The sequence below is a fragment of the Aplidium turbinatum genome, chromosome 1, assembly GCF_918807975.1.
Source record: "Aplidium turbinatum chromosome 1, kaAplTurb1.1, whole genome shotgun sequence".
NCBI lineage: Eukaryota > Metazoa > Chordata > Ascidiacea > Aplousobranchia > Polyclinidae > Aplidium > Aplidium turbinatum.
This window is the reverse complement of record NC_137472.1, coordinates 40,426,679-40,551,945: the sequence shown is the minus strand read 5'-3', so window position 1 is coordinate 40,551,945 and position 125,267 is coordinate 40,426,679. Positions and strand designations below refer to the sequence as shown.

The 125,267-nt window shown below is 37.6% G+C and overlaps 4 protein-coding genes across 5 annotated transcripts; 2 read left to right on the top strand and 2 right to left on the bottom strand.

Moving 5' to 3' along the window:
- The first annotated feature begins 42,646 nt into the window (after positions 1–42,646).
- On the top strand, positions 42,647–67,647 carry LOC145770701 (tetratricopeptide repeat protein 39B-like). 2 transcript variants are annotated; one of them, XM_082582400.1, is made up of 16 exons: positions 42,647–42,720; positions 50,926–51,047; positions 52,094–52,169; positions 52,665–52,720; positions 53,223–53,299; positions 53,524–53,591; positions 55,253–55,411; positions 56,325–56,499; positions 56,658–56,785; positions 57,388–57,527; positions 58,750–58,854; positions 61,457–61,574; positions 62,013–62,133; positions 62,268–62,397; positions 62,905–63,021; positions 65,077–67,647. In XM_082582400.1, the coding sequence occupies exons 1-16, from the start codon at positions 42,700–42,702 to the stop codon at positions 65,186–65,188; spliced, it is 1,725 nt and encodes a 574-aa protein (XP_082438526.1). In that variant the 5' UTR covers positions 42,647–42,699; the 3' UTR covers positions 65,189–67,647. The 2 variants fall into 2 exon arrangements, with proteins under 2 accessions (XP_082438526.1, XP_082438534.1); XM_082582408.1 differs by lacking the exon at positions 50,926–51,047 and having other exon boundaries at positions 42,655–42,720.
- Positions 67,648–71,586: 3,939 nt separating this feature from the next.
- LOC145773621 (la-related protein 6-like) lies at positions 71,587–82,620 on the top strand. Its single transcript, XM_082584811.1, has 6 exons — positions 71,587–71,737; positions 73,115–73,281; positions 74,351–74,491; positions 74,709–74,906; positions 75,365–75,539; positions 79,948–82,620. The coding sequence occupies exons 1-6, from the start codon at positions 71,626–71,628 to the stop codon at positions 80,034–80,036; spliced, it is 882 nt and encodes a 293-aa protein (XP_082440937.1). The 5' UTR covers positions 71,587–71,625; the 3' UTR covers positions 80,037–82,620.
- Positions 82,621–82,685: 65 nt separating this feature from the next.
- LOC145765698 (palmitoleoyl-protein carboxylesterase notum1'-like) lies at positions 82,686–90,123 on the bottom strand. The gene is made up of 9 exons (XM_082577523.1): positions 89,849–90,123; positions 88,374–88,522; positions 87,654–87,714; positions 87,491–87,555; positions 87,012–87,250; positions 85,718–85,919; positions 84,738–84,882; positions 84,278–84,325; positions 82,686–83,199 (listed from the first exon to the last, which is right to left on the bottom strand). Exons 1-9 carry the CDS (start codon positions 90,121–90,123, stop codon positions 82,686–82,688), a joined length of 1,698 nt encoding a protein of 565 aa, XP_082433649.1.
- A 13,941-nt stretch (positions 90,124–104,064) lies between these two features.
- On the bottom strand, positions 104,065–115,592 carry LOC145779126 (synaptogyrin-1-like). Its single transcript, XM_082590703.1, has 6 exons — positions 115,428–115,592; positions 111,513–111,587; positions 109,348–109,495; positions 108,574–108,722; positions 107,734–107,883; positions 104,065–107,439 (listed from the first exon to the last, which is right to left on the bottom strand). Exons 1-6 carry the CDS (start codon positions 115,527–115,529, stop codon positions 107,386–107,388), a joined length of 678 nt encoding a protein of 225 aa, XP_082446829.1. The 5' UTR covers positions 115,530–115,592; the 3' UTR covers positions 104,065–107,385.
- Positions 115,593–125,267: the final 9,675 nt, after the last annotated feature.

The following is a 125,267-nucleotide window of genomic DNA, read 5'->3' as shown; positions in this document are numbered from 1 at the left end:
GTTCAAATATTACGTAACGCTTTTTTCCGAATTTTTGACCCCCCCCTCCCCCATGTAACGACAACGTAACGCTTTTTTCAATTCCCCCTCCCCCATGTAACGCTTTTTTACTACGAATTCAGCACAAAAAACTACCATTCCGTACTCGAAAGCGTTACGTAGCGTTTTGCTTGAACCCCCTCCCCCCGGATGTGACGCTAACGTAACGCTTTGCATAAACCTCCCCTCTCCCTCGAAGGCGTTACGTAATATTTGAACGTTCCCTTATGCTATCCCGGGATGCTATCTTTACTGATTCTTGACAACTAGCCTACTAACCATAGCCGTACGAGCCAGGGGGGCAGGGGGGGCAGCCGCCCCCCCTGTAGTTTCAAAACGTCGCGAATTCGGGCAAAATCTTGCAATTATTAGGGCAAAAATTGCTATATGAAAAGCTACAAAATTGCATGAATTAAGAAAAACTATAAATTAATATCTTTTACCTATCAAACTAAGTACAGCCTCTTATTTGCACAAGAAATGTGCCGCAAAATCTTCATTTGGCCACACAATATTGATGTATTGTATTGCATGGTGATCAAACTGTAGTGTGAAATGCATTTCCAACAGCATCATGCCAATTTGGGCAGCCACCAGAATATGTCTCTAACACTTTTGTGAAACTGCCCAAATCAAAACGCAAAATTTGCTATATATATAGTTAATTTTATTAATTTTCACAAATGCATCACTGTTGATTTGGGCAGCTCAAAACATGAAATTATTTGATAAAACTGATTAGTCTGTTTATGCAACTGCCCAAATTAGCGTGAGGCAGTTTCCCCAAAATGAACAAATTCATTAATTTAAGGCAGTGGCTTTTTCGTGAACAACTACAGTAATGTAGGTTATATATGATATCGGTCATATAGTGTTTCAGATTGAAAGACTGGAGCCGGTTAAATAGTGTTTTAGATTAAAAGACCAGAGCTGGTTAAATAGTGTTTCAGATTAAAAGACCAGAGCCGGTTAAATAGTGTTTCAGATTAAAAGGCCGGCGCCGGTCAAATGGCCACTGCCTTAATTTTTCCCATTTACATAACTGTATTGTTTAGATTTGGGAAACAAAAAAATATGAAATTATCTGATCATAGTCTATTTATAAAACTGCCCAATTGGCATGATACAGTTGCCTCGCATCAAAATTTACAAAGTCTTTAATTTTTTTCATAATATTCATAAATGCATCATCTTGATTTGGGCGACTACAAAATATGAATTTATATAAATCTGGTGAACACTTTTATAAAACAATTTGGGTGGAGAGGTTACAGTACTTTTCCAACCATAAACAGACATAGCTATTAGCTAAGCAACACCACAACATTTAACAAAAAAATGTTATAGCCTACCTGTTAAAAGTAATGTTAAGATGTAGCTTAGCTTTGCTTGGTTACTTTTATAAAAGGGTCTGCTGCTATTTGGCGATATTTTGAAAATCCAACGACGCCTTCTGCAAATCCGACGATTGAATATTATTCAATATTCAGACATTGAAAATGTAAATACGAACTGTTAGACTAATTGGGTTCTTTGAATCCTACGTCACCGTCTGTATGCAACCTTAGAATATATTAGTTAATTTTTGTCATCAAATTACCTAGCCTAACTATATTTTTAGAAGTAGTGCTGCCAGACCTTTTTATTTTTTGTACTAAAATTCGTATCATCAAAACTACTTTAATTGATTTCAGAACAAAGTTTATTTGAACAGAAGTAGTATGTCTGTGTTTTATTACATTGAATTATAATTTCTCTATTGTTGTGTACTTTTTTCTGAATCCGTATGGTCTCACTGAGCAGGTTTCCTACAATGTTTATTTTTCTGAATCTTTTATGACATCCCAACTGAATATTTAAGTGGGGGTTGTTTTTTATTTGTGGTGTGTAAAACAATATTTGTTACTCCTACCTACCATGCCAAAGTGCAGAAGCATCGAGCAATGCACATGCACAAGCAAGGTATTGTCAAAGAGGAATTCAGTTCTTCTGTCTTGATTCCTTTGGTAAGAAATTCTAGGTAGCTGGTGGCGTAGCCAAGGGGGGGGGGGAGGGTTGGAGGTTGCACCCCCCCCTTTGGCACGTGTGTGACGTCACGATATTGAGAATGATGCTTTCAGTCTATGCCTCTAAAACAAAGTTTGCCTAATTTTAAATGAAATATGCAAAGAGCGAGTTTTGCCATTACCAAACATTCAAATATCTCAGCCAGGAATTAGCAACAAGAAAACATAGAGACTTGTAGCTTTATTTCCGAAAAATGCCGAAGAAAACATGATCTTATCCTTTTGCTATGCCACCGGACAGCACCATTTTACAGGAATATTCATACCCACATTTTTGTTGAAAATATTCTCAGAATGCACCAAATTTAAAGTAATTTTTCAAAATTTTCTGGGGGAGGCCCCCCAAACCTCCCGCCGATGGGTGTCGCCATAAGCAAAACACGTCATCAACCCCCCCCCCCTTTTAAAATTCCTGGCTATGCCACTGCTGGTGATCTTGTTATGTCAGTTTTTCACTGTTATCATGCACCGCATACATTATATTTGGGCAATTTCTATAAAAGCGTGCACATTTGGGCAAATTTACGTTCTGCCCCCCCCAAAATGGTTTGGTCTCGTACGGCTATGCTACTAACTAACTACTTAACCACTTCAGGACCAATGGTAGGCTACATAAGTTTAACATGAACTTAATTCCGCACCGAGGTACAAAAACAGGTAGGCTACAAAAGCAATTTTGTTCCTCTCGTCCAATTTTGATGTTGATAATTCATGTTATAGTAGAATAAAAATTAGTATTTTGCAAGTTGTGTATTATTTATCATTTTGGAAAATCTGACAGTAACTTATAGCCTACCGTGTGTTTGTTTTACGAATACAACACTGATGTTGATGTGAGGAGGCAGGACATACAAAATAGGGAAAGTGGGGCACAATTGGACATCGTATTTTATAGAAAAAATTGTAAACTCTGGAAGTCCTTGCGTTGGTAAAAAAATAGTTTCACATCAATCGTTGTACTATGAAAATTCCAAGAGTTTGTGTTGGTCGTGTTGTCACTCGTGTATTGAGTTTGGTGGTGAGAAGTCTTTCAGCAACTGTAGCCTATAGCATTTTTTGTGGATTTTGTTTTAATCGTAATTTTTTTATGTAAACTAAATATTTTTAGTTTCTTTTCTGTTTAAGCCATATAGCCTACAGTAAAGTATCGTTTGATTACTTTTGCTTTGACCTGGCTTTTGGAACAAGTTGTCCCTGCCCAACTTTAAATGGATGTTGGTGCGTGGGGCACAATTGGACACAAATTTTGGGCTAGCCTACAATAGGACAGCAACACACATGGTATACCGGTACCATACTGTAAGAATGTCTTTTTTAATAGTGTATGGTCTCATCAGGGTCTCGTGTAATACAATATTATTTAAACGTTGTAATAACATTAAAAATCCATGTTTTGGGAGACCAGATAAAATTTTAAGGTGTGGGGTGGTAAAATTTCTTTTCCAAGTCCCCCCTCCCCCGTGGTAACGTCCCTGATTTTACCGCAATAAACAAGTGAAATCTATTTATTAGAGTCCTTGTCATTTTCTTGATTACTTTTGTGTTGGTTTAAATTGTTGTTTCTAAACCATTGATAAAATTTGCCAATGTCCAATTGTGCCCCATTATTACCGGGGTAGCCTACAATTGGACACAAACAATATTTTTTTCAATTAAATATAGTATTGCCTAAGTGTTGTTTCACTGTCTCATTTTATTGACAGTGTGATACTTTGTTATTGTGCAAAAGTTGGATTTTGTCAGACTTTTAATAAAGACGGGATTTCTATTATACTATTTTTTTGTCCAATGTGCCCCCAGGGATATTTAGAGAAGGGGATATGAAGGCTTGCAGCGATTGCCTTATTCTCATGACCAGTGCCGATCTTTGGGGTGTGCAAACCGTGCGATCGCACAGGGCCCGCAAATTAGAGGGCCTGCAATTTACTCAGAAAATGCAGTTAATTTGTTATTTCCAATGAAAAAATTCAACAAAGTGAATTCAACAAAGGAATTAGCAACAAAAAAACATAGAGACTCAACGGGTGCAACCTATTTTGTCCCTTGAACATTTCGTACCCTGAAAAAATCGAGAAAAAGCAAACAACAGAGCCGAAGTCGCTGATCGGAGTTGCCCCAAACATTTCAAAATTTCTCTCGATCTTTTCAGGGGACGAATTAGGTCGAAATTTGATTTTGTTACTCCGATTTCAGGGTACGGAATCGGGATAAGAATTTTTAGGGGACGAATTAGGTTGCATCCAAATCAACATAGAGACATATAGCTTTATATTTCCGAAAAATGCTGAGGAAAGCATGATCTTATCCTTATGCTATGCCACCGGACAGCACCATTTTACAGTAATATTCATACCCAAATTTTTGTTGAACATGCTCTCAGAATGCCCGAAATTCAAAGTAATTTTTCAAAATTTTCTAGGGGAGGACCCCCAGACCCCCCGCCACAAGGTGTCTCCTTCGGCAATGACGCCGTCAGGCTTCGCCCGCCGACCGTAAAACCACCCCCTCCCCTTTCAAAATATCTAGCTTCGCTACTGAATTGGATCATTGTCATTGGGGCCCGCAAAGTATATTCCGCACAGGGCCCGAAATACCCTAAGACCAGCACTGCTCATGACACTACCAGGGCGGTAGTTTGCATTGCTTTAAACATGTGGTTCTTTTTAAAATCGTAGAAAGTTTTGTAGTGCAGCTGGTGCAATGAGCTACAGAAGACAGTTAGAAAATGTTACGTAGAGCATATTTAAAGAATACTTGTTTGGAAAGACAATTGAAAAGTTACCAGTAAACTGTCTTTTTTAACAACGCCTTGCAGTAGGCACTAGGCAGTAGGCTAGATGTAAAGCAAGTTTATGGGTAGTTGAACAAGCACCCATTAGCATGCTGTGAATATCCAGGCCTGATGCTAATAGCACAATGCAAGTTATCATAACAAGACTTATTAAACTACTGTACTATCGGTGCCAATTGTAATTTTACGATAAACACAGATTATTTACGATAAACAAAAGCCCTTCTATTGTCAGACGTAATAAAAGCCTTCGTATCCCCTTCTTTAGATATCCCCGTGTGCCCCACTCTCCCCTACGAAGCGAATTGTCATACGCCATTCGAAATCAATGAAAACTAGAGTAGACTTGCCATACGTCAGGCTTTTCCCTGATATGTCAGAGAAGTTAGTGTTCAAATCTGCATCAGAGAAAAGTGTTAAAACGTGCATGAATGTCTAGGATTATGATACTCAAACTAGGTAGGCTACCAAGCTTGTCAATTGATGCATTTCAAGTACTGTATAATCATTTTCTTGTATCTCTGTCGGGCATCGCCTTTTTGCTGAAACTTCTTAACAATTGTTTTCTTCTTGTAACGTTGCTAGCAGGGGAGAATAGCCTATACATTTTACTTCGATCTCTCTAGTCTAGAAGAGTCTCTCCCTTTGGTTTAAGAATGATTAAGATGCAGACCAATACAATAGCTTAGTTTAGACTTTAAAGTTTGTTAACTATACTTTTTCCTTTCTGTGCATAAGCTTCAACTGAAATTCATTTATTGCACTTCGTCACTTTTGTTGTGCTTTTCACTGCGCGTCTTTGAGGGGGCGTCAGACACACACTCATAGGTGGGCAAAGTTACTTTCAAAAGTAACTGAGTTACAGTTACAGTTACTTGGCCAAAATAGTAACTGAGTTACCGTTACAGTTACCGATTTTAAAAAGTAACTAGTTACAGTTACTAGTTACTTTCAGTTACTCACAAATCTGAACATAAAATTCTGCACCTGGCCAGCTCTGCATGCAAGTCCAGTTTAACTGCAATGTTTGATATATAGTGTTAGAGCCATCCATGCTAACATAACAGCACAAGTACAAAACCAACAAGGTTTTATTTAAAAAAATACTCAGTGGCTTATATGTTTATTTCTTTTGAGAAATACGAGCATTTCAAAGTGCTCGTCACTCAGGCCTGCCCTTTTGGGCTTTAAAATGTCCTTGCCCAATCGTCGTCGTGGTGTGAGCCTCTGGGGCCGAGAGTCTATCCTTTTACCGCCCCAAGTTCACGATGTTTTTGTTTTATTTTTTGCTATTTGTTTTTTGGGTTTTGTGGCCGTGCTATAACTACTGATATATAGCCTATTACATAATTTTTCATTCAGGCACGTTTTAAACCTTTCAAGGTTTTAAACGTGCCTGAATGGTAGTTAGGCTAGTATCTTTTTCGTCCCGGACGCGTTAATGACGAAAAATAAAATGATTGATTGATTGATGTTTCCGAACTACACTGGAAGGCTACTAGAGAGCAGCCAGTCTTTGGTTTTATCATTCATGACACGCAGACCTTCCACTCCGTTAGGTGGCTTGAAGATGTTACAGTCATTGATGATGTCCGCCCCGATAGTTCAATTGGTTAGCGTGTCACTTCTGGAACGAAGAAGCTTCAAGATCAAGCGGCACTGGTTCGACTCTCAGGGCATGCGCTTGAGCAACGCACGTTAAGGACTGCTCTCCATTTAGCGGCATCTAATAGATGGAATAATTTCCCGGCAACAAGACTTCAACAATCGGAGACTTAACTCTGTCAATCTCGGTGACCGGGCCTGCGTTAGTGATTTAAAGCCTCTACAAGTATGCGAAACTGCCAGGATTAAGTTTTGCAAGAAGCTTTCTCAGTCCGAGGGGCGAGGATAAAGATTTAATCAATCAATCAATGATGTGGTCTGCGGTCTGTTCCTCGGCACCACATTCACAGGAGGAGGAGGAGGCCATTTCCCATTTGTGCATGGTTGAGTGGAAAAGCCCGACGCCCGTACAGAGACGATTGAGGCGCACCCATGCCTGCCTTGGTAGTGTCAGGTCGATGGAGCGTGTGTCGGCGTCGGGGATGAACGAATAAAGTCTGGTGATGAACAAGTGCTGCAATGAAAACAATATTTCTACTGCAGCACTTGACGGAATGGGAGTGTTATGTTTTTAAAACAGTTTTTTCATCGGTCCAATTGTGAATCTGGATCCGCTTAACTTGTCCTCAGGGTCCGCTTCCAAATACTTCTGTATCAGATTCAACGCGCATTGCTTTCTTTTCTTGGTTTTTGCGTAAAGTGGTGCAAAAAGTCTTCCGTGGCTCTACTTACCACCATCCACTTCAGTGTCACTGCTACTCCCCTCTTCAGCAGAGCAGTTTGCTTCTTCAATTGCTTGAAGCATGTTCCGTTTTATTTTGGTCTTCAATTCAGCAGTGTCGCTTAATGATCAGGCATTAAACACAGATAAGTCTAAATTGTGGGTGGAATGCAGTCGCAAGCTGAAAGTCGCTGTCCTCGAATCAATGACCAAATCTGGTTTGTATTGCTTCCACAAGAACGTCCACCAACGGCAAGCAAACAGCAATGCTGTTGCTGGTTTTAATGTCAGACAATCTTTTTAGAAACATTGCAAGCGTTACACTAAATGCAATAAATTTCAACTTCTTGGAGGTACCGTAACTAACTAACTGACTATAAGCATCAACAATTGCTTTTAATTGCTGCGTGTTTCTTGATGCTTATACTCAGTTAGTTACCTTCAATAAGTTGAAATTTATAAATATTTTCATTTTTATAAATATTTTCAGGTTCCTGATGAGGGCTTAAGATAAACCGAAAACGTTTAACTGTTAAACTCATTTGTAAATATGTAAAATATATTATTATAATGCTCAACCCTGTTGTATTGTTGTGTCTTGCCTGTCTTTGGTACATATTGATTAATCGCCAAAAACAATTAATTTAGCCAAATCAGTTATCAAAAATCGCCAAAAAAGAGCCAAATCATAAATATGAAGCTAAACGTCTTAAAAAATCGCCAGATTTCTGAACTTTGGCGATAAATTCGCCAATATGGCAACCCTGCTCCACCAGACCATAAAACAAAAGTAGAGCCGCGCATGCGCAGTGCTGCGCCGATATATCTGCGAGAAAAATGCATTATTGCGCAAAACGCAGAGAAATAAACGGCAATTAAAAACCGAAATTTCAATACAAAAGTAACTTGTAACTGTAACTGTTGAAAAAGTGCTAAAATAGGAACTAGTTACCGCGTTTCGTTACTTTTGGAAAATAGTAACGAAGTTACCGTTACAGTTACTCAAAAAGTAACTAGTTACAGTAACTAGTTACTTTTGTAACTAGTTACTGCCCACCTCTGCACACACTTATGCGTTTCCATGCCCTGCTGTATACCTGTATAGCACCCAGGCCCAGGATATTGAGAAGATAATTTTGGCCCTACATAGCCTACCAATAAGATTATCAGGGCCCAAATCAAAACACTTTTAAGAAAAACGCTCAATATCCAAAGAAAACGCGGTGATTTCGTCAACATTCCAGGCCTTTTTGAAAGGCACGGGTCCCTAAAATCATCGCGGAACCGATCCAATAGCATCCCTGAACCTCCCTGTCAACGCTACTAATTGAGCATATTGGCTTTAAGGATACTTTTCATGCCGCTAATACAGGCCCGTAATTATACATTTTAGCTTGGGGGGGGCTCAAAAGCTGTTTCGAAGTAAAAGGCTATGCACATAACATTTGTAGTTGCAATGAGTCTAATTTGCGGTTTTTCGGGCAAAGGCACGGCATGTTATAAAGTCACAAGGTGCTAGATAGCAGTAATTTCGAATGATTGGGATAATTCCAGCCAAAACATGGGTAATTCCAGCCAAAATTTCGAAAATATTGTACAATCGAGTTCTGAGACATATTCAAGTTTTATCATAAATCTACAAAAAAGTAGTTATTGTAAGTAAGTAGCTGATACATAGGCTACCACACGAATACCAAACTACTGGAATCCAACAAACATCTTTCAAATCCGGTCTAGTTTACTCTTAGCTACTCATCTTAATGTGTAGTCACTAAGCATACTCGTCATGACAACCTACTCTTTAGGTTAGGGTTAAGAAATAAAGATTGCCTAAGCTAGGTCACTAAGCATACTCGTCATGACAACCTACTCTTTAGGTTAGGGTTAAGAAATAAAGATGCACCGCAGTTCGTACCACGGTTGCCAGTGAGTTGCGAGGGAAAGTCGGCTGTTTCGGCTGACTTCACACGAAACTACTAAAGCATGAAACAAACTTAATCTACTTTAAAAAGGGAGGCTACTCAAAATAATTGTTGTTGAGTGATTTTATAAAGGGAAGAATTGAACTAAACGTTTTAGCTCAGTCTGCAATATGTATCTCTTACTTTGAGCTTGGAGGGGCATTGCCCCCCAAGCCCCCCCGGCAATTACGGGCCTGCGCTAATAGCCTACTTGGGCAAAGACAACATAAGTCATCAGCAAACAATAAACGATAGGCTACGATTGTTGATTGAATTAGGCTACCATTTGAACAGCCGGCTTTAATTTTGTTCAGTGCCACTGGTAAATCATCCATGTAGGCTACACCCAGGGCCCACAAGAGGGGGGGACAACCGGTGCATTGCACCGGGGCCCGGTGAGTTCAAGGGGGCCCGACAAAATGTCTAAATTCACGCGTTAAAATTGATTTCAACAATTTTGCATAAAATATTGTTTTTTATATTAGTTCCTTATGTCGATTGGGCCCCCTCTTGTGTATGCTCTTTTTTAAAACTACAAAATTTTCAATTTTTTGGGTTCAAGGGGCCCGACAAAATGTTTAAATTTGCGTGCTCAGGTCGATTTTGCATAAAATGTTGTTTTTTATCTTAGTTTTGTATTTCGATTGGGCCCCCTCATGGGTAGCCTATAGATGCCCTTTTTCAAAACTACAAAATTTTCAATTTTTCGAGTTCATGGGGCCCGCCAAAATGTTTAAATTTGCGTGCTCAGGTCGATTTTGCATAAAATATTGTTTTTTATATTAGTTTCGTGTTTCGATTGGGCCCCCTCATGGGTATGCCCTTTTTCAAAACTACAGAATTTTCAATTTTTTGAATTCAAAGGGCCCGACAAAATGTTTAAATTCGCGTGCTCAGGTCGATTTTGCATAAAATATTGTTTTTTATATTAACGGTAGTTTCATATTTCAATTGGGCTCCCCTCATAGGTATGCCCTTTTTCAAAACGACAGAATTTTCAATTTTTTAGTTGAAAGGGCCTGACAAAATGTTTAAATTTGCATGCTCAGGTCGATTTTCCATAAAATATTGTTTTTTATATTAACGGTAGTTTCATATTTCAATTGGGCTCCCCTCATAGGTATGCCCTTTTTCAAAACGACAGAATTTTTAATTTTTTAGTTGAAAGGGCCCGACGAAATGTTTAAATTTGCATGCTCAGGTCAATTCTGCATAAAATATTGTTTTTTATATTACCGGTAGTTTCATATTTCGATTGGGCCCTCTCATGGGTATGCCCTTTTTCAAAACTACAAAATTTTCAATTTGTTGAGTTCAAGGGGCCCGACAAAATGTTTAAATTTGCGTGCTCAGGTCGATTTTGCATAAAATATTGTTTTTTACTTCATATTATATTAGTTTCGTATTTTGATTGGACCCCTCATGGGTATGCTCTTTTTTATGACTACAGAATTTTCAATTTTTTACTTTCAGGGGGGCCTGAAAAAATGTTTAAATTTGCGTGCCAAGGTCGATTTTGCATGAAATATTATTTTTTATGTTAATGTCGTATTTCGATTGGGCCCATCATAGGCACTCTTTTTTTAAAAACTCCAAAAAATGTGAATGAATACTTCAGTTTATTTTAATGTTTTAATTTCAGTGTTAGTGTTTTAAGTTCAGTGCTGTTTTAATGTGAATATTTGGGTGTGTACGGTATGTTTTAATAAGCAATTAATTGATCAGGTTAGGTTACAGTCATTACACAGAAAAGGTATTCCATGCATTTTTCTGACATCTTGTCCATTTATGACACAAGCAAGCAGTGACAGACTGACAGTTATGTGTAATCATGTTGAACTGGTACAATTTTAGTTGTAGATAATCTTGTTTAGTGTGATATTTTAAGAGTTCAGAAAATAGTAAAAAATACCGGTATTGAAATATTGTTAGAATTGCTTAGCAAGAAGTCTTTACTGTCACTTTTTCAGTACAAAAATGCTCAAGTGTTTTTTTTTGGATGCTAATTATATATATACTGAAATCATGGAACTTCTCTAATATAGCCTGAAACAGTATAATACAGTATTTTTGGGTTTTTAGGACTTGAATGATTTTGCTATATTGGAATGCAAGCAAGTTTCGTGGAGGCAGTGCTGGAAAATAATTTTGTCCTTGTAGCAAGGCCAAATGTCATAGCAGTCTAACAAAAATCGAAAAAAAGTTAAAAGATTAGTGAAAGTGTGATTTTTTGAGTAAAAAATCATAGATCTTTACTTCTGTTGAAGTACAGTTTTTTTTAACTCTAGACAGAATCAGAAGTGTCCTAATTGCAATGCAACTTACTTTTTCCAGCACTGCAGAAAGGTGTTGATTTTGAAAAATATGCTTAGTATATAAACAAATATTTTTTTATATATCTTAAGTTTTCCTTTTCATTTGTTTTCACTAAGTATTTCTTAGCAGTCTTCTCCAGCCAGGCCAATCCAAACTTACTCTTGAATTTCAGGAACAGTGTCAATATTGACTCAAAACAGCCATTCTGTAGTTATGCAAGGTATTTGTAAAGGTATTGATACATAGTATAGTGATAGATGTAGGTACATTTACATTGATAGGACTTGAAAATAGAAATATATTCAACTTTGTTTTCTACTGACTTCTTGCTGTAGAAATGAAGAGAAAGTGACCCTCAATCCTGCTTGAAGCAGTTTCACTCAAACAAGCAAAGAAAACTAAAGGAGTAAAAATAAGAAGCAGCCTATTGATCCTGAAATGAAGTTGGTATATATCATATATATATTTCTTAATGTCATGAACAATAGCAATGCATTCATCCAAGTTTGGTCTCCTAGTCTCTGCTGATTTTAAGGTCAGAAATGATATTGTTCGGTATGTTAATGTAAAGCTGTATGCACACATATGCAATGCTACATATGTCAGCCATGCCGGATAGTGTTGCCATTTTTATCTTCATAGTGGATATTTTTACCCACTTTTTGCCATGGTTACAATCAGGTGTTGCCAGAGTTAGGATTAAAGTTAGGAAGGGTTAAGGTAAGGGTTAGAGTTAGGAATAAGGTTAGGGTTTTGATCTTTGCCCAGGACTAAAAAAATTTCCAAAATATGATACCGTACAAGTTTTTGTTTTCAACAGCTATAAACTTTTCCTCAAATTTGGGCAGAATTCCTTATCTGACAACACTATTGAGGCTATATTTACGCTACATAGTGTAACTATAGCCACAGCCTTTTATCTTTGTGTATAACTAGTGTGTATCTGTGAATTTAAAGTCATAATCACCAGTACAATACTGCATTCTTTGTGAAATGGTGGAGTGTTTATACTTTAACCTAATGTATACTTTGTATTATTTTTTAAACAGGTCTGGTTTTAAAATAGAAACACTGTGCGGAACACCATGTATGCATTGGCCTTGTGGATTAACGCGCACCGCAAATCTTGCTTGTGATTTGTGAGATATCATGCGACATGTCGCGCTGGGGGGCCCGGCAGCAACATCTGCACCGGGGCCCGGCAGGGCTCTTGGAGGCCCTGGCTACACCAAAAAGAGAAATGGTCTCAACCCACTTCCCTATTTTATCTCGTTGCCAGTGACGATCGGTGAGGGAAAGCAAGGAAAGCAGTGCTTACCTGAGCGAAAACTATGCAAAATATAATGACTGAATTCTAGGTTTAACTTCTTATTATTTTTATCAAGTCTATTTTAACTTGAAAGTTACTGTGTTCGTGACTAGAATTACTCGTAACGCTTGTGAGTAGTCTAAGTCCTCACCAAACCGCATGTCTTGCCTATAAATGCCAATTAACGCAAACGCTTTTGTCAGAAACCATCACTGAAGCTCCAGGGAAATCAACTTTCAAAGTTGCTTACCCAAATTCAAAAATGTCAAAAAACACCTTCGTTTTATCCAATCCTCAATCGTTTTGCAAAACGTCACCAGCTACTTAGCCAATCAGATGTGTTATGGTTATGGTATGGTTAGTTGTGCTTTCCCAGTGACGTCATGCGTATCTCATAGCGGCTGCTTTTGGTTTCAGACGAAAGGAATACAACCTCTACGCATGAGTGATTTGCGCGCTTGTAACTATAGGCTACTGAGTACGCTGAAAATAAAGCTGGTTCTCTTACCAAAAAAAACATAGATTCTACAATAAAACATGCAATTCCAAAGGGTACATTAACCAACCAGTAGGCTACTGAAACAGCACAAGTGTTTTTTTAAATTCTTTTGGGTCAATAGACTGACATCACAAGTTCAGAGCAAATTTACTTGTGTTCTTCAAGAATGGACTAGCTTAATTTATAGGCTAATTATTTGCTCTTTACTAGTGCACCAGTCCAATGCATGTCTTAAATGCTTACAGATGACATTGACAATATATTTTTGTGCTCAGTCTAAAAACGCAGCCAACATTCTAGACTAGTCCCAGTTTGATTGATTGATTAAATCTTTATCCTCGAACTGGGAAAGTCCGAAGATTTTGTTTTGGAAATGCTCTCAGAGCGCACCAAATTGGAAGAGTTTTTCAAAATTTTCTGGGGGAGGCCCCCCAGACCCCCCGCTGGAAGTGTTGCCTTCGGCAACACGCCTTCGGGCTTCGCCCGACGGTTACGCCCTTCGTGCCTACTACCTTGCTGCAGCATATTTCCAGGTTGCTTTCCCAACGGTTTAAGCCACCGAACGTCACTGCTCGTTGCTCATAGCCAATGTTGCCATGCTCTTGTCATGGAAAAGTACTAGATTTGACTGAAAAAACACTAGATTCACAAAAAAACACTAGTATCATACCCTATACACGATCAGTTACCTGCACAATGTACAAAAATGACAGCCAATGGCGTTAGTGAGTGTTAAAAGTCCTTAAAATTGCAAAATAAAACTGAATTTCCTTTAAAGTGACAGCCCTGAAGTTATAGCCGTAGAAGAGTAAAACATTTTGGGGGGCGAACAAAATTTTCTTAAATTCGGCCTTTGCAATTATATTGTCAAAAACGCAATATTACTCACAATCTCTGAGGTGGTGTAGTCTAAGAACTCCACACCAAGGTTGAGATCCCGGGAAATCCCGATCGCGGAGTCCCGGGATTTTAACCCACTTTTCTGATCCCGATCCCGGGATTAGTTTTATTAAAATCTCGGGATTTTCAGAAAGCATCTGGTCACAGCGGTAAACCATAATTCTTCGTGGGAAAATTGTAACATAAAGTTCCCGGATCCGTTTGTCTGTACGTAATGACCGAAAAATAAACACACCTTCGAAACGTCTATTCAAAGTGTATTCCAGTAAAATTAGCCCGCGGCTATCGAAATGACTGGTGCAATGCCTACACCTCTAAAACTGTCACTACGATACAGATTACTTGGATAAAAGACGGAGAATTTGTCCAGCTAGCAAGCACCAAATAAACCAGTTAAATGTGCGACCGACTTCCAACAAACAACTTCGAGAATGAATCAGAAAAATTTGTGATAACTCAAAGGCGACGCAACATTTCATGTTTAAACCGGTTTCAACAGGATTGACACGAGTCTTACGGACGATGGTGCAATCTTGGCTCATGTTTTAGGAATTTCCATGACGTAATATTCAGTAGACCCGAACGGTTTCTACATGACGTTTGACCAGGCGAACAACCGTCTGTAACATAGCGGCCCCTAGTTATGACAGTCTGACATGGCATAACTAAAAAAGAATTGACGACAATTGTGAGCCAATGAATAAAAACACATGATACACAAATTGTCTGAATCACTCACGTTTAAGTTAATACGCAAATACAAAGGGCATGCAAAGAATGAACAGCAATAAGAATAAACACGTCGTTACATGAAATTGGTACCATAGGTATTAGGTACACGCAAAAAATGACGCTATATACCATGGTTGCGATAATAACCGACTGTTCTGGGCTCAGACAAGGGTCGGCCACCGCAGACAAAACCAGGCTCAAACCCTACCACTTAGGTGTTCTTTACGGGGGCGAGGCACGAAATATCCCTCAACACATAGTCTACTTTCACTTTCCCCGTACTCTCATCATAGTTGCAGACGGCAACTTTAGCTCTACGAACCACAGGCTTCCCTTTCCTAATTTGTGGAACTACCTCATGCACCCTCCCAAGTTGATACTTCCCACGTTTACCAATGTCCTGGAGAGAACCTACCACTACAAGTTGACCAGGCTCCAAATTCTCGGCCATTTTTAGCCATTTTTTCCGGCCCTGAAGACCTGGCAAGTAAAAATCGATCCATTTACTCCAAAACTGCTGAGAAAGTGACAAATTGAACCGATAATCCCTTCTTAATTGGTCACGATCATGTGGTTGCCCAACAGCACAGTATGGGTCTAAGTATGGGGTCAAAAGTGAGGCAGGGGTGATGACAGTAAAATCCCTAGGGTCGTCACTCAAAGGTACCAAAGGGCGTTCGTTCACGATCCGAACGGCACTGCCTGTGTACGTAAGCAGTTCAATAAAATTGGGCTTACGAATTGAAGAGTCCAAAATGTGAAAAAATGCGATTTTAAATTGTTTAACCATTGCCTCCCAGGCGCCACCTTGCGCCGAAGCATCACTAAACCCATGCAATTGATATGAAACAATATCATCCGGACTGCACACACCAGAGTTTGCAAAATACCATCTCGGTAACGAAAAATCCTTAAGCAGGTCCAAAGAGCGAAGCCACGACTCTCACTCTTTAACAAAGCTATCAGGGACCTCGGTGTCCCAATCAAACTTGTCTATCGCCAATTGCTGATGTATAAGGCGTGCTTTTAGAAAAAATGGCGCTCCAAAGCCTAGCGGATCAAAATTTTGTCCAAGCTGACTGAGCATACTTCGGCGCGTGTGTTTAGCTAAGGGCTTTAAGGAACATGCGATACGCATCTCGTCAGACTCGGTTTGCCACACACAACCCAATGTCTTCGCTGATGGCAAAGTCATATTTTCAGTCTGAAAGTCAATGTCACGAATCAAAGGTGAAAGCATCTCATTATCCAAATTTGACAAGACAATCATAGCCTCCTTGTTAGCACTCCACTTACCAAGTTTAAACCCACGGCTATCAAACAAAGCAATTGATTCATGAGTGATTTGCTGAGCTTCCTCTAAGCTATCAGCCGAAAATATAAAATCATCCATGTACATATTATTTGCAATATTGCAGAGAGTCAATTCACCAGCACTGCTGGGATTCTGCTCGATCATTTTCTTTATAGCCAAGCAAGCGATATACGGGCTACTCTTTATTCCCCAAGGGTGTACACAAAAACGAAATGGTACCATCCTACCATTTTCAAGGTCATCATCTTCAAACCACAATATACGAAACAAATCCCTTTGCGACTCAGGTAACTTTATTTGAAAGAAGCATTTAGTCACATCAGCCATGAGACCAAATCTACCAAGCCGAAATCTAGCCAAGACATCTACCAGAGGGTTTAACAAGTCAGGACCCGAAAACATTACATCATTAACACAAGTTCCTCGAACTTCAGACTTGCCATCGTAAACAATGCGCTTTTTTAATTGTGACGTAACAAAGTATGGTAAATACCATTCAAATCCCTTGACATTTCCTGCTTCACCAGTACGCTCAATATAGCCATTTGATTTAAGATCTTTCATGGTGTCAGTAAGGAAATCACGAAGTTCAGGTTGTTTTAAAGCTTTCTTCCTTAAAGCAGCAACTCTATCTGACGCCAACACAAAATTGTTAGGTAGATCAATATCTTCCTTCAACGGAACAGGTATCTCAAATCGACCATCTTTCAACTCAATATTCGGTTCAACAAGTTCTCTAGCCAACTTATCATTGCGAGACAATTCACAGGTTTCATTTTGCAACGTCAAATCCTGAATGACTTTATTCAGGTCTGCTATTTCCATATCACGAGACTCAATTTTACGCTGAAAGCCAGAGATGACATCCGACTCTGAAGACGTCTGCATTCTGCACACTTTAGCAACGCTTTCCTCTAAGGGTGACTTACCACCACAAGCCAACCAACCGAGAGGAGTGAGTAAAGCATGCGGTTCACTACGATTTTCACCAACACGTTCTTCTTTTGCCCACATCAAATAAGCGTTGTCGTTGCCAATCAGTACATCTACAGTACTACAATCATTCAAATGAAACATATTCACGTCATGAAAATGACGGAAACCATTTAAATCTTGTTTATGCGGTAAAGTTTTAACATCATCAGCCCAAGCTGGGTTAACCACCGAAGTTATATCACAAAACAGTTCATCTGTCTCTAACGACTGGATGTTGAGTTTGACAAGGTCAGCACAAGTAGCTTTCTGACCAGCCAGGGTATCCATTTTAAACGACGCTTTATCGTACGGTTTAAGATCAAGTTCACACACCAAGTCACTCGAAACAAACGTCAACTGCGAACCAGGATCATGCTGACAATACACCAACTTCGATTTGCCAGTCATTGGATTCAAAACACGAGCAGCAGTAACGCGGTTAAAAGCTGCTTTAACATTTCCAATCTTAACATTACGCACAGGAACTCTGGCACCAGCATCATCTTTACCGACCGAATCCAGAGAATCACGTGACGTCACATAAAAATCATGCAGAAGAAAATAGTGTTTCCTATCGTTGTTAAGCCCACACTTACGACAGTTATTTGCATGAACGCAATCCCTAACCATATGCTGGCGCAAACAATTCAAGCATTTGCCAGCTTTCACAATGACATCTCTCCGATCTTTAGGTGTCAAGCGCAAAAATTCTTTACAATTAGACAAAAAATGATATTCAACTTGACCACGTGACGAACAACAAATGCATGCCGGTAGGTTTTTACGTCTGGCTTCACCACCGCGCGGTGCACCAACAACAGTCGAGTACTGCGAACTCCCTGACATCACATCATCGTGGGGTTTTACGGACGTCTGCCTAACCGGACATGAAGGCAATTTTCCTTTGCCAAACTTTTTAAATTGCTGCGACTCACCAGAATCGCCCATTAGCATAATGCTAAAATCAGTCGACTTACGCGTTTCCTCCCGTACTACAAATTCAAACAAACTCTGAAAAGTAGGCTCATCAGTGCCACCATACTGATCACCTAAAAAGTCAAGATAACGCTGCTTAGCGTCAAACGGGAGTCGCTTAGCCAAATCCAAAACAAAACGTCCTTCTAATTTATCACGCTGACCATAAGCTTGCGCGTAAAGCAAACACTGCGACAATTCATCTTTAAACTCTTTCAGATCACTGGAAGAGATCGAAGTCAATTTGCTACCATAGCGATACTTTCTAATTTCCGGTTCTGCAAAAAGACCTCCACGAACCCCAAAACGCTGGGACAAGCGATCTAACGACATTTCTATCCTGTCTTCCTCTGACAAGCCAGGGGTGTCAGAAACCAAATTAGCAATCGTTTGCGCAGCTGTTCTAACACAAGCTGCTTGTAACAAAGTCAAACAAGTCCCCTTAAAGGGCGAAGCTGCCATTAAGGCCGTAACACGATTTTTAAAGAAGATAAATGGCATATTATTACCATCGTAACCAATCAAGGCCGCCTTATCGAAAAACGTCCTACTATTTTGGTATTCAAAAAAGCAATCCTGCTGTTGAGAACTCGATTTAGCGGGAGAAGACAAGCTATATCCCTTAAGGGGCTGAGTGGGCTCAGTCACGTGCACAGCCCGATCACGATCCTCACACACGTTAAAATCAGGAGACGCGATACGCCTCTCACAACCACCCAAATTACGTGTAGCTGGGCGATCAAAACCTAGCGGCGCAGAAAACTGTGAAGGGGGCAAAGCATTGCTACTAATGGCGGCCCCGTGACCTGTACGCTCTGGGGGAGGAGTTCGGTTGTAATTCGCAGGCCTTGGCTCTACAGCATTCGGAAGACCCTTAGCCGCGGCCCCGAGACCTCCTGAAACAGCTGGAAAACGTGTGGATTGCCCTGGTCCACTCACAGGTTGAACGGGCGTTTGGAAAAGGTTATGTAAATTAAACTGCGATTGATGTTCATTTCTGGAATGCCTAGAAGAGCCCTTCTTAGAGCTACGCCGAGAGCCCACCTCTGATCGATATTCAGCTAAAACTACCTCTTTACGTTGTTCAGCCCTCAACTGAGCGTCTTTGAGTGCGAACTCAGCAGCTCTCGCGGCTGCCTCAGCTCGAATGGCCTCAGCTCTCGCGGCAGCTTTCGCGGCGGCTTCAGCAGCTCTCGCTTCGGCCTCCGCTCTCGCGGCAGCCTCAGCTCGAATGGCCTCAGCTCTCGCGGCAGCCTCAGCTCGAATGGCCTCAGCTTGTATCTGGAGCTCCTCTCGTCTTAGCTGCAGGTTAATTTGTGCCACTATCCGAGACGAAGTCCTAGACATCCCAGTGCTTACATTTGAGGCGCTATCCTCAGGATGTATGTCAGCATCCAACATATCTGAGAACTCACTTTCTTTTTGTTCAAAGTTATTTTTTAACGAGTTAAATTCGGGATCTACCCTATCACGAAGTTCTGCCAAGATTGCAGAGTTAAAGATTTTAGTCAAAAGAGCATGGAAATGCCGTAATTCCTCTTCTAAAGTAGATAACTTAGATCTAAAAATTAACAGTTCCTGCTTATCACTCAAAGAACCTAGGGCTACAGAAAGTTTCCCAATTTGAGTCAAAATATCCCGTCTAAGATGCCGGGCCTCTCGAACTGACTTAGCCTCATCGTTATTGGGTCCCTCCCCAGAATGGCCTGCCCGACCGCAAAGAACATCATCAGGCTTAAACTCAGTCGAGTCTACGGCGGTCGAGTCCTTGTCGCCACCGAGTGTAGACATATTAAATGTTGGGGCTAAATTTAACAATTAAAAAAAAAATTAAGTTACACAAACACACAAATTATTAGGCTACAGTAGTTATAAAAAACTTAACTGCAAAGACCGTAAAAATACAAAAAAGAAGTTAAATGCACGATACCGTAGCTGTACGAGTATGAAGTCCTAAAGTCCACAAAACTTGCTTGGATTCTTCCACTTGAATCTACAAGCACAGATGGATTGTCTTTTAATCTTCTTTCTTGCCAATGAATGTCAAAGTTATTTTTCTTCTGTACCAAACTGAGAAGAAATGTCTTTACTTTTCTTTGCTTCTGTAAGAGTGTAGACTACCAACCAACAAATCTTCTTTTATTATTTCTTGTACTTCTAAGTAGTTCTTCTGCACTAGCTGACAACAAACACGTCGTTTATTTTTATGCCTTCAAGTGCTTCTTGACCTACCAACTGACAAGAACTCGTCTTTTATTTTTTTTTGCTTTAATTTCTTCTTGACCTACCAACTGACAAGAACTCGTCTTTTATTTTTTATGGTCACAGCGGTAAACCATAATTCTTCGTGGGAAAATTGTAACATAAAGTTCCCGGATCCGTTTGTCTGTACGTAATGACCGAAAAATAAACACACCTTCGAAACGTCTATTCAAAGTGTATTCCAGTAAAATTAGCCCGCGGCTATCGAAATGACTGGTGCAATGCCTACACCTCTAAAACTGTCACTACGATACAGATTACTTGGATAAAAGACGGAGAATTTGTCCAGCTAGCAAGCACCAAATAAACCAGTTAAATGTGCGACCGACTTCCAACAAACAACTTCGAGAATGAATCAGAAAAATTTGTGATAACTCAAAGGCGACGCAACATTTCATGTTTAAACCGGTTTCAACAGGATTGACACGAGTCTTACGGACGATGGTGCAATCTTGGCTCATGTTTTAGGAATTTCCATGACGTAATATTCAGTAGACCCGAACGGTTTCTACATGACGTTTGACCAGGCGAACAACCGTCTGTAACAGCATCTACAAAAGTTAATGTAACGCCATATCGCTTGACGCTTATATTATTTTGATTTTAAAACAGGTTTAAAATATCAGCTGGTTGTCTTGAACTTTCCACATTGACAAAATGCAAAATGGAAAATGCAAAATGGCAAAATGCCAGAAATGTCACAATAATAATGTAGAGTCCACATTAGTGTGATAATAATAGTATTACAGTAGAATTCGCCTATAGGCTAGTAACACCTGGAGGGACCGCGGAAAAGGTGTCACCATAACCGAAGTGTCATTATAGCCGAATTCTACTCAACTGTTGTGTATGCAAACGGGACTTTGCAACAGGTGTCACTATAGGCAAAGTGTCACTATAGCCAAAGTCACTATAGGCGAATTCTACCGTACCAACTATGGCAAAACAATGAACTACGCAATCGCTTCAGTCGTAGCATTAGTGCAACTGGATGTCGTAGCATTAAAAAGACGGTTGTGCCATTGTGCTGTCAGTAGCCTATAGGCAGGCCCGGATTAAGATCAAATGGGGCCCCTGTGCTAATGAATTTTATGGGGGCCCTTACCATCTTACGTGGAGCGTAATGGAAGTAAGCTGGTTTCGCTTGCAGAGGAAACCGAGCCTTGCTTAGGTAAGTTAGATAACTTTGAAATAGCACGTGATCGATGATTAAATAAGCATGTGCAAATTAAGTCAACAATGTTTACGTTATAATGGATACAAAATCACACACATTAAATCAAGGAAACCGTGAAAGGGAAAACATTGTAGCAAGGGACCACTGTTAGTACTGCACACTACACTGCAAATTGCAATAAAAGGTTATTCTGAATTTCTATTCTAAACTGCTCTTTCATTCACTACTAACTACCAATAGGATTTAGAAAACTAACATGAAATTCAGTCGAACGACTTTTTTCTGGCTTTCTTTGCTGCAAAGTCTGTAAGGATAGCATCAAAATTGAGAAGTCGCAGTTTATCACACTCTATGCTGAGAAGGCTCAGATTAGCCGGTGGCGGTATCTCTGCCCTCGTCCCTCACCTCTCTCTCTCTACCTCTGCGGCTCTATCTTATTCTCTGTGTAGGCTATCTAGCATTGACTTCCCACTACATCGTCTACCCGAAAAGCTGTCACTCTTAAGCCCAAGTACATTATGCCGAATTGTGACGCAATAAGACATAATGCAACAAAACACTGTTACGTCTCTGTGTCTCATTCAGGGTTAAACCATAGATATCGGTTAAACCATAGATATCTTACATGCAACTCAGTGGTGCGTAACGATGTTTGAAGGCTAACAACGTAGCTATGGCTGTATGCATTGACTTCAAACTTGGCACAGCAAAACAACTTTATTTTTAATATATTTTTTTGGTTTTTGTTTAAATAAAACTTTTTTCGTTTTCAAGTTGACGTATGGATTGCTTGTGATGACGTCACATTCTCGTTCCGCATGGACTGCTTTATGAAGATTCTGGCGATTGAAAACAAATCACAGTCACAGAGGGTACCTCTAAATACCTATTGTCAGGCATTGTCGGCTTTTTGGGGGTTTGTGGAGCATTTTCAGGGGTTGTCGAATATTTTCAGGGGTTTCAGGTATTGTAGAGTAGGCTAACTACTGTACTTTCAGGCATTGTTGGAAATTTCTAGGCATTGTGTAGGATTTCCAGGCATTGTCGATCACTATCAGTGGTTGACAGGCTTGTGAGGCATTGCCGAACATTTTCAGGCATTATCGAACATATTTAGGGGTTGTCGAGCATTTTCAGGGGTTGTCAGGCATTGTAGAGTAGCTACTTTCAGGCATTGTTGGGAATTTCTAGGCATTATCTAGGATTTCCAGGCATTGTCGATCAATATCAGTGTTTGACAGGTTTGGTAGTCATTATGGAACATTTTCAGGGATTGTCGAACATTTTCAGGGATTGTCGAGCATTTTCAGGGGTTGTCAGGCATTGTAGAGTAGCTACTTTCAGACATTTGTTGGGAATGTCCATGCATTGTCTAGGATTTCCAGGCATTGTCAATCAATATCAGTGTTTGACAGGTTTGGTAGTCATTATGGAACATTTTTAGGGATTGTCGAGCATTTTCAGGGGTTGTCAGGCATTGTAGAGTAGCTACTTTCAAGCATTGTAGGGAATGTCCAGGCATTGTCTAGGATTTCCAGGCATTGTTGATCATTATTAGTGGTTGACGGGTTTGTCAGGCATTGTCGAACATTTTCAGGGGTTGTCTAGCATCGACAATGCCTGGAAATCCTAGACAATGCCTGGAAATTACCGACAATGCCTGACAACCCCTGAAAATGCTCGACAACCCCTGAAAATGTTCGACAATACCTAAAATGTTCGACAATGCCTGAAAATGTTCCATAATGACTACCAAACCTGTCAAACACTGATATTGATCGACAATGCCTGGAAATCCTAGACAATGCCTGGACATTCCCTACAATGCTTGAAAGTAGCTACTCTACAATGCCTGACAACCCCTGAAAATGCTCGACAATCCCTAAAAATGTTCCATAATGACTACCAAACCTGTCAAACACTGATATTGATCGACAATGCCTGGAAATCCTAGACAATGCCTGAAAGTAGCTACTCTACAATGCCTGACAACCCCTGAAAATGCTTGACGAGCGTTGTGAAGTTTCGAATCGACGAGCGTTGAAACGTTGAACTGGTTCACCTTTTTGGGTAGCCTACCGTTACCTCAAGAAACCTTCCTACATCGATCAACTGCAGGATCAGCTTGATCATGAAATAAAACGTCAGGAAATCGCTGCCCTGGCCACGAACGTTCTTCAAAGGTTGTTCCCAAGCCCATCTGTTGAATTAAATCAAGGCTCTACTTGAACAGCATGAAGATAACATTACAGAGGATAGTAGCCATGAGCCCATGACACTGAAATGACTTTAGCTCAAGAGCTGCATGCTTTCGTAGCAGAAGATGAAAGTGAAGAAGCACAAAACTATGATGTCGGCGCTCGAGTAATGCAAAAAGAAATGCGGCTACCCGTATATGAAACAAGCAATAAAAGGCCAGAAAACCTGAACAATTTATATGCAGCATTGAAGGAGGTTGAACCGGGGATATGGGTTGAACGTGCATTTTCAGCGCGATATTTTGTCAGCAAAATTAGAAATCATCTTAACGATGAATCGATGATACTTTCGATGCTCTTATGTTTTTGCTTTAGTATTAAGTTACAATAAACAAATGTGGCTTGCATGTGTAGGCTACAGTATTTTCCTACTTTGCTAATCCCGAGAAATCCCTAGATTAAGGAGTAAAAATCCCGGGAAATCCCGATCCCGAGTTTTCAAATTTGATTCCGAAATCCCAACTTTACTTCACACTCATCAAATGTAAGCCGACGAAACGTAAGCCTAGACTACAGTACCATATATGGTAGGCTACACTACCTACTTGAGTTTACTTTGAACACTTTTCACAGTCATTTGTGTGTATTTTTTAAAGTAGGCTATTTATAATAAATATCTCAAATTTGGTCATCATTGGGTGTAACCAGACAAAAAACTCTACTTTGAAAACCACTACAAGCACATTGATGCAGCCAAACAAAAAAAATAGGTGGGGCTAGTTTAAACACTGTCCAAACTTATATGCACACCAACATGGAGAAAAATCGCTAAGAAACATTAGATAGCAAAAAAAAAAGACTTGACACTAGATGCAATCCAAAAACCAGGGATATCTAGAACAACGGGATTGCTGACTTTGCAAATTTCGATAAAGCGATGGACACTAGAAGGGTCAGCGCTGTTAACGCCTGAAAATGAAAAAGTCGAAAGCGCGTGTCAATTACGCTGTTGAGAAGTCGCCTTTTCTAGATATCCTGCTGTGAAGCTAAAATAAGGTCTTGAAAGTGGGCAGTGGGCACTCCTAGGCATCTTCCCTAGCAACGCTCATAGCAACAACTAATGGCTGGCCTTGTCTATAACTTAAGATCATCATTTTAACTTTTGCTGTTAGTCATCCAAGACTATTGAGTATTGAACACAGCTTTAGTTTTTATATTTAATTGATTATTGCATCACTTTTGGGTAAGTTTTAGTCATCAAAAATAGGAAATAAAAAAAAACATGAAAAGAAGTAAGAAAATTCAATTTCGTGGTATTGCTAAACAAAGAAAGTTGGATAAGGTTGGTTGTAAGTCTAACAATGGTGGTGGACTTGATGAATTGTTACTGTAACACAAGTTTAACCTTTCCTGTAACACCAGAAAGCCATCCAACAACAAAAGATCAAAACCCTTTTTGCCAACTTTTTACTTCAGCAAAAAAAAATTAGGAAAACAAGACAGTAGCAAAATCTCTGCATATTCAGAAATCTGCCAAATACTCGACAAGTTTTGACTTGACAAATCAAGAAAAAGAAGCTTTGACACATCCAAGGCTAGGAGAAAAACATTAAAAGCACTTAAGAAAAAATTACAAACCCAAGCAGAGGCAAAAAAGGGTCTACTTATGATAAAGGAGGCTTTAAGGTGTTGAAAATGTTTATTGTTGTTTTTCGTAAAATGTGATTTTTGACCAAGTACCAAATTTTAATCTCAAATATCTCTTCCATTTATTTGCCAATCGCTTTCAAATTTTTAACACTACCAGACAAAGTAAACATGCAAAGCCTCTGGTCAAAGAATTTTGGAAATTTTGTCCATGATGCTGTCGACACCCATTTGTTTCATGTCCAAGGATCAAAAAATTTTGATAAAATGCAACAATTCGAATAACTTTTTATTTTCTCAAAATATCTTAATTTCCTTCTATAGAGCTTCAGTCGTGATACTTATAAACACTCTGTTAAAATTTGATTCAAATCCAGTAAGTTGTATTAAAAATATTTGTGTATTTTTCACCACTTGGTGGCGGTTTGGGGAAAAACGGCCACATTTTCAATTTTTGTTTTGCTTTTTTTAAATTATTTCATCTTCAAGCATCACTTTAAAAACAAGAAATGGGTTGTATGTTGAGAAATCCACATTTTAGTTTGTGCAGTAATGATGCAGTAATGATGCAGTAACCCTCCTATTGTCCACTTCAAAACAGAGTCAGCAATCCCGTTGTTCAAGATATCCCTGCCAAAAACACTAGATCTAGTGGAAAAACACTAGAAGTGGCACCACTGCTCACTGCAAAGCTATGAGAAAGTAGAGACAAAATAAAAAAGACAGTAAAGTAGGCCTATTGTTACGCAATTATAAAATCAGACTGACAGGGGAATGCTTCAACGTACCGTAATGAGATTGCTCATTTGTTCCCAAAATTTTTTGTCGCCAGCCAATGATATTCAAAGCAACGGGCATCTTTTCAAACAAAAATACCCAGCTAGCGGTTAAAAGTGAAAAGTGGTTAATCTGTTACGGTAGCAAACTTTACGTGGTTGACGTGTAATATAAGACTTCTCAATTATATAACATTTTTTTGTTTGTTTTTGCAGTGCCAACCTCCAAGTTGCCAGTTTTTTTCACAGTTAATACCAGTCATTTTCAATCAATCAATGGTTTACTACATTACTATATTTTCTATTTCTGTTTGAACTACATTCACCGTACTTTAAAAGGTCGTCAATATTACTGCATTCAATTTTTTTCATTCAATCAATGGTTTATTTGTCAGTAACAGAAACATAATACATGTTTGAAGTATGCAAGTAATATACACATTACACAATGCAAAAGTTACATAAGTTCCATACCGACAGAGAGACATCAAAACGACCATACAGTCTTACAAGTCAATTGCCACCCTACGACCGATTCCACCCTATTGCCACTATTTTGTCAAGTTTGGAAAAATTCGGAATATTTTTGTCCACTGATATTTTTCAAGTATACAGATTTTGCAAGATAGTTTGCTGTGGGTGTAGGCTACTAGATATTGCACTATTTCATTTAACTGAGTTTTTTTATTGAAAACAAGACAAAATGAGAAATATACAAAACAAATATTTTGAAAATTACCACTTAATATTAATAAAAATGCAGTTTCTTTTAGTTTCTTGAAGATCTTAGCACAATGCTTATGACCTATAACGGCACATGTTGCGGTTAAATTTTAAGTGCTAAATTTAGTTGTATTTCAAAAAAAAACAATTTTGTAGAGATTTATTGGCAATTAGAACGTTTGGCAACTTTGCTTCGAATGCATTCATGCGCGATTGCGTAGCTTTGGTGCAAGGTGCAAATCAACAACAAACTGACGAAAGTTGTGAGCAGAGTTGCCAAATGTTGTCCCCAATTTGAGAAAGCTTTCATGTAACTTGATATAAAATTGAGAATTTAAGAAGTGAAAACGAAAAGTAGTTTGATCACATTTGAATAAAATAAATTCAGTACAGTCAAAAAACTTTCAAAAAGACGTATTTACGTTTTTTTTCAGAGATCATCTTGAAGTTGGCGAGAAAAAGATCAAAAAAATATTTACAATAAAAAACCTGGTTGATTGAAATAGCGATTTGAGAATAAATAGCTATGGTTTTAAAATTTGATTGTTAGCATGTGGCAACTCTTCTTGAAAGCAGAATGGGATAATAAAAGCCTCGCAAGTTGCAAAGCTGCAACTCTGCATTCTGCAAGTGGTCGTCTTTAAATGTAGCGAACGTAAACGTAGAAAAGCTTGTACAATTTGACCTTATGCGTTGTCAGTTAATAGCTATGCCAACCAGAAAATCAGTCATTCTTTACATTCGCAGACGTTGAATCAATGTAAAAAGCGATTGATTTTCTGGCTAGGATAAGGCTTTCATAGTCTGCATAATATAGAAAGGCTAGACTGTATTGGTGATTGTAATAAGCTCACATTGTGGCAGATAGAGCTTGTTCAGTTGGTAACTAGGCTTTGACTTTAAGAAAGGCTTGTGCAATTGATAGCTTTGAGCTTTTCTTAGCCTGTATAGAATTAATAGGTTAGGCTGCAGTGATGAGTGTGAAAAGCTCCTGTTGTGGCAGATAGAATTTCTTTTTAATTAAATGTAATGCTCAAATTGTACAAGCTTTGCAAGGTCTGCCATGTTTGCTTACATTTAAAGGGATGCAACCTAGTTCGTACCCTGAACCGTTCGTACCCTGAAAAGATCGAGAGAAAAAATTAAAAAAGCCAAAGTCGCTGATTGTAATTTCCACAAAAATTTTAAACTTCTCCCTCTGAAAAGATCGAGAGAAAAAATAGCACAACGCCAAAGTCGCTGATTGCAGTTTCCGCAAACAAACAAAAACTCTCAGGATCATTACCGAAAATTTTAAAATGTTTGCGGAAACTCCGATCTGTGGGACCCTTCCCAATAGACATTGTGGTGCACTTTTTTGGGTGAAATTTCAATTTCCATTTCTTTCCCCATGCAACAAGTTTATCTAAATCGCATTGCAAGGACAGGCAGTCATTTATGGACTTAACATTTTTATAGATTTTTGTGTCATCTGCAAACATCTTCACAGTGGTTTTCATGTCATTTGGCAAGTAACACGGTCCCACGAATTACCCATAAGTACCCATAAGCACCATAAGTACCCATAAGCCCCATAAGTCGCGTCGAATTACCCATAAGTACCCATAAGTCGCGTCGAATTACCCATAAGCCCCATAAGTCGCATCGAATTACCCATAAGCCCCGTAAGTCGAGTCGAATTACCCATAAGCCCATAAGTCGCGTCGAATTACCCATAGGCACCATAAGTAGCATTGAATTACATAGAAGTAACGTCGAATTACCCATAAGCCTGTATAGTGTAGAGTGTAGTCTATAGCCGTCTAGAAGCCTAGTAGTCGGCTGCATAGCCGAGTGGTGAGGAGCACGGGCTGGGCGTTCCAAAATATAGTTCGACACCGCTCAAGAGCAGGACACTTGAAGGCATGCCTAACGGTGGACACGAAGATTGGCTTCGTTGCCTTTCGTACGGTTATGTGTAATCTGCAGTTTGCTGCAGCAGATGGAGTGTTTTGTCCCATAAAACACCTTAACATTGGACAATTTTCCCTATGAACCAGGTGACTGCAGCATAGCAATCGTTCTCGCACTCAGCTGGAGACTTAATTCTTGCTTTAAACTTGATAATTAAAGAAAAAAAAGAATAATGGCAAGGGTGGGAATCAAACCCGTGTCACCAAATTCAATAGCCTACGGCTATACCACTCCGCCGCGCAAGCGCTCGTGAAATCTTCGCTTAATTTGGTTTATATGGGTAATGTTTTGAGAACGCTCACAATATTATCAGTTTAGTTTGTTTTTATTTCTGACCATCACAACGAAAGAACAATATAGCTTACGACAACCTTAGCACAGATCTATAAATGGTAGAAGCGACAAAACGCGGACGTTATAACGTGCATGATACCAAAGCAGGACAATCAGTTTAACATGACACGGTCGCAACAGCGACCTGCAGATTACACATACGCTGACATGAGGCGTAAGTAATTCCACGTTGCTTATGGGTAATTCGACGCGACTTATGGGGCATTTGGGTATTTCGACGCGACTTATGGAGCATATGGGTAATTCGACGCGACTTATGGGGCTTATGGGTAATTCGACTCCCGTCGAATTACCCATAAGTCGCGTCGAATTACCCATAAGCAACGTGGAATTACTTATGCCTTCATGTCAGCGTATATGTAATCTGCAAGTCGCTGTTGCGACTTGCGATCGTGTCACTTAAACTGATTGTCCTGCTTTGGTATCATGCACGTTATAACGTCCGCGTTTTGTCGCTTCTATCATTTATAGACCTCTGCTAAGTTTGTCGTATATTGTTTTTTCGTTGTGATGGTCAGAAATAAAAACAAACTAAACTGATAATATTGTGAGCGTTCTCGAAACATTACCCATATAAACCAAATTAAGCGAAGATTTCACGAGCGGTTGTGTGGCGGAGTGGTATAGCCGAAGGGCTATTGATTTTGGTGACACGGGTTTGATTCCCACCCTTGCCTTTACTCTTTTTTTCTTTAATTATTAAGTTCAAAGCAAGAATTAAGTCTCCAGCTGAGTGCGAGAACGATTTCTATGCTGCAGTCACCTGGTTCATAGAAAAAATTGTCCAATGTTAAGGTGTTTTATCGGACAAAACACTCCATCTGCTGCAGCAAACTGCAGATTACACATAAGCGGACGGGAAGGCAACGAAGCCAATCTTCGTGTCCACCTTTAGGCATGCCTTCAAGTGTCCTGCTTTTGAGCGGTGTCGAACTATATTTTGGAACGCCCAGCCCGTGCTCCTCACCACTCGGCTATGCAGCCGACTACTAGGCTTCTAGACGGCTATAGACTACACTCTACACTATACAGGCTTATGGGTAATTCGACGTTACTTCTATGTAATTCAATGCTACTTATGGTGCCTATGGGTAATTCAACGCGACTTATGGGCTTATGGGTAATTCGACGCGACTTACGGGGCTTATGGGTAATTCAACGCGACTTATGGGGCTTATGGGTAATTCGACGCGACTCATGGGGCTTATGGGTAATTCGACGCAACTTATGGGGCTTATGGGTAATTCGACGCGACTTATGGGGCTTATGGGTAATTTGACGCGACTTATGGGTAATTCGACGCGACTTATGGTGCTTATGGGTACTTATGGGTAATTCGTGGGACCCCTACCAACACTAACGTTTAGAAGACTCCGAAATGACATGATTCAAACTTTCAAGTATCTTCAAAATTTTTATGATGTTAATGAAAAAGAACTTTTTTCCACACATGAAGGTGTCCACAACACTCGAGGTCACAAATTTAAATTAAAAATCTGTACCTTCAAAACAACAAAGCGAAGAAATTTTTTTCCGAATTGGATCGTTAATGAATGGAATAAGTTACCTGAGAAAATTGTCACAGCACCTAGTTTAAACAGCTTCAAAGCAAGACTGGATCACCACTGGCAAAATAGAGAAGTTAAATTTGACCCACTTGGGTAGTCATAATTGCAAGTACTGGCCGCCTCCACTAACGTTGACATTTACTACATCTTGTAACTTGTACAGTATATAACGTATGTAGCCCACTATTGTATGATGTATTGTATACCTATCTCTACTGACAGTTATATTCTATTTTATATGGTGTTTCCAGCCCCAGGTGTTTTTTGTTTAATTTTTAGTGTTATGCTGTGCCTTTATAAGATATGCCGTCGGCCGGGGTGGCTTTGTTCGCCGGGGTGACTTTGGTCGGGCTCTGTTTTGGCTTTGTGGTCGCCGGTTTGAGTGGCTGGACTTCGCTCAAATTTCAAGAATGTGGTCTGAAGTACTTGAGCGAGGTCCAGTTGCTCGGGTTGGCGATTGCGGGCTGGGGCGGAGTCTGGTCGGGGTCACCCCGGTTGACGGTGTATGCTCTAGGTAGTATTGACTCGTTTTTCTTGGTGTTTTTGTCTCTTGTTTATGACTTCCTTGTTGGTATTCTATTTCGTTTTTTTTATTTATTTAATATTGCTACGTAAGTTATCAAGGTGAAAAAGCACTGCTGTGCTTGCAATACCATTATTATTATTATTATAAGTCGTGTCAAATTACCCATAAGCCCCATAAATTGCGTCAAATTACCTATAAGCCCCATAAGTCGCGTCAAATTACCAGTAAGCCCAGTGTTGGGCGCGATAACTCATTTTTCAGTTAAACGATAATCGATAAACGAAAAATGCCTAAAGCGATAACGATAAATCAAAAAAAAGTTAAGCGATAACGATAAACGATAAATTATCGCCGATAATGTCCGATAACGATAATTTTTTTTCTTGATTAGCGCTGCCCCATCCCATGCAGCACGAACTGTTTCATCAACATGACGAAAAATCGAACATAATATACTGTAAAGGGACAAAACTTTTTGTAAGTTATGCATGAATAGAATCGCAACAGCGGCTGTAGGTATCGAATCTTCAACCTCTTGATCCAGAATAGAGATGTACCGATATATCGGTATCGGTGATATCGGCCATTTTTTGAGTATCGGTATCGGTATCGGCAAAATTTGGCCGATACTGTGGCCGATACTAAACACGGAAAAAAAAGGCTTTTGCTGCGGATTTTCTAGAGAAGCAAAGATATAAATTTTTTATAGTAGTAACTAACGTCACATTGATGTAGAAAAATAACAACCTGTTTAAATTTTTGATAGTCACACTCCCATGACTTCTTGCGCGCAAGTTTTAACATTGGTTGCTTAGAGTGATTCTTTCACTTAAACAAAACATTTTGTTTCAGCGGTTTTGCGTTGTTCGATTCTTAAATTGTGTAAGGAGACTCAATTTCTCCAATATTTATCATTTGTGTTTCTTTTTTACTCTCAGCAGAGTATGAAACTTGTAAAAGTTTTTCATCCATACAACGTCATTATTGCGTTCATAAACGTAGTTGCACTGATGAGAATTTAATATTCGAAAACGCGTTCTGCAACACTGTTTTTTGCACTCTGCAATGCCTGATGCAGATTTATATGTAGATTTCCATCACGCATTGAATAGGGTGTTACATTTTTTCAAACCTACTACAATATAGTGTTTTTTTGGTGGGAAATGCACTCAAACAAACTATGTCAAAATATTTTTTACTTAAAATAATATTTTGAGGTTCCACACTTGCATTAATGATTCACCCGATATTGGCGATTTTATCATATGAACAACACAGTAACAGTATGAGTAATGTTATTGAATCTGTCCTGGTAAGAAACATAGACATGGGCTAATAAAAAGGGCGTCGGCAGAATTTTTTTAGGGGGGAGGGGGATTTATAATTTTTTAGTTTTTTGTTGTTGTAATTTTGACACTTTTTAGGGGGGTGCCACTTGAGTAAGCTACATAAATAGAATTACTTTCGTTACTTTACACCTCTGGTCATGGCTAAGTGGAAAATTTGGAGCATTTCTTATTGAAATAGTGCGTTTCACAATCATATTGATTATTCAAATTCCAGGGGGGCCAATGCCCCCCCTGCCAACGCCCTTGAATACATGCACTGTCTCACTAAATAATATCAAACTGTCCTACATATATTCGAGACTGGTGGTCATGCAAGTAACATATCCTCTGATCGCTGTATCAATCTTTTTCAGTTTTTCGTCACTCATGTCATCAATTGCTATCCTTGATTTTCTTTTCCTCCAAGCATTTCTTAACATTCCCAATCAGTCTTTCATTTGGCATTTAGTTATTTTTGAAACTTTGCCATATTCCTCCGTCACCCAATGAAATACAAGGAGAACATTTACTGGTGATATCAAAGAAAGCTTTTAGGGGTCTAGCTGACCATACAAGTTTTCTCGTATCAACAGCTGGCACTGATATGTCTTTAATTTGATTTAAAGTGAGTGGTGGTTTTGTTGAATGGCAAGAGATGGCAACATTTTTAGGAGAAAGCCAAAGAACCGAATGGCGAATGAAGCAAGATTTCGCATATTTAACAATATCAGCATTCGATGCTCGCATTAAATCTCTTGCCAGAAGCATTAAGGCTGGTCCTTCAACCGCACTGGGTCTTTTAAAAATGGAACAAAACATTGGAGTGTAGTCAACAATAAATTGAGAAATTTGATTCAGAACGACATGTTGCGAGGAATTCAACTGAAATGGACAAAATGATAAATAAATTAATCTGTTGTTAAATAAAATCTGTTGACTTTTTGTAGTTGGTTTTAAATTAGAGGTGATCAAATTATTAGCTAGAAGATGATGCTTTGAAATTTTCGAAATAAAGTTGAAAACCAATCCATGCTGCAATAACTCCGGTGATGTTGTATCGCCATCAAGAGCTTTAATAACATCTCCCAAAAACAATTCGACTATGTGAAATAAGCATTCCAATAACAGCACATCATGCTCATACTCTTTATTAACATGCTGTGAAATTCTTGCACAAATTCCACGCCTGTGTCCTGTGTTAAGAGATGTTGTATCTGTCATAACACATAGAATCTTCTTGAAAAAGCTGGGTTGGATCAACTCCTTTATTGCCAAAAAGCAAGCTTCCCCAGTAACGCTCTCATTTCTTCTAAAAGTTTTAAGAGCTATGAAGATTTCTTCGTCAGTGAAATTGGCCAAACATACTAGTCTTTCTCTGTTGAATATTCGCTTTCCATCAAAGCATAGCTGATACAGCATTAATCATTTTTTTCTTCTACTTCACCAAGCAACGTGTTCCTCAGTGCCAACTTATGCCGATGAACTGTAACATGGGATCGTTTTGCTTCTGGATGTCCAAATATTTCAGCAGCTGAGTTCAATAGTGATGATGATAAACGGTTTGAAGCCAGTTTTTTATCCGCAATAATACAGTTATCTGTGCTAACAACACTTAACCTTTTTGTACGCTTAGATGGCCCAGCCTCATCTTCTTCAACTTGGATTTCTGCACTTTCCATTCATAATTATCATCACTATTTGACTCGATTTCATCAATTACTGAACTGCTTGCGTGTATTGATTGTCCATAAAAAACTCCACATGGTTCTGGTCTATTGTTTCTACAGCTGTATTTGCTAATTCTTCTCATATTAGCTTCAGTTTCCTGAATATCTGAACCACCAATCACTTGTACTCTCCTATTTCTCTGGTCAATTAAAAACCCTGCTTCTAGCACTGGAATGCGCCTTTCAAAATCACATTTGCATACTGTTTTCTTGTGCCATTGCTGCTCAACTGTTATTTTGCACTTACAGGAACTTACATCAAATAAGTTCTCAAGTTTACTCTGAAATGCAGCTACTTTCATTAAATATGCTTGGGAGTTTAGACGAGATAATGGCTGAGCTTGAAGTTTTTTCACCTGATCAAAAAGTTCTTTTGTCATTTGAGTTACACGATCAATGTTAACATGTGGCAGACCAGCCTTTCCCCACAACTGAATGATATTTTGTACTAACAATGTCTTTACCTCAACAAATGTAGGAATTGTTTCAGTATTTTGATCAAGCATTATTTTATTTCTTAACCAAAAGAAAGCTCTTGCTACATCACTATTAGTAGGAAGTTGAAGCTGCGGTAACTCAGTTGGATAACCAACGCAATCCAAGATTTTAGTCCGATTTCTAGTGACACGTGAAGATGTCATTTTATATTCTAGGTTGCCAGATAAGTACACAACAACTTGATTTCATAAACTAATGTTTTTAGAGCCTATTTGCTGAAAAAAAAAGTTAATACACATGAATAAATCCAAGAAATAGCAGGCATAAAAATCTTGCATTTTTTTGAATTTTTTAGGTTTTATCCAATATTACCCATAGAGCGTGGAACCTCAAAATATAAATATTTTTAATTTATTTTTTGTGCTAACTAGTTTTTGTGCAAAAACCCATCAAATAAATGATATATTGAAAGATTTTGCCCTAATTTGTAAAAAAATGTAACACCCTAGCATTGAAGCGGTGATCTGATAATGAAATTTTCTACGGTTCGAGAAAAAGTTTTCTCTGCCTATAAAACGTTGAATGGTAGTTTAATTAATTATTTCTGAAAGTTCCTTGGTTTCATATTATCTGAATTAAATTATTATATCTGAAATCGGCATAATAACGTGACATCATCTAAACGTAACAGAAATAGCGAAGAGCAAGTATCACTATAAAAAAAAAACACAAAAATGCAACGCAAATAGGCAACATCAAAAGACATGGATGTTCTTTGACTTGTCAGCAGCAAGTGGTGATAACTGTGGCTGTGGGAGTTTGTTGCGCAGCCTACTTAGCCTACTCTGACATTGTTTAAGCTTGATGAGTTTATTACAACGAAAGGTGGAAATTAAATCACAAACTGATAGAACCAGCTTACTAAAAACAACCAAGTTACATGTTTTTTTTAAACGTTTAGCAACGTAAAAACGATGCAAAATTATACATTTTTGCTACCTTGGTAGTCTTGGCCTGGCAAAAGCTTCTCAACCAAACGACAAGCGCCCTTAAGGGTAGAACCTTTGACATACTGATATCCAATTGAACGAACCCGAACCATCAGATGTTAGGTTGTCCGTCCAATTGTGGCTATTTCAGCATTCAGCCAGAGAGTTGATTATTACTTTAAACTTTTTTTGGTAATTACACAACAAACAAGAGCAATAGCAGTGGTGGGAAGTTGCATTTTTCCTTTGTTCCGAGAAACGCAACCTTGATGACGTCATGAACAGCGTAGCTTCTGATTGGTTGATGATTCAATGGGATATCAGTATGTTAAAGTGCCTACCGCCCTTAGGTTGCACATTACTTGTCGTATAGTTTTTGTACGACTACACAAATGACTTGGTTTACATTTTACATCTTATTATCAATTATGATTGCCTATTTGGAGAGTTTGCGCAAACTCTTTATTAATTTTTCAGAAACCCCAATTATGATATAATGTTTCTTCCCTTATACCCCAGCTCTCAATCACGGTGGCCTTTCATTACTAAAACCTACTATTATGACACAACATTGAGTTGGGATTGGATTCTTGAATCTTCAAGTACCAAGGACTTCGAAATCCGTCCATTGTCACTCATAATGACGTAATAATGCCCCTTTGGCCCCTAATGTTGCCCATTTGAAGTTCCCCTTGCTGCTCTATAAATTTCCAAATTTGGTTGGTTTTGTGGCGTATTTTGGAATTTATTTATTGTAAGCGCTAAACTTGAACACAACTAATTTTAAATTTAGGGGATTTTTTGGTTTTAGACTAATTTGTCACTGTGTCAGTCGCGGTGGTGCCACCGCTTGTGTTTTAGCACAAGATCTTGTGGTTTTACTTTTGATCTTGTGCTCTTGTGCTTTAAGTTTTACCTTATTTGCATAAAACTATTAAAAAAAGCTTTTTTTAATAGTTTTATGCAAATAAGGTAAAACTTAGCATTTGATATAATTACTTGCAAATACCAAAATTGCTTCTTTTTGTAACACTAAAGTATCGGCCAAAATATCGGTATCGGTATCGGCCTAAAAAAGTGATATCGGTATCGGTATCGGCCAAAATATTGGTATCGGTACATCTCTAATCCAGAATCAAACCACTGAGTATACCTTCAGATACCAGTTGGATGCTTTTATCAATTGAGTTACACTGCCGCTTACGTGCAGTAGGCAAAATAATTAAATCAAATGAAAATGGGTGCAACCTAGTTCGTACCTTGAACCATTCGTACAGTCAGTTCGTACCCTGAAAAGATCAAGAGAAAAAATTAAAAAAAGCCGAAGTCGCTGATCGGAGTTTCCCCAAACAATTTGAAACAAACTCGAGGGTTAGCGGAAACTGTGGTTAGCGGAAATTGCGAAACTGCGGGAAAATGTTTGTGGAAACTGCGATCAGCGAGGGTTAGGGTTAGAGCATAGATTACTCTATGGTTAGAGTTAGGGTAAGCGGAAACTGCGGAAAAATGTTTGCAGAAACTGTGATCAGCGAGGGTTAGGGTTAGAGCATAGATTACTCTATGGTTAGGTTAAAAGTTAGCGGAAACTGCGGAAAAATGTTTGCGGAAACTGCAATCAGCGAGGGTTAGGGTTAGAGCATAGATTACTCTATGGTTAAAGTTAGGGTAAGCGGAAACTGCGGAAAAATGTTTGCGGAAACTGCGATCAGCGAGGGTTAGAGCAAAGATTACTCTTTCCAAAAATGCTTGAAATCTATCAGTAATCTTAAGCGTTATTGGTATATAATAAAAATGTGCATACACTGTGAAATCCATCAAGCTTGTGAAATTTGATAACGAATTTGCCTAGCGTCTTATATATAGGACGGCTTTTTTGTCAAAAAGTACAAACACAATTAGGAAAAAAATAATTGTGATATGTGTTTTAGGTCATAATTACGCAATATTTAAATTTTCCGAAATTTTTTTTAAGTAGCCTACTTTCATTTTCGGCACAAATGAGTTAACTTTTTTTAAGTTAAATGGCACTTACGCATTTGGTTATTGTTTTTGGATTAAAGTTATATCGCCAAGCTAGAAAAAAATCGATCTTACAGTCCATAATCGATCTTGTGTTGTTATTGTGTGTGGATTTTGTCTTTTAAACTGAGTTTGTGACGTAACCGCACGTTAGGGTGCGTCGTGTGCCCCAATGTTCATATTTTTTGTATTATTTTTTTTCAATGGTGAGGTTTCACTGAAACAACAATAATATGAAGTTTCAGCAAAAAATATTAATGTTTAGGTGCTCCACATTGCAGTTAAAAATACAGGAATTTCGACCCACATACTCCATAAATACCTTGTTTTAACATAACACTGGTCTACACGATTTTTGCTCTATGAACTTTGAAAACTGATTTAGAGTAATTTTGGGGTGCTGAATCCGAATCTGCCCTCAGATTTATCCTATCACGTCAGGTATGTGAGATATGATGACAGCAAATTGTTACTTTTGTCAAAAGTGGAAGATTTGACGTTGCGTTTAATGCACATACATATTTTGCTATATGCAGAAATCCAGGCCATGTCATGCATAAGTAGCTGAAATACACCAAATATAATTTTGATACCAACTTGTTTTCTAAGCAACATTATTAACCATGCAGTAATAACAATCTAAAAGGGAGGCTAAAAGTATAACTGACCCTCCCCCCCCCCCGTCAAAGGTTTGCATGAAACCACAAAGGATTAAGTAGGCCTGTGGCAATGCTTGTACAGTAACCTTACTTAGGCTGTTTTGGTCTGTCTAACACTAACCATTCGTTATAGCACTGCATATGTTGGTGGTGAACGCAATGCCAAATCTTCCACTTTTGACAAAAGTAACAATTTGTTGTTATCATAATGACGTGATCTGAGGTTAGATTCGGATTCAGCACCGCAAAATTACTCTAAATCAGTCTTCAAAGTTCATGGAGCAAAAAATAATTTTTTTTTTGTTTACCAGTGTAATATATGGATTATGCCTGCATTGTGCTTGGGCATGTTGATGAAGACTTGCAGTTTTTGTCAGTCGGGAAATTATGTCATTCAAGGTGGCTAACACTTGCTTGTAGGCTACTTCGTAAATACACTCATGCAATCAACCCTTCCAAAAGTTTCATGAACATGTCTGAGTACTGCATCAAGGTTTGCTTCCCACCTTGGTTTGAAATAAAACACCACAATTCATTATCTGATGGGTCAAAAAACTTCTTCAACATGTTGCAAAGAAATCTTCCCAAACCAAGAAGTAAAAGATTTCCAAAAAGGTTTTGGAAGGCAATGCATTATTCGCTCACTCTGAAAATGTCATTGTTGGAATGCTAGGTGATGAAGACTGCCAAGTTAGAAGAGCAGCAGGCCAACAAATCTATTCCTTAGGTGCACAAGCACAGGAAAAGCAAAGCAAGAATCATGTTGGCTCCTCACAAAAAGCAGAAGATGAAAATCGAAAGCTGAGAAAGGAAATTTCACCAGCCGTGCCACCTGCAATATGCAGATTTCTTGTGCCACAGCTTAATACTAAAGCAAAATCATACCACCAACTTGTGAAGCTTGGCACAGTTCATAAGTCTGAGCCACCTATCATGAGATCGCTAGCAGATCAACAGCTTGACAATGTCATCGACGAACCTCTGCGGCTGGATTATCCTTGCCACAACCAAGCAGTAAAGTGTCACGTTAAGCTAGTGACTGTTAAAGCAAGCTTATATGCTGTAGGTTTTGAAAGAAGGGATGGACTGATTCGTCAGAAGGTGCAATCTCGTCAACTTATGAAAGAATTCAACAGCAAGAAGGAATTCCCACTAGATTGACATGTTCACCTTTTTGTGCTGGTTGCTAAAGTCTCAATGTAGTACAGGTAGTCTAGCACATGCAGCAGTATGGAGTATATTATATCAATCTGTGTGCTGGTATTTCCTTGACAATGATTTCATGGCAGATCACAGTCTACCCATCACCAATTATGTCTACTAATTACAGTATTTGTTTTATGCACCTACACTTTGAACAGTCCAGTTAGTAACCCCCAGGTCGTGCAGTAAAGTTGTTACTTGCTACTGTGTGTGTACATGACACGAGCACTATATTGTATTTCCAGTCACACTACTGCACCGTTAGACCACTGCCTACATGCTCTCGATTAACCCTTGTATTCTCTACATCATGTGTAGTGTGTACCATATATTATGCATTGCATACCATGCTGTATATTTATTGCAAATGCAATAAGCAAAAGTATCCAAGTCATCTGTGACCTGCATCAACATATGCAGTACAGCATGTGCATTTACCCATTACCTTGTGCCTGTGCTACCGTTTTGTCCAAAACATTGTCAAATATACGCTTTTTGTCAGAACTTTTTTTCTAGTGAAATTAAGGCAAAAAATCCTCATAGAGCAGATGGAAACATTATGATTTTGCATCATTTGATACCAAACTCATGTTCCTAGCACCAGCAGTTCCAAAGTTACATCCGATTTGAGAATTTTGGGGGTATTCCCCCATAAAATGGGGGGTAGAACGGCCAATATGTGGTACAACTCCCTGAAACCAGTTTTGTTATTGTTTTTAGCCAATTTGTCAGTGGTCTAGACCCCCCTTTTTTTAAAATAAAAATAAAAAAATTTTCAATCCACCCTATTGTCAAGCCAACAAGGGGATACAGGCAATTGGAATGTGGAGCACCTAAACCTTGACCAAATTTTTTGAAATTTTGTAATTTTGCTTTTTTAGTCAAGCCTCACCCACAAAAAAAAATAATTTTGTTTTCAACCATTTTTTAAATTTTTGGGGGCACACGACACACCCTACCGCACGTCTCAAGCCAAGTTCTTGCAATTTTAGTTAATCTACTCATCTAAAGATTTAATGCACTTAAAACAGTAAGTTTCATGTTTTGACGAGAGAGATTTTATTTTTTTACGACAATTACTAAAAACTAGCACTTCCAACAAAAAAAGAAAACACAATAATAAAATAGTTGATCGTGAGGTGGCGCGAAAGACCATGTTTCCGATGTAAAAGCGGCCTCGTATTGCGACACTTTCACAAACCACTTGCCAATTTCTGTCGCTTCACTTCAAAGGAATCTGTACCGCCTGTGCGCTAACATTTTAATTGTAAAATTCACTCGCGATTGCCGATTGCAGCAAAACAACAAGAGACTTGTTGCATGCATTTCATTGCATTGCAATTTGCAACTCTAAAAATTATTGTGTTGTCAGGACTGTCGCTGCAGGGGGGCATGCCCCCTCCCCTGACAACGACCTGTGCATACACACTTCAGGCACTGAAGAAGAACGGTTTTAATTTTAGTTTCATTAACTAGGTGGCTAGTAAAAATATTACTTTTCATGGTCTTTCCACTTGTGCGTTGATCCGAAATAAAATTTATTGGCAATTAATTATCGGCGATAATCAAATATTGCCTTTGGCGATAACGATAAACGATAACTGAAAAAATAATTGAGCGATAACGATAAGCGATAAAAATTTATCGCCGATAATTATCGCCGATAATGCCCATCACTGCGTAAGCCCCATTATGTTGAATTACCCATAAGCCCCATATGTCGCATCGAATTCCCCATAAGCACCATAAGTCGCGTTGAATTATCCATAAGCCCCGGCCTATATAAGTCACGTCGAATTACCCATAACCACCATAAGTGGCGTCAAATTATCCATATATATATATATCTTATAATTATCTCTTTATAGGAAATATAAAATTCTATTCGGCATTATTGCATTGTTGCAAGAGTTATGTTTTACTGAAGTAGTGTGCCTGCTTCTGCACATTTATTGTTATGTGGTGAACTGGTGATGGCTTACCAGATGACTGCTTATGGTCTTTCACTGCCATTCTGATTGTGCCATAATCTAACCAACAGCTGTAACTTACAATGCAATGTTTTTATTTACTTTGTTTGTTTATAATTTTATGTGGTGCTATTGAAACAAATTAATTGACTTTACTTATATTATTTGTATTGTCTATAATTGTACTGTACCATATTATTCTCGCATTAGACAAAATAAAAGTTTTCTCTTTTTCTTGATTGACAATACATTATTATGATTGATTTTAACAGTAGGCTACTGCTCAGTGCTCAAGTGTTTATAATATATGTGGATGCAACCTATTTCATCCTCTAATTTTGTTCCTTGAAAAGATTGAGAAAAAAATTCAACAGAGCCGAAGTCGCTGATCAGAGTTGCCACAAACATTTCAAAATTTTTCCCTTGAAAAGAACGAGAGAGAAAATACAGAAGCGCCAAATTTGCTGATTGGAGTTGCTGAAACAGTTGACCTCTTAAGTATCTTGAAATAATAGTTGATAAATTGATTTTCGCGTTAAGGTTATTTTGATAAACCAAACCTTACTTTTGGGTTAGGGTTATCAAATTAAGATTGTAGCCCCTCTCCATTACAAATGATCACAAGCTACCATACTGGAATGGTCTATTCACTTCCAACTAACACTTAGTACCGTACCGGTAGATAAAATAACAATAAAAAAGTCACACTTATTTTGTGGTGGCCCATAAAATTCAAGAGGAAAATTCTCAAATGTTGGCCTGGACTACAATCAGCAACTTCAGCTTTGTTCTATTCTTTCTGTTGATATTTTCAAGGGCCAAAACAGGGGGACGAAGTGTTCAGGGGACGAAATAGGTTGCATCCTTCCATCTTCATTTTGCAAAATGAATTCACATCATTATTTTTCAAACTCTTTTCAGCATATAGGCTGTGTTGATTATAAACTGGATATAACGAATCTATCAGCAAGCAGTAAAATGAATTTAGAAGATGATTTAGTAAGTAGGTTAATCTTGTACATCGTTTAATGCGTAGCCTAAATTATTATTTTGTTTTTTAATGTTTTAATTTTAAATGTTGCTTATTACAAATCAAATAAAATGTCTTCCACAGGGACATAAAGGTTCTATTGCAGTGGTTTTAAAGGTGGGGTCTGCGGTCCGCAAAGCAATATTTTGGAATCAGTGAAGCACCTGTGATTAGATATAATGGATTATACGAGCTCTGTGGTCCACAAAGTAATATTCTGGAACAGTAATGACTGAGTAAAGCACCTTTGAAAATACACTGTTGCAATGTCAAGTTTGTCAAGTCAGGTCAAGAAATAATCGGGGGGATGGGAGCATCACATGATGCAATCATAAGAGTGCCGACTTACATAAATTTCCTTCCACCACAGCAAGGCAACTTCAAGGCAAGGCCTAAAAGTGACACTTCACGCAAGAAATTCCCAAGGCGTCCATGCCGCCATTTTGAACACTGTGGGAAAATGCTTTGATCGAAGTTCTAACGCCTGGCTTCAAACATTCCGCCACACATGTGTTTTACGATGAAACCAAGATCAGAAAAATGTTTGCGGCATTCTTGCAACATATGTATTTAATGCGTTTTAGTATATATAGTAGCAAATAATATTTGAACTTTAAATGCCATAAACAAACAGTGACGTCCACACAATATGAGGCAATTAAACGCGAAAAGTAATTTTCAGGATAGAGTGGGGGTCTTTGCACAGAAATTTTAATTTTTTATCAAGAGGTCTTAGATTGTATTATTGACTATTGTATCTTAAAACCAGGGCTAAAGTTGGATTTGGAAAAAAACCATTAATCCCGCCCCCCCTAAAAAGGCTATCTTTTCAGGTAGGCTAATAATAACAGTGAGGTGGCAAAATGGATAAGGCGTTGGCTTTCCAATTATGAAAACCTGGTTCGACTCCCGGCTTAAGCTGGTTGTTGAAAACACCGCTCACCTCTACATAGGGTGTAATAAATTGGCTGGGCATAATTGCTGCAGGAAAGGCTGCTGAGAGAAATGAACTGACCACCCTACTCTCCTTAGTGCCGAAGGCTTAGTACAATGAGAACCTTATCTTCCCATACCCAACACTTGAATCAAGTACAGGACCACTGTTACCTTTTAATAATAACAATTGCTTAGACTGTGCTGACACTTTAACACAAATAAGGCTTTTCACTTTGTTTGATCTATTCAGTTTTATTCAATGGTGTATTGCATGTAACGTCCGCTTTGTCTATTTGATTGCTACGTTACAGTGACGTATTTTGTTTGTCGTTGACCTTTGCTCTATTGAACTGCCTGGTCAGTTTCTTCTGTCTAGATTGCTTCCAACAACACGACACATGAATTTGAATTGGTTTTCACGTGTTCTTTTAATGTGCATTTTTAGACAATCTTTTAAACACAGGTAACTTTGAGATTTCTTAATTTGCGACCGTCCAGAGAAAAGCAATTTTGTAGAATGAAACAAATCGATTTACAGTACAATTTACGAATTCCCTTTCTCAAGGATTGACAATTATTGAAAAACGAATAGGTCATAATGGTTGTATAATTCAATGAAAACTGACGTTGTATCGTCGACTAATAAGTTACTGATTTAACGAAAACAGACCACAGGTGCCAAACGCATATGCGAAAGAGGCCAAACAATATAAAAGAGAAACAAAAACAGGTGGCTTTTTTAGTACAGTGGTCGGCAAAAGAGAAAAAATCCAAATATTAACAAACGAGTCACAAATGAACGCAGAGGGCTTAACTTAAGAAAATTGGCAGTAACATTCCCTCCCCTTTAAGGCCTCGTACATTTGTTCAAATACACAGGTATAAACAACATGAGAAAACAAAATCAGCACAAATTTACATTGGTTTTGCAGGAACGATCAAGCATAACTTTTGAATTGGTCTGACAATCAAGGACTGTTTAGTTTGAACGCTAACGCTACGGACAATGCCATTTTTGTCGGGAAACGTTTGAATTACGCGACCCATGAGCCAATTGTTTCGGGGTGTGTTATCTGCGATTAAAACTATGTCCCCCACAGTCAGATTAGGAGATTTTTTGGTCCACCTTTGTTTTTGCTGGAGCAAAGGTAAGTACTCTTTTACCCACCGTGTCCAAAAGACGTCGGCCATGTATTGGACTTGTCTCCAGCGTTTTCGAGAGTAAAGCTCTTTTTTGTTTGTGAATGAGCCTGGAGGAAGGTTTATTTGCTGTTTTAGAAGAAGCAAATGGTTCGGTGTGAGAGCCTCCATGTCATTAGGATCGTCTGACGATTTTGTAAGTGGACGACTGTTAATAATGTTTTCTACTTCACACATGAAGGTAGTCAGCGTTTCATCTGTTAAAGTTTGGCCTTTACAGATAGCTGATAAGATTTTCCTAATGGATCTGATTTGTCTTTCCCACACACCTCCATGATGGGATGCACTTGGAGAGTTAAAGATCCACTTGATGCTTTTCTGTGTTAAAGCATCTTCGATTTGACTGTTGTTCCATGATTTGATGGCTTCTCTCATTTCTCGTTCACCACCAACAAAGTTTGAACCATTGTCAGATCTAATTTCTTCTACTTGCCCTCTTCTTGCGATGAATCGTCGTAGAGCGAGTATAAAAGATGAAGTGTCAAGAGAGTTTGCGATTTCAATGTGTACGGCTCTTATTACAAGGCAAGTAAAAATGACACCGTATCTTTTATGTTCTGTTCTACCCTTTTTAATAATAAATGGGCCAAAATAGTCTACACCAACATAGGTGAATGGAGGTTTGTCTGGTGTCAATCTGTTTTTAGGAAGATCAGCCATTTTTTGTGTGCTGAGTTTTCCGCTTCTTTTGCGGCAATCAACACATTTGGATAAAACCTTGCGGACTGCTGAATTGGCTTTTATAATCCATAGATTTTCGCGCAGGGCAGACAGGACGTGTTCCCTGCCACTGTGACCAAATGTGTCGTGCGTTTCTTGAATGATGAGAGGAACTATTTGGGAGCGATTTGGAAGGATAATTTGATGTTTTGCATCGTGTTTGAGAGGTGCAGCTTTGATGCGGCCACCAATTCTTAGTAAATTGTTTTCTAAGAAAGGGTCGAATTTTATTAAGCTACTGCAGTTGTTTAATGGCTTTTGTGCTTTCAGTTGGCTGATTTCGTTGGCAAAGTGTTTTGACTGAACAAAGGTAAAAATAAAGTCTTGTGCCTTTGTGAGCTCATCTGGAGACAAGCAAAGATTGTGTGCTGGGGCATTTTGTTTATTTGCAAGGTTAGTCAGTCTTAAAGTCAGAAATTTATGCTTACAACGGAAAAGCCAAGCAACGATTCTTTTCAGCTTGTACCAAGAAGAATACTTACCCAAAAGATCTTCCAGAAAGTGGGATTCGCTTTGGGTTGCAAAACACGTTTGCTTTGGTTGTTTAATTTCTGGGTCATTGTCCACGACTTCGAGAAATTTTGGTTGCTTAGGCCATTGAGATTGTGGTTTCCATAGAAATTCAGGGCCGTTTTTCCATTGATTGCATTGAAGAAAGTTTGGAATTGAGAGACCCCTTGAAGCATGATCAGCAGGATTACATTTAGTGGGAACGTATCTCCATTGGGAAATTGTTGAAGCATCTTTAATCTGTTGAACTCGATTTGAGACGAAGGTATGAAACGCTTTGTTTGAGTTGTTGAGATAGCGCAAGACAGTTGTGCTGTCGGTCCAAAAAATTGACTCTTTATTAAGATAAGATGCCTTTAACTCTCTTTGTAGTATTTTTTCAGAGCTAATTGAGATTGTAGCAGCTGATAACTCCAATCGAGGAATCGTCATTGCCTTCATTGGTGCAAGTCGAGTTTTTCCCAATAATAAGCAACAGTGAATACTGTTTGTTGTGTCGACTAGCCTGAGGTAAGAAGCAGCCCCATAGGCTTCTTCCGATGCATCTGAGAAATGGTGAACTTGGGCGTCTTCGACAGCACCAAAATTTAAAGGCTTATAACACCTTGGAACGTTAAATGATTCGAGCATTGGCTGAAGTTCTAGCCATTTTGTCCATGTGGTTAACTCTGGTTGTGGAATAGGCTCATCCCAATCTAATTTCAGTTTACAGAGCTTTTGAGAAAGCACCTTCAGTGGTTGTACAACAGCAGCACCAAGACCAAGGGGGTCGTATATAGAATTGATTACTGAAAGAATGCCTCGACGTGAAGCTGGTTTAACCCTTTTCTTTATTTTGAACCGTATGGTATCGTTTTCCACGTTCCAATAAAGTCCAAGAGCTCTTTCAGCAGGTAGGTCATCTCGAGAGAGATCCATATCCATAATTGACTTGCAGCGCTCTGACTTTGGAATTGATTGGATCACTTCTCGGTCATTGCTTATCCATTTTAAAATGCGAAAGCCTCCCTTGGCCAGTAGCTCACGAAGTTCCCTTACCAATTTAACTGCTTCTGAAACATTTGCTGTTGAAGCCAAGCAATCGTCTACGTAGAAAGACTCTTTTACTGTATCTACAGTAATTGCACTGAAAAGAGATGAGTTGTCCTCAGCTGTGCGTTTTAAAGCAAAGTTTGCACAACTTGGGGAGCAGACAGTGCCAAATATATACACGTTCATTCGGTATTCTTGTAGGGGCGCTTCTAGATTCCCATCTTTCCACCATAAGAATCGGAATTGATCACGGTCTTGTTGAGGAACCTTTACTTGGTGAAACATAGACTGTATGTCTCCTTGAATAGCAATTGTTTCACGGCGGAAACGAAGAAGAACGCCGACCAGGTTATTTGTGATGTCTGGGCCTTGTAATAGAGTATCATTGAGACAGATACCTTTGTATTTGGCAGAGCAATCAAATACTACTCTGAGTTTCTCAGGTTTTTCTGGATGATATACACCATGATGTGGAATATACCAAGTTTTTCCATGTATTCCAGGGACATCGCTAACGTTTTCGGCGTATTGATTCATGATCATGTCATCAACAGACCTTTTATAGTCCATGTAGAAATTAGCGTCCCTTTCAAACGTTCGTTTCAAGCAATTAATTCTTTGGAGAGCTTGAGATTTGTTAAAGGGTAATTTTAGGTCCGGATTTCGAACGGGCAAGTCGATTTGGTAGTGCGAGTCTTCCAAAAGTTTGATACTAGAGTTAACAGATTTCATGAATTGAGCTTGTTGAACAGATAATTCGGGTTTACAGTTAACAATTGAGTCAACAGCGTCAAAGCACATGTCGCACATTGGATGGGTAGAAGTTTTGGTAAAGAAATTTTTAGTTTTGCTTTGATCCTGTTTGTTGTTAGGACAATTCACTAGCCAACCAACGGCCGTTTTGATGGCATAATAGCCACCTTTTGCTTGTATTACTTCTTGCGGTTGGAGAACGTACGGATTGTCATTGCCGATAAGAAGTCCTACCTCTGCGTCAACATCGGGAATCGAGATGTTTGCAAATTCTGGAAAGTGTTTAGTGTCTTCTAGGGTAGGAATATCTGTATTTGAAACAGGAATTTGAAAAGTGGAGTAAAGAGAGCTTAGAGAAATGTATTTGTTTTCGTCAAAATCTGACATTTCGACATTTGTGACCACCTTTACCTTGTTACGTTTGCCAGTGTTGTTTAGCGTGATGGTACAAATATTAGTTTCTTGACAGTCGGCAATTTGCAACTTTTCTATCAAATCATTTGTTATGAAAGATGTTGTACTTCCACTGTCCAAAAACGCTTGTGTAGTGATAGTTTGATTACTTCCTTGCAGGCGAACCTTTACTGGGATTATGGGAAGCAGACTGCGAGAATTTGTTCGTGTGTTGACAAACCCATTGCGTATTGCTTGTGTAGGTTGATTGATATTAATTTTTTGAGTTGTGTCTTTAGGTGTGATATTTGTGGTGATTTGTGTTGCATCTGGGGGATGCAAGAGAGTAGTGTGGCGTTCAGTGCATCCTAGTTTTATGCAAGGGTCCTTCCTTTTACATTGATATGCCCAGTGACCAGCATTTAAACAGCACTTGCAGAGTTTGTTGTCGATTACAAATTTAAGCCTTTGGTCAATATTCATCATTCGAAATTGTTTGCATTGATTGAGAAAATGTTTATCTCTGCACAGATGGCATGTCCTTTCATGGTTCGACGATTTTATTTGCGTTGCAAAGGTTACGCTGCTCCTACGTTTGGAGTTGGAATCATCGAATTGTTTTTTAGTAGATTTTAGAATATCGCATGCCAAATTGGTCGTTTCTCTCGTTTTGCGCGAGACGTACCGTGAGAGATCTGAAAGGCTTATTTCTTGATTTCTTTCATGCAAAATTACGTCAACTTCGCGTAACCAGCTAGAATACCAGCCACTTGGCAAGCGTCTTATTATTTTTGTTATGGTATCCATGTTGTCCATTTTCTGTAAGTAATTCATGCCAGACAAAGTACATATGCAGGAAGTTAGTTCCGAAGAGAACTTGATTAGAGAATCCTTGTTAGAATTTTGAAGAGATGGGCCGTTTATGACGGAATCAACACATGCGCGAGCTATTTGAAATTTTTGACCGAAGGTTTGTTGTAGCAAAGCTCTTGCTTTTGTGTAACCTTCGTGGGGAAGCATGTATTGACACCCTTTTACCAAAGTGTGCGCAGAGCCTTTGGTGTATTGCAACAGATAAAAAAGTTTACGTTTAGGCTCTGTGAAATTACAATCAATTAACGTATCAAATGCGTCTATAAAACCACAGTATTCAGCAGAATTTCCATCAAAGATTGGGGGTTCTACAGACAACAGTGGGGACGGGTTGATAGTAATATTTGGAATTTGTTTCGAGTTTACTGATTGATTATTGTTTATTTGATTTAGTACAGGGGTCTGGGCATACGACGTACTCGGCTCATGTCTCACAAACGATTTATTTGTTACTGTTTGTGAAGGATTAATTTTGTTTGAAACGACAATAGATTCGTGAATGTTAGACCTGGCTTCTACGCCACTCAACGTTAATTGGGATAACATAGGATACACAGAATTATTGTTTACATTAGTTGCTAAATTCGATTGAAATTGTCCGTTTATATCAACATTGTCTTTAGACATTTTATAGCGCTCACCAGCATCTTCTTCCGATTCTTCCGAAAGTTGGGCAATTGTCTCTTGGAGCTCTGCCTTTAGTTTAGCTTCCTGGACTTGTTGCAGGAATTTTCTTTCTTGTTCTTCACGTAGCTGACTTTGTTTTAGGACCATTGTTTCAAATTCTGCCCTTGCTTTCGCTTGCTCTTGTTCCAACTCGCAGATCCTTTTTTGTGATTCCAATCGAGCTAATATTACCGCCTTCTTAATTTTAGCGCTCATTGTAGAGGAGCGGCTTTTGCTGGAAACTTTGCTGGTGCTGTCGCTTGGGTGCAGACTGCCATTTTCTGCTTGGTAGAGCATTTTTGATTGTGATCTTGTTGTCACCTTTGATGTTTGGGGTTCTGGATTTGTTGATTCTTCGGCATTTGATTTATCTGCCACGTCTGTCGCCTTTACAGAATTTGTTGCCATTTTCTTGACATTCAACTTCGCTCACTGTCAACAACGACGACTTTCTTGATTTGATTTGTCTAAAAACTGAATGTAACGTCCGCTTTGTCTATTTGATTGCTACGTTACAGTGACGTATTTTGTTTGTCGTTGACCTTTGCTCTATTGAACTGCCTGGTCAGTTTCTTCTGTCTAGATTGCTTCCAACAACACGACACATGAATTTGAATTGGTTTTCACGTGTTCTTTTAATGTGCATTTTTAGACAATCTTTTAAACACAGGTAACTTTGAGATTTCTTAATTTGCGACCGTCCAGAGAAAAGCAATTTTGTAGAATGAAACAAATCGATTTACAGTACAATTTACGAATTCCCTTTCTCAAGGATTGACAATTATTGAAAAACGAATAGGTCATAATGGTTGTATAATTCAATGAAAACTGACGTTGTATCGTCGACTAATAAGTTACTGATTTAACGAAAACAGACCACAGGTGCCAAACGCATATGCGAAAGAGGCCAAACAATATAAAAGAGAAACAAAAACAGGTGGCTTTTTTAGTACAGTGGTCGGCAAAAGAGAAAAAATCCAAATATTAACAAACGAGTCACAAATGAACGCAGAGGGCTTAACTTAAGAAAATTGGCAGTAACATTGCATAATTAATAAAATACTGACTGATTTAATATGATGTTGTTACAGATTGAAGATCACAGTAAAATGCAATGCAATGACTTAGGCAATGCTATTGAAGATGTGGGTTCATCAATTAACCTTCTATTCAATAACCACTTTCTAGAAGCCAAGAATTTGACTGCAAAAAGGTGTTATATTAGATACACTGATACAGTAATAAAAAAGTTGCTCGTATAATTTATTGCTATATTTATGATATTAACATGCTCTTTGATGTTGTAGTTGCACATGTCAATTGCAAGCAAATGCAAGATTTTGAGACGAATTTTAATACATTTTTTGTTTATTTACCAGAAATAGGTGGATTCTATTAAAAATAGATGGAAAACTATGGCTATTTTTCCATGTATTATATCATTTTTTTTAGGTATTGTTGGGTTGGGTGAGAAAAATTGATGTTTAAAATGCAAAGTACTGTATCAGCAAGCATATAGGCTAATGTATCTTTACTTCAAGTTTTCATTGCATTGCCAGTATTGTTGCTTTGTGATATATTGTCCTGGAAAGCCACTAATATATCTGAATTTACAAGCTGAGCTATCACAAACACAAATTTGTTGTTTTGGTGTATAATAAGTATATATATATGTTTGTATTTGTGGGTGATAATATTGTTTTTAAACTATTGGTTTCATGTAGGGAAATCATTTAAAAGAACGACAGCAGAAACATATATATTTTTGTTTCTGTTTAAAGAATTGTTTCAGCATGCTTTCGTGGTTCAACTCAATATTTTTCAATAATTTACAATGTTTCTGCTTAGAATTACACGCACACAGAATTTGTTCTATAGTAGTTAATTATGCAATTTTAGTTTATTAAATATCCAACACTTTAATGCTGAGTCAGCACATTTTACAATTAAATTTGTTAAAAGTACGGTAATCTAAAAAATTAAACAGCTTAAAGTATAAAAGACATCACTTTGTGTGCATCAGCATGAATGGAAATGTATTTATATGGGCGGTAGAAAGAAGACATTACGATCTATCTCATGACAACATATTTTTTCGATGTTTATCGTCTTGAGTTATTGCTCTTGTGTTGTCAAGCATATATTACAAACATGCAAAAATACTCTTAAATTGGTTGTTTGTGGTAACAGTATTACTATATTTTTATTTTCTGCGAATTACTCAATAAACGTTTTATGAACTCAAAATTATGTTTACAGGTTTGAGTCCAGCATGTATCATGCTGTTGGGTATAGCAGTTTATTATTCATTGAAGCAGCAATGACCTTCGAAGCTGTAAGTCATTGTTTTGTTTTTTTCAGTGCAGCTTCTTATGCATTATGGCGGAATGGCCCGTTTCGGTGAGTCCGATTCGGTGAGTCCGATTCGGTTAGTCCGATTCGGTGAGTCCGATCCCTTAACGGGGGATTTTTTCAATTTTTTTTTTAAATTATCGGGTACCATAGCCTAACTATCATTGCCGTTTTAGGGTTAGGGGTTAGGGGTTTGGGTTAGGGGTTAGAAGTTAGTAACTCACCGAATCAGACTCACCGAATCGGACTCACCGAATCGGACTCACCGAATAGTAGCAGACCCGCATTATGGGGTAATATTTATGAAAGTTAAAAGTAAACTTTGCCAGTGAACGCAAAAAATTTGCACTATAACAATGATCAAGTTCTTAAAATCAATATTTAGACTCATTAACTCTGAAACAAGTGTTGTGAAAGGCATTGCAGAGTACATTTTGACTTAAGCTTGATTTGGAGTAAAGATAAACTTATGTTGCAGAAGGACATAGAAAATACAATGACAAGCATCAAGAAGTCACTTAAACTTTGCGAACGGTAAGTGGATTCGCATGACAAACGTAAGCTAAACATTTGGTAATGTGTGATGTAAAGTTGTTGCATGCCGCTCATGTCTTTGTAAGTACACCATGTATGCCATGTTAAACTGTTAATCAAGGATGTAAAATGTGATGAAAAATAATTAATCAACTCATTGACTTTGCAGTAGCTTAGGCCTATTTGTTGTTTGGCGCTTCTTGAATTCCGTCAGTACGTGATACAGCGGTTCTTGAAACACTAAACACGTCTTTGTGATGATGAGTGTACTGTCATAAGATTTAGAACTTCAACAGTTTTTATTTAACTTTGTGAAATTATGCATCTTTTGTCCAAATATAGTCTGTTCTTTTAAAAATAAAAAAGACAGACCTAATTTAACGGATAGAAAACCCCGTATAAGAATCCTGGATGAATTTTGATACAAAATCGCTAAAACGTTGGAGTAAAATTTTGCCATGCTTCAATCATTGTGTTCGACTCTGTGTATTTCCAATTTCAGATTTCGTAGAAAGAAAAATGTTGCTTTATCCTTTGGGAAAATGTTGGGCGTTATATCTCAATCGAAGTTAACTGAAGGTATACACTTCTTGCTTGTACTTTGTATTTATTACATATTTTCCGTATTGCATAGTCTACTCGAATAAGCGTATATTTCACGGATTATGTTTGACATTTTAGTTCTTTGCTTACCTGTTGCTTATATATCTATCTATATGATTTAACGTCTCTTGTTTCCCGTATTGCAAAGGTTAAACCGTATAGATGGATAGATTTAATATTATTGCCTTTGACTGTTACAGAAGAATATCACGCTGAACTTATTTTTGCTGAATTGAGTCTTTTCAGAGCTGCTCTCACTTTTATTCAGGTTAGTTTTCTTTACGCTTTGATTCAACCTGATATCAAGCTTTATTTTTCACATAATTGGTCAAGGTAAGTCGGCTGCATAGCCGAGTAGTGAGAGCACTTGACCAACGCTTTAAAGGGCGTCGGTGCGACACCTATGGAACGCATGCACCTACATTTCTGAGAAGACACTTGCCTTGAAAACATGCCGTTGAAGGTTTTCATAAAACAAAAAATCCTCAACTAATGGGCAAAAACCCAAATACGACAGTAAGAAAACAAAATTTCAAAATCAAAATTTAACTAAATTTGTGCCATTGGTGAAACATGGGAGACGTTGACGTTACTGCCATGTCTTGGTTCGCATTTTAAGCAATCAGGCTATACAACAGTTGGAAAATGTTGGATACAGAGAAGTTACAGAAGACAGAAACAGACACGAAATTTTGGCATTGATTTATTTTGTCATTTCATTGGCTTGGTGTTGGTTCAATTTGTCGTCATATTATCTTCACGCTTTCCCATAGCTGTGTTGATTAAGGTCTATTGTCTGAGTAGATGGTTGGCTGCGGAAGTTCGGGAGATCTAGTCATGACACACTGGCACGATACGTTCTTGCAAAAATAAGCGTTTGTCAAAATGTAATAAAAGCCGCAGAAGCAACTTTGTTTAGTCATTGCCAGTAGCTGAGTGGTAATAAAAAAATTAAACATTTTTACTTAACGTCACATGTACGGTCATAATCGTCGCCAATTAAAGCAAAACCCAAAATTTCTATCATGGTGTTATTGTTTACAGGTTAACCAGCTACTGAATGCTTTCTTATAAAAGCTATCTAACTGTATAAATGTAGAAAATAGTAATCTACTGTACAAGTTTTTTTTTTTAATGTTGTTGACTTACTGTAGTGTATAAAGACATTTTTCTGATTTTTCGTTGGATCACCCGCAAGCTTTCAATTTTAGATACAAGCTTGGACTTTGTAGTGTATACGATACCGTCAAATTGTTACGAAGTGGTTAACGCTCTGAAATTTTTCTAAAAAAAGTCATGTTTCATTTCTTGTTGTTAAAACTAGAGTAAATACTACAATTGAAATCATGTTGCACTGGTGGTAATCTAGTTAGTGCGGGTGTGAAAACAAAAATGCTTCACCTTTGAAACAAATTTTGAGATTGAATATTAGAAACTGTAAATCTTGTTTGAAGATAGTTAACCAGTTAACCTAATTATAGCTGTTGGAAATTTCGGCCTTGTGTTAAATAATGGACAAGATGGACAATGCTTATTTTTTATCAGACAAAAATAGAAACCCTGGAAAAATCTGACCCGGAGGAATTAGAGTCATAGTCAGTAGTCACACAACTATTTTTTTTTATTCAGTTTCATAGCTCTGGTTATTTGGCACTAAAATGAACTGACTGTAAAGTGCGTGAGCCGAAATGTCGTGGACCAGATGAAAGAGGTGTTAAGCGAAGCTATTTCAGATTCAATTCATTTCTACACTACAAACTTGCCATTTATGCTTCAACAAAATTTTACGCGATAACCTAAATCACTTGTCATTTCGAGGTTAGCTGTATACACATTACACACTGGAATTGTAACTAAGCCCAGATTTATAACTATAACAATTCTTTTTTTTTCTATCTCTCAAAGTTTTAACTTTACTTTTCTTCCCAGGATGAAAATCTGATCAGTTTCATTCGTGGAGCATTGCAAGTTCGCCAATGCTACCAAGCGTACAATTTTTGCTTAAAGGTATCGGAAAAAATGGAACAAACACAACACAACATACATTTTATTGGTGGTGTTTTGATGGGCTGTGGCGCATTTAACGTAGTGAGTGCTACTGCTATATACTGTATATTATTTGATTGCGTACAAAGTTATTGCTCTGATCTACCGGTGGCAAGTTACAACTGGTTAAAAAAAGGAACATATGCCGGATAAAAAGTATGTACCAACTGTGTCTCTGAAGTACCAAGCAATAAACTGATAGTGTTGGATTAAATTTATTAAGATTTTGTAATCTAGACAATACTGAAGTAGGCTACTCGACAAACTTTAATTTAATGTACAAACTTTAACGGCTAGTGTTCACTGTAAGTGTACTCATGGCTACCTAGAGATACGGCCTGATTTGTCAAATTTACAGCATTTTTCCAGTTTTGCCAACTTTTGGCGACTGTTTAAATGAATTTTTCCAAAATTTATATTTTTTCGCCTTTACTCTTTTCCTCAGTAGACACAATATGCTTTAACATCATCAGATGTTGAAAAACAAAGACAATTTGATTTAGAAAATTTTAGTCAGACTGTTAATTTTTCAATAACAGTCTGATTGAGCGTTTTTCAACTTACTTTTTTTCATTTGCTACTGCTTCCCCAAGTCAACAAAAAGCTTTTACATCATTAAGAGACAGCAAAAAGTAACAAAATCTCAGAAAATGTTTGTTAGATACTAGCAGTAGCGATAATCAAAACGTGACAAATCAGGCCGCAGCTCCAGGTAGCCATGGTGTACTCTAACTTACGTACATGTACGGCTTTGAACTTGTTTGATTAGACTTATGTAAGATTGAATTTGAGAAAACCGTTTGAATAAATAATCGAAATGCCTTGCATTCTGTTAGAACAATGATACGAAGAAAGTATTTCTTTTGCTAGAAAACTTATTTCTTCAATTTATGCAAGCTATTTTACGATTGATTTTTGTTTGTTGTTTTTAACAATAGCTGCGGATTTTTTCTAGGGCTTGTCTTTACTTCCTCCCCGCATCCTTTCCCTGCTGGAATGGGTCGGCTTCTCTAGCGACAAACACAAAGGCATGGAGCAGCTTTTGAAAGGATATTCCACACCCAACCTGCGCAGTTCACTCACCACCTTGATTATTTTGTCTTACAATCTTTTTGTAACAGTGCACTTCGGTAATTTTTGTTTTTGCTCTTAAAACTTAATATATTTTTTGTCTTAAATTTTAATTAATATGGTAAACTTTTAATTGTGCTTATTTTGGAGATTGAATTTCTTTGTCGTAGAATGCTAAATCACAATTGAGCTGATTGACTAAACAATTTCTTTTAAGGTACCCATGATTGCAACTTAGAACAAGCGGAAGCTATCTTGGAAGATATGTTAAAACAGTTTCCGAACGGTGTTTTCTTTCACCTCCACGCCGGAAGACTGGAGCAATTGAAAGGAAACTTTGACGAGGTTTGTATTGTTCTACTACTACTGATAGTGAGATTCTGTTACTTGTGTCTCTCAACGAATATGTTTTGGCAAATCAAACTAATCTATGATTGCTAGACACAGAAGAGTAAAGGGTTTTGAACTCATGACATAGAATCCTTGCGCCGTACGAATCCATAAAATATGAACAGTCTCTTTTCTTTGCTTCAAAAGATGTTTGTTTGCTTGTTCTCGACAGACAGACGTATGCCACACCCTCGACATGAGGATTAATTTATTGCCTGTGTAATCAAGATTGGTTGATAATGAAACAAGCGAAACATTGTGTTGTGTTTCCATTATATGCTCAGTGTTCCATCCATTTGTTTTCAAAAGTGGACACGTTCTGACGTTAATTGATCTCTTTTGTTAAAACCTTGTTAAGTCTTGCATTTTTTACCCATCATCTGTTACTATTGAAGTATATTGTACAAGTAATTTGTTATTAAGTCACATTCTTCGATATTGTTTAATCATCTACTAGATCGCTGTTTTTATTTTTATCTATCAGCTGGCTAAACTAAGCTATCCTGCTTGATCAAAGCTGACTTCTGAAACTAAGCTATGATCAACTTGATTCCCAGGCTATAGCCCACTTGGAGAAAGCGATTAGCCTTCAAACTCAGTGGAAATCATTCTATCACATTTGCTATTGGGAACTAATGTGGTGTCACTCTTACAAGTTGGATTGGGCCAAAGCAGCTGAATATGCCGCCCTTCTCAAGTTGGTGCCAAAATGTTTTCTTTGCAAACTACTTTCATAATAATGAAATAGAAGTTCTCAAATAAGATGTCACAACACCCTGATGTGGCTTTTTGAAATTGCAAAAGGCGCCACACACTTGTATAGATTGTTCTACCGTGACCTAGGGATTTAGAAAATCAATTAAAAATTTTTATTGCCAATTAATTTTTTAAATGTTTCCGGTTCATGTTGATTGTTGAGGGATGTGCTCTCCCAAATCTTTTCGATGCGCTCTGGTGCGATTAACAAGTAATCGCATTAAATATGTGAATTTCAATGTACATCTTTTTACATTGACGCATCGTGCTTTGTGACTTCATTTAAGTTTTAAGCATTGGGCTACTTTATTGGCTTACTGTTGCTTTAATTATTTAGCACATCTAACGACACCGCTATTTGTGATTTTTTTTCAAGTTGAATAGGATTGAAAAAATTTTTGTTAGCTTTGTTTCGTTGTAATTTTTTGAGACAATGAATGTTCTTGTAAGAAGATGATAAATTTTGAAATTCATTTCATCAACATGTGAATCACATGATGTGATGAACATTGAACAACGAACCTTGTGCAAAGACCGATACTTCAATCTTACACAGGTTTAATTACATATTTAAAAAAAGTTATTTGAATAAGTTCCTTCGGATGATCCTATTAAGGTGAAACAGGCTGTTAAGGTTTTTTGTGAACTAGTAAAACTAATTTTGATGTAATTCGCTCTGCTAGGCTTTAAGCACTTTTTGTAGTATTAATAGCATTTATTGTTTAAAATAAAAAAGGTGTTTTTGATTTGCACTGAACGGTGTTTGTGTTGGTGCGAACCCTTGTTGCCGAGTAACGACTACTAGCTTCCGTTGTAAATGTTTTACTTCAACTCAACCAGTAGTCCAGTATACCGATCAGACATCCCAGCTTGAAAAATCAAAGCATCCTTACAGCTAACTTGTTTGTTCACGTGATACTATTTAATGTTCAATCACAAATTGGTTATGTGGCAATGTGTACTGTTCAATTTCGTGGAAGTCCAATACTGTACTAACTTGTTTTCGTATCGAAAATGTGGTACAAGGTAGAGTATTTCAAAAACTGGTTGCATTAAACTAAAGAAACTAGAGATGTATTTATAAAATCACTCATCGATGTTTTCAGAAAAAACATATTGATGTTTTAACAAAAAGGTGCAAACTCACAACTTTAGCTTTACAGGAAGGAGAGTAATTGGTCCAAGTGTGTCTATACATATCTCCGCGCTGCATTCCTTATCATGCTGAAAAGCCACGAGTACCATGAAGAAATTAACAATTTAATGCGGTAAGTAAACATTATATAAAAGATTTATTTCATGATATATAACTCCTTAGAGTGGTCACCTATTTCGAGAAAGTGCCTTTTGCCAGATCTTCTTAGTGTTAGTTATTCTCTATATTATATTTTGTAAGTAATCTATGGAATATGAATATCATACGTAGCTTGTAACTTCTTACTGGTTTGACAACACGCTTCTCACCAAACGAACTTAACGCAAGCATTGATGCTCTCAAAAATGGCAAAGCTATTGGACTATACTGCATTTTTACTGAAAAAATAAAACATTTCGGTCCTTTGGCTAGAACGTGGCTTCTCAAACTGTTCAATTGTTGCATGACAAAGAACCACATCTCAAAGATCTGGTTGAAAGCAAGGGTCATCGCTCTCCTGAAGCCTGGAAAAGATCCATTTCTACTAAAAAGTTTCAGACCAGTTTCTTTACTCTGTCACCTTTACAAACTGTTTGAAAGGTGAATCCTTGGCCAACCAACCTGCTGTTGAATCAAACCTAATTCCGTAACAAGCTGGCTTTCGACCTTGAAAGTCAACAACAGAACAATTGCTGTGTCTAACGCAACATATTTAATATGGATTGCAGAAAGGGATAATTACGGGTGCTGCGTTTGTTGATCTATCTTCAGCCTATGATAGTTAACCATCGTCTCCTGCTGAAGAAGATCTTGCAGATATCCAAAGGTGCTACAGTAACAAAGCTAATTGCGACGTTACTTCACAATAGACGATTCCAAGTTCTCCTAAATTCTAAAGCAAGTCGCTAGCATCATCAACGGAATGGACTTCCTCATGGAAGTGTTCTAGCACCGTTACTGTATAACATACAGCTACAGCTATACACCAACGATCAGCCGATAGATCAACATACTAAGCGGTTTATATACGTCTGTTCCGATAGGTTAATTGCCCTCTTGATTATAATTGTGATGAATTTGTAAACGTTGAATTTGCGTTGTTCCTGTGTTCTACGTGACGTGGCTTGCCTGACTACCAAGACATTTCACCTCTGATTGTCGCTTTTTGCCGCGTGCCAGGAGCCGTTGTTTCTGGACACCATTTACCTTTGTGTTGGGTTTCAGTATTGGTAAAGCAAGCTAGAGATATGCCTGGCCAACTCTGCGCTATGTTTGAAATTTAGCTTTTTATCCCCACTCACTAAATCAACCCAGACTCAATAAATAAAAAAAAATACAAGAAACGATTGCAATTGCAAGTATGGTTGAGGCAGGAAGAGGGATTGTAGGAAAGCAATGAAATGCAATGACTATTGTAACCAACGTCGATGATCTTTCAATAACATCACAAGAAAAGAGATTGTTGCTGTAGAACAAATTACAACATCTTCCAAAGTCTCCTGGTCAGGAACAGAGCTAGAACATTTCCCTAACCCCGTCTACCTCAGAGTGACACTGGACCGTAATCTCAGCTACAAAAAGCACATTGAAAACACAAAAACTAAGGTTAACACCAGAAACAATATCTTAAGAAATCTTACCAACTCTGGGTGGGGCACTAACCCACAAACCCTCACAATGACCGCATTGACTCTGTGCTACTGTACTGCATGGCAGAATATACATGCCCTGTTTGGAACAAGTCTTGTCAGTCAACAAAACTCAATTCTGCTCTCAAAAATTCTTGTCACTTTATAACTTGGTGTCTGCAGCTTACAAATACCAACAAACTTTACCTGCAGCAAGCAGGTATGCTGGTGTTGCATCACCAGGCATTAGAAGATTATGCTAACAGTGAAGCTGAAAAGCTGAAGCAAACATGTGATGAAAGACACCCCCTCTATGGACAAACTACTGCACAGACCCGGTTGAAATCAAGAAAAAGCGTCCTAACACACATTCAGCCACTAATCTCAACAAAAATATAACAAGGCTTAAGCAGTGGAAACAATAATTCAAAATGACCCATCATACTTGGAAATGAAGGTTCTACTATCAGAGTCTTTTCCCCCAGGAGCAAACGCGCCCTGGGCGAAGAGGAAAATCTTGAATCGACTTCAAACTAATGTTGGCGTACTAAATCTACAATGGTAAAGTGGGGCTACAGCATGGGCCCAGTTGCATGTATCTGTGGCACCAAACAGCGGACCATCCTCTTGTGTGCCTCCAGCTTACTACCCAGTGCAGCAAGTGGGACCTTTCAATATACAACTCCGTCGCACAAGAACGTGTCGATCTGTGGTGTATCAAACAAATTTAGATGATTCGATAGAAGAAGTTACTGTAGGATTTACATTTAGTTTGCTTGTTGTTTCATGCTCATCAAAGTAAAATTTGAGAACTCTGTTCATTTCAACATACGTGCGTGACTTTGTATCGGCTGCATTTAAAAAAATTAAACATAGCAACTATGCAGCAACTCTAAAGTTTTAAACAACTAGTTTTATGATAAATAGAGATAAGAAAGAAACCGATCAGACTAGTTTGAAAAAACGATGACAGCAGAGGTTGTTGTTACGTGAATGGCACATTTGCACTCCATGAATCGTCAACATCACCAGAAGAATAGAAATAGACTAACTTTTCCTACAAAGTTCACCAATCCCGAGCTCTTGATAATTTTTTCACTTTTGCAGCGAGGTTCCGATGCTGAAGCAGAAGTTTTCTGGGAAAAGCATCCCGTCTGAAAAGTTTGTGGCAAGAAAAGCGAGAAAGTTTCTTGAGCAAGATCAGTCATTGGTTTTACCAGCCCATGTGAGTCATCGTGTTGGGTTTTGTCGTAACGAGGCTAACGCAACAGCAGAAACTAACGAATAAACGACGTCAGAATTTGCCACAGTATTGAAATGCGGTTTGATAAGAATGTGTAAACACTAAACAGTTCTTGAATTTTGACTTCAAATCTGTTAAACCAGCGCCTTTCACCTCTAGTCTGCAACTTATTGCGACAGCTCATAAAGTCCAGGTTCATCTTTTGTCACTTACATTTGATTTCTGAACTAGCACAAGCATTACCAAACTGGTAGGCTTTGTTTCTTGATTAACTACAGTAGAAGTAGATGCAATTAATTTGTCATAGAAATTGAAAGTGATAGAATTTGTCTTGTATATTCTTGACTGAGAAGCTTTGTTACGTTCAGATTTTCATTGCATTGATTTTCAGTGTTTATTTACGTTGTACTGTATTTTCAGGAAATGTTATATGTTTGGAATGGTTTGGTCATGTTGAAGGGAAACCTTAAAATTAGAACCAAGCATCTTCAAATATTAACAGACACCTTCAACAATGTACAAAACCGAACGAATAATTCAAGTCAGTGAAAGTTGTATCTGCATATTTTGTGTGAATAAGATTGCATGACTTAATTAGATTCTTTTATTGACTTGACAAATTATCTTAGACATCGTATGTATTTGTTAACTGGACTAATGAAAGTTATTCTTTAGCGACGTCTACCGACAAGCAATGCAACTACTTCGACGACCATTGTTTAATGCAATTATTGAAAGGGGCTTGTTTGAGATATGACAACGAGTTTCAAAGAGCTGAAGCATGTTTTAACGACGTGAAAGAAAAGTAGGTCATTCTGCAGTAACTCGTCAAATGTGTCAAATACCGAAGAAACAAACCTTAAGATAGTTCGTCAACTGAAAATTATTACCGTATGCGTTTTGTCAACGAGATCAGCCCTTTTGCGTCAATTCACCAGCATCTCGTTCTGTAAAGGACGAAAACGGTAATATCAAGGCGCACTGGGATAGTTTTGATATTTATGTTTTAGTTTAGTATAATGTTTAGCAGCGCTTCTAAAGCATTGGTCTCCATTACGCAGTCGCAGCAGCACACAACAGATGGATTTGTGTCGGACAAAAGCAGTACACGTGGAAACTTAAAAGATAAATACTCATATCAATAATTAATGATCGTGTGTCTTATACGTGTAGTTTCGTTTCTCTCGCTACTTTACCACCCTTTTGCCGATTTAATCGAAGCAAGAAAGGCCTACGTTGTGCAACAGTTGCAATGTGCATAAAAGCAATTTGTGCTGAAAAGTTTTCTCACTTCATGAAATGGCGTTCACAGCTACAAAAAGATAGCGAAGGATCATTATCTGGCCCCGGCAGCTTTGTCAGATTTGTCCTGGATGCTCATTGAACAAGGAAGGACAACTGAAGCTGAGGAACTGCTCAAATATACAAGGTGGGTTGAAATACATTTATATGGCTCTTAGTCTTTACTCTTTAGTCTTTATAGTCTGATTACTACGATATAACCCGAAGCTTCGTTATGCTACTCAGTGGCTATATTATTTGTTCGCCAATTAAGCACTCTGCTAGCAGAAACCTTGTGGCATTGCGCATAGCTCACCGCTCCGACAGTTTGAGCACTCTGGCAAGGTGGGTGAAAACTATGGTTCCTTGCGTACCACAAATGGGAAACTCATCACACTGAATTATATACAGTAGAAATAAGGCGTTCAATGCACTGTTACGGTCACGTGATGGAGACATGGGCGCTGCCCGGCTTTAAAACTTCTGCCGGTACCAGTCGCCCCACACGACGGGCCGCCCGGCCCGTCGTGAGCTGACCTTTTTGCGTTTGCGGAAAGCTAAGCCCATTCTGTCATTCTAAATTTTGCGGACGAGTGGCACAAAATTTTCGATCCACACTTTTCTTCCACAGGTACCTAGACTCCCCAGCCTGGCCCCCGCGACCTATGCTGGTGGACTCCCTTTCCGGGTGCATCGCCACCCCATAATCACGCCGCTCCCCGCCTCCGCGGGGCGTGGCAGGCCGGTTCTTTAAAGTCTCTGACCTGGCTATGTTTATTGTGTTCTTCTCGCCGTGTCAATTATTTTGTACTCGTGCGTTGTTGATCAAAATAAAACAGTTCATCACCGTTAATGCACCTTAAGGTCGAAACAGTGGCGTCCTGTTTGCAGTTACATTTATTAATATATTATATACACCATACAGTACATGCAACTGCAGACAGTACACACCGTTTCGGCCTTCCGGCCTCCTCACTGCAGTAGGTGCACTGGGTATGGTCATGGAGATATATACCTCCGTGTGACGTTTTCCCATCTGTGGAACCTAAGCTCTAAAAATGGTACTACCGCCAACCTTGCCAAAGTGCTCAAACTGCAAGCAGTGAGCACAGCAAGGTGCCTTCAGTAAAGTGCTCAATTGGCATACGTCAATGTATATTATATTACATCAAATATAGTTACTACTTTCCAAAGCCTCTACACTACAGCCTGTTTCACCCTTAAAGGGAGATCATCAGAAGGTTCTGAAAAATATGCAAAAGCAATAAAATGTATATTATATTATATAAACAATAAACACTTAAACAGCAGGCCTAAGTACTATTCATACTACAAAGAGTGCTCAATGTCAAGCAAAACAGTCAAGCAGACCAAATTACATCAAATATAGTTATTACTTTCTAAAACCTCTACAGCCTGTTTCTCACCTTAAAGGGACGGAATGGCCCGTTTCGGTGAGTCCGATCCCTATTCGATGATTTTTTCAATGTTTTTTTTTAAATTACCGGGTACCATAGCCTAATTATCATTGCCGTTTTAGGGTTAGAGGTTAGGAACTCACCGAATAGTAGCAGACTCAAAAGGGAGGTTATTGTTTTTGCATATTTTTCAGGACCTTCTGATTTTTAGGGCGAAATAGGCTTTAGAGGTTTTGGAGAGTAATAACTATATTTGATAATATATTATATATACAGTATCTTTTATAGTAGGACATGATAATTGGATTAATAATAAATCATCGACGACCTCGCATATAATAGTTCTAAATATCGTGGTTTAACGTACATTTTGCTTTTGCCGTAGATTAACATTTTGCCGGTCACTATTTTATTAACACACACATCCATTCCACAGTCCACACCTATTTTCCGAGCAATGTGTTCGGATTCTTTCTGTGGCGATACGCAACTTTATTACACTTCTTGACTCTTAGATTTCGAGATAACTTTATTTGTTCTTGTTATTAAGTCCAGCAGCTTGCGGTGTTTCTGCATTGCTAACCAAATCAAAACGTAAATCTGTTGGAAGATTTTAAATTTTGATTGTAAATGTAACGATAATTTTGTTGGGATTTGGAACGCTTTGCTTTTATGTTAGATTGATGCCTTCCTTGAATGAAGTGTGATTTTATGAAATATAATGTGGAACCCTTGTCAAGTATATGCACTTTGAAATAATGAGGCGCAATTGATTTCATTTGTAGGAAAACATATTCTCATTATTCCATGGAGTCTCGGATACATTTTCGAATGCACGCCGCTCAAGCCAGACTGAACGAGACCTCAGCCAAGGCATCTTCGTCCAAGTCATTGTGAATCCAGTTCATCGACAAAGTTTTACTGAATCAGTTTTTTCCTGCGCAAAGCACTTTCATCAATGCAAATCTCTTGTTTTTCTGTTCAAAATTGTAATATATTGTGGGGCCAGCGTACTGGTTGCTCACGCACTGCTTTACTTATTAGTCTTACTAAGTGCTTGGTGTCTTTATTCAATATTCCTAATAAAAAAGTTGAGTTTATGTGAGTAGTTTGTTTTTACACATCACTGACACTGATTACGTTTTGAATGCTCCAACAATATGGACTCCCAAATGGCTAGAAGCGATCAGTATTTATAGAAATCTTAGTATGTTTCTTTGTGCGCAATAAACTTGTGGGCAATTGTTTAAATTCTGCTTGTGATGCTATACATTTGGAATGTTTTTCATTTGCTCAAATCTTTTTGTGAAACAAAAGAAAGAACTTGACAAGCTACACCATACACCATGTGGCCAAGAAAATGCTTTTACTGCCACTCCAAGATGTACTTTTACGATTTTCAGGTGTTCCAAAGACAAATCTTATGAATTTTTCGAGCAAGTTGCTTTGTCTTGTGTGTTTACGCTGATTTTTTCACTAGCATCCCTAATTGGCACTTATTTGCGTTAGTGTTAAACCGCAATGGATAATTTCACGCTGCTTTGCGAGTGACATCCAGTTTGCAAAACCAGTTTTTTCCATTAGATATCACAATGGAAAAAAGGCAATTTTTGTTAACTGAGGAATGTCAAGAGAAACCAAAACCTTATTTCTCATGGTCACTTTTACTAAAATATGACCATCTGTTTGTGTGTAATCTCATTAAATCGTCATCCCTGTAAACTCCTGTTATTGTTTATCTTGCCCCTAACTTTTGCGCCGAAACTGTTTAAATGCTTTAATTCCCCGTAAAGACGACAGGTGTTTTAGGATGTCAGGTCTCAGGTGTCTTTTACTGTACAAAGATTGAAGTTTACGTTTATCATACAGCATTGCTTGCACACGGCTTTGCTTTTATCTTGTATTGTTGCCACAAATGTTTTTTACACATAATCCTGTAGCAGCTGCCTTGTTCGCGACGTTTCTTTGCACAGAGACCAGATATGCACATTTCTAAGTTCTCTCAAAAGGGTACGGGTTTAAAATTTATTTCTCGATTTAGCCATTTCTTTAATTCTCCTGTAATCTTATTGACGTGTTTACTATTTACAAACCTGTTTTGGGCAAAGATTTTTGTATTGTCCAGTGTCGGAATGTAATATTAATGGGTTTCCGATATGGAGATTTGTTTGGTATCAATGCGTTGGTCAGCATCGCCGAGCATCAGAGACCTCGTGTTATGGTTCACTGCACTTTTACATTCACGGTGTTTCCAGTTAACGTTCATCTATGCGAAATTGCTCAATTTGACGAAACTTATTTCGTATTAACCCTGATTGTGGTATTTCATATCTGACCGAATGTTTTTCCTTTCGCTAGAATTATTTTATTATACTCTTGTCTTGTTTGACACAGCTTGTTGGTAGAAGCAAGGTAGTTTTCTAATTTTATTTTAGTTTCAGGTAGTTTTAAAGCAAGTTTTGTAAAGTGTTTTATTTATTGTCGAGTGTTAGTTGTTGTTAATGTTACTTCCAATTTACATCGACGTTGAAAAGCAAGGCGGGAGATTTAATTTTAAAACTCTAGGCTGTATTCTTGCAACGACTGTACGATACTGCTACTGTAATAGCGGCGCATGAACAGTATAGCCTCACTTCAAGGCGCTTGGTGTCTAATTGCAATTGAAACGTAACTTCATGTTCTGAACTTTTCTACCAATCCCTGCTGGAGATTGTTTCCTTGCCAGCAGTCTTATGTTTTGTGAATTTTCCCAGACAGCAAAATCCGTCATTTTTGCATTGATTCAATGTCTACAGACGTTGAATCAATGTAAAAAATGGCGAATTTTTCTGCCTGTGTAACTGCCGTTTCTGCTTGATTAACGTTAAAATTGTGGAGCTCCCACCGCAGAGTTACACGCAACAAGCAAATAAGTCTTTTTACATTGACGTTGAAACCAGTTTAAAAGGACTTATTGGCTGGTATGTTCGTTTTTATTTACACTTTTTTTTCTATTTTAATATCAAGTAGGCTACCGGTAGTTGTTTTATTGTGCCAAATAGTCGGTGTGCTGATCTTTCTTCGGGATGAGCTTGTGTTTTGGCGTCTTACTATATAATTTTATTTAAACAGTGGAAGATAGTAATTTGTGCCGAGAATGTTTCTTCTCGCTACAAAGCAGTTTTATGGAATCATTGAAAAGGTTATTGCTCAGTGAGAGATATAAAGCATTTCATGCTGCGTAAGAGAATACTCTAAGTTGCGGTTTTGCTTCTGTGCTTTAACTTTCTTGGTGAAATCACAATAAACGTGTTTTGTTTGTGAATATTTGCGAGAGACTGATTACGTGATCAGTCAACAACAATGGAGACATTGAACAAAACAGACTGAAAAATGATTTATGCATTTGAGTTATGGTGTTTCTAATGGATGTTATATATTTCTTAGACAGCAAACGTAACAATTAAACAGATTTTGAACCAAATTAAACCGGACATGTCCCTAGAAGTTAGAATCGTTCTGCAGAAACTTTCATATTATTGACATAAGAAAAAAATGACTGGAGAAAGATGTCAACATGGTTTGGTCAGCGGATGAAGAGGCCGTCCCATAACAAGAGGGCCCGATACATCGATGAACAGCCAGTAGCGTTGACAGGGAATACTTTTGGACCCGGGGCAAGGATGAATTTAGTAGCCCGAAAACTTAAAAAAGACCGCGCATTCTTCGGAGATAGTGTATTTTTTTATAAATGTGTTGATTTGTGGGCCCGCAGATCTTATTGGTACCGGGCCTACATCATCCTCTCAACGGCCCTGATAACAGCGACATGAGCAAAGAAGAGGTGTGAAGAATCGAGAGATGATTTAGAGAGTCGAAATTGTCTAAACGGGCGAAGATGTTAATCCGTAGTTTAAATGGAGAGTCAATAATAGTTGTCTTTCTGTTGGCGGTGTCTTGTCAACTGAACGAACATTTAAAAGAGTTTGATTAGTTTATTTTGCGTTCTCCAGCCAATAGCAGGAATAAAAATTGGGAATTTAGGCTATAACTAGTTGCCGTTAAGAGAATGTACACTTAGATAACCTGTGAGATTGCCAAATTTCATAAAACACATTTACAACCAGCTAACTTTAAGGAGAAAGGGGCTTTTTTTATCGACAACAAAGTGTTTCGGTTGAATAAGATTATTTGAGCTGTATGACAAACTCCCAAAGTGATATCCTGACCACTCGGCTGTTGAGTTACAATGCATTAAAAATGGATTCCATAAAAGAAATATCCATAAATCTTACCATGTTGCATTTAAATAAAACCAAACTAAAAATAAATAATTCCAGTCCAACAACAACATCGCATTCCCGAAGGGTTGGTCTAACACCTGACTGCTTTTAACGCAGCATCAGTCTATTGAGTGAATATTTTTGATACCAAAAAAGAGATCGGAACCAATGAGAGCCACAAAACTTCTAAACAAGACGTGATTTCAAAGAAGGTATTTTTCTGGTAAGCAAGTTGCAGATTTCCCCAGAGAAGATTCATCCTTAAAAATAAAATTCTGAATGGGTGCTTACTCATTGTGGCCTAGTAGGAGTCGAAGTAGGATAGGCTACACAGTAGTTTATTACTGTTGGGCTCCTGAAATCATTCTGGGCCTGTGTTTAAAAATACTTTTATCGATACAATTGTCGATGATTGGTGTCTTCTTTTGCTGCTTTTTGTAGAATGTGAAAATAATTTGGTGTTTGTTCTAGCTAGGCTATCATATCGCTGATAGTTACAATTTTCGCGTCATTTCCACAACAAACAAAATACAGTAGAAACCATTTTTCTATTTAAGATACGCTGGCTGAAAATAATCTTACAATCATCCACTTCAATCTCCTTATCTTTTTAACCTTTGGCAGAAAGCTTACTGCACCGCTCAATCAGTTAATTGAATTTTTTTCGCAAGGCATGCTGATGTGTGAATACGAGGCTATTTTGTTATCAGTTGCGCAGATAACCGGTTGTTGAAAGGAGATTGTTCTGCTTCGGCTTTATAACATTTTCAATGGAAGGTAACCCATTCGATTTCATTGCTGGTGTGCTCTATGTTGATTCAAAATTAAATTATTATAAGCGAAGTAAATTCGCAGTCGGTGATGTCAATTTAATTAACTTGGCGACTCAGTTTTTAACTAAGATTAGTTTTGAGCGTCACATGTAGGCTACCCAGAAGCAGCCAATAGCTTATAGCAGGGCTTGTTATAAACCAACTAACTATCTTTCTTGTGAGGTTCGGCTATGTATGATGAAGAGATCCCAGGCTACCGAAACACAACTCAATCCAGAAAAAACTAAAAAAACATTTTGTGGCTATTTTAAACTATGATTTTGCTCTGCTTTTGATGACGCTGGGTTTTATTGTAAGGTGACAGCAATCACAAAGGACATTCCAAATATCGGAAAACAGCCTATCAGAAATTGAAAATTTGTGCTGCATACTGTTGGTAAAAAAAAAAAATTATTATTGAGTAGCCTACGGTATCATCAGGCTCACTACAGTTGGTGAATCATTTGGTTTTACAGTGCCACTTCTCAGCATGTAGGCTAGCTTAATTGTACAATAGGTTACCGTGAATACGTCGTACGGTATTTGTATATTGTAAGCAAAGCTACCATATTGTGGAACAAGCAGTTCAGGAAATAACAGGCATAGCATGAGTTTTCTTCCTCAAGAGTCATTGCTGTAGGCCTAACATAAGCAAGGTTCTGTCGAAGCAATATTTTGCTAGGTAGGCTAATTTTTGTTGGCTTTGTAGATAGCAGCAGATCACAACTGATTACTGATTAAGCTCGATATCGCTTAGCCTACTAGACAATAGTATGCAAGTTTCTTGTTACGGTACGGCTGATTTCTTTTGAAATGAGTCATTTTGCATAATTCAGAAATAAAGGTTTGGTGCTTATAGGTAGTCCATTAGAATCGTTCAATAAAATCAGTAACGGTCAGACCATGTTGCCCATGACGTCTTTTAAAATTGTTTAGTAGGCTACGGTACTGATACGGATATGAAAACTTCTTCATTGGAGATTGGCATTGTAGGCCTATATAAGTTTTGTATGGTAGACCTAAGCCATTTCTCAGTAGAATAAGCAAATGCAATATTAGTAGGTTATGCTCATGCCAAAATGGTTTACTATTAGTTGTAGAAATGTGTTGTCGTCATCAGAACCTTATTTGGCATTCTGAGAGTTGTGGACCACAAGGTGGTTGATGTGCAGGGTCGTCGAAAGGATATTTTGGGCCCGGTACTAATGAGATTCTTGCGCCTCAAATTAAGACATTTATAAGAAAAAGCATTGTATCCAAAGAATACGCGGTGGTTTCTTCATGTTTCCGGACCCCTTGAAAAGATTCCTGGCCCCTAAAATTGCCCTGAGTCCATAACCAAAGATATCCCTTTTAGACCACCATGTCAACGCTACTGTTAATGTGTGATGCCTGTGGAATATTTTGTAAACTTGTGGTCATCCAAGAGCAGATTTAGGTGGAGCAGTTGGTCAGTAGTCTGAAAAAAAAACAACGTAATTTTGATATTAAAACAAAACAACATGTCTTAAAATTCCTTGAGAAGTTTGTGTCCAAACTTTAAAGCTAATGTTACCCCTTTGAAACTGGTTTCTTGTGGTGTCTCGTTCATTATAGTCTGCGATGTTTACTCAGACCAAAATAATGAGGTTTATTAAAATAAAAATCGGAAAACATTGAATATGTAAAAGGAAAAAAACTGAGTCATCAGAAGAAATTGTACGAAGCATAATTTGTGACTAAATTTGTCTGCTGGTCGATAAGTGAAGTGAGTGTTCAATTGTAATGTCTGGAATTTAGCGATTTATTTTATGTATTAATAATTTATGAGAGGACATTGAATTGAAGCCTATCTTGCCTTGTGACGCTTCAAAGGGCCAAGTCGAGCTGACCTTACTTTATTTTTATTTAGAGTTACGCATTTGTATTTAAAAAGTTTGAGGTAAGTATGCAGGCTCCCATTCAAGAAATCGTGTGGCCTCAACTTGTGTTATCACAGCAACAACAGCAAACCAATCTTCATGCAAATTATATTGCTCCTTTTCCTTCACAAGGCGTGGTTTTCCAGCAAGCCAATCTAACTGACGGTTTGTTACGTATTCCTGTAATCGCCAACGAAGAATGGGTTTCGCAAAGTACACTTTCAAAACCGCAACCAATATATTTTCTTCAACCTGTTCAATGCCATCCACACCATTCTCAGCTGTCTGTAAGCAAGCCTGGTAGTGTTGTGTTAAATAAGCAGCAAGTCATAAGTAGCGGAGTTAACATCCAGCCGCACATGGTTTCTGTTCCGTCATCATCAAGTGTCAGAAATTATAATAATTTTCACTTCAAAGACTTTCGTCGTTGTCATCTTGCTACCAAAAGATCGTGCGAACATAGCAACTCAGGTAAGATGCCAGAAAAGAGATTGCAATTAAGTGTGCCCTCCAAATGGGTACGACCATATCAAAAATGGGCCGGCGCGTCTTTTAGGCGAACTAGGCAGCCGCCTAGGGTGCAGCCTTCCAAGGGGCGCAAAATTTTTTAATTTATTCCTTAACTTTTTGAAATTGTTTTTTCTTTGAACGAAGATGTTTTTGTGCTTCGAATATTGTCGCACGAACTGTAGGCCCACACTTTAAAAGATGCAAAATGAAAAAGTTGCACGGATGGTTTAAAACTTTGAGATCCTGTAGATTGATATTCATATTGTAACTGCTAGTGTCAAGGGCGGTTGAGAGGACAAGCTGGTTGCCCAGTGCAGCATAATTTCCGGCCTTCTCTAAAAAAAAAACATTTCTAAAAAGTTTTTTTTTTTTTTCGAAGAAAATAAGGCCTATGTTAAGGAAGGACACCTCACCTGTTGGGTGGAGCAATGAAACGTTGATTAAAATATCTTCGGCCTTTCAAAAGCTTTGGGATACCTGAAACGATCTCGGCCTCTGGTCCAGAAGTAGGCTACTTACTGAACCACCCATGTCAATGCTAGCAGCTCGAATCCACAGAACCTCATTACAGTCATTATACTTCCGCGTTCGACATGGCGGATGATAACGAAACAAACAAATTTGTGATAGAAGAGTATTGTTTAAATTTTGACTAGCATTTAATTTTGAACAGTTATTTACTACCATAAAGCAATTTAATCCACAGCAATTTGAGTTACTGTAACAGGAAAAAATCACACCTCTTAGCTCTTGCTATTTACTTATCACATTAAACTGTTCACCGTAGGGGCGCCGAAGTTGAATCTTGCTTGGTGCGAAATAGCCTTGCGCCAGCCCTGCCTACAATACAACTTAAGCACATGATTTTGAAGATTGTATTATAATATAAATGCGTTATATTAAAAACACCACAAACAGATGATAGAAAACAAATTAATTGGATTCAATAAAAGTATTCAAAAAACATTATTCCAAATTTTCAATTCAATTAATTTGTTGTTCATCTCGCCTGTCTGCAGTAGCCTATATCAAAATTATGTCCCTCCCTAAGCTATATTTAAAATAAATATAAGAAAACTTATAAAAGACTGTATTAAATAAAAGATAAAAAAGATGAAGTTAACTCAGCAAGTCTGGTCAACAATATGGGATATTTTCTTTACTGAAAGTACAAAGTTGAATGACAATTCTTTTTAATGTGCTAATCCATTAATTAAAAAACAAGCAAGAGAAAAACGAAACTTTGCGTCGAAGCAAAACGAAAATATTTCTAAAAAGTTAATGTAACACGCCCCTAATCATATGTAACTATAATTTTGTGTCAAAATTTGTTTGCAGAAACACCAAGTAAGAAGCTTTCTATATCCAATGACGTAGCATGTTGTGAAACTCAAACGCGCTTTCAAAATGTGATTGAAAAGTCACGTGACTTGGCTATTTTGAAGGTTGTGGAAAATTATTTTTCTAAGAGTAATTTGTCAAAGGAAAGCTTATCATTAAAGCAGGTAAGTTACTATAAAAGACCTCAAACTTTAATTTGTGTCACAACGGCTTAGAAAAAATAGAGATTGTAGGCCACCTTGCGGCTCCTACAACTTTAGAAGAGCAGGACGAAAATAATATTGGTAACTTTTGCGTTCAATGTGGATTATGTTCAAAAACCTTAGAAAACAATTGATAAGCCATATTTCCTTACCTTATCAATTGAGTTGCAGTCTAATAAATCTACACAAATGTTCCGCCAAAAAATTGATAAAGTTTGTTATTAAATGGTCGAATTTAAGTTTATTTAAAACACTATATTAAACAACTTTAATATAGGAGATGAGTTTGTGTGCAATAAGATACACAATGGTTTTTCTACATAGGGCACGTAAACGAGTAACCTAGTTTTGACTCTAGAGGCTTATATTTATGCATTTGCATATCGGCACCACTTCAAGTTCCTTTCCGTATTTTTGACGCAAAGTATAAGCATGAAATGGGTGGTTTGCTTGCCATGATAAGTATTGGGTGGTTGCCTTATCGCTTCTCCCAGCTACGTTCTTGCCGAATGATTTCATTAATTCATTACAACTTATAGCTGCTGGTTCTAAAAGTGATTTTAAGCTTAAAAGTACAGTTTAGTGTAAGTTTGCTCGGTGTAGGTTTTCTCAGCGTGCTTAGTTGGTGCATACATGATATTGTTAGGTTGCTCATGAATTATTTAAAACATTTAATGCGCAGTGACCTATCTGGAGATCCCATTATGCACATGTTCAATCGTTGTTTAGCCAAGAATGCTTTGAAAGCTCAGAAGGTAAACAGCTTCCATGAAAGCGAAGGAAATTGCAAGATAAAGCCATTTTGGTGCAACGCTTCGAATCGTGTGTGTGTTACCTTCTTCATGAGTTAATCTCCATTCATCAGCACTTATAGTGGGTGAAACAATTTGCTGCCAGAAGTACAAGAAGAGGAAATTCAAATTGCCAACTTTGATGAACCCGAAGACAATTAGGTCTTTGCAATTCCTCAGTCAACTATTTTACAAAAGTTGATTACATTTTATTTTTTAAATGTCGTTTTATTTGTCAGGCTTGGCAACGGCAAAACGGTTGTATTGCTTTGAAATCTATAGCCGCTCTTCAGAAAATAAGAGAAATTAGCAATGACGAGCAAGTTGTAGCCGACTGCATTCGGCGTTCACAGAATCTTCGGTTGAACGAACATGGAATGGTAATTTGGTTGATGTTGTGATTGTATCAAATTGAAAACCTGAGTTGAAAAATTATTGAAATCACATTTTTTTAAAACTTGTACTAAAACTACGTGGTGCTGGTATGGCTGGCGATCAAACCCTGTTCCAAATGGGATATTATAATGATAACAATACACAAACTTTGAATTATGGCTCCGTAGTGTAAATATTTCAACTTGACTATGTCTGCTTTAGGTTTACACAAGCTTTCCTATGTCAGATGTCATAAATGCATCAAGCTTGGTTAAATGCGTCATTGCCATCAATCTGCCCACGAAAAAACCTACAAAGGAAGATGTAACGTCACTGTTTCTTGCTTACGGTGATGTCATGCAAGTTCAGATTTTGAAACCGGGAGAAAAACTTCCAAAACATCTCGAAGTTTATGAAGCAGTTTAGTGATATTGAATTTAGGAAATAGTGGTGTCGTAAAAGTTAATGTAGTAGCCTACAAGTTAACGTTTATAGAGTAAAATTTGGTTTTGACGAAAAACAAATTAGCTCCTAAGAAACCTATTGGATAGACTGTCGTCGTATTCTATCCTTGATGGACTGTACTTCAATTAAACTGTTGTAGTATTGACATCTATACAGTAGCCTAAAGAACATATTATCAGATTGACTCGGCCAAGCATTTAACTTTAACGTTGTATGTATGCATTAGGCTTCCGTAGGTTTATGAGCGTTAAAGACTAAATTTTCCCTAATTTAGCAAGTATTTATGAAATAAGATGAAAAGCAATATTGCAATAACAATAAATGCTTTTTTTTTGTAATATAATTATTTTTTATTCTTCAACGATACAATCACCTGCATTTAAAATTCATTATTTGTTTTTTTTTTCAAATAGTGGATACCAGATTTGAAAAAAAATTATTGCGCTCTGGTGGAGTTTGAACGTCAAGATCAAGCACAACAGGCGTGCAGAGAAATCAACATCAAAAATCGAACTTCCGAAAGCTTAAGAGTTGCGTTGCTTAAGCCTGGCTCTCGACTCAAGCGAACACTGTACAGAAAATATAAAGGTACAGTAGGCTATAAATACCTGTTCTGTACCAAGCAGTGAAAAAGTATTTTTGGTGCATTTAACACGCAGTGCATGATAAATGAAAGACTTGCATCATGCAGTTCGAATTCTGCATGCAGTGTTGCCCAGTGTTATTTTAATTCGGTATAGCCTAACTCTTGAAAAGAGTGTAGCCTACACAAACATAAAAAGTTTTACCATAAAATTATTTTTATAATTCTCCAAGAAACTTAATTTCAAATAAAATATTTTTTGATGTAGCCTACCTTTGTTTTTACTATTCGGTAAAGATGAAATTATGTCTAATATTCGATAGCACAATTTTGTTTGTTGTTATTGAATTTGATTGAGGCATGCAGTGTTTGTCTCGCATTCATGGAGAATATGCCAGTGGTTATTATTATGTTACTATGAATAAGACCGCTATTCATATTTCTTAGGGCAAGTCAAATTGAGCTGAATCTACAAGGTAGATATTTCGGTAGACAAATACAGGGTGAGCCAGAAAAACGTACCACATTTCAAATTGTTGAAAAGGAGCGATCTTCCTGGCGTCAGCACTACCTGACTACTCACTATAGAACAGCGAGCATTGTATTTCGCTAACCATACCGGTGTAGCCTCCACACTAGCCATCAAGACTTTTCCAAAAACATGTGTTTCTCGACTGCCGAGAAACACATTTCAAATTGTTACTGTACCAAAGCTGTAGCAGTATGACAGGAGGTTGAATTGAAATTTTGCAGCCAAGAACTTACCATTTGTGTTTCAGGTTTTAGTTTTTATAAGTGAATAATTTTTTGTGCAAATTTTTAAAATTTTGTATCGGTATGTAAAGTGGCCTGGACTGGCGAACACCGTGCATTTATTGTGGAAGATTTCATTAGAAATGGGAAAATCAAGAAATTTTATGACTCATTTCAAACTAAACCGTAGCGATCCTGGTCCCAATCGAAAATCTGTAATGCTCTGGGTCAAAAATTTCAGAGCTACGGGTTCAGCACTAAAGCGAAAGCCACCCGGAAGGTCTCGAAGTGTTCGAATACCAACAAACATCCTTGCTGTAAAAGAGTCGATTTAGCAATCTCTTTGTCGTTCAGCTCGAAAGCACGCCTCAGCATTGAGGCTTTTGAGCGAAATACATCAAATGGTACGGTAACCTTTTCACTTTGAGATGAGACAATAAATGTTTTGATTGCTTATAAATTTTGTCTCTTTTTCCTAGTTTGAAATGTGGTAGGTTTTTCTGGCGCACCCTGTACATTGTACAAGCTTGCTGGTCTTGCTGGTCAATGCTAGACAACTAATTCTGTTAAGAGCAGTTTGCATTAGATTATTATAATATTAGAGTTTTGATAGATGTGGTGTGCTCAACTCAATCCTGATTTTTTACATTGCAACATTTGCAAAGAACTTACTAAGACCGCGGGTTTGTTTTTACAAGCCGTGTTGTTACATTTGACAAAAACACAGATTTCTTTCGGAAAACAAAACTTTATTTTTTAAAGTGACCAGCAAAGGCATACCTTCTTTTAATGTCCGTTACTCATCGTAAACTTACAACTTTCGAAAGATTTCATCAATGCTATCTGCGTAAGATGGCTCTATTACGAAATGCAGAAACCGGATAATAGAAAGAACAAGAGAATTCTATCAAAATCTCTATGCTAGAAATCAGGGTCAAGGGCCGGTCGACAACTTCAGTGACAAATCTCAAATTTTAGCAACCACTCCAGAAGTAAATATCTCTGAAATAAAACATGCAATTGGTCAGATGAAACGAAATAAAGCGCCTGGTGAAGATAATATCACGCCTGACCTAATTAAAGATGCAGAAGAAACAATTTCATCACCTCTTGCCCATCTGTTTACGGAATGCATTAAAACAAGACAAATTCCTTCCAACTGGAAGAATGCTATCATCATACTTCTTCATAAGAAGGGAGACCAAAAAGACTTGGGAAACTATCGTCCGATTAGTCTTCTTCCAACAATTTACAAACTTTTTACCCGAGTAATTACCAACAGAATTGCTAAAGATTTGGACTACCACCAACCGAGAGAACAAACAGGTTTTAGGGAAGGGTTTTCAACCATGGACCACTTGCATACTATCAACCAATTAATTGAAAAAACAAACGAATATCACATCCCACTCTGCCTTGGACTAATAGATTATAAAAAAGCGTTTGATTCTGTTGAAACATCAGCTGTCATTTCAGCACTGGAAAAACAGGGAATTGACCAATCATACACTCAACTTCTCAAAAACATTTACGCGAAAAATACAGCTATATAATTCGGCTGCACAAAGACTCTGAACCATTTCAGATTCAAAAAGGGGTACGTCAAGGTGACACAATATCTCCAAAACTCTTTACAGCAACCTTAGAAGAAATTTTTAAGCAACTTAACTGGGAAGAAAAAGGAATCAAAATTGATGGTGAATACATAAACCATTTACGTTTTGCTGATGACATCATCCTTATATCTGAGCAACCTAAACAACTACAAACAATGCTAAGTGAACTCAATACAGAAAGAAAAAAGATTGGCCTTCATATGAACCTTAACAAAACGAAAGTTATGTTTAACAAACTGGCAGACATCGGCAGCAATATTCTTGTGGACGGAGCGACTATCGAAACGGTTGATCACTATATATATCTTGGCCAAAAAATTACAACAACTCCAATAAAGAAGATGAAATCAAAAGAAGAATATCACTTGGATGGCAAGCCTTCGGAAGAGCAAGTTCAATATTTAAGTCAAAACTGCCTCTTTCTCTCAAGAAACAAGTCTACGATCAATGCATCCTTCCAACCGCTACATATGGTGCAGAAACTTGGAACCTTACAAAGAAATTAACACTTAAACTAAGAACTATGTAGAGAGCACATGAACGAATCATGATGGGTTTAACATTGCGAGATAAAAAGACTGCCGAATGGATCAGAAACCAAACGAAATTACGAGATATATTAAGCACAATCAAGAAACTAAAATGGTCCTGGGCAGGTCATATAGCAAGATATCAGGACAATAGGTGGACTAAAAAATTAACAACATGGACACCACGAGAAACCAAAAGAAAGAAAGGAAAACCAAAAGTAAGATGGAGGGACGACATTGACAAACAATGCAATACAACCAATTGGTACCAACTAGCACATAATCATGTAAATTGGCATGAAAAGGGAAAGGCTTACGCTCTGCAGTGGGCTCTCACAGGCTGAAAATGATGATGATCTGCGTAAAATGCTGAACATCAGCAGAGAAGAGGAAACAACAAATCTAAGCATGATAGAAGAGGATAAAACAACAAGCATTGAGTCCCGCATGATTCAGTTCAGTTCAGTTGTTTTTATTTCTGACCATCATATCAAAAACAATACACGTCAACATAGCAAAGGTCGAGAAAAAGGTAGAAGCGACAAAACGCGAACGTTAAAACGTGCTTGTGACCGAAGTAAGTTATTGAGTTGAAAGAAATTTGGCACGGTTGCAACACCTTCAGAAAAATTTAGGATATAAAGAGAAAATAAAAAAAGAAAATGTTACACACAAAAAATAAACAAAAACAAATAAACAGCATATATTTAGGCTAAGTTATAGCTTTATTAGCCCACATAGCTTTGGCTGATATATTTAAGATTTGTATGGACAGTTGCTATGAAGATCGGCCATTGTGCGTTATCAAGAGTGCTGATGGTCGTGAGGGGAACACGTCTTGATGCGTTTAGCTCATAGCAAAGAAGAGCAAGGCAGGCAAAGAAAACTGATAGTGCGGGCATGTAGTACGAATGCCGGATCAGTGTCTTCTTGTGTAAATGTTTTATTCAGAATTAGCTAAAAGTGAGTGTTCAGTAGGTGGACAAAAGAAACGGTACGAGGATTCTCTGAAGAGCAATCTCAAAAAGTGCAATATCAACTACACAAACTGGGAGAAAGCTGCAAAAGATAGGCTGTTTTGAAGATCTGTCATTCGCGAAGGTGGTGCTACGTTTGAAAAGAGCAGATATTAAAAGTTAAAAAGAATACAAAGAAAAAAACGTCAATTACACCCACAACCAGCTCTGCCAAAGGATATTAAATGTCTCAAATGTAACTAAAATTGAAAAATTAAGGTTGAGCCATTTAAGAACTCATCATTAGCGTTTTATTTCGATGACCATCATAATATCTCTTGTAAGCTGCTAGCACTAGTAAAATCTAGCATCTAGAAATGTCTGATGGGAAGAAACTCCCGGTAAAAGCCATGAGCTTGCTGTAATTAGTATTACATTTAGCCCACAGTAGGCTTAGCCTACTACATAAAAGTAGGCTAATTTTTTTGTGTTTTCAGAAGCAACGTCTTTCCATATCAACAATTTTTACCACAAGTAGGCTACGTTTTTGTTTCTTAGATCGAGAGGAGTCTCAAACTCATTCATTTCCCAAAAATGCTGATTACAACGGAACTTCAATTCAACAATGCAGCTCAAGTAAAAGCTGACAAGTATCGACATGTTAGGAATACCTTTGTCTCACAACGACCAGTGCATTTTTAAAACTGAAACGAGGATATTGCAAACATTTGCAGCCAACAAGGTAGAGAGGAATTGTCAACAAAGTTGAGCAACGCGATCCAAGATGAAGCAACATCCGTAAAGCAATTTCTTCTGATAAAAACTGTTATTTCTCACATCAAAAGTGTTCCTTGTAAGATAGGATTAAAAATTAGAACTAGCGTACAAGTAGCTTATGCTGCTTTATCTGCCGTGGTTATCTGTTGCTTATCCAGTAATTTATGAAAATTTTTGCTTATGCTGCGAGTCGTAGCTGCGACTGACATGACTTTGCTCTTGTACAGAACACATTCATGCATTCCAGACAAAAGTTGTTGCTGTATGCTCTTTAGCTAAGCCAAGCCTTTGCAAAGTTGTTTTAGAATCTATGTTTTGCGAAATTATTAGGGGAAAGAAGGTAAATCTGGACCACCTAAGCAGAAATAGCGATAACTTTTACAAATTAACTTATTTTTTTACAAAACTCGTCTTGTTGATAAAGACTGTAGTGTTGAAGAAATAGCCAGAAAACCAAAACCGAAAACCTTACACTTCCGGCACAAATTTCCGTTAAATTTTGATCTAGCGGTGGCTCATATTAAACAATTGCTGTGTAATATGGGCTACCCTCTGTGTTATATGAACCACCGAATCTGTTAGAACAAAAAAGCAACTGCAATAGATTGAGTTTCTCTTGTAGCAGCATGATCGTTGCTTACTTCATAATGTAGATATTAGCCTGATGTTGCGAGTTGGCTGTGGAAATAGCGAATTGCACTAGCTTTCGGAACACAGTTCCCTAGTCATGTGCTATGACAAGCATCAGACTAAAACAGGTCGTTAATATCTACATTGTGAAGTAAAAAATCAACTGTTTCTTGTCTAATGTTGATTCAATTAACTATCCTGTTTATAAATATAGGGTGTTTCAAAAAATATTGACATCATTGTACATACAGTCTTGTAACTTTACCAATGATCGTTTACACTTTATACGATCTCAAATTTTAACGGTATGTAAAGATAGAACATAAATTTTTATCTTTTAATTTTCAAGCGTTTTTCTTTTTAGATGTAGAAATGCGATACTATAGCGTAGAAACAGCAGTTGATGTATTGGAGTATAGCCTATACTAGAACACAGTCGAATAAGACTGTGCAGTGTACAGCATGCATTAGCGCAACGATTTGGAAGAAAAGGGGCAAATGGAAAGCAGATTTGGACATGGCATGAAAAGTTCGAACAAGAAGGTTGCTGTGCAGAGTAAAATGATCTAGCCCTCTTCTTCCAACTCGTTGCTCAAATGCACGCTGCACAACAAACGAAATAGGGGCAGACCACCAAGAATTTGGACTAATGATATTGAAGACTGGTCAGGATTTAATTACAAACCTGTAGTAGAAAAATCTCACAACAGAGAAACTTGGCGCCTCATTGCCTCCAACCCTCGACGAGAGGAAGGAACTTAATAAATGAAATGAATCTACATAGGCTATACTGTTAAAATTTGAGATCGTATAAACGATAATTGGCAAAGTTACAAGACTGTAGGCTACAATGATGTCAATTTTTTTGAAACACCCTGTATATAAAAGTAATTTAGTAATTGAAAGATTTTAATCAAAACGAGAAGCCAAAAACACATCACACAGTATAAAATTTAATACACAAATAACAAAAAAAAGTTATGGGGTATTGTGGCAGAAATATAAATTTGCCTGAATTACCATAGGCCTCATTCTTGGTCCTGATCTTTGTATTTACATTTTTATTAACCTTTGCTATAAATATAGCCTCGCTGCCAGTAATGTAATATGGGCCACTATAGCTCATAGCTATTACACAAAACCACGTGACGCGAATTACACAACAGCACGACCTTTTGTAATTTCTCATTTTCTCATCAATTATAAACATATCTTTTCAAAGCTCTCTGCTACACTACACAGAGGTTTTGTGAATGTTTTATGCTTTCAACCATTTTTCTACTCGTACTAGCTCCAACATTGTAACTTATTTGTGTTCAAGCAAAAATTATAACAACTCCTACAAAAACCCAATTACTACGCTGCTGCATTCAAGCAAACAAAATTTCCATCAAAAATTGTGTTTCTTCTTGTCTTGTAGTTTTCTTTCAAATTTTTTAAGAACCGTGACCACAAGCCCTTTTCAAATATGCCAAACAAGGGTGGTCCATATTACCAAGTGGCCCATATTCCCCTACTTTCCCCTATAACTTTAAAATGAACTGCATCTGTTTTATTTTTAAAAGATAAAAAAAAAACCTTGCAAGTGACTGCTTTTGGACATCTCGCCTTTGGATTGCTTATGCACACGTGTGCACGACTGCACAATTGCACATGTCCTCGTGGCTCTGTGTCCAACGTTGTCTATCTCCAGTTATGTGAAGCTAAAACTTGTTTGCAATTTTATGTAACCTATGGGCCGCCAACATGGCGACGTATTTTAACCCTCTATTGTGCTCCTTTTAATGATTGGTATTTTTTTACACAAATAAACCAAACACGTAGAATGATTGAGGTAGTTGGAGTAGTCGAGTAGGCTAGTCCATATAGGCCTATGCAAGTTGTCAGTTTTAAACTTGACTTAGAGCATTTAGTAGTTGAGCGGCGTTGGACTCTTCGTTTGAAGCCATTGAGCGAAGATTTATGCCAAGATTCTGAATAAAGTCAACCGAATTTACATAAGATTGTGATTGGTAGTCATATATTCGACGGCAAGTTGGGTTGCACTGAGGTAGCGGGCATGGATCAATGACCTTTTGCGTACATAGCTGTGGTTGATGGATTGACGGTTTTGGAGTGTCTATTAGGTATCTGTTGACATAGGAAACGTAGCCCACATTACCATGAGATACCGCATCCGAAGTGACTTCTGAAGCTTGACCCGCTCTGACGTTTCTGTTGCGACGGTCTTCTCTGTTGTGATGATGACGTCTCTGTACGTTGCCTTCAGTACGATGACCAGTTTCAACTTGTTCCACCTTTCTTGGAGTATTTTCTTGGTTACTCGTTGAATTAAGGTTTACTTGCCAACACTGGATGGCATCAGAAAGCAAAAGGTTGGACACAGAAATGGAGTTCCAGTTGCTGCGAACACAACAAGTTTATTGAATACAAAACTATTGCAATTCTTAAGTTAACGATTTTCTAGCTAAACATGTACTCAACGTCAATATGTACTCAACATGTACTCAAACGCTACACGGAGAGCAATGAGCCACTTTCCTTGCAACCAGGGCTTTGGAGCAGGCGTAAATGTTAAGTTGCTCCAGCTCTGGAGCTCTCTTTTATCATAAATTAGCTCCAGCTCCTGCTCCGGAGCTTATTGATACGACTGCTCCGGCTCCAGCTCCAGGCTCCGAAAAGTGCTTTCATTAAAATAATGACGACATATCAATTTAATTTCTAAAGCTTAAAATTGCCTGCAAGTAACTGTTGCTAAAAAATGGCACAATTTTATGAAATTTAAGGTACTTTTATCAAAATGTCATGCGGAACTGAGTTTCAAAACATATTCGTTAATTCGACGTCTGATTACGCAAATAATTTCTTAATTTTGTGAACGGTTGCAGTTAAATCATGCGAATTCAGCCAATAGTAGTAGCATCTTATGAAATGCATCGGAGCCGGAGCTATTTTTCAAACAACTGGTTCCAGCTCCACTTGAATTTCACGTAGAGCTCCGTTGAAAATGCACGGCTCCGGGGCTCCGGTTCCAAAGCCCTGCTTACAACACTAATAAAACTGACGCTTATCAATATATCCTACTTTAAGGGTGTTCGAAATGAGTTCAATTTGATCAAAGTGAATGCTGTTTTTTTAGGATTGTGCTTTGAAGCCCCATATGCGATAACATATTGTCGAAGCGGATGCCGTAAAGCCATGCACTTTAAATTAACTGTGCATTGTATTGTCTGTTCAAAGATTCTTATGTGTTTTATTTCCGTGCGCATGATGAAACGAAAAAGCGCTTTTTTTGTTTTTCGCTTTTTTTTTCGCGCCACTATCGCATCACTAATTCTTGCCACAAGGGTATTCGACCACCGGTTTTACCAGTCAGTTTCACTCTTATTACTGTGGAAAGAAAAGAGCCAATAAATCTTCACAAAGGTAAATATATTTTAAAAATCAAGACAATTTTGTAAGAACGTAGACCGAACCATACCTGTGATCCAGTATCGTGTGAGCGAGGCATGATGTGGCAAAAACTCCTCTAAAAATAACAGATGATGTCATGCTTATATACAAAGTATATCTTGATTGAAGGAAGGTTGGTTTAAGGCTTAAGCTACATTAGCAGAGTAAGAAAATCTTTGGAGGAACATAAGTTTTGCCAATGCCAACCTTGTAAGGCGGAGTATAGGTGACGCAAAAGCGAGCTCGTAAAGGACGAAGATTTAAATAAGGGGAACTGGGATTATGCCCCTAGAGAATATAGGTAAACTTTTTCCTTTTGTTAATTAGTGGGTTTCATAATGTCTGCTATGGATGACTTGCACTCTATTTGTAATGGGTATTATTGTTGCAATGAGTAACTATACTTGTTGTAAGTTTCTCTTTAATTGCACATTTGCACTCACACTGTTTCAACCAAACAGCTATTTAAATATTCGATAAATTTTTACCTTACGTCACTAAGCGACTGGTTCAGTTCTTCATACAGATTTTCAATGTATACTAGTGATTCGTTTGTTGATCTTTCCAGTAGATTTTTATGATCGTATTGTAGTTGGACCGTGTCAAAAAGCCATTGAATGATGAATACTTCGGCTAAATATAACGAATGAATAAGAAACCTTTGTCAGGCCATCTATTGTAAGTGAAACCCTTTTCTAATTATAATCAAGACAAAACTTCGCCACTAATACAGTGATAATAAAAATGTTCAAACCAAAAGTAGGCTATTCCTATACAAAACATAAACCTACATGCTAAATTTTTTCATAATATATCGCAAGGCTGACCATGGCTTATCATAAAGTAGCCTAGATAGCTTACATCGAGTGCACTGTATAGAAACCAGATGCATATTTTGGCAATTCCAAAACAACAGACTTGCATATATGAAAAATATTTCAAGCTATTTTGTATGCTTTACTATAAAAAATGCGATAGCGGCATACTTGACAAACTATCATAAATCGAGTATCAGTAGATAGTCCCATGGTTGACTTCAAGCGTTTTCATTACAGTATATTAGACTAGGCTAAGCCTTTGGTATTGAGGTAGCCACTTCCTTTCTCTCGGCCACGTTTCAACTTTGGTAGAAGTTGTAGGGTTGTTTTTCAAAAAGCGAGCTTGAGTGGGGAATTGAACAAGGATTACATGCTTAAAATGCGAGCGCGTTATCTTCTGCGCCATCCCACCCTACTGTTGTTTTGCTTGCCCCACGTTGACATTTTGATGCTTCTTGTTCTCTAATTGTGTTTCAGTTAATTCACAAAAGAAATCCTGAGCATAAGCATCATCAACAACATGTTTTGAAGCAATTGAATAAAATTTGCAACTGGTAATATGATCATATCAATCAAGATCTAAAACCTGTAAAGTGACCTGCATACTTTACCCCGTTTTAGACAATTGCAAGAATAAGAAACTAGCCTACCTGCAATATAAGGATAAACCACTGGCCCGAAGAAGCATTTCCATGTTTCGTCACGTGTTAGTCGCCGAACGGAATTGAACGCATTGTATTTTACCCTTCCGTGCATTTTCGCGCACTTTTCAGGGATATTTGGTTGCCATAATGAAACGCCAAGTTTCAGCATCGCCACAGGAGAACAGTCGTATGGAAATCGACAATGCACCTAGAGCCGGAAAACATAGGATAAAAGATCGTTGTATATTTTTCTCTGCTTTCACAATGTCTTCTCACCATCATTATGTTCCTTCCTCGTATTGAGGGTTGGATACAATGCGCCATTGTTCTCGACCAAGAGCTGTTCGTACTGCATTTTCATAACTTAATTTTGTCTATTTAGTGATGTTTGATGTCCAAATCATTCTTGGTCTACCTTTGTTTCTTTTACCGTTTATCTTTCCTTCTATTAATGATCTTTGTAACAAGTTTTGCCTTATTGTGTGTCCAAAATACTTCAATTTTCTTCTTTTGACTATTTGTAAGAGAATTTTGCTTGAATTAACTTTGGATAATACTTCATCGTTAGTGATCTTTTGTTTCCATGAAATTTTTAACATTTGCCTACATGACCAGTTAGAGCTCGAAGGCATCGATTTGTTTTTTCATTTTTTGTGACACTGTCCAAGTTTCAGAGTTGTATAAAAGGGTTGACCACACATAGCATTTTAATATCCTTTGACAACTTAATAAATTTAAACTTTGAAATTTAAATGTCGTCTATAAGGTTTATAATTTTAAAAAGCTTCCAACTGTTTGAAAACAAACATATAAACATTTGCGGTCGAAGCGAAATGTTTTAGCAAAGCTGCAGCTTTGACCAACAGAGATAAAAAAATTGTTTTTTGCAATTTTATTTTCAAAGCAAGCAGATGAGTGTAAATATTTGGTGCTCTTCATAATATCGATATTTCCAGAAGTAACCGCAGCGTAGTCAAGTGATTTGTAAGAAATTGTAAACATGGTCATTTGCAGTCCTTTTAATTTTTCTGTGTGTTGTTTCAACTTCTTGATGTGGCCACTGGTTAAGTAAATATTTTGAAAAAATGTATACAGGTGACATAGTCAGAATTAAAAACGCATGCAGACTTGCCAGTTGTAGCTTACCTGGCATGATAACAAGAACACATTTTATTGGTCAGAAAAAAAATAAACAAAAAAATAGGAACGTTACAGTTTAAAAAAATGATTGCTCATAGCCTCTAGCCTCCGGATAAGCCTTGTTTATAGTTGTATATCACATATAATTTGTTTTTCTCACGTCATCATCCATTAGCGGTCTTTTCAGAAACCATGCCGAATCGACAACTCCGTGGACATTTGCAAGAAGTCCTTCATTGTCGACGAGGCGTTGAACTCGGTCTACGTTCATGAACACCCCGGTACCACCAGCACTGCTACCCGCCAGTAGGATCGTGGTAGCGTTTCGCATGCCGTGATTGGCAATCAGCTGTTTGATCACCTGCTCAATTATCACTGATCCCATGAAACTATATGTTTCTGAAAATAATTTTTTTTCGGTGAAGGAATGTGCATTGCCGTGTCACTGTGTCACTGCAAAGATGTGATTCAATAAGTAAATTTGTTTGGCATTTTTTTAAAAACAATATTCTAACTTCCGTTTGAATGAGAGAGTGCAGACTCGACGACGTCTCACGCTTACACAAGGCTACTTAGCCAACGTTTTGTTTCCCATCCGAAACAAAAATAAAAAAAATGTAAACGACAATCCATCCTTACCGGCTCCTAGCGCTTGATTTTTACTTGTCCCAGACCACACATCGCTTGAACAATATGGCAGATATCTGGGGGAAGAAATTCCAAAGTGTTTGTTGGCAGCTTTATAGTTTGTTTTAACTTTATAACTTTTATTTTATGCAATTCAAATTATATATTAACTTACACCATATTAGAATCAAACAAATGAGGATTTTCTGATTCCACTGCTGAAAAGATTCCATCACCTATTACAAAAATTAGAACACTTTAATAGCGTTGATACAACGTAAATTGCTTTTTTGCGGTGGATATTTTTAAGCAAACAATAAACAAAAATATTAACTCAAATTGTTTAATAAAAGTGTCTAACACTATGTCATGCAGTTTCATTTGCAAATGATGTAGTTGCACTGCGATGTGACCAACGTTATAGATATGTGCCTTACCACTAAATTAAATATTCATGCTGGTTAAAACAAGCCAGGGCTGGCACCTTTTCGCGTTCATTGGCATCATGGTTAGTATTGCTGTGGGCAGGCTACTTTCGTTTTCATTCCAGACAAGTTTATGATAAAAATAAAGTAGGTTATTGGTATGCAAGTTTTAGATAGAGCGTCTAACATTGCTAGAATAAGAAAAACCAACAGTTGTCGAGTTTAGAATATACATTTTAAGTATTATTTTCGAACGTACTGTATAAGATTTGGCACATTTTAGTAGGCTACTGCAATGCAATTTAAAGTGGGGCTGTTATAGCAAATGATAATGCTGTCATGGCATTTTTTTTCATTTAAAAAATCATAATCATTTGGTCTCATAATTAGTATAACGCAACAACGAAGAGACAAAAGAGATATTTTATTATTTTAATTTATAGCCGAGCGTAAGAATACTTCAGACCTACCTTTTTTGCACGAGTTCCACCTTCTTGACGAGGTTAGCAATGGCACTTGTCCTTTTCTGTATTCACACGAAAGCTTATCGGAACAATACCAGCCACCCTCCAGGTAAACGACCCATTTCCGACTGTTTGCTTGTTTCAAAAGATAGTATCTGAAAAGAGATTTTAGGGCTGCATTGTCGGTAGTGAAATGGAGCAACGGATAAGGCGTTGGCTTTCCAATTGTGCAAACCTGGTTCATCACTCGGCTTAAGTTGGTTGTTGATAAACACCGCTCACCTCTACCTGGGGTGTAATAAATTGGGTAGGCATAATTGCTGAAGGAAAGGCGCTGAGAGAAAGGAACTGGCCACCATACTCTCGTTAGTGTCGAAGACCTAGTGTGATGAAACCTTATCTTCTCATGATTCTCCAAAACTTGAACTGAGTATGAGCCTAGCTTTACTGTCGGATATGTAAATTTACTATGCCCGCAAGAAATGCTTTCAAATATAGAACAAACTAGAGTTGAAACAATTGTGTAATGATTCTAGCTTTAGAACTTCTGCAATTTAAAGAGTAAAGTAACAATAGATTGCATGAGAAAGTAAAGTCTATTGGAATGTGAGGCTTCAGAAAATTCCACAATTCAATAATTTTGCCTTTGCGCAAAAAAAAAAAATTAAGATCCCGCTTTCTGACTGAGCGCACTGATATAGTAACATTGATGGTTGTAACTTTATTTGCATGAATTTGTTCTACTTGGGAAAACGGTAGGCATTGAGCATCAGTATGAGGTATTAAACAGTAATTAGGCCTATTAACTATCGTATTACTCTAATGCAGTGGTTCCCAACCTGGGGTCTGCGGACTCCTTGGGGGTCCGTGAGAAAGCATTTGGGGGTCCGTGATTACCTTGATGAATTTTAGAAAAAAACAAAAAGCGATCTTTTTACTTTTTATTTCTCTCTTTAAATGCAAATGTGTCAAGCTCAAGCCCACGAGAATAAACTGTAGCCTACCGGTAGACCTACTATATTATATTAGCATATCTCATAATGGCAATACAAAATTTGTAGCCTACGTTCAACATTTCTGTGAAAAACATAGCCTAACAATAACGTGCAATTATTTTGTTTGACTAACATTTCCTCTATTTACTGGGGTATCAGTGGTTGTTTGAAATACTCGTCTCTAAGCAGTTATGGTGGAGCTTGGGGGCCTCAAGAGGGATATAGCCTAAAGCCTCTTTTTATCTAAATCCGACCTTGGCTACGCCACTGGTGTAAAGTACAGATGTCAACAATATGATAGATATCATAGCAAAATAACCCATAGCTTGTATTTTCTAATAAACTGATAATATTTTTATCAAGAACATATTCTATATTTGAATTTTGCCCAGTTGATTTTTCTACTAATCTACTGTATAGACACAATATCGATTATCTTGGAGTTTATTTTTTGTTTTTTTTTGTCTTTTTAATGTGAACACTTACCCAGCTTTACTTCCGTCATTGCACGTCGCTGCGTCTCTTCCAGTGAGCTTATAAAGACTCATGAGAGCTTGAAATGAACTGTCACAGTTTCCTTTAGCTTTTATCTCATTGACATCGACATTTTCTTCCATTGCAGTGCTCACTAATATCCCAGATTGAGCTTTGCGATCGTTGAAGTTCACAGCAGCAGAGCGCTTGGCGTGCTTGAAAGGCAAGGATAACACACGAAGGCTTACCACAGCAAACAAAATGGCATCGATGACAGCGACATGCATAACTTGTGATACTAAAGTGCCGATTTACAGCAAACTGCAAACAAGAATTAGCAGATTTACTTCTTAGACAATGTAATGAAAAGTTTACTAGTAACTATAGTGTGCCATTGATGTTTCATTGCCAAAATATGAACTCGAGTAGGCTATATTTGATAATGCCGAAAAATCTCCTGTAGGCTTGTAGGCTATTACGAATTATGGAAGGTGATGCTTTTTTTTCGTGTCAGAAACCCCAGTTGTTAAATTTTTACTTTTAAATAAAAATATAAAGTTGTTCCATGCAGCGGAGGAGAAATCCTCAACCAAGAGTAAAATTCTTCAAGTGTCGAAATTCTAAAACAGTTTTTGGACAGCAGCACTTCACCAGAAAGAGAAAACTCCGTAGCGTACTGTCAACAAAGACTACAGAGCATCCTTCATTAGATCAAAGCTTCTACTTCATGTGTGCGAAGCTGCTTACAAAAATTAAGAAGTTTTCTTATCCCGAGGATTAATATTCCTCAATCAATCACCTTCTCTGGAGCTGTCAGCAGTCGCCATCTGCGTCAATATTTACGCTTCGGACTTCAATTTTCAGTAACACTTTCAGAATAGTCATTTCAATTGTTTTTACATCGCCAGGTGTTTTTATTGTGCATATGTTTTCAAACTTCAGTTATGTAAGCGATCAAAATTGAACCTAACATCTACCAGAAACCAGCATTTCTTACATGAATTTTTTTCTTGACAGTTATTAACCTAATACTCTCCCAAATAATCTGTATCTATTGTATGCCATCAGTGTCCTTTAAAAAGCTGTTGACTCTCAATGCTTTATTAAATTGGTCAACTACCTTTAGTCTAGCAAGTTAAGATTACTTATGTAAATTTTATGTCTAAAAACGTATTGTAAAGCAGGGGAGGAAATATCAGACCTCTTAACTGATCCCTTCATGATAGACATGTAATTTTAGCTTAAAAAAAACTTTAAAGCTACATAAATTCAGTTACGATTTTTTTTCTTAGTTATACACTTTGTAAGTAAGGGTACGTAATGTTATTTTAGCGTAATAGATGTATGAATTTCAGACATCATGTCTACCTACTGGCAATATGCTTATTCCATGTTAAGTTTAATTTTACTTTTCACTAGACTGAGACGAAAAGTCAGACATTAATAGTAGGCTAGCATTGAGTTTTATGAAATTTTATAAAAATGCAATGGATTGAAGTGCAATGAAAAATATCATAAATTACGCCGGAAGTAGAATATGAACAATTTTCCAGGCACACAATAGCGTTGGCAGGAGGGCTGTTGAACCCAAGACCGAAATGATTCCTTGGCGCCGAAACATCCAATGACTATTTACCGCGTATAATATAGTTTTGCTGTGTAGGCTAGTGCATTTGCAGCAAATGCATATTCTTGGAAACAACTCTAGATTTTCTGGGAATGATTATTTATTTTATCGATAATGTTGTAATTTCAAAAGTATTTTCCCTTTTCTTAGGTGTTTGTTTTTGGTGACGTATTTTTTTTATAGCAAATTTGTTTTGAGGGCCTTAGGATATTTTTGGTACCACTACCGAGTCAGAATTATCCTCCTAATGACTGTGCATACCTACACACTGCCTTATGATTTGCAGACCGTAGTCTGTCGTTATTTTAAGTAGGCTTTAACTTACTACTTTATTTTATCACAAATAACAATATTACCGTAACAAACAAATTGGAATCAATTTCTATTTCAGCTTCGATACGTTTCTTCAAATTGTACTTTCTCTCCCGCTATGATGTGGAACTAATCGGATTAAAACAACTTTAATCCGCCATCGTTGCATTTTCTTCTGTTGTTCGGTACAATGTGGGAATTAAATCTTGTCTTACGAATATTATTGCTAGCAAAAAACTGGCTTCATGACGTTGGTCTCACAATTTTTAAAAAAGTTGTAGGTGGCATGCGTTTCGATGATAAAAACAAAAAATCGATCGATATTCATTGTCAATTAGCAAGTTTTAGTATGATAGCATATCATACAGTAGTCCCCGCATATCAAGCCCAAGCTTAATAGGTCCAGCCACTTAATAAGCCCAAATGTCCGGTCCCGAAGTAGGCTTAAGCCGGGACTACTGTATTACCGATTTACTGCACCAACAACTAGCGTATGCGGCATTTCAAGCAAGTGCCTCATTTTTAAAAGCATATTAAACAAACTATTACATGCAAATTTTACAACCAATCATACTGTTATGCTATGGTATGTTGTTACGCTATGCATATCTAAAGATATGTCTATGCTTACTGTTTTGCTCAAAATATGCACCTGTCCTGTTGTCACTGCTGTGTGAGCTCAACCGATTGCGCTTTTAAACGTTCACATATCATATTTATAGTAGTAAAAGCTACAGAAAAATATTTGTTTTGTTTCGTAATGTCGAAATATTTCGTTTCGAAGAAAAAATTGCTTAATTTGATTTCGGTTCGATTTGTTTCGAATCAAAGTCTATACTGAAATGTTTTGTTTCCACCAAAAAAGTTCGTTGTAAACAGCCCTAGTCGAAGAACACCTCTTACTTCTACTCATGGCAAATATCTTTGTAGCAACAACTTTTCAAGGGAATGACAACTTTTTTAAAAGTTGCTTTCGGTACACTAAAGCTTATCAAAAAAAGGAGAAAGCTAACTCATCGCAAATATCTTTGTAGCAACAACTTTTCAAGGGAATGACAACTTTTTTAAAAGTTGCTTTCTGTACACTAAAGCTTATCAAAAAAGGGAGAAAGCTAACTTTAATGTCTATTGGACAAATAAAGTAGCGCTAATGTAAGCTATATTAATAGATGAAAAGTACTTTTCTTGATTGACAACTAAGAATGCGCAATTAAAGATCCAATTTTATTATTGAGAACTAGCTCCTGTTGTTAGTAGGTAATGACTTCTATAAAGTAGACTTCTCCTACAATCCAAACCCTAAAACTAATTTCAAATTGAGGAAATTTCTTACATGACGAAATGTAAATTTAAAACTAATTTCAAATTGAGGAAATTTCTTACATGACGAAATGTAAATTTCGATTTACTAATTTCTTGTCTTAAACCTTTTGTCAAAGAACAGACCATCTATTGCCTGAATGACGCCAACCAAACTTACTTTGAAGATTACGCAAAATAATAACACTTTCCACACACAATTAAGCACTTGTAAAGTTGTAATACAAAGCTGCCTCAACTGAATAGAATCATCATCAAATAGTCCGCAAAAAGTTGTTTCCTGCATAATTATACTTTGTACAAGCATTTCTTTCACTGAAAATCTATCCAAGTTACAATGAGATAAAAACAAATATAAAACAAATCTTTAATCACGGGACCCGCTGCCGACTCTTTAATAAAAATCGCCAAAGACTCTTTCACGACGCAGCACAAATTGGAATATGTGAAAGAAGCCAATGAATCTGCAATGGCAGTGGATGATTGATTAGGTTTATACAATAAGTAAAACGATTTATCCCTTTGATCATATCATTGAAACAATGATCAAAATCTGGTCTCCTTTGTCAATAGCTATATAATATTTTGTCAAGACCAATATTGGACAACATTTCAAAAAGCTGAAGATCAAGCATACATGAGTTTGCACTCTTTCTTTGATGTAAATGGATCAGGACATTTTCAAGCTGTTCCATAACACACCTTGGGGCGGTAAGGATAACAATGACACAACTTGTTGTTCTTGGATGTAAAAAAGTTTTAGCGAGTTTTCTTACGAATCGAGTTATGCATCAAAAGCAGCTTGCGGTTAAAATTCATCAAAGCGCTTGCGTAGATTGTCTCTTTCAAGACAGCTTATGGTCCGAGTTGTAAAAATGATCAATGAGTCGATTTGTTTTACTCTCATGTTTCTGTCTAATTAACGCTAGATAACTGAACTTCAATGAAAAAACGTGATATTTGTCACTCTGTTGCTATAAATACAACTATACTCTTGTAATTAAGCCTCACCGTGAAATCCTTGTAACCAGCTGCACTGCGCTTTCGAGCGTTTTATAAAAACGTAAGCAGATATAGTAAATAAATCTTGACATTGCCACTTCACGAACTTCATAGAATTACCACATCAAACAATCACAGCATGCTATTGATAAATAAACATTGAGGATTTGGTATCAAAAATCCCAAGCAGTAAACGAGTAAATGTTGTCCCAATTTAAAGTTTCAGTGCGCACCTCGATCTTGAAACAGCAGACTTTATCAATGATCTGGGGTTCGGGACTGTTTGAACGGGGCCTGGATAAAGGTAGAACTTTTAGTTTCGTTACCTTTTGGTTTGGGCCCGAATGTTAAAATTGCAGGACTGTGGAGTGCGGAGTCGAGAAAACAATATATACGATTCCGACTTCTCTGTTTATACCTTGAACGACTCCGGTGTTAATGTTGCCAGATTTTCGAGGGTTGTCAGATTTTTTGTTGTGATCGAAATTGAAATGGAGACTTTCACAAAAATTGACAAGAATAAACACTTGTTGTTTTATGAAAAAGTGTTGGAATGCAAAACAAAGAAAAAGAAACAATATTTTGAATTGAAATTGTTAACAGAAATTTAATTGTTCATCGTTTTGCATCAAGTCGAAGTAGGAATCGCCTGTTGAGAAGATTAATCACGAAGCTGTTAAGAAAATAATGAAGATTTTCATTGCAACGTAAAAGTCCTAGCCTTGGCTTTATTTCGTTTTCAAAACGAAAGTGGGCTAAATTCATTTTATTTTCAACTCAAAATCACAAAATGTAAGCAAAATTGAAGAAACAAAAACAAATGCATTAATCTTTTCGAAGATTAAACTTGGTGAGTCATCTCTTTCAAATATTTACCATAGCCTAATTAAGGGTGTTCAGAATAAAATTTGAATTACTTTTTTAAAAATTAACTTCGTTTCACTTCATATTATAAAGTGTATTATATAAGTTTTGTATATTATAAAGTTTTGCAATACTTAAAAAAAAACATTTTGCATTAGCCTGTCAAGGCTGTCATCCTCCCGTAGCCTATGTTTGAAAAAAATTCGCTATGGTGGAGAGCAATTCATTTCTCCTGCAAAACAGAATTGACACGCCTTCATCCATTTTAATTTTTCGGCATTGACGCGTCCGGGACGAAAACGACATTGGTCTGGAATGGTTCATGGCCAAAAGTTGCGAGTTGCGACACAGTATGAAAATCATAATCCGGTCTTTATTTCAATGTAGGCTGGGTCTTTTATATATTTTCATGACTTTTAGCGTCGTTTTTTTTTATTGAGTTAAGAAGCTGGACGCTGGTTAACACTTTAGTTCGATCTGTGATATACTTTCTAAGGAGCGTTCGTGGTTTCCTGGCATGGATTTTTCAGTAGGCTACGGTGATTGATGTTATTTCATCTTTGGAGTTGTTATGTGACACTAGCACACTTTTCCCTTCAGAACTTGATACATTGTTGCTCGGTACAATTGACTGTATTAGTAGGTTACAGCAATGTTATGTGTACTTTATCATCATCGAGTTTTCTTTTTTAACGTTCAAGTTTTGCGCGGCAACTTACACTTGTAAGCCCCACTCCAGATGACTGCTTATAGCAGGACGCATAGCAGATTACAGATTGGATCTCCTTTTCTCGTGGTCATAAGAACAAGATCGCAATAAATTCCACTCTCAACGGTCTTTTAGTAGTAGCGCTTCCCAAGTTAACATTGGCGGACCAAGCCCACGCCTTCTTGAAATTTGTAAATTGTGGGCCAACTTCACTGCACTGTTAGATCTTTCCACATGTCCATACCAGCGAAGACTTCTCTCTCTTAAAATTTGATCAATGCCAGCAAGACCCAATCGATCCAGCTACACGGTTGATCGCATTGTGGTCGTCAGGCTTTTATCATTGTATGATAGCTCTATCATTGCGCAGTAGACAATATTTGGTCTATTCAAAGCACAGACCTCAGTGGAATAGAGCATGGTACTCCGTAGTCCGCACACAAGTGTAATACACTATCCAATGTGCCTTGTAAGACAGGTGGTGTGATCTCTTGACCGGCAACACTTCGCTGAACACTTTTTAAGCCGCTTTTACACACTACGCTGTTGCGAAGCCTAATCGCATCCTCCTGCTACAGAAAGTATGTCTCCAAGAAAACGAAACGAGCTACAAAAATGATATCAAAAATACTGTATGAACACATATTTTAAAAGCAAACGCAACATAGACAATTCTGCTATTTAGCAAAAAATTAGGTTCTTGGTGAAAAGCTTTGAATTGTTTGTTGGAAAAGTAGCCTACAGGTTATAAAGCTTCTTTGATTAGATTACAACTAAAAGCAAATACATGTTTATAAATTAAATAATAGCCTACGAATTCATGATGAAACAGCGGCTATTGAATCTCAAACGTATGATTTTCGCCATGAGGTTACATAATCTACGCACTCCTTGAAAATCTTGAATAAAATGTTGTAATCTTAGCTTTATCATGTGTAAACAAAATTATTGTGAAAATAGAACTTAAGTTAATGCCAAATAACGAAAACTAGTAGGCTAAGCTGAAACTTGAAAAAGAAATTTCCACTTGAGAGGTAACTTATAGTGGTTATTGCTATTACGTAAGTCTGCGCCTGCAATTATATTTTAGCTTAAATCAGTGGTTTCAATGCCTTTTGATGTATTTTTTTGGTGGAATTTTGAATTTTTCATTTCCTTCCACTTATGTAAAGCAGGCAGAATGGATGAAATAGTGAAGCGTTGCGTTTAGAATGACTTCGATCGCATGTTGGAAGTTGAACTATCATCCTTTCTACACCCTTCAATTGCGTTCTTGCATCCTTGGATAAGCCACTGTAGGCCTAGTCATAGGCTACCAGGTTTTTCGAACTGTGTGCTACATGCACAATGATACATGATAGCCTGTGCCAGGCAAGGGACAAGTCAAAGAGTGTCACAAAATTTACACGATTCTACAGAGACCCGGTGCTAATTCTTCATTGTTTTCTACACATTTTCTACGTAATATTTGTGTCATGGAAGCCCACATGTGTAAAAATAGAAATCAGCTGATAAATCGTAATCGCTAATTATTTAGAACTTTGGAAACTTTAATCATATGAGTGGATCCTTCCCTTCGTCCTTTTTGATAATGTGTTTTGATAATCAAATTTATAAATCTGTCTTTGATTTCTGATTCGGACTTTGCTCTCACATTGCACCATACAGATTATAGATAGTCAGTTACTGTCACTTTTTACGTTGATTCAACGTCGGTTCACGTTGGATCAATGTGGAAGAGGACCAGTGAGCTGTATAACCTTCGTACAGTGACGATCGTTGAGGGAAAGCAGTGCCTCCCTCCAGGGCCTCTGAGAGAAATTTTCACTAAGGGTACGAAAAGTCATTCCAGGCCCCCTTTTTCATGAGCAAACGCGTGATGTTTGCTTAGGCATATTGCACACCATACAAGATTTTAGTGCAGAATTGGACATCTGTGCGCAATAGTAGGCTAGTATCAGGCTGCAATAAAACTATTAACTTATTTAGTGCTTTGTGTTGTGCATATCATGTGATCTGTCTTTCGCCAATTTGTGTATCCTCCATTGAATTCTTGTGTCAGTTGTTGATGGTGCTGTTGAGAGGTGTCGCTTATAGGCTACAGCTTTAATGTAAATTTTTCAAATTCATTTATTTATTTCTCGTAGATGTAGCCTATAATTATTTCCTGATGAGGACACTATGGGATGTTGAAAACGTTGGATTTAGTAGTTTTTTTGTGTGTGTTTAACAAAAAATGTTAAATCCGTTAACGTTAGGCTACTGATCGAGTGTTATATGTATCTGGTAGCCTACAACAAGTCAAGCTCTCTATCAAGGCTCAAATATAACATCTTTTCAAATTAATTATCTGACCAATACCTTTCTTAATTAACTTTTGCATTCACCACTTGCCTAGCAGAGGTGAACGAAGTCACTTCTTTTTTTTTACTCTGGCTGCGCCTCCTGCTCCGAAAGTATTTACTCCGGCTCCTGCTCCGAAATTCATTTTAAAGTAAAATGAGCGTGAAACTACCTTTTTGAAATAGTTTTTAAAAAACACAAAAAAACCTAAAAACACTCGGGCTTTAAAAAAAAATCTAGCGGGTTGGGCTTTCTCAGCCCTGCTTTTGCTACACTATGCCCCCCTCCCCGGACAGGAGAATAACCGACTTTTATGATTTAAATTTAGGGTGTTTTTAACAAAACATTTTTGCACGTAAAGTATTAAATTAAACTTTGGGAACCGCAATGCATTCAATTACCTTTCCGGGCCCATTTTCTATATTACGGGCTTCCCGGGATTAAAGAATAACAACTTTTATGCTTGAACAGTCGTTTGGGATGATTTTAACCAAACATTTTGCGTGTAAACTATAAAATCACAATTTCGGGCCCCCCAACAATCACAGTCCTGGGCCTTCAAGTGTACGCCGTACCCTCCGTACCCCCCTCTCATAGGCCTTGCCTCCCCCTCCCTGAGCGAAAACTGTGCACAATATAGCCTAATGACTGAATCTAGGGCTCTAGGCTTCACTTCTTTTGATCACATCTATTTCAACTTGAAAATTACTCTGTTCGTGACTAGAATTACTCGTAACGCTTTGTGAGGTGTTGCGACCATGCCATATTTTATACTGATTCTCCTGCTTTGGTGTCTTTTGGTTCTGTAACATTATAATTAAGATTGTTTATGACTGTTGAGAAGAGGCGTCAGCACTTCTTAACTACTCACTATAGAACAGCGGGCATTGTGCTTCGCTAATCATGCCGGTGTGCCATGCGACTCAAATTTCTCTGCAGGCCATCGAGAAGGCTGGAGAAAAGGGAATCGTTATGTTGACGCCCAACCTGACATTTCTTATCGTCTACAACCTCTTGAAGTGTCAGTGTTTAGTTCAGGGATGTCCAACCTGCGGCCGAGGGCCGCACTGCGGCCCACCTGAGATTTTTGTGCGGCCCGCTAGACATTTTCACTGCAAGTAGTATTTTGAACTTCATGGAGAAAAAGAAACAAAATGTGAACTTTGTAGAAAATGAAGAATGGTTGAATTATTTTTCTAACTCAATTAGCGAATACAAAAGAAAGGTCAGTTGTGTAGCTAAATGTTCGAGTAAATATTGTAGCATTATCAGGAAATTAAAAATTTTCATAGCACAATATTATAGAAAGCTGGCCAAATTGTAGGCTACATTTTCGTAGTCTATCTGAAAGAGCTCAAGACAGGTCTGTAAACTATGAAAAGTATGCTAAGTTATGTGAAGATTTGCTTGAAGAATTTACAGTCAGATTTTCTGACTTCCAAAAGATTGAAATTGAATTAAAATTATTCAGTGACCCATTTTCATTTCAGTGTGATAAAGCGCCACCCGAATTCCAACTTGAATTGATTGAACTGCAAAGTCGAGAAAGTTTGAAAACTTTCCACAGAGAACATACTCTTCCTTTACTTTACAAAGAATTATATTCATGTAATGAGTTTATTAGTTATAATTTGTCCAGAAAATTATTGTTTATGCAGGGCAGCACATATTGTTGCGAGCAGTTATTTTATCCATGAAAAACATCAAAGCTGCAGAAAGAAACAGACTGACCGACAAACACTTAGCAAACATTTTAAGAATCAAGACAAAACAATGTCAAAAATCTCATTGACTTTGTATTGTAGAACTAAATTTTTGTTTCTTTCTATGTGTGTGTTATTTGTTCCTATTTTTAAAGATGAAATTAATGGTTTTTAATTGTTTCTTTATGTATCTATTTTTCTTGAAATTTAATAGGTCCTGCGGCCCATTGCTTTATTTCAAGTGACAATGCGGCCCACTACAATAAAAGGTTAAACATCCCTGGTTTAGTTCATTTAAGGCCTCTTACAACAGAGCACTGGACAACTGGGTAAGAAAAAAAATCCAGGACAAACAGTGAGCATTTACGACATTCCCAGTGTAGTCAATAAAGCTCAAATATCCGCAATGACACCAAGAAATATTTTGGATTTTACAGCACTGGGATATGTCGCTACAACTCCGATATGTTTGGAGTTGCAGATTTTGCTCCTGTAACAGATAGTGAAATGGTTGGCGTTGATGCATCTCAGTCAAATGACTGCATGGTTCCAATTCAATTAGAGGTCAACGGTGCTGTATCCTCTTTAGTCAATTTGCAAGAGGTTGGTCGGGAGAATGTTAATTTTAATACATCTATACAGATCAGTGTGACAGTTCTGTGGCCGATGGTAGGAGAGACTCAGATGTATCAGATGTATCAAACGTCAATAAAGCAACATCATCGTCATCAAACACCTACACATCTCCAAATGATTTGGTTTACTGTTTATTCATTGTGTGCCAAAAGCTGCTCTAAGAAAATCCAAATAGCTACTCGAAAAGAAAACGAGTGTATGGTTTTGACGGTACTCGGACATTTTGCTGAATGGACATTTAATTTGCTGAAACTCATTTTTGTGTTATATGCATCAATATTCTCCACAATGTGTTTTAGTCTATCGTTCATAACCTTAGTCCTTTCGGAAATTTGTCCCTTCGGAAAAATGTCCGCGCACGGGTTTTCACATTGACTAGAGATCAATTTTTAACAAAATATGAAGAAAGTCAAAAAATGCCAGAAAAAATCTTTTCTAGAATAAAACTACTAAAGTGCCCCCAGCTTTCCTAAAAACGATTAGCATCATCTCTGTTAAGGCCGTAGCCTACAGTAGTACCGTAACTTTTGCTGAACCTCTTGAAAATAGTAGAGCTGTAATCAGTGGCTCCGAGAGGGGGGGGGGGAGTCGGTCCAGTTTCCCCCCTAGCAAAACATTGTAAAGGAAAAACGAGTAGTTTTTTGTTTTTGCACTTTTGAGGGGGCCCATTTTTAGTACTAAAGTAAAAATGTACCAACTAAATAATCAACAAATTTTTAAATGAAGTGCGTAGTTCCAAGTATTTCTCAATCATTGTAAATGTCACTCTCTATGCTTCTCATCAAGAACAAATCATTTTCGTGTTAAGGTAGGCGATGTTGAACAGCTTCAAGACATAAAATATGAAGCTGAAATGATTTCTGTAACACTGAACGGTTTCGATTGTATTGGTAGTGTCAACTTGAAAACTGGTGCTGTTTTAGATAAGCGGGAACTATTTTTGCTTGACAACTAAACCTTAACTTCAAAATCTGCGTTGGCCAGGCATAGAATATTGTATCCAACATAAGTTATCTGGGAAAGTTAAAGGTATCAGTCCAAGCACGATTAAAGAAAGTAAATCCTGTATATTTTTTGTTTATGGATCATCATCATCATCAGTCATCATCTCCGCCTGCAGCAGATTGCGCATCAACATGAGTTATTTGCTTCCAAGAGTGGCGATTTTGAGCCAGCTCGCCCAGTGTCGCCAAGTTGAGTCCGGTCCTTGATTGGATGTTGTCTTGCCATCGTTTTGGTTGTCTGCCACGTTTTCTTTTTCCTTCTACTTTGCCTTCTGTGCAAACTTTGCTGATTCCGAATTGTGATCTTTTAGTGTGGCCGAACAGTTTTAAGACTTTTGATTTTATTATTGCTGCAATTGGATGTAATTTTGTCATAGGTAAAAGATCTTCTGTTTTCGTGTGGTCAAGTAGCCTTTTGTTGGTCATGCTTCTCATGATGTGATTTTGGAAGGTAGTGAGTTTTTTGTTTATGGATGTTGTTGCTTAAATCTAGTTGGAATTCATAATGTTGCCTACAGACAGCGTTGTTCAAATGTCTTATCATTTTTGGAGTAATTGATTAATTATCTGTAAGCTAGTCGCATCTTTAAAGTTATAGTCCAGTCAGAGGAAAAATTCTGAAAAATCTAAAGAAAGCTGTCCTATCATCTTGCAAAGAAAATTGACTTCGAGAGGGTAATCAAGGCGTGGTGCAGTCAAACCCAATGCTTTACATTACCCTTTTGAAATTGAAGCTCTAAAGACGTTTCTTAAATGCATTAAGTTGGAACCAACCAGAGCTTGATCGGAAGCTGAGTCAATGCTTAAGTAGCCTACAACTAGCAGTTTTAAATTTGTGACTGCTTTGCATTATGTGGACTACGGTCCGAAACAAGATTCACTGATGAATTTAATGAAATTAAAGGAAGATGTAATCTAAGTAAGAGAAAGCTGAGAAGAGTAGGCTACTACTCGCAAGCTAAAGTTGCAGTGGCAATTATAAATTTAAAAGAAAATGATTTTCTTTTCGTGAGGACAGAACGCTTTTATAACTCCACTTAACTAGCTGAATCATTCGTAGGAAATGTATTCTACCGTACATTGCAAAGGATTCGATAGTTGTTGGAATTGACAAATGTATCAACAAACTCAAACATATCGTCGATGAGTTTGAAGTTTCATGAAAATTTCATCGTATGTCTGTTGTGCAGTTGCGGGCATGTGGGACAAATTTAAACCATTTGTAGGCTACAACAATGACATTTTTCAAGTCATTTTGGATGAGTTGGTACTTTTGACAGAAAGCCACACAGCAAACTTCAGCTGCAAACCAGAACGAACCACCCCATAATCTCTACACAAGGAATCATTGATTGCAACTTTCGAAAGGTTTTTCCAAATAGTTTTGTTATGATTTTTTTGTGTTCCGGTAGCTACCTCCAACGGTTGCGCTTTGAGAACGTGGTTTTAGCAATTACAGAAATTTGTAAAGAATTGTTTGCGCTCCAATAGGCCTATGACTCAAAACCGATTGAAAAGCCTAACTTAGGCCTACATGTTGTGCATCAATTCAGACGCCGCAAAATTTTATCATTTGATGCTGTGATCCGTAGCTTTGCATTGCAAAAAGTCCAAAAAGGGTTGAATTAAATCAGGGATGTCCAAAGTCTGGCCCGCGGGCTAACTCCGGCCCACGATACGTTTTTATATGGCCCGCGCCTGTTGTTGTACAATGTGTTATTTTTGGCCTGCAGACACCCAAAAGTTATATAAATTCAACTTGCAGTTTTCAGAAAAATTATTGTGGCTGGCCCGCGAACACTTATTATCAAATCTGGCTCGCGTGGGAAAAAGTTTGGATACTCCTGAATTAAATGCTTGGTTGAACTATTTTCGTTGCCTGTAGGCCTATTGTGTGTTTACAAAGCTTTCTAGACAAAATAGTTAGCCTCAATGGCATTTTTGCTGCAAGTGTAATCCAGTTATTATTATGATTTTTGCATTGAACGAAGTTCTTTTCATGCTGAGGAAAGTAGGCTAATTTCAGCTTAACACGAACATGCAACGCAATATTTGCTAAAAAATATTATGGGGCCCATTTTTCGTATTGTTTCCCGACCAGTGCTGACTTCTCTCGGAGGCCCTGGCTGTAATTGTGATAGTTATTCGCTTTGCTGAAGCCGCTGATGTAATTACGAGGCCATTCTACATCATCACCTGTAGCCTGATCTTTCACTACCGTTTGGTTGCGTCGTTATTGTATATGTATGGAATACGTAATGTCGCTTTATTGCGTCAATTTTTATGACAAAATCAAGATACTTTCGTATTTATAAACGCCCCCCTCCCCAATCACGGCTCTTCCAACCTACTTTTGTTGTCCACGTGAAGCCCCTTTTTATATTAAGCAATTTACTCTTTTTAATGCAGCATAAATTTTAAGAAACTCCAACCAACCACACTTCTTTGCAGTAACTCTACGCATCATTTTCATATCTTGGTGAGTGGTTTCTCGTCTCGTTTTGGAGGTATAGGCCAATAGCCTATGTATCTACCAATGCAGCCTGTTAGCTTTTTATCGTATACCTTTTTCACATCCTAGTGGCATGCATTAAAAAATAATATCCTACACGTAAATTGCACCCTATTTTTTGTGATACCGTACATAAAGATAACGCATCTGTGTTCTTTGCAGTCACTTTTCCGAGTTCAGCCTGATTAATAGTCTGTCAGAAAAAAACCAGTGCAGTTACAGTAAATCAACGTCTAAAGCACAACTTGCGTTGCAAGATGCCGGCACGATGCAAGGTAATAAATTAAAAAAATCGATCCAGCTATTAGGGCAATTGAGACCGGGCAGGATTGCTGTAAAAAATCGAACTATTTATGCAAGATCCGAGCTTTTGATCAATTTGTTTTGGTCAAAGCAATGCAAGGAAACGTGAACTTAGCACAAAGTGATTCAGCTGCAGATCAACGCAAAGCTCTGTGGAAGAGCCTGGAGGTCAATCGAAACTCGAATCGATCGCAGAATGTCTTCCAATACAAATATTTCATCCACGCGTATGCTTTCACATTCAGTTGGTCGATATTGTTGTTTTTATATCATTTCAACGTGCGGAAACGTTGAAACGATGCAAAAAATAAAACAAAACGGCAATCTGGTCACAATTGCTAAATACAACCATCCCAGACAACAAATCAGTCGTATTTTGTGTGGATTCGTCTGTAGAAACAATGTAAAAAAACGACTGATTTGCTGTCTGGGCACACACAATTACGTTTTACATACTTTTAACTCTACAATTAAATAAGTTTACATGCAATGTGCACTACGATTATGCGAGGACTAAACACAACGGTTGATTTCGTTTGGGCATTGAAAACTGAATTTAGTACAAAATTACTCTCAACCAAATCAATTTACAACATGACTGCTTTTTGTATCAATTCATTGCCTGATGACATTGAATCAACGCAAACAGAAACAATTTTTTGGCAAAAACTTTCAAAATTTACATGATACTTTACAGAAACATCACGTGACATTGCAGTGTCAGTTCGTGCGATTAGTTTTTTCAGCATTGTTCATGTTTTCAGCCAAGCTCAAACAATACAGGCAAGTGATGGAATACAAAAATTGGTGATTCTATTGCTGCTTTGTTCTCTAGAAACACAAACTATGTTATGTAGCAGCTGGTATGTCGCTGTGAAGAGGATTGCTTAACACACAACACTAATTGCTGGCCGAAATAGGAAAAGTAAATCGGATAAAAAGATAGAGGGGAAACATTGATGAGAAATTTGCCATTTATTGAAAAGCTACAATCTCTCTAGACAATCCAGTGCAACCGTGAACTACATAGTTCTATTCAAGAGCACAAAAACTTACATTGAACTGCTGGTTGACTTAACCCTTTAACGATATTCCCATTTGTTTTTGTGAAACGGAATGCAGATGCACGGTTTCTTTGGATGCCAAAGCTGGTACCAAGACAGCAACTCAGTGGTTTTAAAAAATCAATTGATTTGCTATCTGAGTAACATAACAAAAAATAGTACCTAAAATAAAAAAAATCTTCAACGTATTGTTGTAGTTAGTCTATAGTTGTTCGTCTAAAAAAATACGATAAGATCGTCGACTTGCTGCGATTCAGCAGTGAAGCCAAATGCATCTCTGAGATGTTTATTCAAGGGAGAAGCTTAACAGTTTGGCTCTTCAAAGAGCTTGGACTGGGACACGGCTCATATGTAGTTTGACAATGACAGCTGACACATATTGTTTTCAGACCATTGAATCAAATGAAGAAATGCAATTTGCTTCTAACTTAATTGTTTGAACATCGAGCACTGCATAGTGCATAAGCTTTGTGCTTGTTCCACACAAAGTTCAGAAAAAAAAACACGTTCTTCTAACATACACGAGTATGTATCCCGTAAACATATTTAACACATACAGCGTTCTCAAAAACACGTCTACATCATGTCAACATTACAACAGCTAGTCAGTAACATGAATAAGTGACTCAATATTTCGATAAATACAATGCACCTGCTTTGGTTCAACACAGCAAAAACAAAGTTGTTGCAGAAACAGTTTAAGCATTTCTACTGAGCAACAAATCTCAAGAAATAGCATCCTGATATTGTGCATCAATAGGAAATACTTTTTTAATGTTTTAAAGAAAAACGAAGAGGGAGTGCAGGCCTCGAAATTCGTTTTTGTTGACGGCGGACAAACGTGTCCGGTCTGAGCAGCTATCTCGGCGGACAAATTAAGTCTCACGGCGGACACACCAGTTTTTGCGTCGATCGTCATGCTTAATCACTTTATCTTGAAAATTCTTCGCCATTTGAGAACTATAGCTACGGTTTAGAATGCATTTTAAAATTTCAGCGAAATCACTCTGAAAGACGTGCGCTTGAAGAGTCAAAGCGCCGTGTACCTGCTCAAAACGCCGCATAACTGATTAACTTCTACTGAACGAGGTCGTGTGGCTTCTTGCGTCACAATGCTCTGGGCACGAGTCAGAAAAACTTCTACACTAACGCTACTATTTTCTGCTGTGCAACGTTTCACAGGCTTTTTTTTAAGTTTATTTTTGCGTGTCATGTGAGCGAAAGTGAATTTTCCCTGGGTCTTTTCTTATTGTAATACCAAAACTTGACAAATTTTGCTGTAATAGCCTACCGAACTCGTATAATCTAATTTTGTAACCAACCTTGCCTTATCAATATTACTCGGAGATCAAAGCCAGACATTGTGAGGTAAAACTTGAACAAAGTTGCGCTGCTTAGTGTGGAAGTACCGGTACTCCCATCGATTGTTAGCGAAGAATTCACCTTTGTTACGATGATTCAATGTCATCAATCGTTGAAGCAACCTATAAATCGAAAGTTTTCCTGCTTGAATGGAAGCGACCCAGTCAACAAATTTATCCTTTTTACATTGATTCAACGTCTGCGTCTACATTGAATTAATATAAGAATGATAGATTTTGTTGTCTGGGTGAGAGATACAGTATTCACATTTTCTAGATGCGCGCTAGAATGCGCGGGAAATTATATTCTCGCAACAATTGTTAGTACTATGCAATGACGATTTGTATCGCTAGTTCCCGTGTTATTTCTCGGCGGACAAATATGACCGATCTAGATGGTACTTCCCGCGGACATCACATGCTGTGACGGCGGACATGACCGCCGTGTCCGCCGTGAATTTCGAGGCCTGGAGTGTTTTACTGACGCGAAAAAGGTTTCGGTACCAAAAAAATAAAATCACGACGTTGCTGATGACGCAACAATGCTTCAATTTTTCGTATTTCCGTCGAGTCGGTTGCACGATTAACATCAACGCCAATGGCAAGCCATACAAGGATGACGTCTTTACTTCAACAGAATTGCTCGATTTCATTACTAACGATCTAGCCTATGGTACTGGGATCTTAACTGTGACAACAAATATAATTGTTTTTGTCAAATAAACATATCTGGACAGTATATAATATATATATGCGCGATGAGCTTCGTGTCACCAACAAAGCAGCGAATTAGTATGTAGGAGGTTGATATTCTGTCTTCTCTCCTGGCTGCTTAAATGGCCCCTGGAATGAATATATCATGATTGACAACATATTATTGAATGTAAAAGCAAAAAAAAAAATGCATTTCGAAATCGTGTGATTGTTCAGAAATGCAAATTCAATGTGTGAGTTAAACATTGTGTCCTTAAATGTAAAAGAAAATTCAAAATAAAAATTAAAAGTTGATTAAATATTAACAATCATGAGGTCCGGGAACTGTGCACGTTGATCGTCTATAACGGTTATAGGGCAACAAAAACTTATAGTCAGTCAACTTCAACCAATAATTTCTGATGAGATATGTTCAAGCCTGACCTGTTGATATGATGGTGATGACATATCAGCAGCACCAGGGAAGGAAGTGTAGGGGGCGCTGCTTTCGGCGCCTGGATCAGCATAAGTAGGAGCAAATGCCGACAAAGTACCCTGCCTGTAGGACTGGATAGCCAAGAAGGTTAAGCCACCCTGAAAACCAATGATCGTTCTGGTACGTGAAAGTTGTCATGTTTTTACTAATTGGCATTCTTGGTGCAAAAGTTATAAACCATGCGAAAGGAATGACTACAAACTACTGTAAATGGAAACCACATCTGCCGATAAAGAATGAAATGACTTTCGGGATGACTACTTCGCGCAGATTTATATGGCAAAGCAGAAGATATCACAGCATGCACAAAGGGATACAGTGGAAAATATATTAACTCTGGTAGCATAAAAGTGATAGATTTGATTTTAGCCGGTGACATATACAACTTTTTGTTCGCTCCTAGACTATGGGAACATTGGGAACCTCGTCTTAGGCTTCTTATAATGTAAGCCATGGCGATCCAGAAGAAAACAAACTATTCCAGGGGCATCAAACAATTCGACACTTTCAGTTATTTGCAAATATGCAATATGCATTTAATTGCGGTTTGGACAGTTTCACACAGCACCGAAACTATAGCCCATGTTTCCTGTCAATGACGTTAAACAATAAAAAGTTTTAACAACAAAACATCACAATATAAAGATAAATGTTCATTTAAAAACTGAAAGTGTTTTCAAATAACTTTAACAAAACATGATAATTCAATTGAATAAAATTTATCAGGTAAAACGTTTCTTCTGTAAATTTTGTAGAAGCTTCAAAACTTTAATGGACTCGTTACTTACCCATGTAAGTATAGAAAAAAATGAAAAGGCAATGGCAGCCCTGGCATTATCAGCTCCGTAGTCAAGACTTTCGTGACCTTTCGGATTTCTTCGAGCCCATGTGTTAGTCAGGAAGCAAAAAGCAACGAAGAATAAGAATGTGAAAACACCTAAACATACATTCAGATGAATGGTATTGGCTTTGTTATGTCAATTCAACATGCAGCTCGAGAACAGAATTCTCTGCGATGAACAGATCAATCCGTAATACTGGGAAGAGTTACTTACACCATTTTTCTCCGGAATGGCCCGTTTCGGTGAGTCCGTTTCGGTGAGTCCGATTCGGTGAGTCCGATTCGGTGAGTCCGATTCGGTGAGTCCGATTCGGTGAGTCCGATTCGGTGAGTCCGATCCCTTAACGGGGGATTTTTTCTTCTTTTTTTTTAAATTGTCGGGTACCGTAGCCTAATTATCATTGCCGTTTTAGGGTTAGGGGTTAGAGGTTAGGAACTCACTGAATAGGACTAACCGAATCGGACTCACCGAATAGTAACAGACCCATTTTTCTCACAGTTTGACGCGCAGGAAAGAATTTCAGAACAACACAATCAACAGTGCTTGAAACAGCCGCATTTACAAGACATGATATAGTGAATTATCACAATAAATTTATTGTGGTCCTTTAGTTTCACTTTAAAGAACTATACAAGACGGTTTACTACGACATAATAGTAAATGCACAGTGCACACTACACTATGCATAATTCATGCGTAAGAGCACGGAAGATAACGCACCTGAACAGCCCATGTCCGCCATTACAATCTTTTTACGTTTCTCAGCGCTGCTGATGCTCGGAAAAATGAGATCAAGAACAAAAAATCCGGTTAATGCAATAAACCCAAGGATTCCAATGGCTGTTCCATAATGACAGGCGTCATCATTCTGAAAACATGAAACTAAGTAAGTTTGCAAAGCACAGCCAGCCAAGCGGTAACGTTTTCGAGATTTCTACATACAGTCTCAACATTATCACATATCACACTAATAGCATAAAATGTTTAGAAGCATCTGTGTTTTTTTAGTGTTAAACGCTTTCGACGCACTCGTCAAGTCTCAGCCATCAGGATTAATTAGTAAACCCCAGGTATTCAACCACCTTTAAACAACATTATGTTATATCATAAACAGATGTAATATTTGATGCTAAAGGCAAGGTTCTTATAAAACCTGCTATTGCAACTATACTAATCAGGAAAAGGGTAAACTATGGCTTACGAGCAAACTATAAATCCGGCGTGTCAAACAATAGAATTGACATTGAATATTGAAGGGAATGAGAAACTAAGGTTCTTATTGTACTGAACCTTTCACACTAATGAGTCTTTTCCTTTAATAACTACACCCATCCAATTTGTTGGTTCGGTGTTTTTCAATAACCAGCTTACGATACACGACATTACGACCAAGGTTCAAATGTCACGAACCCGAATGACTCGAGACGTAGTAAGTGGTCTCTTGTGTCTGATGAGTAGATTGCGCTGTTTAAAGGTAATGCTTTAGTCCACGACCTACTAGAACACGGCCAAATCTGTTGCTATTTGAGGAAATTTCTAAGAGTCTGAATTGTTACAATCATAGCTATGATAAACCTGTCATCTTCCCATTACCAGAAGTAAGTAAAATAAGCCAAATTTGCGCTTAGACATATGTTTGGCTTGTGTAACCGGAGATTAGGTATGTACGTTGAGCACAGTTTACACAATAGTAATGTAATATGCAAGACTTTCCAACTGCACCCTGGAGGTAGTATCGTTTGATGTAATTGCATGTTCCATTTAAAATATCAAGGATTTTTTGTGGATTCTATGTTGTAAGCTGTTCAGTGTTCATTTGATGTGTTAATTTAAATTTTAATTTGTTTGTTTTTTGCCAAGTTTAGTTTTGCAAGTAAAATATGGCTATTGGCGAAAAATCCTGCTTTATAAAAAAACCCTAACGACTGTATGATGAGACTACCGCCAGGATGCAGTTGGAAAGTGCTACATATTTTACATTATTATTGCAAAAATGGTGCTTAACATACATATCTAATCTCTGGCAAAACAAGCCAAAAATATGTCTAGATGCAAATGTTGCTTGTTTTACATATTTTTGTAAGTGGAAAAATGACAGGTTTATCATGGCTATGATTATAACAATTCAGACTCTTAAAAATTTTCCCAAATATCAACATATTTGGCCGTGCTTTAGTAGGCCGTGTTTTGTCATTATCTAAATGACGCAATTCACTGTTTGCTAGTGGGTGTCAGGATTGTGTCGAAGTTCGCTTTTTGTCGCTTACACCTTTTTCTAGACTCCAGCTATATTATGGTAGCCTATTGTTTTTCACTGGGACGATTAGAAGTCAACCCAACTGACGCCCGGCGTTGAATTTATTACACCACACGGCTTTCAACGTTAGACCTACTGTTTATTTGACACCATGCAAAACAACAACAGGAGCGCACACAATTCCATGTCCAAATCTTTAAGGTTTCATTTCAAAGTGGTATGAAATTGCTTTTGAAAATTCCCACATTAATTTGGGAAGCTGTGGATCACTCCCAAGGAAAAAAACGATTTACCAATGTTTGCATGTGCCATTTTCGTCTCGTGGCATACGGGTCATGTGATTCAGGTTAACGACACACAAATAGCGTCATAAAGATTTGCTCCGACCACCTTAAGCTAGAAGTCGATCCAAGATCACGCGATTGGAATGCAAGCAGATAATCCGCTGCTCCACCCACCATCGTATATTCTACACAGGGGATGGTGTCATTCGTGTTTGCGCCATTCGGACCGCGGCATAAAGTCGTGTATCTTTGGACGCCAGCAAACTTCAATCTGGGTCAATGGCCGCTTTCCACACACCCTTATTTTGAACGTTGACTGCTACATTATGCAACATTTTACTAACCTGACCAAATATGCAGTCTTGATTTTTGTCGTAGCTTTCAGACACAATGCAACCAAACACAACAATAGCAAAGACCTTGAAAAATGAAAAACAATTAACATAAACAATACTAATAAACATGAAGTAGAAGAAAATATCTACTAGTAGTCTAGTACGGGTCTGCTACTTTTCAGAGAATCCAATCCAATTCAAAATCTCACAGCAGCATCTGTTTCAAAGAAATTAGCTTATAATAGAGGTCAAATCAAATAAGTTTCAACTAAAGTCTTAGCAATAAAAAAAAGTTGTAAAATGGCGTTTCGTGATTAACAATAGTGGTTAATCAAATGAAGTCTCAGCGAAAAATGTTATAAATAAAGTTGCTAGATATGCTAGAGCCTATACTTGAACGGAATGGCCCGTTTCGGCGAGTACGATTCGGCTAGTCCGATTCGGCGAGAGTCTTTTTCGGCGAGTGCCCTATTCGGCGAGTTTTTGAAATTTTATTTTTGAAAGGGAATTATCGGGTACCGTAGCCTAACTGTTTTCACATCGTTTTAACGTCGCTGAACGTGCAGAAAAAAATAAAAATAAAATGTTTGAACTATTAAATTAAAATTCGTCATGTCAGTTCAGTTGTTTTTATTTCTGACCATCATATCAAAAACAATACACGTCAACATAGCAAAGGTAGAAGCGACAAAACGCGAACGCTAAAACGGGCTTGAATTCGTCATTTTTGTACAGTTGTTTTTAAGGTAGAAGCGACAAAACGCGAACGCTAAAACGTGCTTGTGACCGAAGTAAGTCATTGAGTTGAAAGGAATTTGGCACGGTCGCAACACCTTCAGAAAAATTTAAGATGTGAAGGGAAAATAAAAAAAAGAAAATGTTACAAAAAAAAATCATGTTTATATCAATAAGTTAGTACTTAAATTTTTCTGAAGGTGTTGCGACCGTGCCAAATTTCTTTCAACTCAATAACTTACTTCGGTCACTAGGCTACGGTACCTGTAGCTAGGATAACTAGGCTACGGTACCTGATAATTTCCTTTCAATCCAAGCTGTAGGCCACACATTTGTTGATCCAAACTAATCATTTTAACTACAGTCGAAATCGTTTAAGCGCATAGTCAATTTGTCAAGCTTTTTTATGCGCTTAAACGGTATATGCGCTTAACCGTTTCCATTGTTTGACAGTATCCTATATGTCAATACCGAACGTTTATCTAACGCAAAAGCGTGAAAACAGACCGTTGGACTTTTTCGATGAACGAAGGCATTGAGCCTTAATACGTGACCCGGAGTGTTAGGAGATTTACAGAATATTCTAGAATGGTACTGTACAACCGAATTCCAAATAACGGTACTACTTTGTTTGGCTGTTGGTCAGCGAAGTGTGACGCAGCAACAACTGTTCACGCGCGTTCCTCGTGGCTTTCGGGTAGCTGCCGTGATCACCCAACCGTAACGAATTCGCTTCAGCGAGCAAGAAAGAAAATTCACTAATCATGCGATTTAGATTTTTCCTTAGTCTTGTGGTTCTACAGTTCGTACTGCGACGTAATGATACTTGTTTATGATGTAACAATCCATAAATGAAATGTGGTCTTGTGATTCATACAGCACTGTATTCAAATCATAGAAGAGAAGGCCTTTTTTCGTGCGGTTTTACTTTATTGTTTAAATCATGTAGGCGCTAACTGTCTGTCTTGAGGTGTTATCTTGAGCAACTTTGCTTTGCCAAAGGAAATATGCGGTTAAGTGATAAAAGTCTACAAATCTATCAAGAATTCCTAGTTGCTTAGCCGATTTATGCGATTAATCATTATGCGACTAACCGTTGAATTTTCTTCACAAGTGAATGGGAATGGTTTGGGATAATGCAATGCTATGCTCTAAAGCGATTTATGCTCTTAACCGATATGCGACTAGCCGATTTCGACTGTATTCAAAAGTACTAACTTATAGACATTAAACATGATTTTTCTTTTGTAACATTTTTATTTTATATTTTTCCTTCATTTCTTAAATTTTTCTGAAGGTGTTGCGACCGTGCCAAATTTCTTTCAACTCAACAACTTACTTCGATCACAATCACGTTTTAACGTTCGCGTTTTGTCGCTTCTACCTTTTTCTACACCTTTGCTATGTTGACGTGTATTGTTTTTGATATCATGATCAAAAATAAAAACAACTGAACTGACATGACGAATTCAAGCACGTTTTAACGTTCGTGTTTTGTCGCTTTTACCTTTGCTATGTTGTTTTATGATGGTCAGAAATAAAAACAACTCAACTGAACTGACATAACGAATTTTAATTTAATCCGGTAGTTCAAACATTTTATTTTTATTCCTTTCTGCACGATTTCAACGTTTAACGATGTAAAAACGGCAATTATAATTAGGCTACGGTACCCGATAATCCCCTTTCAAAAATAAAATTTCAAAAACTCGCCAAATAGGGCACTCGCCGAAAAAGACTCTCGCCGAATAGGGAACTTGCCGAATCGGATTAGCTGAATCGGACTCGCCGAATAGTAGCAGACCGGGTCTGCTACTATTCGGTGAGTCCGATTTGGTGAGTTCCTAACCTCTAACCGTAACCCTAAAACGACAATGATAATTAGGCTACGGTACCCGATAATTAAAAAAAAAATTGAAAAAATCCCCAGTTAAGGGATCGGACTCACCGAATCGGACTAACCGAATCGGACTCACCGAATCAGACTCACCAAAACGGGCCATTCCGAGCAGACCCATACCTGAAAGATATCAACTAATTCACATCTCCCACACTGAAACAATGAATTTCTCGTTTGCATGGGTATGGGGAGGTACACCTAAAAACCACCTACCCAAATGATCCCTACAAATTCTCTAAATAAACAGAAGCCGTCACTGGATTTAAGAAATCACAAAATCGTTTTTTCTTTGAAAAAGGCTGTCTCCGAATTGGGACTTCTCCAAATCGGCCTCTCCGAATCGGATTCTCCAAAATTGGTCGTTTTGGTCTAGTACAGTAGTCCCATCTTATTTAGCCCAATTTGGTCCAGTCCAGAATTACTGCACGTATACGAGTGGCAGAGATTTGTCCCCCACTTAACAAGCCCAAAATCGTCTGGTCTCGAGATGGTCTTAATAAGCGAGGACTAGGACTACTGTATTAGATTATTAAAACAGGCATGGAGAATAAAATTAGTTTTGAATGGTAGATTCATCAACATTTGAGCTGGCATTTCATGTTTAAATATATTTAGATAAAAAATGTATAGTTGCCGAATACGTATGTCGTATATGCACATTAAAATGTTGTGTAACAAAACAAGAAATACTTATATGTATTTGTAACCATTGTCACCACTGACAGCTAGCTATCAAATTTTTAATTAGATCACTGCCGTAGGCCGTAGCCAAGTGCTATATATACCAGAGTTGGGTCAATTACAATTGAAATTAAATGTAATTAATTACACATTTTCATGTATTGGTAGTTTTAATTGAGATTTTTGTTGTTGTGAAATTGTAATTTTAAACATCTTCGATCCAAACTACAATTATATAAATTTCATAAATTGCATGTATGACATCAGTACTTTTGTTGAGCTGCTAATTGGGTTTCTACATTGCAACTCCTACGGTACATTGCAACCTATTCTTTATCAAATGCGAATCTACTTGTCTTAGATAAAATCAAACTTGAAAAAATTATTATCAATTTAAACAAAAATATTGAAGCATTTCATTTTTGTTATTAAAATCTGCAATTACTTACATCTGGAAGTAATTGTAGTTTGAAAATTTCAAAACAATGTAATGATAATGTAATATTTGATAGTGTAATTGTAATGCAATTGAACTGAAAGCAATGCAATTAATCCAAATCTGATATATAATGCAAATAAATGGGCGATCCCAAATAAATTCATCTTACCCAACTCAAAAGCCTCAAAATGGTTCTTGGCCGCTTAATGAACTCAACTGGATGGAATGGTTCTCCTGCTTTTCCTGCACCATAAGCACCTCCTTCCTCCATATTTTATTTGATCACGTTGGAAAATTAAACCAAAATAAACAGATTCAAATTACAGTTAAAGCTTAGCTTTAGGAAAAAAATAATTTTAGAATACCATACCAAAACAACAAATCAATTCTATTGAATGACATTATTGAAATAAAAACAATAAGATACAGTAGCCTATACAAACAAAATCGGTCAAGCAGATACTGTTTAAATGTATCAATCGTTTAATTGTATCAAAAATCTGAAATCCCAAACCAAATCCTATCTAATGTGAAATAAAACCATCGGTTTTACCGTATCCCACTTAAAGGAATATATTGGATAAGTGTATCAGCATTTGCTTCTCGTTTGCATAATGCATACTTTATCCATTTATATGGACAAAGAGTCATATAACAAACATTTACACGTAAGTGAAAGGAGAATGTCCTTTTTTTTGCATAGCTGTCCGCCACGTGCAAAAGTGAAGCTAAGAAAATAAAGTCACCAGACAAATGCGCAAATTGCGTATCATTAAGGGGACACCTCTAATGAAAAAAAAATTTTTTGAAGAAAATAATATTTTGGACTGAAAAGATAGAGAATTTCATCAGGATTCTGAATATATGGCAGTTTCTCCACAATTCCAATTCATTCCCTGTTAAATTTTAGAACTAGTGGAGCTACCACGCGACCCAAAAGTCTAAAATATGCCAGAACGATGATATGATATGCTGAAAATATACTAATGGTAGCAACAGAAAAGCCCTTTCTGGTTTTATATATTTGTGGTATTTGTAGCTGTTGTTTTGGTCATGCTTCAGCAGTTACAAATTTCCTGTATCCTAGCATTTCAAAGCCAGTAGTGACAGTAACAATAGCTTAGCTGAAAATGCACGATTTGCTTTGTATTTGCAAACCATAACTTTAAACGCGTTTTAGGCTACTCAAAATGACATTTTTTTGCAGTAAATGTTTATTTAAACAAACTCATTTGTTTATTTCTTGTCCGAATTGGCTAAAAATTGGAATGCATGCTAATACAACGGTATTGCATCAACCTATGAGAGCTTTTTTAAAAATTTTATTTCTTGACCATTTTATTGAAAAAAATGTGTATATATATTTTCGCACACAAGTAACTTTCAAAAAAAATTTTTTTTTTTAGGAAAGTGACATTTTAGAGAAAAAAGCTCTCATAGGTATTTGCATATAAGGTAGATCTAGCATTTCATAACATTTCTTGTTGCTATATGGTGCTGGTAGTGAGAAACAGTGTTTTCTATTAGCATGTCAAAAAATAATTATTGAAATATTGTCTGTGTTTGAAGGAAGCTCATTGCATGAAATTAAACTTTTATTTCATGAGACTTGCATATTCAGATGTGTCTTTTCATGCCCTTTTCAGAAATATATGGTATGTGGGGGTTCCCACAATAGTTAGCTTATCTGAGGCAAGCTTCTCAGCCATCAGCGAATACTGGGATTTCATTAGAGGTGTCCCCTTAATTAAAAAAAAGCCAAGTGATCGTAATCCAGTGCTGTGATATTACGTGCAAGACATTACGCCACAAAGATCTAATCTTTACACAGCTGGACTTTCTTAAGGCGAAAGAACAGACAAAGGAAAGTGCTGGTGCACAAGACTTTGCCCTGGTAAAAAAGTACCATGACGTCCTAGACAGGAATTGACCTAATATATAGGGTGAAACTACTTCAGGCCTCAAATTTTTTTTTCCGGCGGCCAAACGACAAACGTGTCGGCTGAAGCAAGCTGTTCGGCAGCCAATCACAAGCACATGGCGGCCATCGGATTTATCGCATCAATAAAGTGTATTGTGATGTCACTTGCATCCTGCTTATCGTCAGACATCAGCTGCTTGGTCAATCAATATAATGTTAACAATTCAAGCATAAACAGTGTGTATTGTGATTTATCGGGTGCTTTGACTGCTTTCTAATCCTTTGTGATTACAAGTGGCAAAGCAAAATTCGCAAGGCCGCCTGCGTAAAATTTTCTTGAAACTTTATGACGGACAAATGCGGCTGACGGAAGGACGAGACCCGGCGGACAAAATGTCGGTTTTTGTAGGTTAATCGAGGCCATGGCTGTCTTCAGTTTTGAGGCCCAAAGGAAATAATCACTCTGCAACAGATGTACACATAGCATGCTTAAAACAAAGACGCAGGTGGTTAAAGTTTGTCTTGTGATGTCACAGAGATCGTTTAAGATAAAATGAGTCTGATTGCCGCAGTTTGCAAAAAATGTTTTGACCGTACAACCCTTTCTAGCAATGCACTGCAGGCCTCGAAATTCAAGGCGGACATGTCCGCCGTCACAGCATGAGATGTCCGCGGGAAGTACCATCTAGATCGGTCATATTTGTCCGCCGATAGTAACACAGAACCTAGCGATACAAATCGTCATTGCATAGCGCGAACAAATGTTGCGAGAATATAACTTCCGCGCATCTAGAACATGTGAATACTGTATTCCTTAGCTTCCATTTAAGCAGGAAAACTTTCAATTTTTACGTTGCTTCAACGATTGATGACTTTGAATCAGCGTAACATAAATGAATTCTTCGACCCCCTAATAATGGATGGGAGTACAGGTACTTTACACTAATCCCGCGCAACTTAGTCAAGTCTTACGTCACAATGTCTGGCTTGGCTTTAATCTCTGAGTAATATTGATAAGGCAAGGTTGGTTACAAAATTTGTTAAGTTTTTGCATACAGTAAGAAAAAAAATGCCCCTGGAAAATTCACTTTTGCTCACATGACACGAAAACTAAACAAAAACGCCCAGTGAAAATTTGCACAGCAGAAAATAGTAGCATTAGTGTAGAAGTTTTCCGACTCGTGCCCAGAGCATTGTGACGCCAGAAGCCATACGACCTCGTTTGGCGGAAGTTAATCAGTTATGCGGTGTCTTAAGCAGCTACATGGTGCTTTGACTCTTCAAGCGCACTTTTCAGAGTGAAAAGCCTTTCAGAGTGACTTTGCTGAAATTTTAAAAAGACTTCTAAACCGTAGCTATAGTTCTCAAATGGTGAAGAATTATCCAGACAAAGTGATTAAGCATGACAATCGACGCTAAAACTGGTGTATCCGCCGTGAGACTTAATTTGTCCGCCAAGATAGCTGCTCAGACCGGACACATTTGTCCGCCGTCAACAAAAACGAATTTCGAGGCCTGCACTGTGTAACGAAGCATTAATAAACTCCTCCAAGTTTAATTAAACTTGCAAACAGTTGTAGGATTAAACCACACGGTAGTAAAGCCCAATGCAACCGAGTTAGCACACGCACATCTCAACAATAATGTCTGATCACAATAGCCTAAACCTCTTTTCTTGAGCAAATTGGTTAAAGAGGGTGCAACCTAGTTTGTACCCTCAGTTCGTACCCTGAAAAGATCAAGAGAAAAAATTAAAAAAAAACGAAGTCGCTGATTGCAGTTTCCGCAAACATTTTAAAATTTTTCCCCTGAAAAGATCAAGAGAAAAAATAGCACAAAGCCGAAGTTGTTGATCGGAGTTTCCGTTTTTCCGCAAACATTTTAAAATTTTCGACAATGATTCTAAGAGTTTGCCGAAGTCGCTAATCGCAGTTTCAGCAAACATTTTTAAAGAGTTAGGGTTAGGAAAAGATCGAGAAGAAAAATTAAAAAATTTAGCCGAAGTCACTAATCGGAGTTTCCGAAAAACTAACAAACTGAAAAGATTGAGAGAAAAAAATAGAACAAAGCCGAAGTTGCTGATTGCAGTTTCTGCAAACATTTTAAAATTTCTGGCAATGATCATAAGAGTTTGCCGAAGTCGCTGATTGCAGTTTCCGCAAACATTTTAAAAGGGGTTAGGGTTAGGAAACGATTGAGAGAAAAAAATAGAACCATTTTTCCACAGTTGCCGCAAACATTTTAAAATTTCAGTAATGATCCTAAGAGTTTGCCGAAGTCGCTGATCACATTTTCTGCAAACATTTTAAAAGGGTTAGGGTTAATCGGAGTTTCTGCAAACATTTTAAAATTTTCGATCATGATCCTAGGAGTTTTTGTTTGTTTGCGGAAACTGCAATCAGCGACTTCGGCTTTTTAATTATTTCTCTCATTCTTTTCAGGGTACGAACTGAGGGTACAAACTGTTCAGGGTACGAACTAGGTTGCATCCGGTTAAAGGCATCAATCGGATAATTGTACAGTAGAATTCGCCTATAACGGCACCCCTAGTGGATTTGCAAAAACTGACGTTAAAGCCGAATTGACGTTATAGACGAACTACCGCAAACTATTCCAAAACTGTCTTTTGATTAAAGAAAGAGGTGTACTGTATAATCCAGTCAGGTTTACTGTGTACCACCAAACTGACAAAAGTCACGCAGAAAATACAGTAAACAAAGAAATTGTTTTAAAAAAAATAACCTGCAGCGAAAGGTACAGGAAATTTGCGCAATACAGCTCGTTACATACAGTAGTAGAGAAGTTCATTGTTTATTAGCAAAAAAGGCATTGATCTTCAGCTGTTTCGGTTTTGACACGAATTTCTCTACCACATAGCATTCAGCTGTTGCTAAATAATGTAGGACTTGCTCGCTATCGTCGTGACTTCGGATTTTTTCACGCAGGAAAAAAAGTTAATTCAGTTAATTAAAGTCCCTGCTGCGAACGACATAGCAAAATAAAGGAAAGACATTTTGCAAGCAGCAGCGCTAACTGGATTAAAAGACTGACCGTTCGTGGTGAAGGTGATGGCTTAAAGTGACGTTATAAATAAACAAAATACGTCTGGGAACCAAGAAAGGGTGCTGTTACATGCGAATTGACATTATAGGCGATGCTGTTGTAGCCGAACTACAATGTACGTAAAAGATAGGAATTCTGCCGAGACCGAGCAAAATGTGACGTAATAGGCGAATTGACGTTATAAACGAAGCCGTTATAGGCGAATTCTACTGTATTTTAATGGCAAAGGCTATGTTTACCATATATACTAAATATAGCCTCTGCTATAATATACCATATATATGATATAGTAAATACAGCCTCTGAGACTATATTTACTTTACTTCACTCAAGCATGACACACACACTCAAGCATATCCATTTGCAAAACGCAAGGTTTTAAACTTTAAAAATATATTCATTCTCGAATATCTCGAAAACTAGAACCACTTCGAAAAGACTAAGTGCATTTTTGGAATCAGGGGCCTTTTTAGGGGCCTTAGTAGAGCGTTGTCTCGCACCTCATCTCCACACGCGCATTAACAAAACAACATATTTTTCTGTTCAATATAACATTTTGTGTGAATAGCATTGCCCTACCTGCCAAGCTGATACAATCTGCAGACTTTACTAGGAATAGCACCTAAATGAACGGGCGCCACAGTGCTCCGCACCTAAATATCCAGACGCTACAGTGTGCGCGCCTATCTGACCGGCGCCTAACTGTCTGCGCCTAAAAGACGTGGACCAATAGTTTTAAACTACAGTATACTATTACGATGATACTTATTTAGTTTACTAATTAGTTACTTTGTATATATATATTTAGTTTACTATTTCTATGATAGTTGATTACAGTTAAAACTATGGTAGGCTAGAAAACTACCTGTATTACAACATAACAAAGAGGTAGTTTGGTTTATGTATCTTTTTTATGCAAATTGTCATCTTTTCTCACAAACTTTCAAGCCAAATTCCTTCTCAAATGTCAAGCGAAGCCCTGAAATAAGCCCAGAGACAGCACAGACACAGCGACACTAAAACAACTACAAACATTAACAAGGAACAAGGGCAAGGCATCAGCAAGAGCAAATAAGAACTAAAATGTCTTTGAACAGCGTTGCCAGATGCTCCTATATAAATTTCCTTACACAGCTTCATCTTAAATACCAAAGATGCATTTCAATTCAATTCAATTTTATTTTTATTTGTCAGAATGCAAAAGAAATGATATTGTGAAAAAGAAATACAGTAACAAAACCAACAAAAGGAAAAGGTGACAAAACTATAATGGTTTAAGACGTCCATGAAAGGATCTAATATTGTGGTATATGCATCGATAAATATAGTTAAGCACGGCCATGGTCTTAGATTGAAATCATGCTGAATTTGGCGTCTGCAACCGACTTTAAATTTAAGTTTTTTTTAGCAGCCAGATTTGGACTTCTACTAACTTACATATTACTCAAATGTCTTTCTAAAAACCATCAAAAAAATTGTCATTTTTTGTTTTAATCGCAATAGGTTGGTTTTAAATCTTTACCTCGGACTGTCAAAGCTGGTCAAAGCGCAAAGCCTCTATATATTCCTGGTAGTTTCGCATAGTTGTAGAAGCTTTTGAAGCAGGTTGCTTTCAAACGAACTTCTGTCATCATGGTGAGCTAACGCATAAGAGTGTTTCTTTCAAGACCATTACCCCTTTTTATAATGCACCAAAGTCGATCAATTGTCTATTTGTTTTATTTTTTTTTACTTATATAATTTTTTTAAAAAGTTTAGTTGCTTTTTTTCTAAATTTTTAAAATTTTACTAAGGTGTTGCGACTATGTTGCGACTGTGCCATATCTTAAACTGATTGTCCCTCTTTGGTATCATGCATGCTATAATATCCGTGCTTTATTGTTTCTACCTTTTTTTAGACCTTTGCTATGTTTGGCATATATTGTTTTTTATTGTGATGGTTAGAAATAAAAACAAAGTGAACAGAACTGTCCACAAAGTTCTGTAAAATTCTAACTTTTGGAATTAGGCTATAGCCTAATGTTAATTATCGGTTTCAACCGAATTTGAATTTTACAATGCTTATTACGTGGATTTTGATTTAGATTTTTGATTAAAAATTGGAAGTGGATTGTGATTTTAAATTTTAAAACCTGAACATCTTTGGCAGATATCCAAACACAACTTATGTTCACTAGTATGTCGTCACTGCAAATCAGTTTCAAGAGCCCTTTCTTGCAGTTCTAAATCACTTTTAAAAAACTATAAATAAGAGGTCTTCGTCTCCTTTTGAGAAATTTTTTTGTCCAATTTTGCATGATTTAAAAAAAATAGTAAATTTTTAACTTTGTGAAGTGCTAAGTTGTTTCATGTCTTATCGATTTTTTGTCAAATTAATAAAAAGCCAACATAATTTTGGCTTTTTTTGGCTTAATTTTATCTTTCCCGATTTTTTTTTTAAAAAAAATTCAGTCAGCGTCAATTGGAGCAGTAATTTCTACCTTATATTTGGTTGTAGTGTCCGACCGAATTTCGTTTTGAAGCCGAAATTAGAAATTTTTTTTAGTTGCTTGTCTTTTTACTAACTATGTTTCTGCGTTGTCGCTGAAGTCAAAGCTCGGTGGGACACTATTTGGTTGTGCACTTTTTATATGTGTATGTTTAATGAATACTAATTGGCTTTTTCAGCTATTTTCTACTGGCTTTTTTTAGGCTTTTTTTACTAGGTCTGGGTTTTTTTGGTGAAGACAGGTTGGCAACCCTTCATAAACGTCCAAATTGTTTAGTGCAGCGTTTCTCAACCTGGGGGTCGCAAAGGTCATTTCAAGGGGGTCGCAAAGATATTTATAAAAAAATTTCGAAATCGCAAAAATTTCCGGAAAAATAAAAAATCTTTGCAGCAATCACTTTAGTACAGTATACAGTAATGTCGTAGCAAGTTACTAATTGGTTGCACTGTTACGAAAGAGAACGCGTAACGCGTAACTCGGTTGTAGGCCAATTTATCATCATTTGTTCAAATAGAACGATATTTCTCTGAGCTCAAAGAAAGAGATTCCGCATTTATACGAAATCCGTTCTCTACTGCTTTGGATGTAGCTGATATTCCAGATGAATTACAAGACCAATTTTATGATCTTAAAAATGATTCTTACGAATGTGACGTTTTCAATGAAATGCCACTCTCTCAGTTCTGGCGTGCTATGCGTAAATCATACCCAACTACAGTAGAACTCGGTTAATTCGGATTCGGTTAATCCGGATCTTTGCCTAATCCGGATGAAACTGGAAGTACAAATGAGTCGGGCTTGATAGAACCAGAGTCACTATATACATAGTGGCTCTGATAGAACCGTCATCGGTTAATCCGGATCGTCGCCTAAGCCGGATGGAATCGCCAGTCAAATCGAATCCGGATTAACCGAGTGCTACTGTATTTGAACTAGCTTTTCGAATATTATTTCCATTTGCCACAACATGCCTCTGCGAAAGCAGGTTTTCAGCTCTTGTCTAATGTGCATATCAAAACAAAAGCAAGAAATCGAAGGAAAGTTGAAAATGATATGAGATTGGCGATAGGCTACAAGCACTCAACGACTAATTTCGAAGTTGGCCAAGCAGTTGCGGAGTCAACCGTCGCATTAAAAGTTGTGACATTCACCAGTTCTTTGAAATAAATGTTATTGAAATGTATTTTTGTTCTAATTTATATGTCTATTGAAAACATAGCAGGAAGGGGGTCGCAGCAGTGCCGGATTAACCAAGTGCGGGGCCTGTAGCAGATTAATTTGATGTAGCCTACAGATAATACCCGGGAAGTACTAGTTGGTTATTTTATAGATTTGATCTACATTCTACAACAACAAAAATAGCAAAAGTAGTTTTTAATCAATTTCAATTTTAAAAATGATCTCTCTCCAGCAGGCCTACAGTACAATTAGTTACCATCATACATAGATAAATGCGCAACAATTTGTCAATGTTAGGAAACGTGGTGTCAATATTATTTTCTTTAATCAAAGTGAAATAGTTGAGTTCTGGAGAGGAGCAATCAATAACAATGTGCTTTACGAATTCTGAAAACTGAGGTAGTTCAGCTTTCAATCCGTCTTTCAAGTCCTGGGAATATGCTTCTAAAAGTCTGTCAGCACTTTCTTGGATCTGTGCAGGTGTTAGGTCATGCAGATTTCGCAAAAAAACTAAACCGTGTGGAGCTACCACGCGACCCAAAAGTCTAAAATATGCCAGAACGATGATATGATATGCTGAAAATATACTAATGGTAGCAACAGAAAAGCCCTTTCTGGTTTTATATATTTGTGGTATTTGTAGCTGTTGTTTTGGTCATGCTTCAGCAGTTACAAATTTCCTGTATCCTAGCATTTCAAAGCCAGTAGTGACAGTAACAATAGCTTAGCTGAAAATGCACGATTTGCTTTGTATTTGCAAACCATAACTTTAAACGCGTTTTAGGCTACTCAAAATGACATTTTTTTGCAGTAAATGTTTATTTAAACAAACTCATTTGTTTATTTCTTGTCCGAATTGGCTAAAAATTGGAATGCATGCTGGTACAACGGTATTGCATCAACCTATGAGAGCTTTTTTAAAAATTTTATTTCTTGACCATTTTATTGAAAAAAATGTGTATATATATTTTCGCACACAAGTAACTTTCAAAAAAAATTTTTTTTTTTAGGAAAGTGACATTTTAGAGAAAAAAGCTCTCATAGGTATTTGCATATAAGGTAGATCTAGCATTTCATAACATTTCTTGTTGCTATATGGTGCTGGTAGTGAGAAACAGTGTTTTCTATTAGCATGTCAAAAAATAATTATTGAAATATTGTCTGTGTTTGAAGGAAGCTCATTGCATGAAATTAAACTTTTATTTCATGAGACTTGCATATTCAGATGTGTCTTTTCATGCCCTTTTCAGAAATATATGGTATGTGGGGGTTCCCACAATAGTTAGCTTATCTGAGGCAAGCTTCTCAGCCATCAGCGAATACTGGGATTTCATTAGAGGTGTCCCCTTAATTAAAA

What these genes read in the sequence shown, in the direction of transcription:
- LOC145770701 (XM_082582400.1), top strand. Translation starts at nt 42,700, where the DNA reads ATGAATTTAGAAGATGATTTA. An exon ending in GAAATTAACAATTTAATGCG is followed by an intron (nt 58,855 to 61,456) that starts GTAAGTAAACAT and finishes TCACTTTTGCAG; the next exon opens with CGAGGTTCCGATGCTGAAGC. An exon ending in AAACCGAACGAATAATTCAA is followed by an intron (nt 62,134 to 62,267) that starts GTCAGTGAAAGT and finishes GTTATTCTTTAG; the next exon opens with CGACGTCTACCGACAAGCAA.
- LOC145773621 (XM_082584811.1), top strand. Translation starts at nt 71,626, where the DNA reads ATGGTTTCTGTTCCGTCATCATCAAGTGTCAGAAATTATAATAATTTT. An exon ending in AAAGCTTATCATTAAAGCAG is followed by an intron (nt 73,282 to 74,350) that starts GTAAGTTACTAT and finishes TTTATTTGTCAG; the next exon opens with GCTTGGCAACGGCAAAACGG. An exon ending in ACTGTACAGAAAATATAAAG is followed by an intron (nt 75,540 to 79,947) that starts GTACAGTAGGCT and finishes TTTGTTTCTTAG; the next exon opens with ATCGAGAGGAGTCTCAAACT.
- LOC145779126 (XM_082590703.1), bottom strand. Translation starts at nt 115,529, where the DNA reads ATGGAGGAAGGAGGTGCTTATGGTGCAGGAAAAGCAGGAGAACCATTC. An exon ending in TTTTGAGGCTTTTGAGTTGG is followed by an intron (nt 111,588 to 115,427) that starts GTAAGATGAATT and finishes TCATTTTTCAAG; the next exon opens with GTCTTTGCTATTGTTGTGTT. An exon ending in AAGACTGCATATTTGGTCAG is followed by an intron (nt 109,496 to 111,512) that starts GTTAGTAAAATG and finishes TCATGTTTTCAG; the next exon opens with AATGATGACGCCTGTCATTA.
- LOC145765698 (XM_082577523.1), bottom strand. Translation starts at nt 90,123, where the DNA reads ATGCATGTCGCTGTCATCGATGCCATTTTGTTTGCTGTGGTAAGCCTT. An exon ending in AATGACGGAAGTAAAGCTGG is followed by an intron (nt 88,523 to 89,848) that starts GTAAGTGTTCAC and finishes ATCTCTTTTCAG; the next exon opens with ATACTATCTTTTGAAACAAG. An exon ending in TTGTTTGATTCTAATATGGT is followed by an intron (nt 87,556 to 87,653) that starts GTAAGTTAATAT and finishes TTCTTCCCCCAG; the next exon opens with ATATCTGCCATATTGTTCAA.